Source organism: Zonotrichia leucophrys, chromosome 20 (genome assembly GCF_028769735.1).
Source record: "Zonotrichia leucophrys gambelii isolate GWCS_2022_RI chromosome 20, RI_Zleu_2.0, whole genome shotgun sequence".
NCBI classification, from domain to species: domain Eukaryota; kingdom Metazoa; phylum Chordata; class Aves; order Passeriformes; family Passerellidae; genus Zonotrichia; species Zonotrichia leucophrys.
The window spans coordinates 7,721,797-7,832,546 of record NC_088189.1 but is presented as its reverse complement, the minus strand read 5'-3'; the positions used below and the strand labels follow the sequence as shown (position 1 = coordinate 7,832,546).

The 110,750-nt window shown below is 48.7% G+C and overlaps 4 protein-coding genes and 1 long non-coding RNA gene across 7 annotated transcripts; 4 read left to right on the top strand and 1 right to left on the bottom strand.

Annotated features, from left to right (window-relative positions):
* Positions 1–446: 446 nt before the first annotated feature.
* Positions 447–47,709, top strand: CTNNBL1 (catenin beta like 1). Its single transcript, XM_064730184.1, has 16 exons — positions 447–635; positions 7,999–8,187; positions 10,348–10,454; positions 11,320–11,459; positions 15,092–15,189; positions 17,376–17,469; positions 18,189–18,280; positions 20,870–20,942; positions 21,215–21,273; positions 21,939–22,087; positions 26,588–26,769; positions 34,937–35,034; positions 36,063–36,143; positions 41,594–41,731; positions 42,326–42,398; positions 47,464–47,709. The coding sequence occupies exons 1-16, from the start codon at positions 606–608 to the stop codon at positions 47,550–47,552; spliced, it is 1,692 nt and encodes a 563-aa protein (XP_064586254.1). The 5' UTR covers positions 447–605; the 3' UTR covers positions 47,553–47,709.
* An 8,141-nt stretch (positions 47,710–55,850) lies between these two features.
* Positions 55,851–68,311, top strand: VSTM2L (V-set and transmembrane domain containing 2 like). 2 transcript variants are annotated; one of them, XM_064729894.1, is made up of 4 exons: positions 55,851–56,109; positions 63,282–63,454; positions 64,521–64,571; positions 67,014–68,311. In XM_064729894.1, exons 1-4 carry the CDS (start codon positions 56,001–56,003, stop codon positions 67,323–67,325), a joined length of 645 nt encoding a protein of 214 aa, XP_064585964.1. In that variant the 5' UTR covers positions 55,851–56,000; the 3' UTR covers positions 67,326–68,311. The 2 variants fall into 2 exon arrangements, with proteins under 2 accessions (XP_064585964.1, XP_064585965.1); XM_064729895.1 differs by having other exon boundaries at positions 55,853–56,109; positions 63,285–63,454.
* Positions 68,312–70,427: 2,116 nt separating this feature from the next.
* Positions 70,428–85,119, bottom strand: TTI1 (TELO2 interacting protein 1). Its single transcript, XM_064729890.1, has 7 exons — positions 82,706–85,119; positions 82,024–82,221; positions 81,091–81,233; positions 80,137–80,277; positions 78,536–78,740; positions 77,783–77,870; positions 70,428–71,850 (listed from the first exon to the last, which is right to left on the bottom strand). Exons 1-7 carry the CDS (start codon positions 84,984–84,986, stop codon positions 71,619–71,621), a joined length of 3,288 nt encoding a protein of 1,095 aa, XP_064585960.1. The 5' UTR covers positions 84,987–85,119; the 3' UTR covers positions 70,428–71,618.
* Positions 73,295–78,537, top strand: LOC135456179 (uncharacterized). Its single transcript, XR_010442466.1, has 4 exons — positions 73,295–73,629; positions 74,396–74,481; positions 74,617–74,716; positions 76,627–78,537. It is a non-coding gene; the product is annotated as an uncharacterized LOC135456179 (long non-coding RNA).
* A 145-nt stretch (positions 85,120–85,264) lies between the features above and the next one.
* Positions 85,265–110,446, top strand: RPRD1B (regulation of nuclear pre-mRNA domain containing 1B). 2 transcript variants are annotated; one of them, XM_064729893.1, is made up of 8 exons: positions 85,265–85,624; positions 87,038–87,167; positions 88,209–88,342; positions 94,291–94,403; positions 96,186–96,312; positions 97,375–97,550; positions 106,611–106,666; positions 107,975–108,112. In XM_064729893.1, the coding sequence occupies exons 1-7, from the start codon at positions 85,288–85,290 to the stop codon at positions 106,641–106,643; spliced, it is 1,050 nt and encodes a 349-aa protein (XP_064585963.1). In that variant the 5' UTR covers positions 85,265–85,287; the 3' UTR covers positions 106,644–106,666; positions 107,975–108,112. The 2 variants fall into 2 exon arrangements, with proteins under 2 accessions (XP_064585963.1, XP_064585962.1); XM_064729892.1 differs by lacking the exon at positions 106,611–106,666 and having other exon boundaries at positions 85,268–85,624; positions 107,975–110,446.
* The last annotated feature ends 304 nt before the right edge of the window (positions 110,447–110,750 follow it).

The window sequence follows — 110,750 nt, the reverse complement described above, 5'->3', positions numbered from 1 at the left end:
AGAGGGGCCGTCACGGCGCCGCTGCCGCGCTCAGGGCCCGGTTATTGGCGTGTTTTCAAGGTGACAGCGGTTAATGACGCCGGGTATAAATAGAAATGTGTTGTCAATAACCGCTGGCAGCGCCTTTGCAAGGTTATGGAAAACGTGGCCCGTAAAACGCTGATTCCCGCTGGCCCGGGGGAGCGCTCGGGGGGCTCTGCCGGGTGTGGCTTCCCCCGGGGTACAGCGGGGACGGGCCCGCCGTGGCACCGGCTGCTCGGGGCGGGGCGGGCCCTCCTGTCACCGGGGGTACACCGGGGTCTCGTTCTCTCCCTGCCCTGTGCCATGTGGCACCGGAGGACAGGCAGGATGCCCCGAGCCCAGCCCCGGGACCCGTGAAGGGCGGGGGTGACCCCGCTCCGCCCGCTCCCATTCGCGACATCCCCGCGCTGCTTTACGGCAGTGTGGCGCCTCCCGCCGCTCCCTTTCCGGCACGGCACACCCCGCCTCGCTTTCCGGCAGTGTGGCGCCCCTCCACCCGGCCTGAGCTGTCTGCCTTACGGCAGGTGTCGCGCGGCCCCGGTGCTTTGCGACAGGTTCCCGGTGGCGGGGCCCCGGTGGGTGCGATGGACGTGGGGGAGCTGCTCAGCTACCAGGTGAGCTCGGGGAGTTGGGCCGCGCTGGGGGTGTCGCGGCGCCCTGCGCGGAGGTGACCCCGTCCGTGGCCCCGCTGCGGCGGCAGCGATGTTGCTCCAGCTCCGGTGCGGCCGCGGCCTGGGGCGGCCGCCGTGCGGGGCCTCACCGGCCGCACTCGCACGGGAGCTGGTTAAAGTGCCGCTAAGTTTGGGGTGTCTCTCCCCTCTTCGGAGCGGTGGTGCTCCGTAGGAGCCGATTACCGGGGGCTCCGCGGCTTTGCCGGTGTCGCTTTGGCTACAGATGGGCAGATTGTGCCCGCCTGAGCTGGAGTGGAGCCTGAGCTCCTTCCGTGGCTGTTCTAGCGTGTCTGTTTCTCGCTGTTTTATCTCAAAACCCATTCAATTTCATTTTTATCAAAATGCGTTTTAAAAAGTTTTCCTTATAAAAGTTTTCCTTTACTCGGAGCGTTTTCTTCCCTTGCCCTTCGGTCACTGATGGCTCGTTGTGTGCAGCTATCGGGTGGTTTATTGTCCCGGAGCAGATTTCAGGTGTTCCTGGGAAACAGGGAATGAGGGCATGAACTGCATGAATATTTTGACACCTTGGCTGGGATAATGCTGGGCTTTGTTTCACTTCTCAGCCCGGCTGCAGCCGTGGGGATTCCCTGGGTGAGGAAAACACCCCGAGGCGTTTTCAGCCTTGTAGGTGTGGCCAGGTCTGCTCCGAGCTGAGAGTACGGAATTCCTGGTGCTTTCCTGGTGTGCAGGGAATTCCTGGTGCCCTCCTGGTGTGCCTGACCCCGTGGGGCACAGAGGTGAAGGGAGTGTCTTGCTGTTCACTCCGTGTTTGTGCTTTGGGAATGTGGTGTTGGGAGATGCTCGGGGGAAAAGGGGAAGTTGCTGTTGGTTTGAGAAGTTTCTCAGCAGTTTTCCCAATGGTATTGAAGTTTCTGGGGCAGGCTGTCTTTGAGAGCTCCACTGGATTCTTCCTTGATAATCTCCAGGATGTTTCCTTCTGTGGATTGCTCTGTCTCAAACATCCTTCCACATCCTGCTGCATCCAACAGCACAGCCCTGCTGCTCTGAGATCCACTCCACCTCTTCATTTATCTTTTTCAAATGTGATTTTTCAACATCAAATTAGAATTCTCATTTCTTACATTCCTATGATTCTTTGGCCTTCTCCACCCCATCTGGGGCTTAGCAATGTCGTCCCTTACATGTCTGGGATGCAGTTTATGGCACAGAGAGGTAAACCTGAATGAACTTAGTAATTTTTTAACCAAGTTCCAGCTTGGGGTTTTGTTAGGTGGTTTTTCTCTTGCTCTCGGAATGTGAACTCCCCAGGATTCCCTCCACTCTGGAGGGAAGTGTCCATCCACTTTGCTTTGCTCTCTTGGATTTTGTGCAGCTTTCCCTTGGATGAGCTTTCAGCACGGGCAGGGAGTGATTGCTTGTGACAGTGGGGGCTCTATTCTGTCAAGGTAAAGAAGTGCTGCTTAGCTGCAGGGTATCTAAATTTTAATTCCATTTCTTGCTGCTAAAATTGTTCTTAGCTGTGGGAAAAAACATTCTGCAGCTTTCAGCCAACTGCTGAAATAGTTCCTGAAGGATTTGCCCTGGCTCTGTGCTCTCCTGGGCTCTCAGCTGAATGCAGGTGGTTCTTGTGTCACTGGCTGGGGTGATGCTTTAGGGAGCATTGGAAGTTAATGGTGCTGAGTTCAGGCCTCCAGAACTGGGTACAATGGTGGGTACAGGCGAAAGAAGTGGAGGAGCAGCAGGCAGGCAAATAGCTCTGATTCTGAGAAAATGAGATTCCCTTCTGTGAGGGCATTTGCTGCTGAGAGATGCAGGAAAATAGTTGCGAGCAGCAGATTTCACTGCCTCCCATCCTGTGGGTCAGGCTCTGCCTTTGGGGAGGGTGGCTTGAAGGAGATGGCCAGGGCAGGGTGGCTTGGCAGCTCCCCCAGCAGCTCCTGGCCCACTCCAGCCCTGGATTTGGGAGCTCCCCTGCTCTGGGCTGGGCTGTGGGCTGGCTCAAGGTCTCCTTGGCTGTCCTCAATGCAGGGATGGTACCGGCTGGCAGGGAGGTGGTGTGATGCCTCAGCTCTCTGATTTTAATCTCTTGCTGCAAATGAGTTGGTCTTCTCAACCTCCCTCAGCACAACCCAAAATAATTGCTTTCCTCTTAGACTGTTTTGAATTTTCTCCTCTAAATGTGTAATCTGTGCCCTTGCTTCGGCAAGAAGATGTTCTCCCTCAGAGCCAAACTTGGCGTGGAAGACTGCAGGCACCGTGCCACCAATTCAGCACCAAGTGTCTGCCAGAACGGGAAAAGAAACCTCTTGCAACAAAAAATACAATTAAACAGCACCTGGCCGTTTATCCAAAGCTCAGGAATCCATAAACTTTACGTGTTGCTGCAAAACAGTTGCAGATGGTCTAAAGTGATGATTAAATATTGCTGCTGTTTGCCCAGATCCTCCGTGTTTGGTCTCTGATTACAGAGGGTAATTAAGAGGACAAAGCCAACTCCGGGCCTATTCAGAGTCTTCTTTCAGTTGTCCTGGGAGGGAATAAGGGAGGTTATTTGAATTCTCATTAACGGCAGATTTCATCAGTGTGAGTGATCATTGCAAAGCCCTGATTGTCAGTAAGATCAAGCAGCAGAGGAAGCAGTAACTGTGGGGTGAGATCTGCCTTCAGCACACTGGGTGATCTCCCCGGGGTCTGTCAGGGTTCAGTGCAGTGTGTACAGGGATGGATCTCTGTGTATCATCATTTCTGCTGCTGGTATGGATGATTTGCTGTCAATTTGCAATGTAATGGATGCATCTGATGGTAGGGGCAGCTCAGCTGAGCTGGTTGTTGGCTACTCACAGCATTATTACCCCAGTAGCTCCTCTGCTGCTGGCAGTTAAAACAAGGAGCCAACTTGATGGCTCAAGGGATGAGGCTCATCTGTCTGCCTCATCCCTTGGCTGTGCTCCTGGGAGTACAGCCCCATGCTGCCAGAGCTGTGCTCTCACAGGGTGGCACATGAATCTCTAGTTTGCTTCCCAGTGTATTGTCTGTGACCACCAAACCAGGGGGTGTCAAGAAAGATCCCTGTCCTGCACCTCCCTGATGTGTTCCTTGGGTGGTTCAGAGCCTTGCAAGGGAGGTTGGAGGGCACAGGGGTGCATTCCCTCTGAAATTAATAATCTGTATCCCTGTGGGTACCTGTCATTGCATTGTCATTGCATTTGCCTCAGATTGTGCGATTTTGGAGCTCTTGGGTCTCTGAGATTTCTGATTTTCCTGAGGTACCAGTTCTTCCAGATTTTAGCACTCAGATCCTGCACCATTTAGAAGTGCTGTGTGTCATGCCTCAGGAAGAAAAAGCATGGGAAAGTGAGATTGATCGTAGCCTGGTTTATCACAAACATTGGAAACAAAATTAGGAAGTCATTGAAGATTCCTCTGGAGATTAGGATCCCAAACTGACAGCTGCTGTGCTGCTTTCTGAGTGGCTCTTTGGAGCAGCCTGGGATGTGGGCACAGAAGCTGCATCATTTATAAAGATTTATTTCAGATTTCATTAACAAAAAAATTCCTGAGCCTCACAGTAATGAGGTTACTTACAAAACAGATACCTTAGTAATATGAAACTCATGAGTATTTCCTGAGTAATATGAAACTACTGAGACCTCTCTAAACCTTCCTTATGTTTGGCAAAGGCTGAAGCAATCAGGATTCTGAGAAATGTGTGTTCTGATTTTGTGGTGTACTTAACCCTGATATTAATGTGCAATCACTGCTTGGAGGGAGCCCAGGGGCGCTGGCAGATTATTGTGCTTTGATTTAGGACATTGTTTCCCTGTTCCTCATGTGACATGTGGCTGATGCTGCTCCTGCTGCCCACACTGAGGTCAGGCTTGGCCTTGCCAGACCAGGACCTGTGTCAGGGGAAAGTCTGTACCAAAGGCTGGGCCCCAGGGAGTGTCTGTCAGCCAACAGACACAACCAGTACAGGAGGACTACAAGAGAAAGGGAAAGATAATCCACCCGTTCCCAATTACCAGCTTCTGTTTACTTTATCATATTTGATAAACAGTAGCTTTTTTTAAACCCTTTTGTATTCATTGGTTTTTGTGTGGTGCTATCAGTGTTAGATTTAAATGAAAATGCCTGCTGAATAAATTACTGTGAATGCCCTGCATTCATCAGGAACAGAATTAAGCTTAGCTAACATAACAATTGAAAAATGCTTTTCTTGTGCATTTTCAAATGAATTCTAACTTCTTGCCAGATTCACCTTAGCACAGCTAAGTAAAAAAACCCCACATTTTGTTTATCAAATGATTAACTTTCTCTTTTCTACCAGAAAGGCAGAACTTGTGCAGATGTCTGTGAAGCTGTGGAATTGGTTAAATAAATGTGTTTGGACACAATCTGTGTGTTTGCTGAGCGAAATGCACCAGGCTCAGTGCAGCAACCTATGAGCTTAATTCTTGCTAGTTGGTAAGAGTCCTTTGCAAAACACAAATGCAAACCCAAGATGAAAATCAATGAGCAGAAAGTAATGCTTGCCTTAAATCAGTTGTTCATGACTGTGCATCCCTTGTGGAATGAGCAGGACCCAGGTGTTCCACTCAGGCCTTGGTTTCTTGGCTTTAATAAGCGCTGGTTGGGAACAGCAATGTTCTTAGCGAGGTTTTTGCATAACATCAATAAGGAGAGGCAAAGCCTTAATGCCTGCTTAATAGCGTTTGCCCGAATTCAATTACTGCCTATTGCCAGGCTCTGGCGGCGTTAATGATCACACACGGGGCACTTCCCTGATTTATCATAATGATTCTGCTCCGTGGTACAGAGCCTCCCCCAGCAATGCATAAATACAAAAAAGGGGAAAATAATTGAGATGGAAGCAAGGGTGTAAATTCTGATCTTGAGGATTGTGTACTCAGAGGAAATGGGGATGGTTTCATGATTGAGTTTTAGTTTAGGTTTTGTTTTGGGATGCTGTCCCTTCCTGTGGCACATGACTCTGCATCTGATAGACCCCCTGCTCCCTCAGCTTCTCATTACACCTCAGGCTTTGGTCCTTTTTAATGTTTAGAAATAAGAGTGAGGATTGAGATTCCAATTCCAAATTAGGAACATCCATGACAAATCTTGCTGAGATTTAGATGTAAATTTTGGGATTTATGTCACTAATAGCTGTATTTGTGACATTAATCTGTCAAAGATGGTTTAGGATGGTATTACCAAGGAGTGAATGGAAGGACAGAGGAAGGGCAGGGCCCCTTGTGACATCAAGGACATTGAGTAAGGAGTATGGATTTACTGAAGTTTTTTCCTTGGATGATGTCATTTAGAAGAGCACCTTTTCCTTATTCTCTTTATGGGTTTGCTGGTTGCTCAGGGAGTGTTTGAATTATTAGTTGTTGTCAATGACACATTTGTTTCCAAATGGATCTATGTGAAATTATATTTTAATGTACCTAGAAGATAAGTAATAGGAATCTGCTTAAAAAAAACCCAATCCACAAAACCCTCCAAGCAAATAAATTTTTCATTTCACAGAATCTCTGGGTATGCTTCCACGTCATGGCTATTGAATTATGAGCTGAGTAACTGCTTTAAAAGTGCATGGAGGCACTTTAGAAAGGTTTTAAGTCAGGAATGTACCATCTGTAATGGAAATGGCAGAGAAGATATAGAGAGAAAGCAGACAGATAACAGAGCTTGAACAGGTTTGCCTGGGAGCGAGCAGATACAGCTCTGATTTGTGCTAATGTGTTGTCTGGGAAACTTGATTCTGCGTCTTCCCTAAAGTGGTGACAAGGTGGTAACCCTGAAAACAAGGTGATCCCAGCCAGGCTGCTGTCTGGCCTGCTTGTTAATTATAATTAACTCCTCATGTGCTTTTTGGGGCTGGCTGGGGGGTTTTTATTTTTTTACATCTCCTGAAAGCAGCATTTTCTCCAGAGCAGATGATTTACCAGGTTGTCATTGGGCTGTGCCACTGGTGCAGTGTGAGGCAGAACTGGAACCACAGCTGGATTCCCTTAGGAGCCTGCAAGGTTTATTACCCTCTGCAGCCCAAAAGTTCCCAACCTGCCAGGGAGCTGGAAATTCCATCTTGATGCTCACACTAGTGCCAGACCTGGCAGAAGAATGACACTGTCACTTATTTCCTCTGCATTTTTCTTTGGATCAAACATGAGAAGGATCTCAGTCTCACATGAAAGCAGGGCCTGTGTTCATGGAAGCCTGGTGTGACTTCTGCCATTTTAGACAGGGGTCCCACAGAGCAGAAGAGCAGGAGCTGCCTGCCAGGTGCTGTTTTATAAATTAAAATGGACATGTGTTAGACCTAATGAGGTTACAAAATCACCTACCAGGTGACTTGAGCAGTGTCGCAAAGTAAATGTGTTTTTGTTATTATTTTCTTATTCTTGATGCATACACTCCTTTTAAATAGTAAAGAGTAATTAAGCTTTGTTTTGCTGTAGTTATAGAGCATAGAGTACTTCTGTTCCAGCTTGGTTGTCCTTCAAAAATGTGAGAGACCAAATTTAATGTCCTTGGAGCTTTTGAGGGGAAAATTTTTTCTTCAGTTGCAAATACTTTTATCCCTTTCTGCCTGAATGAAAACATGGGATTAGGATTAATGGACTTCTTCTTGTCCTTGGCCAATTACCTTTAATTTTGACAATCAACTAGAAATAGTGGGATAAAATAATAGGAATTGTTTTTTCCAAGCAAACCATGATGTTTTGGGCACTGTTTAATCCAGTGCCAAGCCCCTGCAGAGCTGCAGCAAGCAGCAGTCCTCTTTGTCCTCCCTACTCTGAGTTGGGTTTATTCTGCTTTTGCTTGTCAGCAAACTTCAGACAGAAGGATGGGGGTGAAATGGGAGGCACACAGGAATTCAATATAGTCTTGTGTATGTTGTGGGTAAAAAATTATCGTTCCCTGCTGTCTGCTGAGCATATCAGTCTGCTGGCTGTGAAATGTGGGGTTGTCTGAGCTGAGTCAGCAGCCTGGGGTTCCTTGATGGGCAGCTGTGCCCCACTGAGCAGGGCTGCTCGGCCACTCCTTGTCTGTGCACTCTTTGTCCTTGCTGTCTATGAAGATATTTTCCCGTGAATTGTGTTCATAGATCAAAGAAGGTAGGATGTTGACACAGCTCTTGGCAGAGGCATTCATCTACTCATGTGATGTTCCACTTCACTAAATTAATTTCCTTTCCAGTTTTCAGAGTTGTTAAGTGTCGTGTAAGCAAATCTTTTAAACTTGTAAGAATTTCCTCTGTATGGTTTGTAATATTGGTATTCTGGTTTGCAAGGGTCACTAAACACTTGTATTCATTCACCTTTTATTTGTGTGACTTCAGCCTAACAGAGGGACCAAAAGACCCCGTGATGAAGAGGAAGAGGAAATCAAAGCACGTCGGAAACAAGCCAGTGCCCGAGAGCATGGCCGTCACAGGGAAGAGGAGTCTGCTGCCCTGGAAGAAACTGATGATGAGAAGAAGAAACTCCTTCAGATAATTGAGAGGGATGGAGAAGAGGAAGATGAGGAAGTAAGTCCTCTGGGAATGGAGAGGCAGTGGAAATAACCAAACACTAAATCCCTTCTCTGTGATTCCCATTTCTTGCCATGTAGGTGGTGAGGCTTAACGTGATTTTTCTGTGCTCGTACAGCTTCAGGTTGTGGGTTTGCTTTCCTGCCCTGCAGGGTGTTCATTAATTTCAAATTTCTCAGAAATATCAGCTGAGGATTTAAAGTGGGCACAAAAGGGAGAAGGCTTTCAAGTCTAATCTCTGTTTGTTCTGAGAATACCCAGATCACCTTCTAAAGTATATTTTTAGGAAACAGTTTCTGTGTTCTAACCAATTTCCTGACTATTGTTCTCATCAGTACCCCCAACCATGCAGCTTCTCCCCCTCTTTGTAGCTGTGCAGCAGCAGCAAATAAACAAACATTCTTCTGTACAGGAAAGGTCTTGGGTCAGAGGAGGGGGGTGGCAGCTGTCAAGGGTAAATGATTTCAAGCCTTGGAGACAGAAATCCAATGCTGCATTGGCCTTTCTGCCAAGGGCCAGGGAAAAGATCACTTTATAAATGTGACACATGGATTGGTATAAATCTAGAAGATATTTGCTTCCTGCTGCCTGTGTCCTGTTTGATAAAAAAACAAGTGATATTCACCACTGCAGAATCGTGTAGCTTTGTAAAATATCATTGTCCTTTGTATACAGCATTGCCAGCATCCGTCTTTAAGAATCTCCCTCTTTTTTTGATGTTGAGCTATTGCCATGACAGTTGTTGCTGATAGCAGAGGAAGATAATGCTGGATTTCTGTAGCATTTCAGCTCCAGGGAGGATGGATCAAGAAAAGAGGAGTCCTCCTGACTGGCTGGAGTCTTGTGGATTCCTGCAGTGTGCCAGTCCCTCATCTCTGTCAAGTGGAGTCCTCCCAGCCAGACATTTTAAAGTCCAGGCTTTAGAACTCAAATCTGTTGTTTATTACTTTGGACTGCAGTTAATATAAGTGCCATTAAAATGTGCTTTGTCCCAGTAAATTTGATGTGAAGAAGCTAATCTGTAGGACACTGCAATACTGAATGCAAATTCAATACAAGATATAAAGCAGATCCGAATGGAGATATCATAGTGATATGTGTTAGAGGAAGCAAAGAATCAAAGGGAACAGAAGGAAGCAGTGTCAGCATGTGTGGGTTGAAATCCCAGTGCAAGAAGAATGTGCTTTGGGCACTGTAGTATTGATTGGCTGAATGGGGTGGTGACATGAGCAGGATGGCAATGAGACAGGTTGGGCAAAGGAACGGAGGAAATCCAATCATAACTGAAGGCTGGGGCTGGTGTTGTTATTGTAATGGAGTTTGCTGAAGAAATGGAGGTTTTCTGTCTCGTACCAGATTGCTGCTTAGAGTCACTGACCAAAGAATCTGCAACACCAGCAGCAGCTCTTGATTTATTCCTGAGGGGCACTTGGCTAAAGATGGGAGGGTGTCTGGTTTGGTTTTTGTTTTGAGAGCTTCTCTTAAATAGTGGTTGTAACACAGTCAGAGGAGAGGGAAGAGGTTACACAGGGAAATCTATATCATCAATTTTTTAATAAAAGAAGTGCATTAAAGTCATAAACTAAGGAAAATGTTTGTAGGTGTCAGGGAGGCAGCCGAGGTTGTATTGCTGCTGTACAGTAAATATACAACTCCAGCTGAGAAACACCTTAGGAGCATTTACAAAATAAAGAGAAAATACTAGAGTGGAATATTGATTTATTTTTTTCTTTAGGAAAAGGCTTTAAGATAACAGTGAAAGCTTATCCAAGTGAGGAAAATGCGGAAGAACATAACTTCAGGGCAGTTAAATGTAGACTTCAGAAAAACAATAGCACAACAAGGGACTTCTGCAGAGAAGCTCTCCCTGGGCACAGGCTGTGAGTGCAGGTTTGCTCTATGTCAGAAGCAAAAAAACCTCGATATGAGCTGGTGGTGCCAGGTTATAACAGGTGTGGAAGAGCAGCTCGAGGTCTGAGCTGGAGTGGGTGGTGATGGCATGTGAGGTGTTTGGCAGCTCTCTGCAGGGAGATTCCAGAGCTGGCTGGAATTCCCAGGGCCTGGACCTGGCTGCAGTCCCATCACATTGCTGATATTTCTGCTGATATTTCTCCAGCCATCCAAAGCTCATTTTTCTGCCTTTTCTGATTTGGTCAGGAGGAACCTTTGGATGAAAGTTCAGTGAAGAAGATGATTCTCACCTTTGAGAAGAGATCCTACAAAAACCAGGAGCTGCGGATCAAGTTTCCCGATAATCCAGAGAAGTAAGACTGTGCTTAACTTTTCTCCCTTTGATTTTAGGTGTAAGCCTAAATAAATTGCTGGAATATAGAGATGTTTTCAGTTACATAAAGCTTATGTAACTGCAGTTATTGCCTTGTAGTTCTTATAAATATTATTTGAAACTGACTTTGTTAATTAAAAATGCCTTTGTTGAGACTCTGGTGCGGCCAATATATGGCTGGCAGCACAAAAACCATCATCAGCAATAATTAAAGGTTTCATTCCATCATTTGATGTGAAGGTGTGTGCTTGCATACCAGCCAGAGGTCTGTATGGGGAGGAAATTTCATGTTACCCAGTGCTGTGGTGAGCAGAACAGCTGGGATGGGCTTCAAGAGCCAGATGTGTGTTTGTGTCCTTGAAGCCTCTTCCTCCCTTCAAGATGTTCTGTTATTCATTTTAAAGGGATTTCTTCCTACAGTTCAGTGCCATTATTTTTTGTCCAGTTTGCTGTCCTTTCCCTTACCCAGATTATATTTATGGACTTCAGACTCTTACAACCCACATACTAATACGTGCTAGCTAGGGAAAGTGCAGCACTCTGCAGAATTTATTTTAAAAGCAAGTTTTCTCATGTGTGGCTGCAGCGTCTTGATTTTAATTTCTTCTTGAAATTCTATAACTGATTTAGAAAATTGGAACAAATCTGCTTATTTACTCTATGTAAATTACACAGTAGAAATGTTTATGCTGCTGCAGGATTAAACTTCAAGGAGCAGGTGTAGGGCAGGGAGGATAGAAATGCTGGTGCCATGTGCATCTGGGGTGACAAGTCCTATGTGATGTCTCCTGGAAGGTAGTGGTCTTTTCTTGCCTTTTTGTTACCCTTTTTTTGTCTTGCCTCAGGTTTATGGAGTCAGAGCTGGATTTAAATGACATCATTCAGGAAATGCACGTGATCGCGACGATGCCCGGCCTGTATCACCTGCTGGTGGAGCTGAACGCTGTGCAGTCTCTGCTTGGGCTGCTGGGACATGACAACACAGATATCCTTCAGTTGTTAAAACAGCTCTCATGGGAGAGGCTTTCTGCAGACTTTTCTGTAATCTCTCATATCCTCTTTCCTAGGCTCCTGTAGATGTTTTTCTCCTCTTCCTACCACACTGAATTTATGTGTTGGTTTTTCATTTTTTTCCCAGTGAAAGCCCTCTTTGTTCAAGTAATATTGATTCTGAATTTTTTTCAGTGCTGTTATTCTCCTTTCTTGTTTTATGACCCTTTCATCTAGTTTTGACTGGCAGTGTTAAGAGTGTGAGCAGATGAGCAGCACAGGAGAAGTGAAGGCCTGGGCTTAGCAGCAATAATCTCAGACTGCAAACTTTGGAATAGCCTCAGTGAAAATTAAACTATTTTACCCCTTCTTGCTGAGAGCTGAACTGTCAGACTGTCAGCTGTTTGTGATGGACTAGTTCACCACATGCTTCACCTTAGGTTGTAAATGTGCCCTCTTCATGTGCCCATACCTTTAGTTTGGTGTGCACAAAGCTCAAGGCTGTGGGTGGCCCCTCTGGTTAAGTACATTTCCAGAGACAATTCCATTTCCATGCTCAGTGAGATCCAGTGTCACTGACCCTGATCCCTCTGTGCACCTGGCTCTTGTACCTCTGGAGCTCTGAGGGCATCTGAGAGAGAGCTTCCTATTTATGTAGTGTTGATCAAAACCAGTGCCATTTTTTGAATATCCTGGTGCCTTGATGCTTAGCTGTCAGCTGGGAGCTGGCACTATGCCCAGCGCACCACTGTGCAGTCTGTAAAAGCAGACCTCAGACCGCTTTGCTTGTAAAATATTCTACAGCAGATTAAGCTGAAAAATTGTTACATGACTTGGGAGATTGCATGTCTGTGTCCTGAAAATATCTGTGGGTGGAGGGAGCAGTGAAGCCCTGTGGAAAGGGCACTGTGTGTTGACTTGAGTCTCAGGCAGTCCTTTTTCCATTTTTATTGATCCATGGCCTTAGGAAGGTAATTTATTCTTTGCTTCTTTATGTGTAAAGCAGGAGATAACACTTACCAGCTTTCCTGAGGTGTTTTGGAATATACAATGTGAAAAGGCCTGTTAGTGCTGCATGTTGTGGTCTGATGCACAGATCTTGGTTTTCTTTTTTAGCACTTTTCTTTATAGCACCATCTATTGAGAATTCATAATTCATTCTTTCTAAGTGGGTGCAGTGATCAGAAGCTAAAACCAAAACATAAATATTTTATTGCATGCCAGTTTATATTAGCGAGCACTGTGTTTGGGTATTTTGACTTGCATCAGGTGGAACCTTGATGTGGTGAATGCTGGTCCCTGCAAAACAGTAAACCCCACAGCTTCCCTTATCCAAGATCTGCAAGGAAATGGCTCTCAAATAACTGTTAACAATTTATGTTGTACAGAGGGAAGCTCCTCCCATGCAAATCCAATTTCGTGGTTACTGTAGTTTAATTATTTATTTTATACCAGACACCACAGACTTGTTTGTACTGTGTGCTTTTATACTGAATTTCTCATTCATAGGGAAAAAAGGAACAGTGGGAATATTGACTGGGATAGCAGAGCTGTTTTCCAGATAAAGTGCACCAGAGTACAGCTTGCTTTATACTGTCTGCCATGGAAAGCTTTGTGCTGGGATCACTGCTGCTGTCAAAGACTTGTCAGGGTTTCCAGTGTGAACTCTTTTTCTTTGCTTTGCAACTTGCCTGTCAATGAATTTATGGGTAGGAATTTGGCCTGAGAACTGCAATTTTGGGAAAAGTATATTTTGTGTTATAAAACTGCTGAAGTGTTTTGAGCTCCATTGGAAGCAGAGACTGCTGCTGCTCACATACAGGGTAGAAGCACTATTGAAGTGAAACATCTAGACATAAAACTGCATTGATACAGCTCAGGTTTTCTAATGATGTTTTGTTAAAACAAATGGGAAAATATTTTTTAAAATGAGTTCTTCAAGGAGAGAACTAAACAAATGGCTCTTTGAAGCAATTTAATTGTGGTGTCTTGAGGGACTAATGCAAGGAGACAAAAGAAATGTCCAGGGGGAGCAAATAATCTGCTGAATGATTCATACAGTTTTACACAAAACATGTGAATGAAAGATGATCACCAACAAGATTTTATTAATGAAAGACATGAAAGCTTCAAGCGAGGCTTTGCTTTACTATCTCCTAAATTTTATGGGACAGCCGATACTCTCACTGCAAGCCCCAACAGAAGCTTCCCAGACAGGAATGCCCTGTATTATGAACTCTGCTGAATTCTTTGCTGTGCACTCTCAAAAGAATTTGGTTCAGTTATCTTTGTAGCACCCAGGAGACAGCAGAAATCTTCAACTGATTCCTCCCTGAGCTTTCTCTCCCACGAGCTGATGAAACCCCATTCCCTCAATTTGTCCTCATCCAACCTGTATTAACCCCCAGATCACCTCAGTGGTCCTCTGCTCTCCCAAGCACAGTATGTCAAGGCCTCTCTTTTATTAGGAGAGCCCATGACTGAACAAAATATTCTGCAAGTTGCCCCATGAGTGCCAAGGAAAAGAAAAGAATTCCTTCTGTTGACTTGCTGGTTTTGCTGTTGCTGGTGCACTGTAGTGTGTGATTTGCCTTTGTCACTGCAGTGACACTCTGCTGAGGTGACACTTGCCTGAAGTGACATGCTGGTGACTCTCCTGCACCTTGTCCAGCAGAAAGTCCAGGCTCTCTCTTGCAGAGCTCACCTCTCCAGCCAGCCCCAGCACACGGCTGAACCTCACTAAGAAAAGAAAAATGAAAATACTTTTCCCGTTGCTGCTTGTGTTTTTGAACAAATGCACAAATAGGAGACCTGGGAGCCTCTTTGTCAGCCTGGGCACTTGAGAGAGATCCATCACAGAGTGGTTATTTAGGACATTGAGAAAACCACAGCTCCTGCTCTGCCCTTGGGACGCAGGCAGGATTGATCAGTGTGTCTGAGAGAATAGGGAAGTGGGTCTAATGAGCTGGAATGCGTCTTGTCGTACAAGGGAGCTGTGCAGCAGGCAGGGGAGCTGTGTGTTATGCAGCCCAGAGTTAATGAGTGAAAATTGGGCTGGCAGAAGCTCTGCTGTTCCTGTGAGGGCTGTGGTTTGAGGAGTGTGCTGCCCTAATTGGGCTGGGCAGAGGGGGGTGATGCTCCTGCTGCCGGCGCTGCCCTCGTTAGGGGTGTGTGTGTATCAGGTTAGCAGGGCTATCACTGAGAGCAGAATACCCAAATCACATTATTGTAACTCATTTCTCTTTGCATGTGTTCAGTCTTGACAATGCAACATGGTGCCTCCTTAGACCAACTCCAGCATGTTTGAAAAAAATAAGTAACTACCATGAAGAAACACTAAAATTGCCTGATACAGTAAGCACGGAATCACATTTGTTTTTATCATTCCTAATTGTTCAGATTCCCTAATTTTAGCACTTCTGGGGAAGGTCTGCTGCAGTAGTCTGTGCGCTCTTGTGTCTGGTACCCTGTGCCCTGCTGCTGTGATTGTAATGCATTTTATCACCTCACTGGTAATGTATTGCCAGTTGCTTTGGGGTCATGTCATGAACAAATTGGCCTAAGAGCCATCTGCTATTGATACTAAATGCATTTGTCTCCCTGTTGGTTGTCCTTAACACCCAGTACATGTTTCCATAGCTGTGGTTGACTTGCTGCAAGAGCTGACTGATATTGATACTCTCCATGAGAGTGAAGAAGGAGCTGAAGTCCTCATAGACGCTCTTGTAAGTAGGAAACCCCAGATTATTTCAGTGCCTCAACATCTGCCTCAGCCCAGCAATGAACACTGACCCATGCTGCTGTTTGCAGCTGTGTCTTTGCTGCCAACATTGTGATGGAGAAGCCTGTTCTGAACCTGAGACCATGATGACTGTTTTTGATGAAATGCTAGAGTTTGAGGAGTGGGTGGTTGCACCATTTGCACATTGTTGCACCACTTCTTTTTTTGAAGGAGCAGTATCATATTGCAAAATTTGTGTAGGCTAGGGGATTTTTTGGTGCAGGGAGGGAGAATGAAGTAATAATATTTGTGGCTTGGACAGTGTCCCATTGAAAACAGGAGCTTTGTTTGCATTTCCCTTCTCTCCTGTGAAAAAGTGACCTGGGTTCACTAATGGAGAACTGAAATTTGTTACCCAAAGGACAGTGATGCCCCTGTGATCTTTCAGTCTCACTCTTGCACAGGAGACTGGTTGTCTTCTACCCAGTAACTTGTTTCAAGCCTAAAAATCTGGGCTTGAACTGGAGTATCTGTTGGTGATGGTGGGATTTTTTTTTCTTAACAAGAAGTAAAAACTTGAAAGTTTTCATGTAGCAGAGCAAATGAACTTTAAGGATGGAGGAGGGTACAGAGGTAAGGATCCCTTTTGGCACAGAGAGTTAACCAACCCAGAAAATTACCTAGGTGGGTGGCAGCTGCATTGGTTGGTGTTAAGTGTTCCTTGCACACTTAACCCTCTGAGTGCCTCTTGGCCTCTATGGAGTGGATTTCCCCTTTTCCTGGTGTTTGTGTTGGGTGCCTCCTGCTCCCCAGCTGCAGAAGAGGAATACAAACACCCCAGAGAGGTGATGCCCAGCCAAACATGAGTTTTACAGGTCTGTCCTACCTTGGGGCTGGTGAATTGCTGCCTTTGAGCATCGCTATGGCTGTGTCTGTGTCTGGTTCTGTAACTATTGTGTTGAATTTGAAAGACAGGAAATTACAGTTTTTCTTTTGTTTGCTTTGTTTGGCTGCTCTGTTTTCTCCTACAATCCTTGTCCAGTCACTAGAATGTTTCCTTCCAGAGGTTAATGACAGTGCCCAGAGCCCAGTTCCTCCAGCTGGCCTCTGGGCTGCTGTTAATTACTCTGCCTTGGTGAGGAGATTGCTGGGTGAAGGAATTGGGAGAGAGGAGCTGCTAGAGAAGATGTTTTCTATAAAATATGTGGAGAGGTAGTAAATCAAGTGAAGTTCTTTCTGTTTTCATTGTCACCAGCTCACTGATAATAGCCATGTTTAGAGGTTTCATTGTCCTGCTTGAAAGAAACAGGTCAGGCATATCTTGGGAGAAATGTTTAGATATCTGCTTTTTAGATTACTTTTTTATTTTGTTTAAGAAAGTAGGTAAAAGGTTGGAGGATATCTGAAGGTTGTTGCATTGTTTTCTGCAGCAGCCCATATATATGTTTTGTCCACATACTTACTGGGTCCAAAGCTGGTTAAGACTGTTTGAATTGGTAATGTTATTTTGTTTCACTGTTCCAAGCTCACCTCCACAATGGAAAGTTTGCCAGAGTCAAGCTGTGACTCTTTCCAATTCCAGTTTTAAAGACTTATTTTGGGTGGGAGCTCTGTGATTCAGGGACTCCCCCCTGCCTCTCTGGTTTTCCTTAACTCACTGAAGTCAACTTGGTGCATTCATCTTGAGAGGATTTAACTGCAGGACTTCAGCTGGTGACAGTTTAACTCTTGGATTTGGATCTGTGTGTGAGCATTGTTCTGTCAGCTTTTTGTACCTGTTAGGTGGAAGGTCCACCAGCAATGTAGGCAGGCAGCAGTGACCAGCTGTGACCAGCTGTGACCAGCTGCTTGCAGAGCTGACAGTTCTCCCATCCACAGTGGTTTGTGAACCTCATGCTTCAGAATTCTGAGGGATTATTAATGAGTTCAGGCTAGTTCAGGAAATAAGACTGTGACAAGGTGCATGTTTCCCTCCTGATGGTTTTCTGTTTAATCTGAAACACAAAAGTTGTTTCATTAATTAGGGAAAACATAGTGACAGATTTACATGATGATTCCTTTGCTTCCTCTGAGATTTTACAGCAGGGTTGTTCATGTCTTCTGGTCATATCTGGCAGGGTGTTTCCTTTGTCTCTTCTTTTCATTCTTGTTTCTTATCTCTTTATCTTTTCCATGACCCTGGGGATTTAGGTGGAGGGCCAGGTTGTGGCCTTGTTGGTCCAGAATTTAGAGCGCCTGGATGAAAGTGTGAAAGAGGAGGCTGATGGTGTCCACAACACCCTGGGTAAGTGGCTGCTGCGCAGCCCCTTGCTTCTTTCTGTGGTTTGTACCGAGGAGTGTGAATTACCCCTTCCTTTCCCCTCTCCTCTTTTTCTCTTGGACTGCCAGCACTGCAGTACAGGATCTGGTACAGCTTTTATTCAAGCACAGCTTGGAATCACTTGTCCCTTGTGCCAGAGTTTGTCCTTTGTCCTATGGGTGTATGAAAGGTGTCTCTTACCAAACCAGCTGTGTTGGGAGGTGCAGATACATGCATCACTGCACTGCACCAGAGGCAATCACAGAACTGTTTGGGCTGGTAAAGCTCTCTAAGATCACTGAGTCCAGCTCTTAACCCAGCACTGCCACCACCAAACCATGTCCTGAAGTGCCACATCTACACAGCTTTTAAAAACCTCCAGCAAAGTGCTCCACTGTCCATGTATTTACTATGAACATATCTGTGAGCTATACTTTGTTTCTGTTTTAGTAATATATTTAGCTTTCAGGTAGTGAAACATTTGCAATTCATGGAAGGACATAACTGCCCCTCTGCTGCCTGATCTGCACAGCACAGAACCATTGCAGGGTGGTCCCACTGTTGGCAGTCACACCATCACCCACTCCTTGCAGTCCTTTGGGATTGTAATCTCCCAGGACTGTAAGACTGAGAGAGACTGGAAACAAAGAGATTTGTAATTTTTGATGGGGAGAACCATCTGTTTTCTGTGTCTTTCTTGCCAGGAATCGTGGAGAACATGGCAGAGTTCAGGCCGGAGATGTGCACGGAGGCTGCACAGCAGGGCCTTATGCAGTGGCTGCTCAAGAGGCTGAAGGTGAGCTGGTTTCTCACTTTCCTTCTACAGACTAGTTAGCACAAAAACTAGGTGGAGAAAAGCCAGTTGGGCTTTTGTGTGTTGGAGAAGCCCAGTTAAGGACAAAAAGTTGTAGTTCAGGGTCTATGTCCTCAGCAGTTTTAGTTTAAAGAGACACACTTAGGTTTTGTCTTTATAAATGTCTTGCAGTAGAAATTGTCTCTTTTATCTTTTCATATGATTCATATATGTTGAATTTCCATGTGTGAGTTCTGTAGGACTATGAAAGCTGACCAGCGAGAGGGGACACTAATATTAACCATTTGCTTCCCACATTTCTAGCAATTTCTGAGTTTTAAGTGATGTCTGTGTTTAAATGCTGCTGGGGGCGGCTTTTGCTTTGAACTCAGCTAATTGCCTTTTAAATGAAAAGCTGCTTTTCATACTCTGCATCCTTTGACAGCGAGTTACACACTTTAACTCTGTCTTGTGTGAAAAAATGCCTAAACATTCACTGGAAAATGCTGTAGAAAAAGAATGGATAGTTCAGCCCTCTCACAGAAATAGTAAAGGAAATATAGCAAAGAAATTCTGGCTGTTCTCTAACCTGTCAGTAAGGCATTAGCACTTCCATGCTTAAATGTCTACATGATTAGAAAGACTCTGAGTTGCAGAAATTCTCCATCAGCTGTGTAAGTGCAGGTACCCCTCTGTGCACTTCACATCCTTGTTAGCAGAAGTAATCTGTAATTTCTCGCTACAGGTAGTAACATAATTATGTTCTTTGCTTAAAAATAAAAAGTGAAGTTAATTTTAGTCTTGGCAGGTAGGTACTGCTGCCTGCCTTGGAATTGCTGTGGCAGCTGAAAGACTGAAAAACTTGGGAAAGCAAAATAATCCCAGCTAGGATTCCCCTGCTTGGTGCCACAGAACATGAATGCTCAGTGGCATTCCAAGCTTGTGTAGGGTGTGTCTGATGTGTTCCCTGGCTGTGTTATCCCTGGGTTTGGGATGTAGGATCTTGCCTGTACAGGGTTGTGGGTAGCTAACAAACCCCTCTCCAGGTGCTTTGGCTCTTGGCAGTGCTTGGTCTTGAATCTCTCTCCCTGACAGATGTGTTTGGGATTAACCCAGGATCTCAGCAGCTGGGTAGAGCTGCTGTGGAATGTCTCTGGGATAAGTTTTAAGATCAGGGTTCTGTCTGAGCAGTGATGAGGACATCTGGTACACAGCACAGAGCATGACTTTGTTTCCTGACAACATTTCAGGTCTTATAATTGTATTGTGACTGTCAGAGCTGCATCAGAAGGCTCAGGTGGAGAGCTCATAGCTCACTTCTGCAAACACAAGCAGGGTTTGATGATGTGTGCAGTCTTAGGAGATCAGAATGTTGTTTCCCAGGATTTGCAGGGCAGCAGTTGGTCACCCCATGGCAGAAGGTGGCAGGGCTGGACAGCACCGAGCACCTTCCCCTCTCCCTCATGGTCTGCCTGGAGGTGTCTCCTGGCTGCTGTCAGTGCCATCCTCTGCAGGGGGGTTGAGGATCATTCTGCAGAGTGGTTGGGGATCATTTGGAATGAAGAGCTTTATTTAAAGTCAATACTTGGTGGTGTTTGGGATCTTCCTGCTTTACATGTTTCCGTGTGTTGCCTGGTGCTTGCACACCATGCTTTGTTCCTTGCCAGAAGGGTGGGATGATTGGCCCAGCAGCCCTGCATAGGCAGGACTGTCCACTGTGCTGCAGGGAGTTGTGTGTTTGGGGAGAAAACTGGGTGAGTTTTTTTCATTTTTGCTGTGTTTTAAGCTTAGGACTTCTGCTTTTTCCCTTCTTGAACAGTGGAGTATAAATAGCTGGTAACTGATGATTTTTCAACTTGTTTTATTTTATGAATCTCTCAGTAAAACAGGTTGCATTATTATCTAATTGGTTAATGTTCAGTCTGTTTCTGTAGATGAAGCAGCTTTGGCAGCATACAAAAACATTGGATCCAGTTCAGAATCCACTCTAGGGATTTTTTGAGGGGTTCAAATTCAGCATTTTCATTTCATTATGACTTTTTTAGCATATTTGAGGATGGAGGGAATATCTGAAATGGAAGTTATGTGATTGTGCAGGCAAAACCCATCTCATGTTCTTCTGACTGACACTCTGATCCTCACAGGAAACTCTGGCAGTTACTATATGATGTTATTGGGATGTATGTTCTGAAATTCTGGTTTTGCTGACAGGCACTGACTTCCAGAACAGAGATAAGTGCCAGGCACCCACTTAACATTGGGGGAAATATATCACAGGAAAGAGATTCTGTGTGGCAAACAACTGGAGACTGTTCTTAGGGGTTTTGAGCCAACTTGGCCAAACCTACTGATGTAGGACCATATGAAATATCACAGTGGACCTTCTGCATGTGTGCATGAACACACAAGCACCTCCCATCACCCTGAATCAGAATTGTTACTGTTCTGTCACTGAGGAAAACGGCAGAATTACTGCAGATGTGTTTCATTTTGTGTGCTGCTCATACATTTGGTGATTTGATTAATGTGTTCTTCAAATCAATGAGAAGCTGAGGGCCTTGCCCTGATGGGTCTCTTGTTCTTCCCCCACAGGCTAAGATGCCTTTTGATGCCAACAAGCTGTACTGCAGTGAGGTGCTGGCGATTCTGCTCCAGAATAATGATGGTGAGCCATGCCTGCCATATCTCTGTCAGTGAGGGCAGAATCCAGCCTTCTCTCAGATCACAGCAGCCCTTTTCTGCCTCCAGCTCTCCTTTGCTGCCTTAACTCTCCCCTATGTGCTCCCTCATCTCCACCCTCTCTTTCTCTGCAGCTTTTGTGCTCTGTCAAGCTGTATTGATTTTGTTTGCTGATGTATCAGTGTTAGATGGCTGTAAAATCTGACAGTTAGCTTCATTTTTCTCTCTCTTTTCCCCCTTTCCCCCACCTCCGTCTAGACAACAGAGAATTGCTTGGGGAGCTGGATGGGATCGATGTGCTGCTTCAGCAGTTATCTGTGAGTAATTCCCACATGCCTTCTCTTCCATCAGGAGACTGCTGGGCTGGGTGGGAGGAGTGGAAAATATCCGGGGTGCTGTCCAAGCAGTGCTTCATATTTGGTGAGGCATGGTCCCCAAATAGCTTCCATGTGGGGTGTCATCCATGGTCAGTGAGATGAATCCCTTTTGTAAAGATGAGGTGCATGGAAGTTAAATTATTACAGTACAGTTTCATGGAGAGTTGGATGTAGGCAGGGTTGGAATTGGTCCATCCTCAGCATGCCCCACTCCAAGCACAGGGCTGCCCATGTTTGAGCTGGCTGAAGGTGGTGTGTTGCTTACTCACCTCTGTTTCTTCAGGCAGTGCTGCCTGCAGCACCCTCAGGTATGAATTGTGTAGGAATCTCTGATAATCAGCTTATCCACATGCTTGAGTGTGAATTTGCCCTTCCCCTTGCAGGCCCTGTGTGTTATCCTTTAAATGCTACAGCAGGCTGCTGCAATTTGTGGGTGCACAGTCAGGGCAGCAAAGGGCAGCAGCTGCAGAGGATGCAGCAGTGACCTGTGAGATCACTGGCTGACCCCTGTCAGGTGCTGGAGCTTTTGGTGCAAACTCTTCATGCATGTTCTGCAACAGCACAGCCCAACATCTGGGGGTAATTTTACTTTCTTTGTCCTTCAGGTGTTTAAACGACACAATCCAAGCACAGCAGAGGAGCAGGAAATGATGGAGAACCTGTTTGACTCCCTCTGCTCCTGCCTCATGCTCAGCTCCAACCGTGATCGCTTCCTGAAGGGTGAGGGTCTGCAGCTGATGAACCTGATGCTCAGGTACCTCATTAGCCTTGTGATTTCCTTCTTGCTTTTGATGTGCCAATACATATTCCAGCTAGATATTTGTGGTTTTATTTTAAAACTTCTGTGTTGGGATATTTGTCTGTCTTCTCTCTCTGTTTTTTTTCCAGCAGGTAAGTAAGTTGGATTTTCTCAGATGTGGAATCTCCAGTCTTTGTCTTTATTACCTAAGAACTGAGGTTGCCACAGTGGCTGCTGGAAAGTGGCAGATCTTTCATCTGGTGTCTGCCACAGAGAATTCTGTAGGTCAAGTAAACCCTCTGAGATTTAAACAACCTCTATGTGGTCAGGAGAGGACCTTTGGATATCTCTAGGGAAAACATTTTTCCTTTTGTTCCCCAGCTCAGGCTCCACTGTGTTGTGTAGCCTCTGAGATGCTGAATTTTTGTGGATGCTGATACAAAAATTACTTTTGTGAATGGGGCATAGGTTTGCATTTCTTGTGCTGTGCTTTGTCACACCCTGAACCTCTGGGGCTTCTCTGCTCTCTCTCCACTTTTCCTTGCTGGGCTGGCACTGAGCTGTGTCTGCTGGGCTGTCTGGCTCCCCAGAGCTGCAGGAGGGCACAGCAGGCTCTGTCTGGCTGTCCCCAGAGTGCCAGGCTGTGTGCTGGTGGGTTGGCAAACACCAGCCAGGAATGATGAGCTCCTGCAGCTCAGGGCTGGGGAATGTGTGGCAGCAGGGAACTGAATAAATAACCCAACATGGATTATTCAAATAGGAACACTGGGTTTTCTTGAGGCTAATTAAGGAAAAGCTCCAAAACTAAGAGCGGGAGGGAGGCCTCCCTCTGCCTGGAGTCCTGAGCTGCTGAACCAGCCTTGCAGAACTAATTAGTTGGAGTTCTTGTGCCATGTGGGTGGGATTCAGTATTTGGATTTTTAAGAGCTTTTTACCCATTTTTTGACTCTACTGTTTACCACTCTCTGCACAGGACTCCAGCTGGAAAATTATGACAAGTGGAAAATTTCTCCTTGGCTGCATTTTGCCCCCCATAGTAGTTGCAAAGGGGTTGGGAGGGACAAAGCCTGATAGACAGAGTTTCCAAGGCCTCAATCTGTGGATTCTACAATTTGAGTGGGATTGATAAAGTAACAGTGGGAAAGAACTATTTACAGAATTTGTTCTAGAAGCTTCTGTCCCTGCTGTCCACAGGCATGTACTATACTGACAGCTGATAATTTTATATTTTTTAAACTCTTCTAATCTAGTTGTAGTGCTTAGAAGGTCTCATAGTTGCTCAGTTTTTCTTGGACAGAGCAACTTAGGTGACCACAATCTGTTGTAAATAGGGAGTGAGTGTGGACAGTTGTGATCTGAAGCTGTACATCTGTATCTCCTTGATACCTCCATGATAAACAGCAGAGAGCAGACATGCCTTTCAGTTGTGATTGACCACCTTGCCCACAAACAAGGCAGAGTATTTTTCTCTCCTGTTGGTGTCCTCTGAAGGCCGGGGGCAGAGATCTGTTATTTTTTGGTTTTACTTTGGAGGTGGTTAATCACTGTACCACAGCCTGTGCAGATGAAAGGACAAATAGACAAAGTTGAAAGTGTATTGACATGATGTGAGATAGATAAGCTGTGTGAGAATAAAGATATCAGGCTTGAATCTCCATTACTGTTGTGGGGAACACAGCATTCTGTGTCTGGTGCTGCCCGATCCATCCAGCCGAGTCGTTCCATTATTGATGGTTGTGCACACACACCTGCAGAGAGCTGCAGCAGCTTTCAATGAGCATTTAATGTGCTCATGATATTCCTACAGATAGTCATGAGAACAGGATGGATTCTGTTGTACTGAGCCTTAAAAATGTGTAGCCAACAGCAAAAGGTAACGTTGTATCATGTGAACTTCTCCTGGTTTATGGGGGGTCAGTGGTAATGCCTGAAAATGAGCCCAGTGTGGCTGATGTGCCTTATGTGCATGTCCTGGACTTGTGCTGTGGTCTGGGACTTCAGCTGGCCCTGAAGGAATTGTGGCTTCACCAAGCAGGTAATGGGAGGTGAGCAGAGGGTCTGGGAGAAGATCAGGTTGAGAGGGATGAAGCTGATGACAGCAAGAGTGAAGGAGGAAGTTTGGAAGTAGAATGAGAGCAGGGCTATAGATAATTATTGAATTTACATCTCTACACCATTTATTTAATGTCACATCAAGGTAGCAGCCACCAGTAGAAAGTTTAGAAATGTCCCTTAGAATTAAACTAAATTTTCTTTTTAGTTCAGAAAGTACTTCTTAGTGCTCATTCCCTCAGTCTTGCCTTAGTAACCTGACTGCAGTTTAGCCAAAAGAGAGGAAAGCGGGCTTGTCCTGTCAGCTCCTGGTGCTCTGACAGGCAGTTATTGCTTTGGCTGTAGAGCTGTGTGGGCTTTGAGGAGATGCAGCCCTGTCACTCCTGGGGGATGTGTCAGGGACATTCTCTGTTGCTCAGGGAAAATGATGTGTGGCTTTCCCAGCTATGAACTGAGGAGCATGTGTATGCACAGAGACAAACAGAGCCCAGGGAGCTCATGGGGACCTGCAGCACTTGGGCCACAAAATGTTCTGTCCTGCAGCTATGCTGGGACTTTTCTTGACCCTCAATAAAAGCTTTTGTCTCCTGTACAGAAAACAAGGTGAAACCAGACAACTCCATATGGCTCCCCAAAGCTTTTCTGTAGCTATTTCAGGCTAGATTTTTTTATCATTATTAAAATATTTTTATGTTTTCTTGCCCTGCTGTTCCTAATGACCCCTGGAAACATAAGCTGTCTCTTTACTAAATCTTCTGGTTAATTAAATGGAACCATTTTATGCACACTTTCCCAGGAAATCTAGTGTTCTGCTTTTACTGGTATTTTGGAAAGTTAAAGGCTATGTTCTGCTAATATGTAAAGTACAAATAATGTCAGCACCTCTTTTTAAAAAAAAATAGATGTATCAAAGGAATTGTCTCAGATGTAAAGATGTTAAAAGGAGGAAAGCAATGGTCAGTGAATGAAGTTTGTAATTCAGAGTTTCCATGAACACTGAGGCCCCTCTGTATTTGGTGATTCTCATGTTTGCTTGTCTGTGAATTAGTGTTCAGCTAAAAGTTCCTTCAATGAGCACAGATGAGACTAAGATAAACTGCTTGCCCTCTGGCAGAATAAATATTTCAAATAAAATCAACTCCAGACAGTCCAGGCAAGCAGCTATTGATCTCTAAAAGCCTGAACTTAAACCAAATGAATATTCCAGAGCTCAGCCCTGCACAGCCTTCCTAAATGCTGATCAATATGCAATTACTTCCCCTGGAAACATTTCTGGTGTCATCTGGCCTAAGGAGTACTTTATTTTTAGCTCTCTGTAGTGGGGATGAGGGGGTGCCAAACCACCCTCCTGCACAGCCCTTGGTTGCTGGGGGAATTCAGGGTCCAGCTCCACACTCTGCCCTCCAACCATGGGGCCAAAAGTGTCTGGGGCTGCTCTGGGCAGGGTCACTTTCTTTCATTCTGGAGTGTTCATATATAGGTATTTTAGTTTGCTTGTTGTTAGGGGCTCATGAAGTTGGGTCTCTGCAGGGAAGTTGTTTTCCACAGCTCTCTGGAGGCTTTGAGGAGCCCCTGTTGATGGACATGGGGTCCTGGTGGCTCAGTCTGCAGCTGGGCAGGATCAGAGGGGATTGGCATATGCTTGGGGTGAAAGGTTTGAGGCTTGTGACTGTCCTGTCCTGGAGGGAATGTCCTGCTAGGCTGGCCTCTGGGGACACTGTGGCTTATGTTCTCCAAGCTCATGTTAGCTCCTACTCACTTGGTCTGGGCTGTGTTACTGAGCAGTTTTTCAGTTCAGTTTCAGTTTTCCCCTGGATGGATTATAAATTCCTCTGGTTTGGTTTGTGAGGTACAGGGCAGCTGGAGATCATTTTCAGGGCATCCCTGTGTTACTGGTGTGAGTTACCACCATCAACATTCTGAACTGGCATTAAAGCAGAGCAGCCCAGAGCCTGTCAGCCTCCTTCCATTGTGTGGCTCCTGGTGATGGGATTTCATTAAAACTGACCCAGCTGTGCCCACCAAACTTACTCCTTTATTAAATTAAACTGTTTTTAGACTGCAATCCTGATCTTTTTGGAGATAGTGTTTGCCTTTTGTACCCAACCCAGCCTCCCCTTCTGTTTTGTGCCAGTGTTTGTAAAGGAGTGAGAAAAATATCTTCTTCAGTAGCCAAGAAATAAGAAAATAAAACCATGACAATAAAATCCATAAAATGAAATAAAAACAGAAAATAAAAAGAAATAAAAGACATTAAAAAAGAAATAACCAAGACAATATTCTCAGCCACAGTTTTGAAAAGAGTTACTGTTGATACAATGTTTTGGCTTCCAGAAGAGAAATCTTGCTTAGAGCTTGTGCTCAGACTCTTCATTTTGTCATGTTCCTTTGCTTGTCTCTGTAAAGCAGGGTGCTCCAAGGCTCCTCATGTCCCTGTACAATTTCCTTTGCCTCTTTCCACAGAGAGAAGAAGATTTCCCGCAGCAGTGCCCTGAAGGTGCTGGACCACGCCATGATTGGACCAGAGGGCACAGACAACTGTCACAAGTTTGTGGACATCCTTGGGCTGAGAACCATCTTCCCTCTCTTCATGAAATCACCCAAAAAGATAAAGAAGGTTGGAACAACTGAAAAAGAACACGAAGGTAGGTGTGCTTCCAGATCCTTCTTATTGCAATGGAGAATGGACAGCCAGTGTCTGAAAAGAACCTGCAGGGAGGAGGGAAGGGCTCAGCACCCATCTTCTTTCAGCTCTGGGTGTCCAGCCTGCTGCTCCTGTCACAGCTGGCTGTTGAGGGCACACTTGTCCTGCTTGTTTTGGTATCAGCAGCTCCTGGCAATTCCATTTCATGTGCTGTTAATAAGTTATTTTACTCCTGTAGAGTCTGTTGTTTGAAGCTCTTACTCTGATGCAAAACTCTTTTGAAAAGAGTAATGAGGCAACTACAAATGTCACCTCAAAAGCAGTGTTTTCATGGCTCTGAGCACTGAAGTGTGACTGGATGAACATCAGGCATTGCAGAAATAAACTCCATTGCTTTTGAAGTTGCTTTTTTTTTCCTTTTTATATTTTTTAACTCTCTACCCTGAAAAACTGCTTTAACAGAGATCTGCTGTGGAGTAAAGCTACCATTACTATGGGACCTTACACTGAGCTGAGTGGTCAGTCCCTCCTGCTCTTGGTTACACTGCCTTTCCCATTTTGTTGGGAAACAAAATAGACTATGGAAGAAACTTTAAATACTGCCAGTGATGCTTAAGGTTTTGTGCCAGTTCATTGCTCAGCTCAGTTCTACAGAGGGTGAATATTGTCAAAAGCTGAAGAGGTATACATACACTTGGGATCCATTCTGAACTCCTGCAGCAAGCCAAGGGAAAGTGGAAGGAAATAGCAAAAACATGGGAGCTTGAAACCCAAATCCCCTGCTTTGGGACTGTCCTGGCTGCTCAGGTGGGACTCAGGTGTTCTCCCAAGGCCAGGAGGGAGGTGCTGTCCCTGCAGAGCTCTCTGGGTGCTGGCTGGGACTGAGCAGCTCCTTTCTCTGGCAGAGCTGCTGAGCTGGGCACAGCTGCTTGTTCTCCCTCCTGGGGACAAGGAATGGGCAGTGGCATGGGCTGGGCATGTGTGGCAGTGGCTGCTTTCCTGGCACAGGTGGAGAGCTGGGGCTCACCTGTCACCAACCCCAGAGCAATTCACACACCTGCTGACAGTTCTGGTTGCTTTATCTGCCTTGTGTTGCTTGTCTTGGATAGATCATGGTGAGGGGGAAATTGTGGCCTGGGGTTTATTCAATGGACTTGCAGAGCTAGGTTTGGTTTCTGTAGGTTATGTAATAAAATTGCAGGTTTATATAATAAAATACACAGTTATGCTTCAATGGATTTAGGGGAAGTTTAAAAATTTTCATTTGCAGTGTGAAAATGAGGTTTGTTTAATTCTTCTTACTGAGAGAAAGCTGGAATGGGAGGTTCTGGGTAGAGTCTGAGTCTGTGGTTCATGCCATTGACTTAATTTTTCAGTTTTGGAAAGTGAGCTAATCTCTGTCTCATCTGCTTCTTCTGGAGACTGCAGTTGATACCTGTGGGCAGTCCTGGCTGCTGTGAGGATTAGTCTGGAAAGCCCTGACAGGGTCAGTTCCTGACTATTTCTGTGATAGCATGAAAAGGCAATCTGGCCTCAGGAGAATGAAGTGATCCATGCAAACAGGTTTTGTATCACATCTCCGTCTCATTATCATGCTGAAGAAATGGAGAACATTAAGATGAGTCCAGAAATCAGTTCTATTAAAATAAACTCTCCCTAAAAGGCTGTGGTAGTAAGTCCAATTTTCTTTGTTTTGCATCACTGGGCAGGTGAGTTAGTGAATTTCTAACAACAGGAGGTAATAGAGATGTTCAGCAGGGTTCCCTGGGGGCTGTCAGCCTGTCCTGACACGGTGTAAGCAGCACAGTGTGTGCTTTACTCTGCTCACTGTTGCCCCAACCATGCAGTAGCTGCTCCTGGGGGGAACCTGGCACAGGCTCTGGGTGCCTCTGGCCTTAAGGGAAATGGTGCAGGTGTGGCATGATGGAACTGGTGTCCTCTGTGCTGTTCTGGTCCTAGGAACATGCTGCTTTTTGCTTATCTCTTTTGTTTATTGATCAAAAGGAACTCTCATGTTCAGTCTGCATATTTTCTCATAAAAACTTTATCCTGTGTTCAATCGGTTTTAAAAAAAAATTAATTAGAACAATGTTGTATTAGGAGAGCTTTCATGTGTATGCCAAATGGAGGAAGAGGTTCCTTTAAAGGATTCTTTGGAATGCTTTGCAGCAGTGGCATCAGTGTTTATTTGCAGCAGCTCTGAGGAGCTGGGCTGTGCTTGCCCTCTCTGCATTGCTGCTGGGATGGTGCTGGGCAGGGCACCCCGGGCTGTGCTGTAAAACACAAAATCCTCAGTGGGCTCTGCAACCTGGGCCCTAATTACAGCTGCCTAAAGGCCAGCCCTGCTAAAATGCTCCAGCCCTGGGTGAGGCTCCAAACAGCTCTGCTGAAGGGTTTGTCCTGCCTGTCCCTCTGTCCCTTTGTGTGCAGTGGCTCAAGTGCCACCAGGCTGGGGCTCCTGGCACCCACTGTGGCTCCAGGTGCTTCACCTCTCCCAGGACATCCAATGCACAATCTCCAGAGCACCAAATCTTCTGTAGGTATTTGATGCTTGTAGGAAAATATCCCCTTGTCTTTATTTTATAGCAGTGTTGCTATTTACATAAGAGATAGTCTATAAAACCATGTTTGTTTTATTGTCTCTAAGGCAGTGTTCTGAATGTGACAAAATAATAAATACCCCAGTGAAAAAAAAAAAATCTCAATGTGACTTGCTGAGCTTTTATTTATTGCAGAAATTTATAATCCAAATTAAATTTGATAAAAGTAACTTCTCTGTAATGTATTTCTTCCTTTCTAAATGCTAGCATAAAGGTGTCAGTGCTGGTTAGCTACATTTTAAACACTGTCAGTGTTTAAAAATTATTTTACTCTAGGGAGCCTGAGAACAATTTAAATCCAAACTGCACATATTTATGCTTTATGTACACTATGTAATTAGGAAAAAAGAAAGGAAAAATTTCTTAACCATCTTTATGGATGATCTGAGCCTGAAGATTGGGCCTGTGGTGTCTAACTGAGTGCCCATTATCTACACTTGAATTTTGCCTGTGTTTGTACAGATCATTATATTAGGATATTAGATTTGGGAGAAAAAACTCATTGGAAGCAATTTCCCTTTTTCTGAGGCAGTGAAGCAACTCAGAGCAGAAATATTTTGCAGCTGAAGACAGAAATGGCTTAGAGTTCTCCTGTGTCTGTGGATTTGCAGTACTCCTGTGAGTGCCCAGCTGGGTTGGACAGCCACAAAGAGAACCAGCCTGGCTGTGTAGGAGGTGTTGTGGTTGTGTATTGTGAGCTGGTTGAACAGCAGTGTCCCTTTAATGTCAGTGATTGCAGGGAGTGCACAGAAATCTGCCTCTGGGTGGTTCTTGGCATAAATAGAGGGTAAGATTTTAAATAACACTTCAGTGTTGTGGCTTTTGAAAAGTGGGGGTTGCTATATAAGCATCTACATTGCAAAAACCTTCCTGCTGCAGTGCTGAGAGTTGGGGTGTCCCCCTGTCCATGAGGGTGCAGCAGCTCTCAGCACAGTCAAGTCACAGCATTGGATGCTGGTTTAAAATTCTTGAACAGTCTCAGTGAGCTAAAAATGGAGAAAACACAAATTCCTCCTGAATTAGAGAGTCTGTAGTGAAGCAATCATAGCTGGCTCGACAGGCTGTATATCCTCCTGCTCTTTCTCAGGATGGTTATTTGCAGCTGAGTTTTGCTCACTTGGAGAGTGTAATGAACTATAAAAGGATGTTTGTCCAATTCATCTTCATTTAAAAGCCTTCTCTTGTCTTAGATGTCGGTTTTACTTAGGAATGCTTAATTTGATAACCTGAGAATTAGTTCAGCCAGTTTCCAAAGGAGAATTCCTATTGCTGGGGTGTTTTGCTTGTTTGCCCTCTGTCAATAACAAAGCCTCTTTTGGAGATCCTCAGCTACACCCTCCCTTTGAAAACAACAACAAAACCCATTTCTTAGTAAATATACTCTTAGTCTTTTGTGACATGCACTAAAGGCAGCAGAGCCCTTGGAATGAATGTCTGCCTCACAGCCAGGTTCCCTGGGCGTGGGGAAGTGAAAAGGCAGCAGCAGAAACATGGCCTGATAAGGAGTTATTGCTATTAACTGAGCACCCTCTGCCAGCCAGCAAAAAATGTTTTTCTTTTGGTGGTCTTGAGGAGTGAGCACCCAGGGAAGGCATCAGTCTGTTTAAGCAGAACTTTATTATGCCAATTTGTTATTTCACCATCACCCTCTGACAGGAACCTGTGATTTGAGTGAGCCATGATGCTGAGAACAGAGTTAAATTTATCTCAATTAAAGTGAGCGTGCTCTGTTGCAAGAACATCAGAAAAATAAACTTTCTCAGTCAATAGAAAGAATTTAGTTTTACATTCAGCTTGATGACTGGATCCAGCTCACCAGGGCTGTTGCATGTGGAGCTTTTCCAACCCTCCCAGGCCCCCCCTTCACCCATCCATAAAATTGGTGTTTCTTGCTTGTTCTCAGTATTTTAAGATAAGATTTTTCTTGGCAAAATGCAGTGATACTTGAGTGGGTTACTCTTCTGAAAGGTAGATTATTAATGCACGTGGCAACAAGTCAGGTTATCAGATGCTACACCACTGGAATGGCATGTCCCAGTGCCACCTGTAATGTTGGCATGGACCAGTGGCTTCATCCAAGTTTCCCTGAAGCAGCCCTGAAGCAACAGAGTTATGTGCCTAGGAGGGGTAGGAGTATCTCAAAGAGCTGGCTTGCTTTTTTCTAGTATTTTCCTGCTTCTAATTAAAAACTACATTTTATTTTAAGTGTTCTTTACAAGACAGAAGGCTCTTAAATATGTTCTACTGGGTTCATGAGATCATCCTGCTTGGCCTCCAATGAGCTGCTGGTCTGGCATCCAGAACTGCCCACTGACCCCTTCCATCAGGATGATGCTTGCCTCCTCTTCCTCACTGTTGAGCTTCCTCCCCTGCCAGGCAGATGTCCATTATAATGAGATGTAAAAAGAAAAAAAAAAAGCATGGGGTGGGGATAATAAAAGCAGAGGAGTGTAGTGTTACAGCTTGATTTGACAGGACCTCCTGCTGTTGCAGCTGCCAGTGCCAGCCATGGAATAGATTAATCTGTATTCCAACACGCCGAGCTGAAGTCAAGATCGATCTAATTAGGGTGTTTTAAACACTGCTTGCATGCTGAAGCCTCTGTGCCTGTCTGGAGAGGGAAAAGCTCCCAAGAGCTTGAGGTGATGCTGGGCCAAGCAGGACCCAGGTGCTGCTGCAGGAAGCACATGGAATGTGACCTCCTAGAGCCTGGGGTGTGTCTGGGGTGGTGCCCTGCAGGGTTGGGATCCTGGGGAGTGGCAGGGCTTGCAGGTGAGCCAGCTATGGGGCAGCAGCAGTGCTGCTGGCTGGTGAGAGAAGCCTTCCATCTTCTCACATGCATGAATTTAGGGGATTTTTGGGATGTTTGCATGAGCAAAGTTGTTCTTGATGCATAGTAGCTGCCAGCTGGTACCTGTTATTTCTGTGGAGGCACCTTTGTGGTGCTTCAGCACAGCTTGGTTTGGTGTTTGCTTCTCAAAGGAATCGCATTTATTCATTCTTTGAAATAGGGCTCTTCTGCAGCCTCTGCCTCTGGCCTTGTCTGTGCCCTCCCTGGAAGTGATGCCTTTTGTGCAGGGGATGTGGACTTTGGCTGAGTGTTACATTCCCGTGGAGAAGCTCCCAGAATATTCTGAAGCAGGGAGGCTGCCTGTGGCTTCACCCCGGGGCAATGCACAGCTCATGGCCTCTGTCTGCACTGAGATCAAAGCCAGGCAGCTGCAGGTTCTGTGTTCTGGGGACTCAAAACAGCATCAACAACTCACTGTTTCCCAAAGGAGATCCAACCCTGAGCAAATATTGTGATTACAGCTTTTCAAATGTTGCCCATGTGAGATGGAGATTGGGTCAGTCCATGGTAAAATGGTGAGACCCCATCTGTGGGAACGTGCACCCCAAGGTTGGTGCTTCTCCCTTCCCATGGCTGTGCAAACACTTTAATCCACTGAATTATAGACTCAGCCTCTCATTCCATCAAGCTTTGCCCTCATTTTGGCCAGTGTCCTTGCCTGTGGATATTGGTATTTATTGGGCCAGGACTTGCATTATCAGACATAACCTTGATTTTGGGGTGTGACATAAAACACACTTGTGTGTTATTTTTCAGGAAGCTGATAAAAAACCAGTTTAGATAGTTCAGAAATATTTCTGTAAAATATTTCTTTGAACATTTTGACTAGGCAACAGTATTTCCTGGATTTTGTGCAGTGATATGTTGAAAGAACAACCTTGTTCTCAAAACCTCTGTGTCAGCTCCTTTAGACTTGTCAGTAGTTTTAAAGATTTTATTGATAAAATGGATAAATATCTGCATACAACCACCAAAGCAAAAATGATAGCTAAAATACATTTCCTAGTAAAGGAATATTGGAAAAAAGCAATGAAGGTAGATCATTGGTGAGAATACTGCTACTAAAATGCTGCATCAACACTTCCAAAAAAAGAAAGTTGGGGGGAAAAAATAGTGTGACATACAGAACGCTGACTTCTTCCTAAACCAGCAGAGCATATGTTGGCATATATGGGGAAGAAAAGAAAAAAGAAATTCAACAAAATGATTTTTTTTCTCCTTAAGAAAATGAAAACTTGCCAGAACTTGAAGGTTTTTACAGTGCTTTTAATGTCAACAGTTAATTTGGTGTAGCTTTTAGTGGAGTAGCAGTTTGTGTGCAGTGGGAGCGTGCTCTGCCACCCCCAGCCATCGTTGAGCCCCGTGGGGCTGTCGGAATGACGGAGCAGCCGCGCGGTGCGGCCGCCCGATAAACCTGTTATCTGCTGCTCCTCCTGCCAGCCACGCTCCCAATCTCCTTGCAACATGAAAAATTGACACCACCTCAGGCAGAAATCTGTTTCGAAAAGGAAGCTCCATTTATAAGCAGCTAATGAAAAGGGGGGTGTTGGTGTGCCTGTGCAGCCTCTCATGGTGCTGCCCTTGTGCAGGATGCAGATAATCCGTGCAGCAGGGAGCACAGGCACCCTGGCCAGGCAGCCTGCCTGCCTTCACCTTCCATGGCCCAGGCAGCTGGGAGCAGGAGCTCCCAGCAAACACTGGTTCTTTGGACTGGACTGATCAGTCAGTGCTGCTCTGGGCTGGGCAGTGCTGAGGAAATGCATGGTGTGACAGCAATGAGATGGTGATCCCTCTCCTCAGCACGCTGTTTTTCCCCCTCTGAAAATGTCAAATCTTGAGGCCTCCTTGCTCCCTAGCACCATGACTGAGGAACTGTTTATGGCCATTAATTTTCATCAGTCTTAATCAGCAAGATTACAGTGAGTATATCTTGGAGAAGCTAGGTTGGCTAAACCAGCAGGTCTGTGCTTAATGTAGTCATGCTGGAGGGAAGTTGTACTGACTGGTTTGGAAAGGGAAAGGGATTCAAGCCCTTCTCCTTTGCTTTGCACTGCTGTGCTTGGGCTTGAGGAGAGTGGCTCAGTCACCTCTCAGAGTGGTGAGACATTGACACAAGTGTCTCCTGTGGGCTTGCAGCCTTGAATTTTACTTGTCTCCTTGGTTTGTGCTGAAAAATATGACCCCCAAGTGCAATTGAGAAGACTGTAAACATGTTTATTTGGTCGTTTCTGGTTTGTTGTGGCCCATTTATATTCATTGATGAAAGTGGTTGGTTTGAGAATTTTTCCACTAGCTCATACCTCTTCAGTCTCTGCAGGTGTGCACTTATTCCCTTTCTCCAGCTCTCTTGTTTCAGTAGCTGTCCCTGCTTTGGTGACTTGAGGGTCATTTGTGTGCTGGTTTTGGCCAGGGCTCCTTTAGGCACAAAAGAGGAGAAAACCAGAGTGAAACTTGTGCACTATGTAAGGTGCTTTAGGTCCCTGAGGCAGAGGAGGAGGAGACCTCACTGTGGCTGGAATGAGGAGCTGACTCTGCTCCCTGCAAACACGGCTTGTGGCTCTCACTGCTGCTCTCTCTCCTCTCACCGTGATGGGAAGGAACCAGGGTTCTGCTTATCAACGTGCTGGAGTGTTAATAGTGAATTTAATGGCTTGTTACAGAGGGAAATAAGCTCCTCATCCTGATCTCAGCCTGCAATTTTCATTTTGTATTTCTAGAACATGTCTGTTCTATCCTGGCTTCCCTTCTGCGAAACCTGAGAGGGCAGCAGAGGACACGGTTACTGAATAAATTCACAGAGAATGACAGTGAGAAGGTGAGTGCTGAATGTGTCTCAGTCTCTGGGCTGCCAGGTTGGGAGGGTTCTTGCCCAGGGTGCAAGAAAAACCATCCTCCTACCTGCCTGCAGAGACTTCTGCTGTCACAGACCTTTGTTCTCTCATTCACATTGTGTCTACAAACTGCAAAACTGGACATTTAGTGCGTGGCCTCCACATCCCCTGTGCTCTTGTTTTCTGGTGCCCTTGCATGTGGGAGTGACAGTTCTGTCCTGGGTTGTGTCTCTGTTGAAACATGGCCCTAGAAGACAATCTGCAGTTTTACATTGTGCTGGCTCTGAGATCAGGACAGTGTGGAAAGGTGCCGGTGTGTCTGGTGAAGCTCTTTTGCAGAGAGTTTAGCAGTTGCTATGGTACACATTTAATGCTCTCCACTCTTCTCCTAGAATGTTTCATTTTAGTGGTGTTTGCTCAGGGAAATTCTTCCCAAAATATTTACATGGTGGTGGATAGATCAAAGCTTTGCAGAAAAGAAATAGCTTTTGCAAACGAGGGATCCCAAGGGATTTGTAAATTCTGCCACTGGGAAAATACTAGTTCCTTAGTATTCCTCATTAGTGTGTTTTAAAGGTGTTTTTCATAACCTGTTCTACCAATTGTAGATAATTACTAGACAGGATTTCAGCTGCCCTAACACAATTCAGAGGAGACTGGGAGAGCTGGAACATCCAGCACAGATAGACAGGTCCACTGGGGAAACCAGGAGCCTGGAGGACCACAGCACAGAGAATGAGCTGGGGACACGTGCCTGTTTGCTGCCATTTATCTGGCACTGATGGGACTGTGTTCCCATATAGGATGACATCCAAAAGCCTGCAGCCCCAGCGTGCTCATCCAACCAGCACTTGTACCCTCCTTCTGTAACATGTTCCTTCCCAGGAGGCACAGAGCTGCCTGTTGCTTTGTGAAGGCTGAAGCTGAGAGGAAAACAAAATTGCAGGAAGGATTAAAGATGATTGCATTGCTCTTTTTTTCCTGCTTATGTCTCTCTCTTCTGCCCTTGCAGGTTGATCGGCTGATGGAACTGTATTTTAAGTACCTGGATGCAATGCAGGCAGCTGATAAGAAGATTGATGGGGAGAAACACGTATGTATTGTTCAAGTTTTGCCAGATCATGTGTGTAACACCTCTGCACAGCCATGTCATCTGTACAGGCCTTCTGGCTCAGCCAGCCACTGTTCTCAGGTGTGCCCTCATACCTGTGCTGTTCCTCTTAATCCTATTACCTCACTTTCCAAGTTCCAGGTAGTCTCAGGTAAAGTGGGCCAAGGATTTCTCTATAAGTGCTTCTGGCTGTCTCTTAGAGTGAATTTTATTAGAAGTACCTAAGTCTGTCTGTGCTTCAATTTGCCTTTGCTTTTACCTGGCTGCAGTCCTGCTTGGTTTGGCAGATGGAGAGCAGGTGAAATGCAGAGAGACAATTACATGATAATGTGTGAGGCCTCCTACCCTGGTCTGCAGAGTTGTGATCAGCAATGAGAAAGTGTCTGTGTTGATGAGTTGGCTGAGGAGCAGCCAAGGGCTGTGTGCTCTCTGCACACCAGCAGTGAACGTTTGAGTGACACGAGCCTTGGTACCGCACAGCACTTTCTTGGAACTGAGGCTGGAACAGACCTTTTGAAAGGGAACGAGCGGCTGGAGTCAGGAAGCAGCTTGCAGAGCTGTTAGCCAGCTTGGCCAGCTTCCCACAAGATTATCTGTATCAGTGCTGGGGAGGGTGTGAGATTGATTAGCACCGACGGAGAGCGATGGCCGCAGCTGCCGGCGCGCGCGCCGCGCTCTGCGTGCCACGGGCAGCAGCCCCCCGCCAGGCCCCGACAAACAGCTGCCTGCCCGCTGCCAAGGCTGCTTCTCCAGGCACTGCCAAACATTCCGAGGGCATCAGGGCACTGCTGCTGCTCAAAGAGGCACGGGAGGGAGTGATGAATGGAGCTGCTTTTGCTGCCAGTACTCAGGCTCCATATGGGCAGCGGCACTACTGAGCGGTGGCCTGGAGGAAAACAGCGTTTACCCTTTCCTGTTTTCCTTCCATGCTCTGTCCCTCCTCCTCAGGACAGGGCAAGAAATTATTTATTCTTTATGCTTTGGTGTTGGTGTGGGGGCTTTAGGACTCAAAAATCAGATTGGATTTTTTCAGTTGAAACTTTGTTGTTGAAGCTGCCTGTACAGAGCCCTAAAATACCACGTGCAGAGCAAGGGTATGTGCCCTTTGTCCAGGAACACCCTGGAGCAGCCTGCAAACGTTAACATCTGTAGCAAACAGCCAGCACAAAGCAGGAGTGGAGGGAATTTGAGTGTGAAGATGCTTTTGTGGAAGCTTTTCAATTAATAATATTAACCCATTTGTGTCTACTAAATGCATAAGAGAAGTAAAACTAAGGAATGTCAGATTCTCCTCCTGTATCCAAAATAAATGGACCTCAATTCTTTACCTTCTATTAGAACTAATAATAGGATTTGGCAGAAGCATCTCATGGGTGCAACATATTAACCACAACATGTATAAAATATGATATTCAAGTTCATTCCTAGCTTGGAACACTTTTGGAGAATTATCATTTGCTTTATTTTGTAGCATCATCAGATGGTCAGTGGGACATGATCTCCTGAGATCTGAAGTTGTTCAAGTGTTTTCCCCTCACAGAAATAGGCAACAGCCATCATTCTGTCTGTCACATCATGGCATTGTCTGGCTGTGACAGGATTTATGGGACACTTTACTGTTCTTGTTGTGGCACATGAATCACTGAGGTGGATTGTATGAACACTTTAGAAATGGTGTTTTGTCACTGGGGGGGGCTTTTAACCTTTCCCTTGCAGTAGAGGACATGGTACCCCTAAAATGTGGTATAAAGGTCCTCACCTTTTTCCCTGCCCCATGGAAAAACGAAACTTGGTGAGATTTTACAGGTTCAGCCTACACTAGCAAGACTGAGATCTGAGTCTGATGGACAGAGTATCCTGGTGTAAGTCTTGCATTACAAGGAGTGAAAAGCTGCTTACACAAGGAGTGACTGAGTGCTTTATCTTTAGTAGTGCAGCTGGCATAAGAAGTTTCTGCTCTTGTAGTTCTCCTCCTTTTTATTTCTTTTAGCTTGGCTTATTTTAGTGATTTGGTTTATAGCCCTGCTTTTCAGTCCATGGCAGTGATGGCAGGGGAATAGTTGAGGGTGGGAGGGAGGGGAGGAATTTCTGTTTTGAGGAGGAACAGTTGTAATAATCTGCACCCTGATTTAGATTGTGACACCCTGATTTAGAATGTGAAACAGGATGAGGTCATTGAGCCCCTTCTTAGTGTTACCCCTTTGTTTGCTTCAGTGGAATCTGTTCAGAAAGGTTCAGAGGTGATAACCTGGTGATTATCATAATTGCCAGGGGAAACCCAGGAGCAAAGTCCATGAGAGCATTGTCTCCAACACCTGATGCCCATCTTAGCACTTTTCTCAGAGTTTTTAGTTAATGAAAATATCTTGTTCTCCTCTCAATTTCTTTAATTATTTCTGTAGGAAACGGTGCAACATCCTGTGGCCTTTACCTCTCTCTAAAATGAGGTATAATTATGGGTGGCAGCAATAGCCTTGATGATCTCTAAAGATGGTAGGAAATGACAAGAGATAGTTTAATATTTTTATAGTTCCACAGAAAATTATGCTCATCAGGTTTATTCAATAAAATATTCTCACCAGACACTTTGTGCTATAATGACTTACAAATTACATGCTAATTGTGGTACAGCTCAGCCACTCCATCCTTGAGAGAAAGAAGTGGAACTCCTAGGATGAGTGAGGTATCCACAGGTGAGGATAACAGGTGGGGTTTTGTTTCAGCCCATCCTTTCAGTTTGGTGTAGAAAGACCAAATTGTTTGGAGCTGTGCTAACGGCAGGACGTGATGGCTGTGAGTGTGGCTCTGTGGTCTAAAGGCCTTTCTTGAGCATGTCTTGCATCCCTTAGCTCTCCTCAGTAATAAAGACTGAAAGTACTAAGGGGAGAGACTCCATCCTTAAGAGTGAGAGACACATTGTGGTGGTTGTTCTGGTGCACAGCTATTTAGTACATGCTCATTTCTGCCCACCTGGATTGGCCTTGCTGTTCCACGTGGTGAGGGTGTAAAACCAAGATCCTGGGTGTTCTTTGTTGTTGATCAGTATCCTTTTGCTCTGCCCAGCTGTGCAGTGTGTGCTGGAAGGTGAGTGATAGATGAGGAGGGAGAAGGATGCAGAAATCTCCTCCAGTGCCTGTGTGGAGCAGTGTGATTTTTGGTACAGCACTGGCACATCCATCGCATCTTTAGGCTTGGAGTCTCTACCTGACACCTCGAGGCCTGTCAGTCCTGCCTCATTAGTGTGAGAGAAGCTCATTTTAGCTTCACAGAAGCCCATCTTATTGCTGTCTTCTTCCATCAGCAAGGGGCATCTCAGCACATATTGCTGGCAGATTAGAAATGGCACCTGAGCGCTCATTTGGAGGTTAGCGACTGACAGCTTTGAAAGAGAGTCCAAGTGGGAAAGGGGCTGCTTGCTACTGTACTGCAGGCAGACTAGCACTGAAAGGGTGGCTGTGGTTTAAAAAAAAAGGACTGTGAAAAGGCACCTTAAAACTGTACTTGTCTTCTAATTCATATCTGCTTAATTTACTGGCACAAAATAATCTTCTCTGCTGAGAGGGGCTGTTGGAGCCGCCAGCGCTGTGTAATCGAGACCGCGGCTGCCTGGATCCAGCTCCTGTGATCGCCGTGCTCGGATCAGAATACAGAGCAGACCTGGCTTTTGTTTCTTGCTCTGGAGATTCAGAGTCCTGGCCTGTGGATGTTTTTCTGCTCAGGAATTTAGCACTGTTGAGCAGAGCAGCCAATGAGCCGGTGTGCAGTGTGGAGCGTGAGCAATGGTACAGGAGTGAGTGTGTTGTCTTTCTTGAGTGTTTTTTTTAGATAATTCAGTCAGTGTTCAGCTCTCTCACTAGCCAGACTCATCATTGTTCAGCTTTAGAGACCAGATTTGAGCCATTTGGCATGGATTTAGGGTGAGGGAAGTCACTCTCTGCACAAAATTAGATTTTTCTATTTACTGGCAAGAGCTCACATGCAGGCTTTGCCCAGTCATGCCTGTGCCTATGATTTTGAAAGCCTGGAGTAAATGACAGTCATGCATGTGTTGGAGTCATCAGGATCTGATGCTAAAGTGTCACATTGAGTGTAGCCAAAGCCGTTGATGTCACAACACAATGAAGAAGGCACTGCCTTCTAAACTTGTTCTTTTACTGGCAGACTGGATTTCTAAGAGGGAAGGAGAAGTATTCCACTACCAAAGCTTTCCTCTCTCTTTTAAGAGGAAGTGAGAATCAGCTGTCTAAGTCACTCCATCAGATTTCTATCCGGGGAGCATCCATTGCCCTCCTCCAGGGACAATTGCACAGGGCTCATTTTCCTTCTTACGCCTAAACCCCTCAACTCACCACGAGGTGTGAGGGCTTGGCTTGACAGAGCAGCAAAATTTGGCATCCTCAGTCAGCTTTGGTGCTGGTGCCTGGGTTCCTGGAGCACATGCACCTGAGGAGGCACGTCCTGCAGAGCATTGCGGGTGATGGCTCTAATGAGGAAATATTGCTCTGATGGTGTGCGCCCACCTGCCAGCTGCTGCGGAATAAATCAGAGCTGCTTCCTTTGTTTAAGAGCAAATCCTGAAGACAAACCCCAAAATGCAGAAGGTGACATGTGACACAGTTGTTTGGGCCTGTCAGCCCCCATGAGGATGGAGCACAGGCACATCTGGGGCCAGCTCAGAGGAGATTGCTCCGAGCTTGCTGCTGGGTGGCTCTTGGCAGTGTTTTGAAGAAGATGAGCTCTCTGGGCATGAGGGATGGAATGGAATGGAGGGATGGAATGGCCTCTTTCATTCTTCCTCTGGGCAGGTCTCTCTGGTGAAACTCATGTATACAGAAGAAGGATTGATGGTGGGTCAGCATTCCCATGGGAGTCTTTGGCTAAAAAACCCTGTCCTGGGTCTGCCCTGGCAGCACCCCTTAGAAACAGCTGGAAGAGCCTGGCTGGGCCCAGAAAAGCAGGATTTCCAGATGTGTTTTCTCATGTGTCAGTCAATCATGAAGATAGAAGCCTGATAGCTCTTTGAGTATGCTGGAGTCATGTTCTGCACTGCTGAACAGCACCCTCAGATGGCCAGTAAAAGAGCAGGTTTTGTTCCATTCTGACAAAGAACTTGTAAATCACGGATACATGGGTCTGTTCCATAGTCACACACTCTCACCCCTCAATGTAGAAATGTGATTTGTATGTTTAAATTAAAATTTTGACTTGCAGATCGACACACTTCATGACCAGCAAAGGCAAAACTTCTTCAAAACGGAATGAAATGTTTTGTGAATTTAAATGAATTATTAAAAATACTTCTTCTGTGAGAAATATATGGCTGATGTTTGGGGGAACAAAACAATTCTTAAGAAACCACAAATTCCATGAACATTTTGCCACTCCTGTGCTCTGAGAGAATCCTCACACCTTTCCTTTGTGTGGCTTTACAGGACATGGTGCGTCGAGGAGAGATCATAGACGATGACATGGAAGATGAATTCTATCTCCGTCGTCTGGATGCCGGGCTCTTTGTGCTGCAGCTCATCTGTTACATCATGGCAGAGATCTGTAATGCCAATGTTCCCCAGGTAAAGCTGCCTACAAGGCTGGCAGATCATCTTAATGTTTGCATTCATGGTGCAGACAAGGTTCTAAATCTTTGCAAATGCTGTGTTGAGTAATTGTTTCTCTAATTTCCTTTTCAGGAGGAAACCTCCTGTTTATTTCATTTGTTTCCATACAGCTCCATCAAGTTGCAGCAGATAGGGCATTAGTGGGGACAGAAGTTGATTGCTGTCACTAAATTCATATAATCAGTGTGAGCAAGGTCAGGGTTTGAAATGGAAGGGCCATGTTGATGCCACTGCTGAGAGAGCAGGGGGAAGGGATGTGCTCTTGGGAGGTCTCATAAAAGCACAGCTACAGCTTTTCTTGATGTGTGCAAAATGCTGCATCTCTGCTTCCTCTGTGAATACATTGGGGTTTGTGAATGCATTCTGTGGCTTCTTATTTCTGTGCCATGTGCCTTCCTGGGTGTTCCTGAGCAGATGCTGAGGGCTGCCAAGACTGAGTTGGTTTTTGTGGTGCTCAGGTCTCTGTTTATCCCTCAAAGTGGGAAAAAGTGGAGCTGTGCATGGACTCATGTTGAAAATCTCTTTCTTCTCTGTCCTGCTCTCCATCAGATTCGTCAGAGAGTCCACCAGATCCTGAACATGAGAGGCAGCTCCATTAAAATTGTTCGACACATCCTGAAGGGTGAGTAGAGATATTTTTGTGCAAGTGTCTCATGGCTACCAGGGACAGCTTGGTCATGGCTTTGCAGGCTGAGCCTTCACATGTAATTCTCCCTGGCTTCCTGAGCATCTCCAGGCAGCAGCTGAGCAGTGTTCTGAGATCCTGGCAGGGCTGGAATCACCCTGATTAGTGGTGTGCTTTGCTTTGCCTCCGAGTTTGGACACTTGCTGTAGCTGCTGTCAGAGAGCAGCACATCACTGCACGCTTCCATCAGCTCCAGCCTGGCTGGAATTCACTGCTGACATTAACGTGAGAGTAAATATTTAAGGGAAGTGCACATGCCTGCTAGAGGGAAGAATAGTGGAGTCTCATCTTTCATTAACATGGCCTTGCACTTTACCATCTGCACCATATTAGTACCCGTGGTGTATTTGTCTTGTTCTTAGTGTCAAATTAATAGGGATTATAGCATTAAAGTATCCTCCATAGCTTTAAAATGTAGCTGTTGTGATTTGCAATCCCAATTTTAAAGTACTGCTTGTTATTTTTAATGCTCGTGGTGAATTAGAGCAATGCCTATTTGAGCTGTAGCCCTCCTTTGCAGCCTGCTGTCCTTCAGCAGCAGCAGCCAGTGGAACTGGGGGAGAGAAGGGCAGGACTCAGCCTCTTCCCATGGCCCCTTGGAGCTGAGAGGCTTAGTGGGAGCAGCAGGGACCCAGAGCTGCCTGGAGAAGATGCTTCCTTATGGACTGTATCTGCTCCAAAGGGGCTGTGTTGTTTTCAGTGTGAGGAGAGGAGTCTATTTTTCTTCTGGAGGGAAGGGAAGCTTGACAGCATTTCTGGGATAGTGGGCTGTATTTCAGTGTTTCTGCTTTCTTGGGGAGCAACAATGTTCTCCTGGGCTTTTCTTGCCCCCACTTCAACAATGGCAGGTACACACAGCTTATTTCCTGCAAAACCTGTCGGTTTTCTCCCTTCTCATATGCAGGAAAAAAGGAATCAGAGGGCTGGCTTCTATGACAAAATCAAGAGTGATTTTCTGACAGTGTGAAATTACCTGCAGCTATAGGCAATCTCTTTGGCCCTTGTCTTTAACAATGAAGTGCAAGTTAATGCCTGCTGCTGAGCAGGGGAGCTGCATAGGATGTCTTTTCTGATTTTAATTCTGATACTTGAAAATTCCTGCCTCTAAACTGCCCCTTTCCAACGTGGACTATGGCCACATCCCTGTTCAGATTCCCACACTTGCCCTGGGCCGTGTGTCCCTGGGGGAGTTGTCTGCACACCCTGCTGGATTTGCACATCTCACGGTCACGGCTCTGGGGTGTTGACTTACATACCAAGCTGAATTGGAGGGCAGCTGCATTAAAATTTCATCTGATTCTTTCTTTTCCAGACAGTGACTTGCATTGTGAAACTTTCTCTGTGCTTATGTCGGGTGTTGCAAGCTCAGGGTCGTGCTGGGTTGGAGCTCTCAGCAGCAGCACGTTCCCTGCCTGAAGGGGCATGTTGGCTTGCTAATAATGCAGGGATGGGTACAGAGTTTGGGCTCTGACTGCAGCTCTCCCCAACTCTTAAACTTGCTAGTTTTAGAGACTTTTAAAGACAATAATCATAACCTCAGTGATAAATTTCTTAGAAGATAAATTTCTTGTGAAGTCCTGCAGTGGGACCTGGGAGGCAGCACTGGGCTCAGCTGCAGTCTGGGCTCTGAAATCTGAGCATTTCAGTAGTTACACACCTGTGTCCACATGCACAGTCAGCACAGATTCACCAGCCTGGAACAGCAGCAGCACCAGGGACATGCACCTGTTCTCTGAAGGAGTCACTTCCCTGGACAGCTTCCCTGGGGAGCCAAGGGACTGGAGCAGGGATTTGGGTGTGGAGCCTGCAGTGGGATGCTGCTGGGATGCTGGGCTAGCAAGGGGCTTCCAAAACTTCATTGGACTCAACTACACAAGACTATTGCAAGTGACTGAGAGATCAGGAGCTTGAGCCTTGGCTGGAAAATGTTTCCAGGCTACTTCCCAACTTGCTCTCAGGACAGATGAGGACTGGTTTATTTTTACTTTTCGTTCAGTGTTTTGCTCTTGTTCAGTTTTTATTTTCTATTTTTGCATACTAATTAGATGCTCAGTTTTTAGTTTGATTTTTATGGCCTACATATTCTCCATGTTTCTCTGGCAACCTGACAGCTGATGGATCCCTTGGGGTGGCTCAGAATTACTTACGATGCAAGCAAGGAAGCGAGACTGTTTTCTTATGGTGGAGCTTTCAAGGGGGAGGAGTGGGCAGGGAATAACGAGAGGCTCATTAATGCATTTCTGCAGGCTGACCAGTCCTCCCACACTTCCTTTTTCTGGAAGATCAAGCATTTCTTGCAACAGGACAGTTAGTTTATGCTTTGGAAGAAAACAACTGAGTGGTGTGTACCTTGGCTAGGGAGGTGTTTTGGGGATGGAGGCTGGATTGGGGATGGCAGCAGTGTCTGTATCTTGGGGTGGTGCCTGATCTCCATCTGTCATTGGGAATGGAGTGAGGCACAGGCTTCTCTGAAGTGATACTTGGCTCTAGAATGGCAAATCTCCCTGTTCCTCACTGATCCAGAGGGACTTGCCATTGATCCTGGCTACCTCAGGAGCTCTGTCAGAGCTGCTCCTGCTGAGTCCCCCCCTCACACCTGGTGTCAGGTGAGCAGGCACACTGGGAGCTGGGCATGTGGAATGTCTGCTGCACATTCCAGCCCAAACCTGTTAGCACAGGTAAACACAAAGGAAGGGTCAGTGTGCTCTGAGGATGGAGCTCAGTCTGGCTCACGGTGCCTCCATCTGTGCAGGCTCCAGAGCTTCCAATATCCATTACAAGCCTCAGTATTTCCCAATTGATTTTTACTGTTCTGTAACCATTGTATTTTGTCTAATGAAGCAGAAACCAATCTTGGGCCCTTTCCCTTTGTGTAGCTACAGCAGTGTGTAAGCTCTGGTTAACTGTTGGCAGGAGCAGCTTACATTTGATTTTTTTTAGCAGTCTCAGTGAAGTGGTGGAATTTTAAATAAAAAAGTAAATACATAAAATCTCAGTTGGAGATTTACTTTTTTAAGCCTGGTTCTGGGGGTTTTATCTGGTGTCTTCAAGCTGCTAATGCTTCAAATGAGCATTAGCAGCTGTCATAACCCAGTAAACATTCTGCCTTAGATTAACAGGGGTTTTAGTCTTACAAAGCCTAGATGTTTAGAAGGAGAAATGCTGAGCTTTTGGACAAGATAAGAAGAATTTGTGTCTTGTTTTTGTTTGGGTGATCTCCCAGTACAAAGGAAGGGCAGTGCCATTAGTGGCCCTCAGTGGCTCCCTGCTCCAGCCCTAGTCCAGGCAGTCTGGCCGTCCTTACAGCTGGGGGCAGAGCTGCTGGATGTGCCAGGCTTGGAAACCATGGCTGTCCCTCACCTGGGCTTGGAGAGGCCACTGCAGGTGGGAAGTGTTGCCCTTGGGCTGCAATAAACTCCAGCACTTACATCCACTGCCATGTTCCAGAGGCACTTACCCTGATGGAGCATGGAAGGGGCTGCTCCTCCAGGAGCCCCAGTACTCAGGCTCTGGTACTGCCTGAGGGGACAGGGGAGCCTGAGCTAAGAAGGGGACCCCATCCCTGTGCACTGGGATCATCTCCTGCCTGAGTTTGGATCCCCAGCCCAGCCCAGAGCCCTCACAGCACGGCAGGGCTGAGCTGCCTCCCAGCAATCAGTCCATGCACAGGATACAGGGAATCCCTCCTTGCAGGAGCTTTCTGCTGCTTTTGAGAGCTGTGCAGAGCAGCTCATACACTGAGAGAAGATGCCCTGATCTGGTCCCTTTGCAGGGACAGTGGGTAGCTCAGGTTCACCTGCAGCAAACCACAGCATTACCACCTGCTCATGTTACAGGTACTGGAGAAATTTATAAATATTAAAGATATTTTCCCAGAGGCTTGGTAAAGAACTCTACTGCTTTTACATGGAGAGAGTGTGTGTACACACAGGAGGGAAGACTCCCACATCAGCTAACTTCTGCCTGTCCTCACTGCTTTCAGTGCTCCTGTAACAAAGGCTTTGATGGAGCTCAGAGCGTGTAGCTGTGCTAAATGTATAAATATTAAAGCAAACTTTCTGCAGCAACTTACCATTCAGTGCTGAATACAAGCTGTTCTGTTTGTTTGGAAGAAGGGAAAGAATGCAAGCAGGCGGAGGCAGGGAAGTGCTGTCTTAACCATCAGCCTGCTCCTGATTCCTCAGATTTGTTCAGCTCCTTGCTTCTGCAGCTCAGAACCTGCTTTTCATATTTTCTTTTTAAACCATCTTTGAAAATGCAGGTTCTGGTTGCAGGAAGGAGGGAGCTGGTAGGGGATGAGAGCTGCCAGCTCCAAATGAATATCAGGGAGGAGAGCTACAGAGGGAATGTTTAGTTCTGTGCTGTTTGGCCATGTACATGGATGGGCATGACTGTGGTCAGGGTCTGGTGTCCTCTGCCTGATGACAAGTAGTTTAGTTTGTAGTTAAGTCTCAACTGGTGGCTTTTCTTCTGTGTGGTTAAAAGCACTGGGTAGATGGAGGAATTGGGGTCTCCTGGGCAAAAATCCTCATTCAGGATGCTTGGACAGCCAGCATGGTAAACCCAGGGCTGGGAATGATTGACAGTTGTCACAGACCCTGCCTGACCTTCCCTGATGACACCCAGTGTCCAAAGGGACCTGGGAAGCTGGTGATTTGCAGTGATTTATGGTACTGTTGGCATTTCTTGGGCATAATGCCATGACTCCCATGCCAAGGAATGGGTGCTCCTGGATGCTGCTGTCTGCTTGGGCCAGAGCAGGGAGTTCTCTGTGTCTGTCTGCCACAGAAGCTTTAATGAGTGTCAGCAGGTGTTTGTTATGCAAAGCTTTAACCCTGGGGATGGGCAGGAAAACCATCAATGCTCCTTGCATTAATTCCCGTGTGGCTGTTTGCAGTAGTGTGGGTGTAGATTCCTCTGTGGTGTGTGCAGGAGTTGTGGCCCTTTGTTTGTTGCTGTGGCACTCAAAGCCTGTGTCCCTGTGCTCTCTCTCTCCCTGCAGAGTATGCGGAGAACATCGGGGACGGGAAGAACCAGGAGTTCAGGGAGAGCGAGCAGAAACGGATCCTGGATCTGCTGGAGAATTTCTGAGGCCCTGGGAGACACCTCTGTGTCTGCCCACAAGGACCTGGCGCCAGTGCTCCCTCCTCCTGCCCCTCCTCCAGCCTCTCTTGCACGATCAAAGTGATGTTTCTATGAAACTGCTTCTAAATGGGATTTGGGAGATATTAAAGATAGTTTGCTTTTTTTTTTTAGTTGCTGGTTTGTTATTTGAGCAGTGTTCTGTGAGTGTGGCTGCAGCTGCATATCCAGCACAAAGCCAGCATGAGGTTCTCATCTTTTTTATCTTTTTCCCCCTAAATCAAACTGCCAAGGATCAGTGTGAAACAATACAAATGTATGTGTGGCAGGGAGGGCAGAGAGGAAGCCTGCCTGGCTCGATAGACTGTTGGCAGGTTATTCCAGCCTGATCCATTAATGAAAATGTACAACCCTTGCTCTGATGGGAACCAGGGAGGCTGAGGTGGTGGTGTGTGTCCAGTTCATCCCTTCTTCAGTGGCACTGAGATCCAGGAATTTGCCACATCAGCCATTCCTGGTACATCTTCCCAAAGGTGAGTGGGAATTGAAAGTAGGTTCTGGCACAGGCTGGTCACTGTTCCCTCCTAAAGAGGGAATGAGTCCATTGGGGTTTTACCCAGAAACTAAGAGTGAGGGGAGGTAAGCAGTGACATGCCCAAATTCCATTGCCTTGCTTTCACTGTCAGTTTTTGCTCTTGGCTGTGCTTGTTCAGTAGAAAAGCAGTGTTGTGGTTCCTGGACAGGGAGCTTGGCTCTTGGAGCAGCAGCAAGTCCCTGAGAGCAGAGGGATGGCCCTGCCTGCCCCAGGGAAAGGAGCCACAGCTCATTCTCATCAGCCACAGTGTGGTTTTGGGTGTCATTGTGCCAGACTCAGTGCTTCCCTGAGCCGGGACTCCCAGCTGGGATGGGAAGTAGCAGAGGATATTTTCCTGCATCCTCTTTTCTGCTGCTGAAGTTAATGACTGTCATCACAAGCCATCGTGGCTCCCGCAAGCTGGGCCGTGCCTAATTTAGAGAGATTTGCATGCTGGCAGCATTCATTTTTTATCTCCAAGAAAAATGCATTGTCAGGCAAGCTTAAAGGCTTCCTTCAATCCTCACTGCACAGGCACTGCTGGCCTGGTGCTATTGAACACTGGTGTTCAGGGCATCAGCATGGAAGTCGTGGCTTCAGCAGCCACAAAAAGCTGCAAAAATATATTTCTTTTGTGCAGAACTTGTCAAATTCCTCATTTCTTTCTTCTGTTTTCAATCTGCTTCCTTAGAGGTGTTTTTTCCTTTAGCTTTCAGATGTGTTTAGGTTTTTACTTGATTCTGGGAATCATTCCCTTTCCTCACCAGTGGAGTTGTGGTCAGAGCTGGTCTCTGTTTTCTCCTGGAAGATAACTGGCTGTGCCCTCACACTGTGCTTGTGTTGGAGGAGCTGAGGAGAAAGGGAGGGATCTCAGAAAGTTTGAGGCAGGGCAGAAAGGGGACTTAGTGAATGTGGAACAGCTTCAGGTGAGAAGTGGGGCTGTGTATCTCGGGGAGAAAAGGGCAGGGAAGGTCTTGAGAAAACTTCAGTGAACTGCCTAAGGACAAGGTAAGTTTATAAATCTGAGTGCCCATTTTAAACCTGGTTTTGCTGTTTGCTGCATGTGTGTATGTACTTGTGATCATTTCCATGCACAGCTGGTGAGCTGCTGTGGGTATGCAGTGCATGATCCCTGCTCTGAGTTGGCTCCTCTCAGATGGGGAAAACCTCCTGCAGCATCTGCTGGGAGTGAAATGTTGGTCACTGCCACGGGGGGTTGTGCCAGTGAGCTCACATTGGAAGCTCTTGCAGAAAGGACAGGGGCTGGAGGAACCAAAAGCGTGGTGCTGTGGTGTGTGGGTTCCCTGGGGAGCAGGAAAGGGTCCTGGCACTGCTCCAGCTGCCAGCAGTCAGTGCTGTCCTGGATCAGGAGAGGAAACAGGCACAGCCTGTGGTGGGGCCTGGGCTCAGCAACGTCCTGTGAGGTGAGGTGGTGTTCCCTCTGTGGGGCTGGGGACAAGGTGCCACCCCTGTTCTGTCCCTCACAGTTCTCAGGGCTGTGGTGCTGCCCCTGGGGAACAGGAGTGCCTTGCCATGAGTATTGTGTTCCCCAGCTGAAAGAAGAATTTGTGGGATTAGGGAATGGCAGTGTGCTCATCCCACCTAGCCCAGCCACTGTCCCTGTGATGGATGAGGGTGCTCCAGATGTTGCTGCAGAATTTGTGCAGAGATAGTTCCTGCAAATCAGGCTTTTACAAGGTGGATGACGAATTATTCTCTTCTAATTTCCAAGCTCTTTCAGAGGGAGGAACCCTACTGCTCCAAAGGAGCCCACTTGATTTTGATCCTGTAATCACTGCAGGCCCTGCCATGCACCCACACTGGCCCCACACCCCACTGCTGGGAAAGACTGGATCCTCTGCCTTGGTCCTTGGGAGAGGCTGGGGGCCCACCTGGGCACACTGTTATTAATTAAAGTAATTATTCAGCTTAATGTGCTACTCCTAGCCAGCTCATTTGTGCTGTCATATTGAGCAGCACAGAAAAGCCTAAGAGGTGTGAGGATGGGCACCCCGAGTCTTGGCAGTTGTGGAGAATGACGTTATTGTAATTGAGGGAGGATTAAAAGGTGGAGCTAATAACAGATTTCCTTGAGGAAGCAGTCATAGGCTGCAGACAGGGGGATTTGTGCCCTGCTTTAACCCTGCTGGTTCTGTAGCCGTGGAACAGCAGCATCACTGTTGGCTTTCGAGCTAAATGTGGGTTTTGGGAGAGGGTGCAGGACTGGCACAACCCACAGGTAGCACCTGTGGGACTCTGGGCTGCTGGGAGTGATGGCAGGGAGTGGTGACAGGAGCCTGGTGGCCTTGGCTCCTCTGTGAGCCCTCATTGTGCTGAGCCACACTCCCCTGCCCCCTCTGCTCTCAGAGTACCAGGCCAGCCTCGGCACAGGGCAGCAAAACATGCAGGGACAGAGACCCCTCCCCCTTGTACCCCTCCCTGGGCTGTGCTTTCTCATCTCTGATTGTAAACAGATTTGACTAAAGAGGTAAATGAGAAGGTAATTAGAGGGAACATGATGGATGGGGCACTCTGGTGATGGGAAGGAGGAATCTTGCCCTCCAGGAGAAAGGAGCTGGCAGAGTGTTGTTCAGCGTGGTGCTTCACACCTGCCTCTGCAGCAGGATCCTGGGGTGCAGTGGGGGGAGCTCCGAGCCCTGGGGATCCCCCAGGCTGACACCAGCTGTGGGCAGTGGCTGCTGCAGGCAGGGATGAGCCTGTCACCCCAACATCTGGACTGTGATCAGGGCTCTGCAGCCCTCGGTACCAGTGCACAACACTGCTGAGCACCAGAGCAGGATTTAAAAGAAGGAAAGCAGCAAAGGATGAGGGAGATGCTGTCCTCGGTCTGTGGATTCCTTTGCTCCATGGAGGTGCTTGCCCTGGTGGGGTTTGGTTGGGCTGAGGCCAGGCAGGGCTTGGCTGGGGCTGGGGAAATCCTGGTGCAAGTCCTGGGGAAGGGGGAGGGAGAGGGATGGTGACACCATCCATGCAGTGGGAGCCCCAGTGCTGGCAGTGTCAGGGAGGGTGGGAGCACTGGATTCCTCCTGCTGGGAGTGGCAGGAGCTGATGGCATTTCCCCCTGGCCACGGGAGAGAGGCACCAACCATCCTCACTGTGTGTCCAAATCCATCTTCAGCTGCGCTCCCGGCTGAGCCTCCCTAAACGGGGAGAAATGAGTGTAAATCATGTCTGAGGAACATCTCCTGATATCCCAGTGGAGGGACTGAGGCTGTGCTAAATACAGTGAGAGGCTGGCAGCACTGGGAGCAAACCATCAGCTGCGAAATAAGTCACTTACACTATTGATTTTGTAAAATATTTTTTTTCTTTTAAGGCCTTGCTCTCAGGGAAAGCTTTTCTCTTGGGGCAGGAAATTGTTTGGAGGCGGAAGGGCTGGTTGCTTTGTGGTATTTTTTGTTTGGTTTTTTTACATTTAATTTTTTTGGTGCTTAATTGTTTGGAAAGAGGGAACTGTTCCACAATGATGGACACCTGTGATATTGCTCCTCTCCATCAGGAACCTGGCGGTGGGTTCTGCAGAGGAAGGAGTTAATGGCCTGGAAACGGGCTTGAGTTCTCTGAAGAAATAATTCTTTTCAAGTCATTTTCTTCTGAATTTTATGCTTTGGAGGCTTCCCTGTGCAGGGGCTGCTCTGGGCAGAGGCCTTTGAGTCCCAAAGCCCCCATGTGCTGGGGGTGTGGGGTTCCTGCTGCTTTTCCCACATTGTGCTGGGACTCCCAGGGCTCCCCAGCGTGGGGAGCCAGAGACACAGGGCTGTGACCATCCCAAAACAGGCAGGGGGACAAAAACACCGCGTGTCCCTGCCCAGAAATGCTCCCATTGCTCTCCCAGCCAGGTCGTGCCACTGGGCAGGGCTGTGCCCCAGAACCCCTCTCCTGCTGGGTCTGTTATTTTTGATGCTGTCGTGGTGTGGGTGGGTGGGTTGTGTTTGCTCACCTGAGCTCCCACTCGCTGCCTCCCTGGCTGCTCCCTCCCTGCTCCAGGGGATCCAACAGGCTCTGCCTCCATGGCTGGCTGTGCCCAGGATGATTTGTGCAGGAGCAGGCTCTAATGCTGCCTGGCGGGAGCGTTGTTTTCCTGCAGCGCACGCAGACCTTTGCAAATAATCTAATAATGCAGGAATGTCAAACTTCAGCTGTGGAAGGAAATCCTTTTATACAGGAATTGTCAAGTCCCTAAACAAGTATCAGAAATGAGCTCGGTATCAATGTGGAGGGTGTTTATTCTGCCCGTCAGAGAGATGAACAACCCAATTCACTCTCCCAGGCAGACGCAAATTCCAGCGTTGGCTCCTGGACGTCAGGAGAGCTCAGTGCTGAGCCTTGGGGTGCCCTGCATGAACCTTTAAAGAGGTGAATTTCAAAATAATGCATGAGGCACACCCCAGTGCTTCAGCAGCTCTGGGGTTTGGGTTTGAGGGTTTTTTCCTTCCCTTTGCTGGGCAGCTTTTGCTGTCAAAACAGAACATGTAGTGTTGGCATTGGAATGAGCATGAGCAGCACTTGGGATCCAGCAGGAAGGATGTTCTTGCTTTCATTCTGCGTGTCCTTGGGCAACTCCAGGTTAGAGCTGTGTCCCCAGGGATGTTCTTTGTGCCCTTCAGGGTCTGTGTGTCCCCCTGAGGCTGATGGCCTGTGAGGTGCTGCCAATCTGGCTGACCCCCATCCCCTTCCAACCCCATCCAGCTCTTCTGAACTCCACTGCACCCTCCAGCTTTGCAGGCTGCCTTTTCCTGATGGACACGTGTCCCAGGGAATTCACATGCAAACCTCACAGGCACACAAGCCGTGCCCACGGTGGATGTGGTGCCTCTGGGATCTCTGTGGTTTCACTGCATGGCACTGCCGGCTGCTTTCCTCCATCTGGCGAGTGCCCCCCCGAGCAGCACTGAGCAGTGGGCAGAACCCGGCACTGGCAGAGATGAGGAGTGTTTCATCCTCGAGAGCGAGTCCCTGGGCCCGTTCTGCTGAAAGAGAAGCCCTGTGAGGGCGGTGCCGGCTGTTCGGAGCAATAACGAGAGTGCAGATAAGGGACCCGCTCCGCAGCGGGCTCTGCTCCCGCCTCCGTGTGCGAGTGACCTCCCCCCGCATCCCTGTCACACCACAGGGGCTGCAGCAGCAGCACCTGCCCGAGGCCTCAGTGGATTACCATTGAGGAGGAGAACCAAACCCTCACAGCGAGCTTCAGACTCAGGCACTGGCACTTCCCTGCCGGCTGGGTCCTGCAGAGCCCCAGTGCCTGTTTTTCATCCACTGTGATGGCAGAAAATCTGGTGGAAATGGGTCTTAATTCAGGCTCTGCCTCTGGAGGTGTTCCTGGCTCCAGGAGGAATTTATGCTCTTTGCTTCCTCCTGACATGATTTAAATATCTCAGGTGGTGCACGGGCAGGTTTCAGCCCTCGAGGTGCAGCTGCATGGCCTCAGCCTCCCGTGGGGATGTGCTGCCCTCGTGTTGGGGTGCAGGAGCTGGGATGGAGCCAGGAACCCCTGTCCATGCCTGGAATGTGCAGTCACCACTGGGTGACATCTGCAGCTCTGCTCTGGCTGCACCTGTGGGTGGGTGCTTCACAAAATGGGGTGCCAAGTCTGGGGGAGCAGAGTTTGTAGCTGCCACCTCAGTGTGGGCCTGGTTTTATTCCCTTGCTGGCCAGTGGCAGAGGATGGACCCTGGGCCAGACAGCAGCCACGAGACCGGGGCAGTCACCCAAAATGTGGAGCACACGAGTGCTTGGTCCTTGCTGCTTCTTCTGTCGCACTTGACTCTGTGCACGAACTCCATCTTTCAGTACATGAACTCTTTGAGTGCAAGAACCCCCTATTTCAGGGCTTCACAAACCCCATCTTTTGGCACATGAATCCCCCAGTTTCAGTGCATGGTTTTTGCCTTCGCACATGCCTCTGGGAGATCTGATGCTTTTGCTTTGCCAGGATCCAGCCCAGAGCTGCTCCCTGACTGAGCTGTGTTGGCTCAGCAGCTCCAGGCAGCTTCACCTCAGGACACCTGAAGTCCTTTGCCACTGGTGCTGTTGCCATCCCAGAGTGAGACCCTCTGATCCCAACCAGCCATGGAAACTTGTAAAAGCAGCTGGGCATAGCTGTGGTGCCCATTTGTCTGTCACTGCTGCTCCCTCCTTCCCTCAGCTTTTAACTCCAGAGGGAGTAATGAACTTGGGCAGAGATCAATGCTCTGCTCTGAGCCAGGCTTTATTCTGACATGCAGCAAATGCTGCAGCAGGTACAACTTTTTTTTTTTTTTTTTTTTTTTTTTTTAATTATTGATTAGTAAAGCAGGTATGAGGCAGCACAGCTCCCTGGCCAGGGAGCTGCCTTGCTGGAGGGGAATGGGAAGAATCCCCCCACTCTTTCTGGAGCCCTGCCAAGGGAAGGCTGAGGAAATACAGTCAGTATTTTCAAATCCAATTTAAAGCATCTCTTTGCAGCCAACATCTGTCATCTCATGGCAGAAAACACCTGAAATAATCTGATTTTTTTCTGTTTATCTAGAGAGCACATAATATCCTTTTGATTGCTCTGTTGCATGCAGATATTCTCGCGTGAGTGACGCCTGCTCTGTGCCTCCCCTGGTGCTGAGGCCAGGCTTTAGGACACAGATATGGCACCACCGGGCCCCTTGGTGAATTTTAGGCTTTTCAGAAGATGTCTAGCAATGGCACAGGTGCTGGTGCTGTGGTTGTGACCCGCTGTGAGGCGCAGCTCTGCAAGTGTTGGTGCTGTTGGTGGGTTTGGCCTCAGGATTTATGCACCCAAAGGGACGTGGGGATCCGAGCAGTTCCATGAAATCCTGCTCGTGTCAGGAGCAGGGTGGCTGCTCCAGCTCTCTCTGGTGCCACCAGCCACACTCCAGCCGGGCTCTGAGGGTGCATGTGAGCTTGCAACCCACTCCAGGGCAGGTTTTTCCTTTTGAGAAGAGTCTTCACAGTCGGGGACAGCAATCAGGATACACCGAGGACGCGTGTGCTTGTTCCTCCTGTAACGTTTCAAAAACCCCTCCAAGTGCCCCCAGCTGGGCCCTGGCACTGAAGTGAGGCCGGAGCACCGGGCACCGCACCCGCCGGGCCCTGCCCCTCCGGCCCTGCTTCTGCAGGCTCTGGGGCCGTGCTGAGCTCAACTGGATCGCACTGGGCTGGGCGGTACCGGGCCCTGCCAGACCGAGCCGTGCCGTGCCGGGCGGAGCCGCGCCCTGGGCCGGGCGCTGTCCCGGGTGCTGAAGCCTCTCGGGCCGGGACCGGCGGCGCCCGGGGTCTCTCCCCGCGGGGCTCGGGGCCGCCGGGGATGCCAGGGAGAAACCGTTCCCTGTGCGGGACCCGTGCGTGCGCGGGGCGCTGGCAGTGCGGGCAGTCCCGGCAGTGCGGGGCGGAGGATCCAGCGAGGGGCGTGGGAGCCCTGGCGGGACGGGGGGGCCGAAGGGTCCCGAGTGGGCTCGGAGGGGTCCGGGTGGGGCGGTGCGAGGAATCCCGGCGGCGCCGGGGGTTCCCGGTGGTGCAAGGCAGCAGGGGAGGGCTCCGGTGGGGTGATATTGGGGTTCCCGGCGGTGCGGCGCAGCATCGGGGGTTCCCGGCGGGTGCGGGGGTCCCGGGTGGGCGCGGCGGGCCCGGCCCCGCCCCGCGCAGTTTGGGGATGAACCGTGGGAAAAAAACTTGGGGGTGCGCGCGGGCCGGGATCCCTCCGCCGGGCGGGGGAGGCTCCGGGCGAGCCGCGGCACCGCCTCGGCGCGCGGCGCCCTCCGCGCGAGGGAAGAGCTCCGCAGCGCGGCGGCGCCGGGACCGCGGCGCAGCCCCGGGGACAGGGCTCGGCCCGGCGGCGCCGCCGCCCCCGGGACGGACGCGCCCGCGGCAAGATGGGCGCCCTGGCCCTGGCCCTGGGGATTTTCCACTACCTGGGGCTCTACCTGCAGCTCGGCGCCGCCTCCCGGCACCCCCCGTGGGACGCCCCGGCGGCGGGCAGCGGTGAGGCGGCGGCGGCGGCCGGGGCTCGGGAAGGGGGCGGCTGAGCGGCGGGAGCTGCCGGGGCTCGGTGCCCCGCGGGGCTGGCGGCGGGTCGGGGCGGCTCCTGCCCGGGCAGCGGGACGGGTGCGGGGGATCTGGGATCCCGGTCGGGCTCCGCCGCCGAAGGCAGCTCCGTGCCGCGGTCCGTCGCGCCGGCGGCTCGAGGAGCGGGGGGCAGCCGGGGCGAGCTGGGGTTGGGCTCCGCCGCTCCCGTCTCCGGAGCCCGGGGAGCGGCCTCTGCCTTCGCCGCTGGGCTGCCGGATCGGGGGCTCTGCACGGTGCGTCCCGGTTCCTGCAGCCACCCGCACCCCGTGTCCGTGAACCTCTCGGTGCGCCTCCCGGTGCCCGCCGCCTTCCGCACCCCGTCTCCGTGTGTCTCACGGTGTCGCCGCCACCACCCGCACCCCGGGTCCGTGAACATCTCCGTGCGCCTCCCGGTGCCGCCGCCCGCCCCGCCGTGCGGTGCCCCACGCCCCGGCAGCGGGGCTCCCCGCCGCTTCCCGCTCCTCCGGTTCACCGTGGTTCGGCGGCTCCTTGCTGCCGAGCCCGCGGGGATCCACCGGGGCTGGGAAGGGGAACCTCTTCCTGCATCCTGCACCCTCCGGTGAGGAGCCTGGCGTAGGGGCAGCTCCCTCGTGGGTACGAGAAGGTGACAGGGGACCGAGCCCCCTCCGAGGAGGCTGCTGAGACCCTCCAAGCTCTCTGTGCAGTGACACGGGCGCGTTCAATCTTAGCCACGGGGACACGCTGGGTGCCCGGGTCCCAGCTCTTCCCCCGCCCGGCTCCGGGGCCTCCCGTGTGCGGAGGGACCGAATCTCTGCCCCCAGGAGCCTCGGGGCACACGGCGCCTCTGGCCATGCCAGGAGGCAGGTGTGAGGGGTCCCGCAGTTCCTGCTGTCCCGCACCTGCCTGCCCAGGGAAGGGTGATCAGCCTCTGCATGGGGGGCTCACAGCAGGAGAGTTTCCAGACCTGCCAGGCTGGCGTGCCAGATGGAAAGGTGGGTGAAGAGCCTCCATTAGCCACCGCTGCTCCCCACAGAAATTCAGCAATAGGCAAATAAATAGTGAAATGGTCGCTGCGAGGGAGCAGGGAGCCAAGGAGATGAAATATTCTGGGAGGGCGAGTGCACTTTGGAGCCACATTACAGCTTGCTACTCGAGCAGTTCTGCAGCAACTCACTTAATCACAACAGAAACCTTTATTAACGATACTGAAAAGCAGTGAATAAGTGGGTCATGTATAATAAGCCATTTGTGTTCAGTAGGTGAATACCAATTTGATAAAAGCTGTGTGTGCTGAAAACCTGTATAAATCGCTGTTTAGCAGATCGGAGACTGATCATTTCATTACTGGCTGGTGCAGCTTTCCCTCCACGCCACGGGAGTCCAGCAGGTTGGAGATGTGGAGCAGGAGATGTGGGCAGTGGGATGGGTTCAGCTCTGGCTGCTGGGCACGGGCAGGTCCTGCCGGGCTCTGCCCACAGCAGGCAGCGCCCGGAGCTCGCCGCCATCTCTGCCCGGTGCTGGAGGCCTGGAGGAGCCTCCACGGCTCTGCCACGGCCCCGGAGGGTGTTCGCTCTTCCCTTTAACTTGTCCACGCCGGATGCAGCGAGGGAATTGCCGGGAGCAGCCATGAGCATCCCTGGAGCGCGGGCGGCTCCCCCATCCTGCCACCCCACAGTAGGCAGCGGGGTTCTGCTCGCAGAGCAGCCACGGCTCTGGGGAGGGAAAAGTCACAATCAAAGAAAGTCCTTTACCTGCCGCCACAGCAAAGGCTCTGCCTTTGGCCAGGACGGAGCCAGGATGGGCTCCAGCTGCCCCGTGAGAGCATCTGAGCCGCAGGATTCTTCCCACCATCCCTTCCCTACCCATAGTGCTGCCTCTCCCCCTTCTCTCCTCTCCTCAGGCTGGCGCCTTCAATTATTCATGCCCCCCATTGCAGCCTGTGCACGCTGGGTTGCTGCCATCGGCTTTCTGTGCTGGCTGGGAAGCTCCAGCCGCTTTCCCAGCCTGCTGGCTCTGGAGCGGGGCAGGGGAGCCGTGCTGTGAGGAGGAGCAGCCCGGCTCCTTCCCGGCATGGTGTGCAGGCGACATCCCCTCGCTTCAGCAGAGCCGCGGCTGGAGGCTGGAGGGAGCGGTGCCCCGGCTCCCCAGGGCGCTGCCCTGCTCCGTTCTCGCACACCCCAGTGATTATTCTATCAATTACTTTCATAAACACTTTGCATTCCGCCGGATTTTTGCACACTTCCTGGTGGGAATTGTCCGCGCGATGTGTTTTTCCTGCTGCTGTTCGTGCAGTCATTCAACGCAATTACATCTGACACCTCTCCTCATCAAACGTCTGGGCTTTCTCTTCCCTTGAAGCGGCTGACAGACGACGGGCCAGACACTGGGAATTATTACGTTAGGACAGTGACAGCTAATTTTAATCATAACGTTCCCTGTGAGCGAGGCAGGAATGAACCGAGAGCCGGCACGGCTGCATGAGGTCTGGGGGCTGTGGGCAGCAAGGCAGGGCTGGAGTGAGCTCCTGGAGCGGGCCAGGGAGCTGGAGGCTCTGCACCTCTGCCTCCTTCATCAGGGGCTGCTCCGGGGGCCAGATGGGTGCCCAGGAGGGCACCTGCAGGGCCTTCTCCCCTTCACGGCTCCTATGGGATTTTGTTCGTGGTGTGAGTGGGATTTGTGCACCTCGGGACAGACAGCCCTTTCTGGGCCTGTCCTCGACAGCTCAGGCTCTCTCTGAGCTCTGCTGTTCCATGGCTGTTTCCCCTCCTGCAGGGCCCTTTCCTGCCTGGCTGTGCCCTCCCAAAGCTCTGGGTGCCCGGCTGAGCACCGGGGATGTTGGCTGGGCTCGGTTGTGATGGGTGCATTCGTGACTTGTGTCGTGTGCTCTGTGTGAAGCTGGGCTGGGATGAGCTCAGCAGTGATGGGGTGGGCAGAGCAGGGCAGGAGGGTGCTGTGTCCATGAGCACCGGGCACTGCCAGCTCTGGGGATGGCACCAGCCCCTGTGTGTGCTGTGGGCAGCTCTCAGCAGCTGCCGGTGCCGGTGGCTCGTGTTCGGGTGCTGGGTGTGAGACCAGGGGGGCTGATCCTGTCTGCCCCATCCCATTCCTATTGATTCCAGCTGAGAATTCTCCCCTGGATGCTGGGAACCGTCCCCTGGCAGAGAGCAGCACCAGAGCGAGGGGAGGCTGCAGGCTGGCTGCACACACTGCCGGAGCCCCACGGGGACCTGGTAAAAAAAGGCCGTTTTAGGGCTTTGCTACTTAAATATCAAATAGCAGCTCTTCCTTGGGCCCCTTGGGAGGGAATTTTCTGAGAACTGCGAGTCCCCAGGAACCAAATGGGAGCAGTAAGTCCCCTTGCATGGACAAAGCTCTGTGTAGCTGGGGCCAGACTGGAGACACTCCCCACTGACCTCGCTCTTGCTGAGGGGCTTAAACATTAGGGGAGTGGGAAGCACTGGGGGCAGGAGCTGGGGCAGCCCAGCACTGTTGGAAATATCTGCAGTTTGCAAGGTTAATTCCTGCTCTCTGGTGAGGTGAGCGCTGGCCTGATCACATTCACTGAGTTAGGTGTGCGGGTTTTTTTTTGTTTTTAATTCACATGCTGCAAATTTGAGCTCCTTCTGCTGCTCATATGACAGCAAAGAGGGGCAGAGCAATGGCGCTGCCACCCCCAGCGTGTGGCGGGAGCCTCCCTGCCCCAGCCGCGGCCGCGATGCTCCAGCCCGAGCGTCCCGAGGGAAGGGAGGCGGCTGGAGGAGAGCAGCGCTCGCTGCCAGAGCGCTGTGCCCGCTCACGCCGGGGCCGGGGCCGCCTGCCCTGTGCCAGCGGCGGCGCGGCCGTCACGCCGTGTTTGCGCCGCGCTCCCGCCGCGATGTGCTCGCAGCGCCCCGGGGTCAGCAGCCCTGGCAGGAGGAGAGGATCCACAGCTGCTCCTGGCCGTGCGAAGGGAGGGGAGGGCAGCGAGGCTGCAGCCCGGCCTGTGCAGCGGCCTCTGCCCGCCCTGTCCCCGTGCCTCAGCCGGTGTCCCCGCGGTGGGGACAGTGTGGGTCACCAGGCACTGGCCAGCTCTCTCCTGCATCCATCCGGAGGGTTCCTCTGATCCCCCGGGATGGCTCTTTCCCAACCAGGCTGTGCCAAGGGCTGGGGGTCCTGTGGCAGCCAGGAGGGTCCGTCTGTCCCTGGGTGTCCCTGTCCGTGTGCCAGGATGTGTCTCGGGGGCCTTTGTGGCGCTCCTTGTGCCGGGGCTGGCGCTGTCCAGCAGCCGCAGGAGCCGCGGGAAGGAGAGGGTGCTGCAGGCGTCATGGATGTCTGTCATGGAGAGGGGACGGTGCCGGAGGGGCTGTGGGTGCCTGGGGACAGTGCCATGGTGGTGCATTCTGTTGGACACATTTGCTTTTCCTGCAGTGGTGCAGCACAAACCCAGCGGGTCAGAGCCGGCCCCACAGCAGGGACACAGGGCAGGGGCTGGATGCACATTCCAGTGGGCAGGAGCAGGAACAGAGGGAGGTTTCAGCTCGCCCAGCTCCTGTCCTTGCCCAGCGTGGGACGGAGCCGGCCCCAGCCCCAGTCCCGCCTGGCATTTGTCACCCCACCAGCCCGGCTGCAGCTCAGTGAGCTGGGGCAGAGAAAAAAGCTTCTGACTCCCGGCTTAGGGGAAAAATCCCTCCCGGAGCAGGAACCCACGCTGAACGGGTGATTACAGGCGTTTGAAGTGACCAGTGCATATTTCATTGTCCTTTGGTTCATCTTTACACAACAATTAGCCTGAGTTGGTGCCCATGACGCTGCTCCGGGGTCATCCTTGGTGCCTTGTGGGGGCTGTGGGAGCTGGCACAGCTGAGAAATGGCAGGCAGAGTCCTGCAGGGGCTTTCTGTGCTGTGGGGGGCCTACGGACGAGGCAGGGGGATGGAGCAGGGGTCCGAGGTCATTTCCAGGTCCTCGGGGCAATGCAGGACCTGCTCTTGCCCCAGCACAGCCCCATCCCCGCTGCTGGAGCCCTCTCCCCGTGCAGAGCGTGACCAAGGTGAGGAATGGTGCCCACAGAGGTCTGCCTCTGGTTTATGAGAGCACCAAGCTGTCCCAGCAGGCATTTTCAATTCTGTTTATCTGTGTTTCCCCATTGAGTTCATTTTATTTCCCCTGATTTTTATTTCCTGGAAGATTTATTGATCCTGGTGTTCTCAGTTTATGACAGGTAGCAGCCCATAAAGCACAGGGAGCAGTGGCAGTGGCCCCCTCCCTCCCTCCCTCCCTCCTGCCGTGGGGATGTGGCTCCAGTGTCAATGGGGGAGAGGGACGGGGCTGGGGTGGGCAGGGACTGGGACACTGTGGGGACAGGGCAGTGGCCAGAGCTGGTGACTTGTCCCTGTTCTCAGGAGCAGTGTCCAGGCAGCCTGGCCAACCCTGTGCAGGGTCCATGCCCATCCTGGGGGCTGCCTGGGGGGACCCTGATCCCACTGGTGTCCCTGTGAGGGGCAGGGCTGGGGGACAATGAGCCACCTCTGTCGAGGTGGGGCCAGCATCCACGGCATCCATCAGGGAGGGCACACGGTGCTGCTGGAGGGCATAGCTGAAAGATGTGTCCCCAGCAAAGGTGATGACCCTGGGTATCCATCTGCAGGATCTATGCTCCTCTGGATGTGCTTGGAGGTGGCTGAGCTCTGGGGTTAATTAGTACATACGCTTCCCAATTAAAGTCACAAAGAAAGAAAGAAGATGCTTGATTCAATCCAGCCTTTCCTCAGCTTATCTGCCAAATTCCCGTCTGTGGGAGCAGATTTTAATTGTGTTCACAGCAATTTGGACCTGGCTGGAGCCCTCAGGTCGTCCCCCCACTCCTGCACTGCTGGAGCTGTGGTGGCTGGGGCTGTGCAGGCTCTGCTGGGCCCACTGGCTTTGGCCATTGCTCCTGCCTGCAGGAATTCTGTGGGGCAAGAGCTGATCCTGGCTGCAGCCAGGGAATGGGTGGGTGAGTGCTGGGAAATGACACAACAGCCTCAGCACCACTTGGAGCACAGAGGAACATTTTGACCCCCCCTGCTCCTCCCACAACCCTCGGTCACCAGAGCTGTTCCCTTGGGGCCCCCTCCACTCCCCAGCACAGAATCCACGTTCTGTGGTGCCAGGTTCTGGATGAGCAGGATGTGGGAACAGCACTGGAACCCCACCAGGACACCCTGCCTTGGCAAACCCCAGCGCTGGGTATTTTCCTCTGTTCCCTGCTGAGATGGATTAAAGGAAAGCGATAAGTGGATGGGATTTCCATGCGTCCAGAGGGACAGGGAGATATTAGAGGTATTAACTTTTTGTCTGGGCTGGTAATAATTGGTTTTCAGAGGGATCAGGGCTGCAGAGAGTGCTGCTCCCGACAGGCTGTGTGTCCCAGAGGGTTCCCCTGGCTCCGGTGGGACCTGCACCGTGGCTGTGAGCCGAGGTGGTGGGTGAGGACAGGAGGCTCAGGGCAGCCTGGGCAGTGCCCGGGGTGTGCAGGGGGCTGGCAGGGCTGTCCCCGTGCTGTGTCACTTAGGTGTCACTGCACCGGTGGTGGCAGCAGCGCCTGCCGTGCCCTGCGCACCGGGGCCGCCTGTGCCGAGGAACAACCGAGTCTCTCCAGAGGAGATGAAAAGAATTCTAATTACATCTCTGAACAATATTTGTTTTGAGCGAGGAAAGCAAACCATATGGCGTGTGGGAGCCTGTTTGGGGCCGCATTAAGTGAGGATTTGTTTTGCAGTTATGTCCTGATCTGAGTGAGATGCGACCATGCTCTGTTTATTTCCTTCGCCTCAGAGGTGTGGCAGGTCCCGCGCTCCTTCTGGGGCAGGGCTCTGAGGGATGCTGTGGGAACAGGGGGGCACAGGCTCCTGCTCCTTCCCTTTCCCCCCACTGCTCTTTGCAAAGTGCCTGGGGTGGGGGGCAGGCACCTTTGCTAGGGCTGGTGAGGGGACATGGGGTGGGGAAGGAGAAGCTGGGGATGGCTGGGACCTGCCTGCTCTGCTGTAGGGACTGGGGCTGTTTAGCCAGGGAAGGATCCTGGTGGCTCTGCCCGTGTGTCTGGAGGCATTGTCCCTCCCCAGGACAGTGCTGTGTCCCCCAGGCCCCACAGCCCCGGCTCTGTCTCCAGCAGCTCTCTTCACCGAGACCCCGCACGACATGACGGCGCAGGCCGGGGAGGATGTGGAGATGGCGTGCTCCTTCCGCGGCAGCGGCTCCCCCTCCTACTCCCTGGAGATCCAGTGGTGGTACGTCCGCAACCACAAGGACTGGACGGACAAACAGACGTGGGCTTCCAGTCAGGTAATGCCCCTCGTCCTCCTCCTGCAGGCAGCACGGAAAGGCAGAGCCCTCAGGCAGAGCCCTTGCCTGCATTTCCCGTGGGGAAGGGCTTTGTTTGCAGCCCCTGTGGGGTTTTGGTGGGACCCCAACCCACAGCAGCACCCCTGGTGCTGAGCAGACCTGCAGAGCAGGGTTTCACCCTCTGCTCTGACAGAGAGCAGCCTTGTGGTGCAGTTAATGGCTGGACGGGCTGCTCAATGTCCAGCTGCACTGAGGATGCTCCAGGCACAGCGGCGCTGGGCTGTCCTGCCCGTCCTTCCCAGCCAAGGGAGTGCCTGGCCCATTGCCAGGACCCGTCCCAGGCTGAGGCCTCCTTTTTGTGCTTGTGTTTGTGCCTTTGCCTATCTCATCACCAGCCCATCCCTCGTGGCCCTGCACCCTCCATCCCTCCCTTGTCCCCTGTTTCTCTGTGTCCTGGTCCAGCAAACAGCCTCTCTTTATTTCCCTCTCTGTTCACACAGAGATAAGGGCCAAAGAATGGGAAACAGCTTTGGGGATTTTAATGAGCCTTTATTGTAGTGTCTTTGGCAGGGCTGCTGCTGGTGCTGCCATGAATTGAGAAGGCTCAGGGCAGTGCTGCCAGGATGGGGGGAGCTGCCAGGGGTCGAGGGTGGGCAGGGTCAGGGGTGTTGGAGGCGCTGGGAATGCACAGCCAGGGGCTGCAGGGGCTGGCAGTGATGGGGACAGAGCTCCACAGCAGTGATGCCACAGTGATCCAGGCTCCATCCCCACTCCTAGATCGTGGGGAGCACCTGGAGCTGAGGTGCAGTGGGACCTGTGGGTGAGCAGCCCCTGCTCCCTGGCTGCTCTGCTGCTGCTGGTCCCTCCCATCCCGGGTACCCAGTGTGGCTTCATCTGCCCTGGGTGCCTGGGTTTGCTGGGACTGGGCAGTCTCTTCTCTCTTTCCCCCTTCTCCCTGTTCCTTCCTCTTTGGGGCAGCCATCCTGGGAGTGGGAAGGGGTCTGGTGGGCCGAGCTGACCATTTCTCTTCCCTCTCTGGTCTCCCCCTCCCCTGCTTTTTCCACAGCTGCAATCATCACCACCAGAGGAGCCTGGGAAAGAGGCGACAAAAATCAGTGTGAGTTTGGGTGATGGTTCTTGCTGGGAGCTCAGCAGGACACCCTGCTGGTCCCAGTGGGAAATCCAGGGTGGGAGACCTGGGTCTGCCTTGGCTCAGTCCTGGGGGTGACTGGGGTGAGGGGTGGCTGCCCTGCTGTCCCTGGTACCAAGAGGCACAGCCTGCACCCTGAGTCTTGTCCAGCATCTGAGTGACATATTAATGCCAGGGATAAAATAATCCAATTGACTCACAGGATTAGCATCCCAAAGCCATTTAGGCTCGTGTGAGCAGAATGAGGAGCCACTAATCAGTAAAATAAAACACTGCTGGCCTTCTGCTGCCAGGTGAGTGCCCCCCTGGCTGTCCCTGTGTTTGGGGGTGCCACAGACACAGAGCAGTGCTGGAAACCTTCCCACTGTCACCTGGCAGCCTCTGCTGGCACTCCCATTTTCCTTCACTCAGTGAGCAAGGGGCGATGGGGTCAGTCAGGCACCTGTGGCTTCTCAGATGGGTGCCCCCCACACCCAGGATCAGTCTCTCATCCCTGGGGAACCCTTCCCAAGGGAGAGCATCACCTTTCAGTGCCCACCTGCAGGATCAGTGCATGGTTCTCTTGATGGTAACAAACCCCCCTCCAGGGGTCATGTCCCCTTTGATTAATTGACACCCACAATCCATACCCAAAATTAAGCAGGTTCCTGCAGGATCTGTTCCTTACCAGGGTGCTGTGGCTCCCTGCCCCACAAGCATCAAAGTCCCAGGATTGCTGCTGGAGCTCTGCCAGACCCTGTCAGCTGAGCTTGGGGGGCTGCTGCTCCCTGCATCCCACCCTGGCCCTGCTCCAGGGTGCACGGAGCCACCCTGGGGCCAGCATTCCCTCTCAGCTCAACCCGTGCATGTTTCAGCATAATTAGGCAGTTAATTGCACGCTGGGATGGAATTGATGGGTGTGCGAGTGTAACCAGGATTTATTTTGAATCATTCGAGGTCTCTGCTGCCTCCTCCAGATCCAGCCAGCAGGGAGAGGCTGGAGCTTCAAACCTCTTTTGTTTGTTGTTATTTCAAATGTCCTTGATCATTAAGTGTTTATGGAATGGAGGAGGTAAATGAGCATGGGTGGTTCTGCTGGAATGTGAGGAGCAGCCACAACAGCAGGGACTGGGAACAAACAGCAGGGCCAAACCGCGAGGGGGGATGTAAATCCCAGGGAGGAGCCACCGTGCCAGGCACCCCTTGGCTGTGTGTCATCCACCAAACACACCTGGTGCTGGAGATGCTCTGCAGGGATGAAGAGCAGTGAAACTTGATGGGTTTGGGTTTATTTTTCCCCCCTTTGAATGCAATGGCACAGCACAGGGCTGAGCTGGGGCTGGGCACAGCAAATCTGCCCATCCTGGCCGTGCCAGGGGCTCTGCCCCATTCCCATGGGCACTGAGGGCCATCCCTGCCCTGCCTGTGCTGGCAGAGCCACAGCAGTTATGTGCCATCATAAAATCTCCCCTCCTGAGGCTCAGTGACCTGCTGGGCAGTGGCTCCATGGCCACTGGTGGCACCAGCAAATTGGGGTTTTATTTTATTAGTTCTAAATTTCCCAGCCATTAATTTCAGTGACTCCTGGCTCTCCCAACGAGTTTTTTTTTTTTTTTTTTTTGAAGCTCCTTTCCCATGACAGTCTCAGCATCTGGGCACACTTGCACCAGGGCCTGGCACCTCCTGCCCTTGCACATGGCCACTGGGCAGCCCTGAGACGCTCTTTGGGGTGGCCCTGGCTGTGACCTGTGCTCTCAGACTCCCATGGTGTTCAGGGCAGCTGAGTGCAGCAGCCTGTGTGTGCTCATGTCAGTTTGTACGTGCTTGTATGTCCATGTGTGGGCAGGTGTCTTCATGTTCCAGCACTGGTGCCCCCACAGTGAAGGGACACTGAGGGGTCCTGCTCCCCACGCTGCCTCCTGTGCTGTTTGGGGTGGGTTTAGCCCCTCTCCAGCCCCGTTTCCAAACACCATAAAATCCTCAGCTAACAAATGCAGCGGCGAGTAGAAAAACGGCCTTTGCCATCCAGTGTGATTATAGGGAACAGAGCCAGGGGCCTCGGGGTGGGTTATAAATCTGATTTATTGACCCAGCCCAGAGCAGCCGCGGCTCTGGCTAGTGAGTAAGTCTTAAATTTCATTGGGTGATAAATACTGAGAGCGAATCAATTTGGTAGAAAAGCTAATTAGCCAGCGTGGTTCCGCATCGATCTCCGAGCCCTGCGTGGCCGGGTGCGAGCCAGGGCTTCCATCATCCCGCGGGCCCAGGCTGGGCTGGTCCCCACACCAACCTCACCAGCCTCTACATGGCCTGGCCAGCTGGGGCATGGCGTGGTGTGGTGGCACACGTCGGGGGTGGCACTGACCCCAATGTCTGAGGGGGCAATGGGGAGTCCTGGGGGTCCCTGAGCGCCTGTCTGCCCCAAGGCAGGTGGTGAAGGTGGTCGGCAGCAACATCTCCCACAAGCTGCGGCTGTCGCGGGTGAAGCTGGAGGACGAGGGTACCTACGAGTGCCGGGTGATCGACTCCAGCGACGGCAAGGCGCGGCACCACAAGGTGAAGGCGTACCTGCGGGTGGAGGCGGCGGGGGGCCCGGGGCACCCCCAGGACACCGAGCTGCGGGAGGCGCCGCTGGCAGAGCTCGCAGCGCCGGGCTCAGCGCACGCACACCACCACCAGCACCAGCACAAAGCCGGGAGGGAGCTCAAGAAGCGCTCGGCAGACGCCTCCTGCGTGCTGTAGGTGGGCGCTGCGGGGGGACGCCGGAGCCCCCCTGCGCCCCGGACTCAGCGGGGCCATCGAGGGTCCCGCAGCCCCTGCCAGAGACTGGCCCCAGCCCCCGGCTTGTCCAGCCCCCCTCGCCCCCTCCCTGTCCCCGGGGCCCGGCGGTGCCAGGGCTCGGCGCGGCGCGGGGCCGGACCCGCCGGTGCCACGGCTGCATCCCGGGGCTGTGCCCGGGGCCAGGGCGTGTGCCCACGCGTGGTGTCCCCGTCCCCGGCCTTGTGCGGGCGGTGCCGCGGGCTGTGCTGTGCCCCAGCTCTGTGCCCAGTGGGACCCTCCCTGCCCTCCCCCGTGCTTCGCAGACCCAGCCGCCTGTTCCTGTAGGTTGCCCCGTTTAGTTGCTCGGTTCCAGCCCCACAGTGTGTGTCTAAGTTGCAGCCTCCATCCTACAGCCCGTGTGTATCCCCCCGCCCTGCCCTGCCCCTGCCTGCCCCGCAGCCCCCAGCACGTCAAGGCCTGAGCTCAGCAGAGGAAGGACGGCACGGCACATTGCTGGCACCTCGGGCATCGCTCAGCCAGGCAGCTGCCCGTGCTCCGCGTGTGCCCGGGAAGGCAGACACCTCCTGTGCCATGGGCGCTGGCCCTTCGCACCCATCACTCCTCTCCCCACACATCTCACCCACGATGGGGCGCTCACCCTCCAGCCCCGTCCAGCCCATCCCGCCGCCCGTGCTGCCGTGGCTCCCGGCCCCCTCTGGGTGAAGCATCCCTCCCCTCCAGGCCACAGCAGCACGCTGCCCCGGCAGGGTCCGGCCCGGGGGCTCTTGTGCCGCAGTGCCAACAGCAGAGCCCGTCCCTGCTGTCCCCAGGGGGGACCGCGGCCGCTGGGGCCGGAGCTGCGGGGAGGGAGAGGGGGGCCCGAGCCTCCCCCCGGGTGCTGCTCCCCTGCTGCCCCCCAGCCTGCCACCATCAGACCTGCTGCAGCTAATAAAGCTCTTTAAAGGAAACCTCTGCCGTCTGTGCTCTCTGTCTGTGGCACGGCAAGGGCACGGGGCTTTGGCACGGTCTCGGGTAAAGAGGGGCAGTGCTGAGGCGGATGGGGATGGGCATGAGGATGAGGATGGCAATCAACATAATCCCCTGCAGCTGAGGGCTCAGAGCTTTAAAAAGCTGCAGCTGGGAGCTGCTGCCCTGAGAGGTGCAGGTACAGCGAGGTGCCAGGTGAGCTGGGGATGCTCCATGCTGTGGCCAGGGGTGCTGGGTGGGCTGCCAGGTGAAATCCTGGCCATCCAGCCCAGATTTCCAGCCTGGTGGGAGGTGGGGTCCCCAAAGCAGGGTGCTGGCTCTGCCTCTGCAGTGGGAGAGCAACTCCCAGCACTGGCAATGCCCAGCCTGGCCCAGCTGCCTGGAGCGCTGCAGCTCCTGTGAAGCTTGCTAACTCCTGGCTCTCCATCATGCTCACCCCTCGCTGTGCTGATGAGGAGAAAGAGCTGGTGGCTCTTTCTGCCAGCAGAGGTGTCAGCCTGTGCTGGGGGCAGGAGCAGGCAGGGGTGGCTGCTGTCTCTGGTCACCTCTGCCACCTGGAGAACTGTGGTCCTGGGGAGCAAAGGGCACAGGAGAAAAACATTCAGGAGCTGCAGGGCAGCAGCTGTAAATAATTGCAGCAAGTTTTTTCCAGCAGTGGTGGCTGTGCCTAGCAATCCCCGGCAGAGCTGTGGGGCTGGGGCTATGCTCAAATTCTCTGTCAGGGAATGGGGTTGCTGGGGGAAGAAGAGAGATTGGGATGCATTGGTCACAAGTGCAGCAAAACACGGGACACAACAGAGGAAAAGGAAGACCCAGGGACACGCTAGGTTGGGCAGGAGGCTGCAAATCACCTCAAACAGGGAATAAACAATTGCTGTGCAGCACAGTGATTTGTAAAACCTGGAGGTGAGCTTTAACAATAACAGGTTTTATTAGAAGAGATTAATTTTGCCGAGTTTATAGGAAATCTTGGGAGCAGGAGTTGAGGAGCAGACCCTGCTGGATCTGTGTGTGTGGCTCAGCAGTGCCAGGGGCTGTGTGGGACTGTGCCCCCAGCACAGTGTGGCAGTCCCCCGGGGTCCTGGCTGGGTTTGTGCATGGAGGAGGAGGCTGGACACTCCTTTCCTTGCTCTCTGATCCCAGAGAGAGTGGCTGGAGTGGGGGGAGCTGGGGGTCCCCACCCCATAGTGTTGGGGGCTGCTTGGTGGAGGAGAGTTCTGGCGGGGAAAGCCCAGGGCTTGTGAAGGGGCTGAGCTTAAACGCAAGTCACTGCTGGGGAGGAACCAGCCTCACAAAAATGCCGTTTCCACACAGTTCCTCTCCCAGCCATCATCCTGCCTCAGACAAAAGCAATTTACTCAGCCTCCAATAAAGCAAGGGTGATAACGAAGCTGAGAGGAGCTGAGTGGCAGGCAGGACAGCCCCTCCTGCCACCAGCACCCACCTGCTGCCTGGGGCTGTGGGGAAAGTGTCAGGACAGGACTGTGAATCACAGGCTCTGGGTGGGGGTGTCAGCACAGCCAGCTGTGCCAGAGCCCTGCCTGGGTGATGTGCTTGTTCCTGGGCACTGATGGGACAATGCTGCCCTTGAATCCCGTGCCTGTCCTGCAGGATGGCAAGCCTTGGCATGGGCAGGATGTGTCCTTGGAGTCCCCACCACAGCACAGCTGAGCACAGCGAGACTGGATGCAGCATCTGCACCTAATGGATGAGTTTTGTCAAGTGCTACAACAACCCAGGAAGCTGCACCAGCCCCAAGGGCGCTGGGAAAGCAAAGACAGTATTTCAGCTCCCTGCCTGCCCTGTCAGAGCAGCTCTGAAGGCTCCTTTGTATAGAACCCAACCAGCGTTAAGCACTGAACAGATATTAAAAAAGAGTAAAGCTGACCTGCAGCCCTGTCCTGCTGGATAAAAAGCCACTGACTTGTGTTTTCCCTGGAGAAACAGACAGGAGGAAAGCCTGAATAAAACCAGGGACACAAGGGGAGGTAAGTTCAGCTGAGGGATGTGGCAGCAGAAGCAGTGCCCTTGGGCCCACCAACAGAGCCGTGTTTTGGATGTTCACCCAGGATCCCAACAGTGATGCACAAAGCCTGCTCCATGTCACAATCTATTTATTGCTTTGGCTTTTGTATTTCTGAGCTTGCTTCCAAATTTAGTCAAGATCTGCCCTTTTGCTTCACCTGCATAGATGTTCCCCCAGTGTCAGGGGGCAGCCTGCTGCCAGGAGCTGCTCAGAGGAGCTCAGGGATCCGGGAGCAGCTGAGCAAAGCAGAGCCTGTGGACAATGCAGCGAGAGCCTGGGGATGTGGGAGCTGGAGATCAGGGGAGAGGCCCCTCAGCAGGGGCAGGGAGCTGACCCCACAGAGGAGTCATCCTCTGCTCCCTGTACCCCGCTGTCCCCACTCTGACAAACCATGGCACTGCTGGGCTGCTCACAGCCCCTGTCACCACTGGCACTGCCTGACCATGGACAGACACAGAGGCTGTACTGGGGCACAGGCAGGTGCTTCATCCAATTCTCCTTGAGGTGGGGGTTAGAAATGGCCTGAGAACCGTGATCTGGGCATGGGAGAAGTTGTAAATCCCTCCCAGGTGTAAATCAGGGCTGGCTGATTCCCTACAGAACCTCACTGAGAGTGAGATAGAGAACAGAGCACGTTTGGCCACCTCCATCTGGTCTCAGCAAACTGCAGCTGTGAGAGCAGCCCTGATGCCTCTGAGAGGACACACTGTTCTTGATAGTAACATAGGTGAGGAATTTATTGGAAATGCACTTTAACTTCTGAGATTAACTGCTTTTAAAGAGAACAGGTTTATAGTGCACCCCAAACAAGATTCTCTTCCTGGGAAGGTTAAAGGTCAGAAAAAGCTTTTGCTTTGAGTTGTCAGTCACTGTCCAGCTGAGAATGGGGAGGGATCATCACAGCTGTGAAGAGATCAGAGAGGTGGGGAGGGAGTGCTAAAGGGCACCCCCACCAAGGATCAAGTGTTAGGAAGATGACTCACTCTTCATACTGAAGAATTTGGAACAGATGTGCCGTTTTCTCTGCATATGGTGCTGGCCAGGCACAAGTCAGGAGGAGTTAGGGTCATGTACCGACCTCATCCTCAAACACCCTTTCAAAAAATAAACCCTCAGCCACAAGGACAATGTCTCAGCCAGTGCCCCAGGCTGGGCAGCCCCTCCTCTGCCCCTGAACCATTTGGATCCTCAGTGATGGTGTTCTCCCAGGTGAGCTCCATCCTGGTGGTTCCTGTTTCCATCCCAGCTGCTGTGCAGGCCTGTCAGGAAGGAGCTGCCTGCTGTGTGCTGGAGCTGGGAGCTGTGCCCTCCTGCTGCTGCAGCCTCTGGAGCAGGAGCAGCACGTTGTCCGTGAGCTCGTTCCGTGGCCGCCCCATCCCACTGAGATTCACGGGCTGCAGGCTGGCGTGGGGGGGCTCCCAGGGGGGGCAGCACTCCTCACTCAGGAGCAGCCACGTGCTGTCAGGGTCCACCTGCATCAAGTGCAGGAAAACACTGTGGAAAACAGAGGAAAGAAGAGTAAGGACAAAGCCTTGTGGTTGGCACCCAACGGAGTTATTAAGAGCTAAGGAAAGCTTTGATGCTGTTGGCAACCTCTGGCAGCTGCACAAATTCTGCTCCTTACAGAGGGCAGTGCAGTGGCCCCTGTGCCCAAGAAAGCAGCTCTGTGTCTCACAGCTACTGGCACGTGGGAGAAAAATATTTATGATGCCACACAGGCACTTATGGATATCAAACAAGCAGCTGGTGCAGGACTGACCCAGGCTTGGTGCTGGCACTGTGTGAGCTGCTGCTGGCACAAGCACAAACCTGCCTGTCCCACGTGCTGGGGAGGTGACTGTGGGTGACTGCAGGTGCCATGCATACCTGGGATCTTTTGGACAACAGCTCCTGCAGAGATCTTGGGAGAAGCTGTGTTACTCACCACCCTCTCTGGTTTTCAGGAGTGAGGGAGTTAACCCATCTGGGCTTCTCTGCCTTTCCAGAGGTGGCAAACCCAAGAGTATTTGGGGAGAGCTGCCCAGGCTGGGCCCCAAGGGAAGCTCAATGCTGTATTTGAGGGCTTTTTGCTGAAGTGAGATCTCCCACAGTCCCAAGTCCTTATTAGCTGCCTCCACATTTTTGTCACCTTTCATAGAGCAGGATTTTAAACCAAAACCAAACACAATCTTCATTAACAACACAATGAAGGAAAAGAGGAATCAAAACTTCCTCTGCAGATTAACTGCTGTGTTGATGGTTTTCACTTTGCATTTCCATACCTCAGTAAGATGGGATTTGCCTTTCCAGCCTGCCCTTCACACAGGGCTCCAGCTGTGAGCTGCTGGGACACAGCTGCTGCTGAAGAGCAGGAAGCTCAAGGAGTGAAAGAGCAAATGCTGATTTGTGTGACCTACACTTACCCACCCCCTCCTGCCAGCTCTCCCTGCAGCAACCTTTGGGCTTAGCTAGGTCTGTGTCAGGGTTTAATGCACACAAGGTGTACAAGGCTTAACTGGTTTAAACTCTCTGGCTGTGGCAAGAACAAAATTAGACTGGAATTTGCAAGGCCTCTTCCTGAATGGTGCTGAGTGCTCTGTGAGCACCAAAGGCACTCAGCACTCATCACACCTATGGTACAGTTTTCCAAGATCCCAGTAAAGCCCAGCCATGCATCCTCAGGTCTCTAAAATCATGGAGCTGTGAGGAGAACAGCTGCCAGCTCAGGTAATGGGAAGAGAAATCAAGTAAGTCTGTCTTTGCTCCCCCAAGAAGAACAGGACTGAACTCTCTCATTACAAGCAAAGATCACTTGCTAAAAAAGCCACACAAAATCCAGATCTGACTGCTGTCCAAATTTCTCTTGGAAGAGCTTTCATCCCTGAAGTGAGGTTGCTTCCAATGTAAAGCAGGGAGAAATCCCTTTGAGAAGCTCTCTGAAAAGGGAGTGCAGTGCCATGGGTAAAGTGAAAGAGCACAGAAATGAGATGAAGGTAGGAGAGAGCTCCCTCTCCTTTGCACAATAACCCTGTGGATGTTACTCATGCACAGCCAAAGCTGTTGCTTTTGCCTCTCTGCCATGAACACCTCACCTGTCCCTCAGTGCAGGTCTCTGAACAGCAAGAGGGGAGATGTCACCACTGAAGCTGCTGGCAGTGTCCCCTCCCAAAGGTGCTGGCAGTGCCTATCTGCCTGCTCCAGAGGAAACAGAGGGAATGTGCTCCACTGTGATAGCTGGGCTTGGCAGCAGCTGCCTCAGCAACACCACCTTTTCCTGTGGATTGGCCAATGCAGGTGAGCTCACAGGACTCCTCACTCCTCTGGCTTTGTTCCTGCACCTCTGCTGACAAGTGAGGGGCTGGCAGGGGAGCAAGTGATTTTTGTAACTGCAGCTTCATGCAATACTCAACAGGCAAAGATGCTGGGAAAAAAAGAGTATGGAGCTCTCCCTGCTCCATCCTGGCTCCAGCTCTGCAGACACTGCCCTGCTCGTGCCCTCAGCCTGGATGTGACAGCAGGAGCCCTCAGCTCTGTGTGCCAGCAAACAGCAGCTCCCAGTGCTTCCCCCCAGTTTCCAATGGGCAGCTGCAGAGATAATCCTTGCTCCTTATGGCTGGGATGGGAGCAGGCAAGGGCAATGAGCTGCTGTGAAGTGAACATGGGAAGAGGGGATATTGTGCAGCAGGCTGCTGATCCCCAGCACACACACAGCTGCAGCTCTCACACTCACAGCACAGACACTCTGCTCTCCAACCCTTCCCAATCAGCTGCTCCAGGGAGAGCGACCCTCAGAGATTATCCAGACCCTGGAGCACTCACTGCCTCTGGTGCCCATAATGGTTTGGGGCTGTGATTATCCCTGATAGCCTGGAGTGCTCTGCAGCCTAAAGAACAACTTGACTTTTACATTTTCAAACTAACTCTGGGGTAGTTTCCAAGCAACCTGTTTCCATAGCAAAGAATCCTGGGGTTAATCCAAGTTTGTTTTCTGTTGTTGCCTTTTTCTTTCTTTTTTTTTTTTTTTCTTAAATATCACTTTATTGAATTTTGCCTTGAGCAGGTGGCTGTTCTGGCATGCTTCAATCCAGCCTGGGAGTGACAGCTGACAATGAATACCCAACAAACCCCACAAACAAACCAGAAGAGGTAAGCTGCATGATCAACTTTGGTATGAAAAAAGCTCCCCAAATAGCTTATATTTGTCCCAAGTGCGCTAAACTTATTCTACTAGCACAGAGCAATTTGGCTACTCTGTTGCCTTGTCTTTGCCCAAACTCCAAGCAGAGCCATGGCACAGTGAGCAGACTGGCAGAAGGACAAGGATTGCTGGCTTTCCATCCCTGCTGGATGTTTAACTGGATACAGCCCACCATAGGCTTTGGTAAGAACTGAGGAAATTATTTCAGCATCTTAGGAGGAAAAAAAAACCACATTCTTATCCAGACTGCTGACTGAAAGGTCATGGGCTGCAAACGTTTAGTAGGAATTAAGTGTAAATTTCAAAACAGTGACTTGAAACTGAAAGAACGGAAAACTACTTGTCAGTTTTGACAAGGGCCAGTGACAATTTCCTAATCTCTTTTCCTTCAAGGTTTTATTCCCTGAAGTGAAAAGCTTGTCAGGGATGATGCAACTTCATAAATTGAGGAGAAGCTCAGATTTACATACTGTGACATCCAGTTTCCACCCTGTCCCCTGGCCTTGCTCCCAGAGCTGGGCCCCCCCTTGCTCAAGGTTTCTGGGCACTTCCCCATCCTTGCACAGGCTCATCTTCAATGATGGCAAAAACTTTTCTAGTGCTCCTTGGCATTCCCAAACTCTTCTTCAGTAGGTTTGGTCCCTTTGGTCCCAATTTTGCATTTGGTTTTTGTTTGTTGTTTGATTTTTTAAAAAGCTTTGGATAATACTCTCCTGGAATACTCTCAGCAGTCACCTTCTAGTAAAACCCATTGTTATTGTCCCATTTTCTCTTCCTCAGATGTGCTGGAGTTCTTTTTTTCCCAGCATCTATTTTTGCCTGTTGAGTATTGCATGAAGCTGCAGTTACTAAAATCACTTACTCCCACTGCTTCATCTAATAAAGCTACAGGGTCCCATAAATGGGATTAAGCAGACTCCTTGGGGCATGATAACATCCCTGGATGATAGCCAAACTCCCTTTTTCCTTTTTATTTATTTTTTTTTTTGTGTGTGTGGCTCAAGCACCTTGGCCAAAACTTTCTGCTCAGCCCTCTGCATGCCTACAGAATCCTCACATAGTCAGTGCATGATTTTTGGAACTACAGCTGACTTTGCAAGTGCTGACCTTGCTCTTGACAGGTCACAACCCATCAGTTGAATAAGAACCCTAAGAGCTGAGCAAAGGCCAGTTAGTATAAATCACCATGGCAAGCTGATTCCAAACATCCTTTTACCTCCTATGATTTCTGCAGTGATAAAGCTGAGTTATGTGACGTACGCTGGCGCTCAGGCTGGGGCTAAGATTAGTTCTGGTCTATCTGTTTTTAGAAGCATTTAAAATGCAGAATTTCTCATGTATCAGGCTGATAACACTGCCCTTGCTTAGATGGAAAGGCCCTTATGTGTGACAGCCTGTGTCAGCTTGCAGGATTACTTTCAGACACATGGAGAGCAAGAAGAGCCAGAACTTAGAGGAATGTGGTGGTTCAGCAGCTGGAGAACAGAAATGGAAGGGTGGCTGAGAAGTGATTCTTACCCTGATACTGGAGCTGATTGTTATGGTCCAAGCTAATTTTGACTTTTCCAGGCTGAAACCTCATATCAGGGAAATACAGTCAAAAGTGAGTGTGATGCAATGAACTCTGGTACACTCAGGCTTCAAGACCAGGGATCAAAAAATTAAACCTACAAATGCTGCCATGTCTGTAGTGTCAGGCCAGGCATGATGCATGCCTCAGTGCATACATGTGTCTGGTCATTGGAGTTAAACAGGAGACAGCAAGGGCTTCCAGGAGCAGCTTGGCTCACATATGTGATGTATGGTGCATCAAAAGCATGGGGGGAGGAGCAAAACATATGGCATTTTCCCCTTAAAGTCTAATAAAAGTAACACATAGGAGAAAAATGTTACTTGCCCTGAACTTTGCTGCCCTTTTGCTCTAACAAGTGAGCTCACTTCAGCATACAGCTTCCAACAGGGCTCATTTCATATTCCCCCTACCCCTGCTGTTGGGGGGAAATTGCACAGCTTCTCAAGCTGCTTGGTTAATGATTTAAAAGCTTCAGATTCCAAATATCTAGATAAACCCTGGTGTTCTGCTTTTCATCCAGCATTGCTTGCACAGACTGAGGCTTTATTGCATTAAGGGGATGCACTCCCACAGCATAGAGCCCCTCTGCAGAACAAATGCTGCTGGAGCCTGCTGTGCTGCTGTGAAAGCCTCCAAGGTAAAAATAAACCTGCTCCCATCCGTGCAGAGAGACAAACAAAGGAATGCTCCAGCTTGGGAGAGCTGAGCCTCTGAACTGCTGCCCAGCCACACAAAGCCCTTCACACCCCGCACCCCCGGGAGCCTGGGCTTTGTCAAAGGGAACGGATGGGCTGCACTTCCCTTTGCTTCCCTTTCCAGCAGCCTGCCCTGGAAATCCGACACCGCAGAGCCTGCTGCTTTCCCCTCTCCTCGGGGGAGGGCAGGGCAGGCCACACAGCAAGGGGGGCTGGCTGGTTTTCACCCCCATCCTTCAGCAGAGGGGCTTCCTGATTTATGTCCCACGTTCTGTACCTGGACTCGTTTTGTCTCCTGAAATTCCCCAGCTTTGGTTCCAGGTGACAACATATGACAACAGTGATTTCTTATCCTGACAGCAGAACATGCTGAGCTGGATTTTATACACCAAGCAGCAAAGTATGTCTGTCAACACTTCCTAGAGCTGGAGTGTGTTCACCTACACTGTCTTTGCTCTTTTAGACTCTCCCAGCCTCCTCAAGAGCAACACTGGTGCCAAGACTGACAGCTTCCCAAATAAACTCTGGTCCACCTGGCAGAGCCTGGGCTGGAGCCCAGGGCAAATGGAAGGATAACAAAAGGAGATCCCCCAGCCTGCAGAAGGCATTAAGTGATAAAACAGAAGGGAATGCCTGGCACATCCTCTTCCATAGTTGCCTTCCCTCTGCAGTTTGATGCCACCAGTGGGCCAAAAGCATCAGGTATTTGGTGAGGAAAAAGCAAGTAGCACATCTTCCCCTCTATTCCCAAATGCACTGCAAGGTCACTTGTAATGTCTGTGCAAGCTGACAAGTGACCTCTCTAACTCATTTTGGGGAGTGATACTTCACCACAGAAATCTTCCATGAGAGGCCCTGTTGTACAGGACTTGAATGTACTGGAAGGTGGAACAGGAAAGGTGCAAAAGGACTGGGATCACCATGCTCCCTCTGTCCCCCACTGTTTGTACACCCAACACACCTGCATTTAAGAGACATTACCTCTGGGCAGCTTCTTGCAGTTTCACAGGTTGCTTGGCACTGAGGTAAATCAGGCAGGCCTCTGCCACTTTATTCAGGTCACTCTCGCCTGCAGCAATGGAACAGGAAAGAAGGGTAGGAGGTGACCTCCTCAGCAGCTGCTGCCTAATGGAATCAGCTCCAAATTGGCAGCAGAGGCTTCAGAGCCTTTGAGCTGTCTGACCCAGAGCTCTTCTGACCTTGCCTTTTAAGCATCTTGCTGCAAAGCCAGGAAAGCAATCAAGGGCACTGAGAGGAAAAGAGCAACTAGCCAGCAAACCTTCTCCCTCATCAAAGCCAGTTCCAGAAATTTCACTTGGGGAGAATTTCAGAGTTTCATTCAACAGAAGACTGTGATGTGCTGGATTTAAAGGGTCCCCCAGAGATAAGCCCACAATAGAACCAGTCAAGCCAGCCAGAAGTCTTTTCTGGGCTCCAGTTTGTCCAGTAAAACAAAGTGTGGCCCAACAGCAATGCATACAAATGTTCTGTACCCTCTTCTCATTCACAAGTGGGATGAGCAGTCACATTTTGCATGTGGTGGGAACCTTCTCTCTCATTTGTCTCCTGGGGAGAAAAGTGCCCAGCACCTCTTTACAGAGCTCCCAAAGAGAACAGATTCAGGCTAGAGAAGATCAGGAAATCAATTCTGGGCAGCAGGAGGAGAAGCAGCAAATAGAGAGGAGACAAAGTCTAGCAGAGATCCATACAGCCTGTGCTTGCTCTGGTACTCACCCATGTCCAGCTTCTCACAGAGAGAGCCCAGGCCCTGCAGCACAGCCAGCTGCAGCTTGAAGGCCAGTGTGTGGCTGTACACAGGCCCAGCCCTGGCACTCACTGGGGCCTGGCTGAGGAGGGAGCTGGTCAGCTTGGGCAGGACATCCTTGGAGAACCTCTGCCTCAGGAAGTCTCCACAGGTTTGACCCAGGGTACACAGCACCTAAGAGAGACATCAGTTACACACTGGCCTGGGAGGAGCTCAGAGATCCACACCAGCCTGGAGGATTCAGACATTCACTCTCCTGGAGAATTGTTTTTGCAGGGGAGAGCACTGTGACCACACCTGCCCCAGTTTCCCCATAATGAGCAGAAGATGAATGTCTGAGAGGCTGAGTGAGCTCTGCAGTACCACCTGGCTGACCTCCTGGGCTGCCCTTCCCTCATTAGCACAGTAAAGGTAAGAGCAGCTCTGCATTCTTACTCAGAATTAGTGGAGGAGTCTTTGATGGAAAATGCCATTAAATATGATTATATCCTTAAATCTCTTTTGTGGTGTAGACAACCCATCCTTCCAAACACATCAGCAAGCAGAAAGGCCAAGGGGTCACAGAAAAGGGCACCCAGCACTACTGGTGTCTGCACAGGATCAAACTCAAAGTGGGCAGAGAATGGCCTTAAATGCGCTAAAAACAAAGGGGGATCCATGTGGCCAGAACACTGATCTCTCTTTTGGAACTTCACTGAGCTCATGGTCTCAGTGTGCAGGACTGAGATGCTGGTTATGTTGTGCTTGTTTTACACTGATGTGACACTTCTGGTCCTGGAATTAAGGCAGGAAGTCACTTTGGGGGGAATTCATACAGCAAAACCCAGGCTGGGTGCAAAGTGTAATGATGACTTGAAACTTTTCAAGAGTTAATTAGTTTTTGTACAGCAATCTCTACCTCCTTTTAGGGCAGGCACATGACAGGTATGGTAATTCTGAGACTGTAGTGCATGGCTTCTGGAATTTCAGGAATCAAAACTCTCTTTATTCACACTGAAGGATTCTAAAATGAATCTCACTCTGCCCAGCAGACAAATTCCTCTGCAATGCTGGGGCTGACAACCTCTGGAAACATGCTTTACCTGGCCAGCCTGTGAGTCAGGAGGAGAAAGGAGCCAGCTGACAAGGTCAGGAGCTCTTTAATAATGTCATTATAGGGCCAAGTGTTTATTCAACCTCTCTCCTACCTTGCCAATCTCTCAATCATTAAATGTTCCCCTGTCTTCAATCTGAGACTTCCAAAGAGGATGCTGGGACTGTGTCTCCAGCAAGGCCAAGCTGCACTGTATGGTGCCCCTAACATCTGCTGAGGCTGTAGAGCTGTTTTTCTCACCCCTGCAATAACCACCAACATTTCTGCTTCCCCCAGAACGGCATCAAGGCTTTCCCTGTGGACAAGCTGCAGTGAGAGTGGCACAAACCCACCCAGAGCAGAGCACGGTGACCCCATACTCCAAACCACATTTAAACATCACTGCAGGAGCTTGGTGCTCTCTCCTGAGCAGCACTGCCTGAGCCACTCCTGAGCCCAAGCCCCAGCTGGAAATGCTGCTGGCAGTCACTGCCATACCTTGAAGGCTCTGAGCACTGCCAGAGGGTCGTCGTTAACCAGCCGGGTGACGAGAGCTGGCCAGACACGGTGAGCCATGGGAAGCAGATGGTTTCCATGAGGATGCAGCATGGTTACACAGAGCTCCAGCACGTCCAGGACCTGGGCAGGAGGGGAGGGAACAGACTCTGAGTGCTGCAGTGCCAGGCATTCAGGTGGATCCCAGCATCACAGCAGCAAGCTGGGAGGAGGGGTTGAGCAGCAAAGGGTGCGGTTTTACTGCAGCAGGAATGGGGACAAGTGAACAGTGCTAGGAACCAGGCCTGCTTGGAAAGGGACAAGCACTGCAGTGACACAACCTGTGCTGGGCACAGAGCTGGGCTGGGAGCAGGGCAGGATTCCTGCCCTGATCCCACCTGGACCCCACTGTGGCTGTGGCAGCAGGATCACCTGGCAGAGCTGGGGCTGCTGGGATAAGAATCTAGGTTATGCCTCATTTTTTTGTCTCACTTTGCACTTTAAAAGGAGGCCACCTTCAAAGGGTTTTCATAATTAGAAAAAAGCCAGGCTTTTAGCCCTGCTTATCATCACCCCAGCTACTTCAAAAACATTCATCAGCCTGTGCACTGCAGCCCGAGGAAGGGGGATGGGAGGCACAGATGGGAGAAAGATGCTTCTGTTTCCTCCTCCAAAGGACAAAGCACAAGATTTAACTATCATGAGCATCAAGGCAAAGTGTCCAATACAAAGCCACCCTTAAGATTCTGTTCCACCTGGCTGCCATTCCTAACCCAGAGCACTCCCGATAAACTATCTCCCTTTCTCTGGCCAGGTTTGGAGGATCTGTCCTGCTGGAGCATATGGCAGCACAAACCTGGGGATGGCAGGGAGCCCAACGTGCATGGCACACACGCTGATGAGCTACCAGCCCCTTCATGGGCACCATCTGTCCCCTCAGAGCCGGCCATTACCGACCTTCAGCCGCACGCGGAGGCTCCCGTCAGACAGCAAGTGGATGCACCTCTCCATCACATCCTTGGCCAGCTGAGCGTGGCTTGGCATTGGAGCCTCTCCTTCCATGTCAGAGTTGGGCTCTGGCTTAGCAAGGGGAACCTCATCTGGAAGACAAAACCATTACTGAAGCCATGAAAATGACTTGGGAGCTCTGGGAGATCACAGTCACAGATCACAGATCCCCCACCCACAAGGACTCTGCAAATTCCTGAGTGAGGCCTTTGGCATTTTTTAATGTGCTTAGATATAGTTAAGCCTATGAGTTGTGTGAGGTAGTGTCAGGTTCAGTTACGAGTGTGGGGCCAGGGAACATTCGCTTTCTTCACGGGACAATGCAGCTGGTCTGACATTTGCAGTCTCTTCTCACCATGGACTTATTTCCCATTGATTTTTATTAAAAATGAAAAGCCTGGGTATTTAAAGATGAAGTATTTAAAGGTCAGGATTGCAGCACAGTCCAGTGAAGACTAAAAAGTTTCCTATATGAATGTCTGCAGTGCCTGCCACGGCCAAGTGAGAAGGGAGCAGTGGCATCATTAGCCAGGAGAAAACACTACAGAGATTCCCAAGGGAACACGAGGAAACCACATAGGATCCTGGAAAGAGGAAACTTCAGGTCCTGAACCAAAATGAACTGTTACAAGGGAAGAAAAAACACATTGTGCTTGTGTCTCAGAGCTAGAGAAGCCTTGATCTGCAAACATTTGGCTCCCTCACTCAAAGAGAACAAAGTGAGAACACCCAACAGCACTTTACATGAAGCAAGGACAGCCCAAAGAAGACCTGAGACTGTCAGCCTGGTCCCAAGGCCCCCATGTGACAAAAGGACACCTCAGAAGTCACAGTCTCTCTGCAAGCTGCCCATACTCCTCTCCAGCCACACACAGCACTGACCTGCCTCCTCCTCCTCCTCCAGGTCAGGAAGATCCCCCTCTGCGATCTTCTTCTGGCTGATGTAGTCAAGGAAGAATCTTTCCACTTCTTGACTTGTCAATGTCACCTCCTGCTGTCCCTGGGACCGAGCCCTGCTCTGCCCCTTGTCAGTCTGCCTTTGCTGGTGCTCCTCAGTGCTGGGCATTCCAAACCACTGCACTGCAAAAAAGGAACTGACATGTCACTGGGCAACCGTGATCCCCTCCTGCAAGTCAGCAAGGTGCCACGGATTCCATGAGAGATGAGAAGGTTCTCACACCTCATGGGGTTGCACCTGATTCAGGTCATCTACTTCCCAGTCACCTCCTTGACAGTACAGGAAAGTTAAAAAGGAATACATGGTAAAAGTAAAAAGAAATACATGCCATGTGCTCCTACAGAATGTTCATGGGAGCAGTGAGCCCATCCTTTCTCAGCCACTAAAGGCCATGTTCCTGTGAAAGGCTGCAGGTCAGGCAAACTGGAGAGGGAAAGCTACTGGTGATCTTTGCTTGAGTGCTGGCCCAGCAAGCAAAGCACAGTGGCCATCACACTGCAAACACCTTGGCTACCTGGAACCTCCCATGGCAAGGGGAAAGGCACAAGACAAGTATCCTTAGTGATAGCAAGGCTGAATTACACAAAGTAAACATCATTTTGGTACCTAGAGCAGTCATGACTGAGTGGAGGACCCTGAGGAAGGTGGAAGCCTGGCTACTGTAAGTCTGATCTAGAGCAGACAGGACATCTTGGATAACATCTTCTATCAGTGGCAACAAGCTGGCATCTGAATGCCTCAGCATCGTGTCCAGGACCTGGGATGCACGTGGCTGACAGGCCAGCTGGCGCAGGTTCAGGGAAATCCCGTTCACCAGGTAGTCAGAGTTCTCATTGATCAAACACCGCACTGAGCTGTACCCACAGGCCTCACACATGTCTGCCAGGGTCCCCAGTGCTGTCTCACTGATGAGCAGAGTCCTGTCACCAGCCTTCTCCAGCACAGGGTAGAGAGCTGACAGCAGCAGCAGCCGGAACTCCTTCCCAAGGACAGCAGCAAAGCAGCCAACGCCCTCCAGCTGGATGCAGATCTGCCAGATGTTGCTGTTCATGGTGCGGGCTGTGACTGGGGGCTCTGGGGACAGATGGAGGGCGCTGCTGGATGTCCCCCCTGCACGGACAGCGAGCCCCAGGTGCTGCACTGACTGCTCAGGGCTGCCTTCCTCTGTGTCAATGCTGGTCACCAAATACCAGTTCGTCTGGTCCATGTACTCATCCAGAATGGATGTTATGGACCTTTTGAGATCATCCATGCTCGGCGGAACTTCCCTCTCCTGCAGGAAATCCACTCCCACCCCGGCAGCTCCCATGAGCAGCTCGTTGAGGATCATGGCTGCCTGCTTTCGGTACAGGCCAGACTCGCTGTACAGCCCCATGAAGTGATCCACAAGCAGGTAGAGGTTCCCATAGTAGCCAAGAACACGACACACTTGCTGAAGGAGCTGGAAAACCTTCTCCTCCGTGAAGAAGCGGAAATATTTCTTCTGGCACCTGCCCTTCTGCACACCCTGCTGCAAGGGGCCCGGTGGCCCAGAGCGCCGGGCCTCCACTATCTTCACATCTGTCACATCCAGCTCCAGAACCTGCACCAGCGCCTTGGACAGGCGCTGCAGGTGGGACACGGAGTTGAGGACAATGTTAATCTTGGGGCCCAGCAGCTTCAGGTAACCCAGCAATAAGCTCAGCGTGGAAACCTTGCCCATGTCATCCTGAGAGTTCATCAGGCGGGGAAGGGCTGTGGCAAGGGAATGGAGGTTCTCAGAGAGGACATCAGCAAGAGCCCTGCTCTGTGCCACAATCCTCTGCTCTGCAATCCCTTGCAGAACTTTGTTACATCTGCTCTGGACTTCACTGTTTTCATCATTAACCAGCCCAACCAAGGCCTTTAAGAGGTGACTGAATGAGTCCACCAGTGACTGACTGCAGTTCCTCAGTAAGTGATGGACCAGCTCCACCAGCTCCAGTCTCACCTTCCAGTGGGGGTGAACTGAAGAAGATTCAACCACCTTATGCAAGAGAAGAGAGAGTTTTTCAGCAGTACTTTTAGTCCAGTCAGGTCCTCTGTGGATCATTAGCTCTGATATTCTGCTGTGCTCCACTAGCAGCTTTTCCTTACTCTTTGGGATTCTGGCTAGCTGTTTGTCAGCCATGACCAAGCCAACAATGAGATAAAAGAGTCTGATGGCAGAAACGGTGGCTTTGTGACCTTGTTTGATGTCTCCAGCAATAACTCGAGACAGTGTAATAGAAATCCCAGGTAGAAAAGATGCAAACAAATCCCCACATTGCTGTGCCTCATCTTCATCCAGATGTCGGTGCTCCTGGCAGTCACACTGCAGAACCAGGACCTGCAAGCACTCCAAAGCAGAGATCTTGATTTGCTTTGCTTTTTCTTGCTCTGCAAGGGTCAGAAGCAAAGACACAGCAAATCCTAGGAGCGGAAGGGTGGAAGGTTGGTACAGAGACAAGATAATATCCCCATAAGCCGAATGCATCAGGGTGTGGAGTGCCTGGATCACAGCCAGCTTCAGCTCCTCGGACAGCGGGGCGGCTTTGCCCGAGCTGGGAGGGGGAGCGAGGCAGGTACAGAGCTCAGAGAAGAGCTCCTGCAGCAGCTCCTGCTTCTTCACGCACGTCGCGGCAAGCACGGAGGAGATGCACTGCACCAGGCTCTGCACCAGCCGCTCCTGCTTGGGCCCCGGCAGGCGCAGGGCGAAGCGCAGCGGGAACAGCACGTACTCCTGCAGCTCCTGCAGGGCCGCGCCGCTCACCCCGGCCAGGTGCGCCTGCAGCAGCCGCACGTTCTCCACCGTCTGCGCCCGTGTCAGCTGCACGCAGACGGGGCGCAGCGCCCCGAACGCCGCCTGCGGGGTGTCGAACACGGCCATGCCGGGGACCGGGGGCCGCGGGCCCTGCCCGGTGCCGGGGGGGTCTCACCCGGGCCCGGGGCCGCGCTGGGGCCAGGCCGGGCAGCCCTAAGGGTGCCGGAAGTGACGCCGCATTACCAGCGCCACAAAACTCCCGTGAAGTGGGGCGGGCACTGTGAGAAAAGTCTCGGGTGCCCGCAAAGCGCATGCGCCTGAGACGTGACACTGAACTAACGGGGCTGTCAGCGCTACAAAGCTCCCGCAGGGTAGGGCAGGCGCTGTGAGAAAAATCGCGAGTGCTCGCAGTGCGCAGGCGCCGAGGATGGTTGCGCATGCGCTGAGCCCTCCCGCCGTGCGGCTCGGCTCCCTCCGGCGCTCCGTACGATGCCGCCCCTCGCCCCGCGGCGGGGTCAGGGCGCGGGCGGCCATCTTGTGGCGGCGGCCCCGGCGGGTTGTTGTCGGTGAGGCCGCGCCGCGCCCCCCCCGCGGGCGGAGCAGCCCCGGCCCCATGTCCTCCTTCTCGGAGTCGGCGCTGGAGAAGAAGCTGTCGGAGCTAAGCAATTCCCAGCAGAGCGTGCAGACGCTCTCGCTGTGGCTCATCCACCACCGCAAGCACGCGGGGCCCATCGTCGCCGTGTGGCACCGGGAGCTCCGCAAAGGTGCGCGGGGGGTTTGTGCGGCGGGGGCCGCTCTGGCAGCCCCTGCCCCGAGGTAGCGGAGCTGCCGCTGAGCGCGGCCGGTTCCTCTTGGCGGAGCTCCGCGGGCCGGCCCCGGGAGAAGTTGGTGTCCGGGAGTTGTGGGAGCCTGGGCGCTGTTTGGCTCCTGTGTTGTTGTTTACTAAACTTTGGGGGGAACGCCACGTGTGAGGGGAGCATCCGCTGATACCGGCGGCGGCTTTGGGAAGGCAGAGGCACAGCCAAGCGTGGGTTGAGAGGGAGGGGATGCTCAGCTCTGGGCGGGTGTAAAACAAGAGATGTACGAATTGCGTTCCCCTAACTGTGCCCAGACAGACTTGGAAGTGCTGTGGCTGTTTGGCTCCGTTTTTAAATTTTGGGTTTGGATTCGTACTGCTCACCCGTTACAGAGTTAGTGAGAGGAGATAAGCAAAGAAAAAGTAGTTGTAGGAGTCTGTAAAACTCTTTGGTGCTATCAGCCAGAAACATTTTGTGCGTGTTTTCCTTGCAGATTAACAAAAGGTGATTTCCCAGATGGCTTCGTCCTGAAGCCAAGGGAGGTTGCAGTGCCTGGTAGAAGGTGTGCCAGGCGGTGGCAGGGGTAGGAACGAGGTGATCTTTAAGGTCCCTTCAAACCCAGACTGTTTTAGCATTGGATGCCCTGTCCCCAGGTGCAGCCACTGTCACCATTCCCCTGCGGGCACCATCACTGTGAGCCCCGTGGAGCAGCTGGGCTATCTTCTATGTGATTGCTGCTTTTTGCCATTTGTAGTTTATGAATGAGTTTTTGAAGAGCTGCCTTTGCCCTGTTGTGGAAATGAGCACCTTTGTTTTCTGCCTTCTGTGTTGTTTGTATTGGGGGAACAGTGAAATTCACTAATTCTGGCCATATTGATGAAGAAACTGACGATGTCAAACTAGGACAATTTAAGGTGTATTGAAGAAATTTGATAATAGGAGCATTGTTTGGAAAATTTTTGAGTCTCCACAATAGCTTTCTCCTGCATTCTGAGTTACTCAGTTTTATTAGAGTATTTTTCCTGAAGTTAATTAATAAAAAATAAATTAATTGGTTTATTAATTTGCTGATGGGTTAAAACAGCTTTTTAAAATTGTGTTTAAAATTTATTGGTTTTTCAGAGTTGAGGTGTCACTGTGCACAAAAAGCATTAAACTCATGTTTGTTTTATTAATTAATTGGAAAAGAGCAGAAGTGAGGACATTGAAAACTACTTGAAAGCCCCTGATTTCCTTTGGTTACTGTTTTGAACTTTGATTTTAAACTGCAAAGCTATAAACAACTTTGAAAGCCCTGTTAATGATTCCAGGTGAAAGAAACAAGAAATAAATATAAACTCTCCTTTTGTTTTTTCCTTTTTATTTTTTTCCCTTTCTCAGCAAAATCAAGTAGGAAGCTTACTTTCCTATATTTAGCAAACGATGTCATCCAGAACAGTAAGAGGAAAGGCCCTGAATTTACCAGGGAGTTTGAATCTGTTCTCGTGGATGCATTTTCTCATGTTGCCAGGTATGTTGCTGTATTTCTTCAGCTTTCCTCTCTAGAGATTTGCATTCTTGTTATTCAAAGCTTAATTCAATTGGATTTTGTTGTTTTTTTTAAGTCTAGGGCGTGCTTGTACCTTCTCTATAGTAGAGATTGGATCCTGACTGCTTTGTGGTTAGGGACTGTTTAGTTTAAATGGGTAACTGTGTATGTGAACCAGACTTTTACAGCTCTACATGTTTGTGAAGCTCCTATGGACTTCATTTCAATTGTTACCTAAAGATCTGGCAGGTCTGTGTGTGAGCAGTGGAATTGAGCAGTTGGGTGTGTTTGTTAAAGCCACATAATGAATGGCTCTGCCCCATTGTCAAAAGACTTTGAAAGAGCTGATGTTTTGGGTCACTGGGTTCTCACCAGCCCTTGGTTGAGCAGTTCCTTTGTGTGTTACCTGACCAGTAATATCCTTGCTGGAGGAAAGAAGAATTTCTTATTTAAAAGGGAAGAAGTGATGCAGTCACCACCTTACCAAAAATGCACTGTTGTTTATTTAAGATTGTGTCTAAATGGCATAATGAGTCCTGTTACCTCAGCTAAACAACATTAATGCTCTGGGTATTTGTCTGTTCTGGAGGGCTGTGACTGTCAGAGCACGCTCTGAGTGCATTTAAGTGCCTAATGATCCAATCAACCTGCTTTTAATTGGGATGTTATTGGCTGAAACAGCTGTTTAAAGTTAATACTCAGAGTTGTAAACTTGTCAGCTTCAGGGTTTTTTATAAACTCTTATTGCAAATTCTGAATGATGGCAAGTTTCTTCTTTCACAACTTTCCTGCCCTTGCTTTGAGGTGGGAATGGTGGGAGACTTCAGGCAATCTTTAGGTCAAATAAAGAGGAAAATTGGCCACAAGTGTGTTTTGCACAGTTTGTCTCAGACAACATGAGCAAGATTCTCTCCAAATGTTCACATATTGCAATGGGTGCAGCTGCCAGTTTGGAAGATGCTCTCTGAAAGCATGAGGAGTGTTGATCAGCTGAAGTGTAATGATTTCCCAATCTTTGAGCAGAGAAGCAGACGAGGGCTGCAAGAAGCCCTTGGAACGATTGCTGAACATCTGGCAGGAGAGGAGTGTGTATGGCAGCGAGTTCATCCAGCAGCTCAAACTGTCTATGGAAGACTCCAACAGCCCCCAAACAAAAGGTAAATGCATATTGCTTGTCATGTGTGTTTTGTTTTTAAATTGGTGCATGTTTCACTGGAATTACTCTGAGGAGTTGAGCTGTTGCCAGAGCTGGTTTTGGAGATTCTTCAGGACTGTGTTGAGAAGTGTGATTTTTGTAAAACCCTCAGTTCTGGTTTGCAGGTGTGCTGTCTTGGGGCTGGCAGTGAGCTTAACTGGCTGTGATGTCTGGTTCAGTGCTCCAGGGCTGCCTTTTGGGGTGAAAGCAACTCAGTCATGCAGGGAACTCTGTATCCACCTCAAGTGTCCCACTCTGCATCTCTGAGACTGCTCAGCTGGGTTATTAGAGTGTCTTATTCAATGCTGTCAGTGCTTTCATTCTCATATTAATTGTTTTGTTTTCCATAGTTACTGATTTTATTATGATGCAGAAAGGAGTTTTGAATAATTGAAGTCTGGAATATATGCCCCAGAAGCTTGTCTGGTCTCTTATTTTCTTACACCAGCTGATGTCATTTGGAGAAAACTAACTTTGCATAATTTAATATCATTAGAACATCACAGCTATAACCTTATTACTGCATGAGAGCTGTGAGAAACTGAGCATAAGCTTGTGTTTGGTGGGGTTTGATTTACTGCTTTGGCAGATCTTGCCTCTTCTGTAGCACTTGCAGGTGTTTCACTGGTAGTGCTCCAGGGGATAGAGGGGAGCAGTGAGATGCCTCAACTGTGGAAGGTGAGGGTCATTAAAAATCAAGAGTGTTCTGGTTAAAGGAATGTTTGTCCATCTTACAGCTGAAGGAAGTGGATGCTCCACTCCTGGAAGTGTTCAAGTCCAGGTTGGATGGGGCCCTGAGCAAACTGGTGTTGTGGCAGGTGCTGCTGCCCATGGCAGGGGAGTTGGAATGAGGTGGCCTTTAAGGCCCCTTCTGTTAAAGCCATTCTATGATTCTGTGAAGTGTGTGTCTTCAAATGAGCTGGAATGACGTTGCTGCTCTGGTCATATTTTTTTCTATCACCCACAGAGTTCTGATGATGTGAGAGAGTTGACATGGTCATTAGTAGAAAGCTCTTATGCCATTCTTAGGTGGTGAAAACAAGGTCTGATTGAGTTGGTATTTAATGTAGAATTTATAAGATAGGAGTATAAATGAGATCTGTGTGTGAAGACATCTCTGGCTGTAGCTTTGTGCTTTTTCACAAGTGCTTTGGGCAGAACTGCTGGATGGATGCTCTAGCAGCTCACACCAGTGCCCTTCCACCTGCCCCTGATTGAGGTGTACCCTTTGGAAGAAGACTTTTGCAGTTTTTTCCCAAAATGTTGTGAGCCAGCTGCCCTGACCAAAGGGGTTATCCCATCTCTGTGGAGACAGTCTGTGCTCTGAGGGGTGCAGGTGAACATTCTCTGCATGAACAGGCTCATGTTGGGGTTCCTCTTGTCTGGGTGCAGTGAATGAGGCACCTGTGTGTTATCAAAGGCCAGAATTTACACTCCTGACAGCCCTGACCTGATTAACTGAGGACTTGAAACTTTAATTTAGTGTAGCTGGGTAGGTGTTTCACAAGTGTTTAACTTTGAATCTAAAGGCATTGATAATTGATACCATGTGTTAGTTCCTGGTCATTTGGCAACCAGCTGTCCCTCAGTGTCCTTTCCCTTTGGCTGATGGTATCAACCACTTCTGCTACTGTTGTCTTCTCAACTTAAAAACATTTGTACAAAATTAAACTTCCTAAGAGTAACAGATCTTTGTCTGTGGAAGCAGAGTGGAGGAATACAAACCCTTGAAGAGCTGCTGTGTGCACAGCTTCACTTGGCAAGAAACTTGGTTTTTGCCTGGGTAATTAGAGATATTAATGTAGTATCTTTTATTTGAAGGAAGGTTCAGGCCTTTGCATGAGTGTGAATGTTACTGCCTTGTCAACTCATGGTCAAAAAGAAGTTTGAAAGATTCAGCAGGGTTATCCTGTGGGTTTTTTCCTTGCTTTGACTGGCATGTGTGCAAATGAGCTTCTTGATGGTAAGAGCTAGTTTCACCTGGGGGCTTTATGGATTTCTGACATAAATTGGTGTTTGAGTTTCTGGTGAGTTGCAGAAGGTTTTTTTGTGGTTACTGTATTCCATCTTCAAACAGGTGAACATAAGCAAGGTGGAGATTAAGGTGTCCTGGTTTACAGATAGAACAATTGTTGTAAATGTGGAAAACCATAGTCCAGTGCTCCTGCAAAGCCATTCTGGATTTGTGGACTCCCAAGGTAGACACAGCTGAGAAATAGGCAGTGTTAGTGTCTGTAGATTGGTGCAAGCTGTGCTGTTAAAATGTTGGAGCTCCTTAAGGGCATCTGGTGCTGTTGATAACACCTGGTGCTGTGATAACAACTATTCTTTTCTTCAGCCTGAGGTATGGCAGCAGGTCAGTGCAGGTAGTTCTCTGTTATTTTTCATACTGCAGTGTCTTAAATTCCTGGGCTGGTGAGAGTCATCCTCTCTGAGAAGGATGACTCTGCTTGTCTTGAGAGCACCACTTAGAGTTGTGTGACTTCCCAAAGTGCACTGGAGTCCTGTATCAGTGAGGAAATGCATCTTCAATGCTCATCAGTCAGTGTTTCAGTGCTACAGTTTGTTACTTGTTTTGTCACTAGCAAGGCCTTGGGTAATGCACAGCAATTCAGTTGTCTGGGCATGCTGAGCTCCTGCTGTGGAGCAGAGCTGATTTCCCTTCAGAGAAACAGAGGGGTAAGACAACCAGCCCTTTCTAAGCACTGTGTCCCCTGGTTTGACTGCTCAGTGGTGCAGCTGACTACCAGATTTTAGTCTTTCTGGTTCCTTCAGGAGATATGCATATGCATGGAAATGAGCTTTTGAATATTGATACATTGTTTTATCTCTAAATGTATTCATTAAGCTTGCATTTGCTTTCTCATTAATCTCATTTTTATTAGAATGTTTCTTTTCACAAGCAATAGGGAAGAGAAAAACCCCCCATTTCTCTCAAAGATTGGAAAAAGTAGGTCTTAAAGGTTTGATGTGAAACCCTTCAGGCAATACAACCGATACAGCTGATGTGTTTTCTTTTTGTTGTCTTTGTAACAAGCAATTGAAGAAGGTCCTTGAATGTGCTGTGATGTAGGAGTGTGTCACTCTTAACACAGAGCTGAGATGCTCCCTGACTGCTTTCATTGTGTTTATGTTGCAAATTCTGGCACAGAAAGTCAGACTTGTATTAAAATATGGAGAAGAACAGAGAGGAGAGGAGAGCAGGCAGGGAGGCTTCTGAGGGTAGCTGAAATGAAGGCACCTGGACACAGGGCTGGGTTTGGTTTTGGAGCAGCTCAGCTCCAGTTGTGCTTACCCTAGGAGAGGCTGCCAACAAATATATGTTGTAATGAGAGCTTCAGCAACCACAAGTAATCTACCCCCAAAGAGAGAAGGGTTTGGAGTGGTTGGAGGGGGTGCTGGCTCATTAGAAGCCTGTTTACCTCTGAACAGGCATCCAGAGCTGAGAACAAGGAAGTGAACACCTGAGCTGGGAAGATCCCTCAGGTGTCCAGCTGACAGGAACAGCTCATAGTTGTCAGCAAGGCCTTGGACACTGTAACCTTCCTCAAGCCAGCTGAGATGATTTGTGGCATAGAAGTTGGTGCAGAAATGCTTTTGCAGGTGTCTGTGTGCTCTGCAATAGCAAGGTAGCAGCAGCCTGGGGTGTCACTGCACAGCTGTGAGGAGAGCAGTTGTCTGTTGTTTTGGAGGAATGGAGAGTGCTTTGCCCTTTGGAGGCTTTTTGGGAGTGGTTCAATGTCTGTGAAGAGTGCAGCAAAGCAGAGAGCTGACTTCATTGGGGTTTCTCTGGCTTCTTTGTGTCCATGTCAAGGTGGGCTCTTGATTTTCAGGGAAGAACCTCTTGAATTCTACAAGAGGTACCATTGTAGAATACCTCTGTATTCTCCAAGGATATCTTGATTGTTTTGGTTATGTATTACATTCTGATCAGTTCTGCAAGTTCTCAGTGCTTGTTTTCCGCTCCTCTGGCTGGATTTGACATGCTTTTCTGCTAGTGTAGACTGTGATGGTTAAATTACCCCTGGCTGGCAGGTTTTGTAAGTTACCCAGGCAGGGTGTATCTGTGCTGTGCTTCTGTTCTTTCAGGGATCCTTTTGCTCCATATGCTCCTGGGTTAGCAAATAAGCAAAGGGGTTTTTTTCTATTTTGATGAGATTGAGATAGAGTTTCTAGAATTCTCCAGTGACTTTTGCTTAGGTTTGCAGGTACTCAGCATCACCGATTTCAGAGTGCTTGCAGTCAGACTCACGTAGCCTTGTTCAGATGGAATATTCAATGAATTCTGAATCCTCTGTGTCAGAGTGGTGAGCAAGTGTAATGCTGTGTCTTGTGGTAGACCAGTTGGCAACACAGCAGGAATAACTCTTCAGCAATTTGAATCCCAGCTCTCCGTTTAATTTCACTTGTGTGATCGCTGTGGTCATGCATTCTTCTGTTGTTGGCTCAGGTTTATCCTCTGTTGGTTAATTATTTTATGATAAGTACACACAAGTGATAAATACTGATGACCTCTTGTGTTGGGCTGGGTAATTTTAAATGCTCTCTTTGCCCACTTTCTCATCTGCTCACCTCCTGTTCAACCCAACTCGTGTTTCTCACAGACCTCAGTGGGCAGCAGCTGTTTTCCTTGTTGGTCTGGTGCATCACTGGCTTGCCAGTCAGATTGTCAAGCACTCATACATCAGTTGGATACATGCAATAATTGGCTGTCCTTTCTCTAGCCTAGGTAGCTTTGTTCTATCAAACATTAACACTTCCCTTGGTTTAGGGTAACTTTTGAGTGCTGCTTTGCCTTCCATTGAGTGAGTGTGTCCTCTGTGCCTGCCTTGGGAAGGTTGTTCAACTCTTTCCCCAACGAGCAGGATGTAACAGCTCCTCTGATTTCTCTCCATTAGAATGAAGTTTTTTCATATGTCCCACCTGACAAGGCAGGCAAAACTCTGCATTTAAGGACAGACCTTTGTTTGGTTCCCCATTAGAATGGGACAGTCTGGTTTTGTTTCAAATTGAGTGATCTTGGTTTTTCCTGTGAATCAAAGTATATACAGATTATCTTGGCAAGACTGGATTCCATTGAATAGATGTTCTTAAGACTGTCCAAAGATTTCTTACAAATTACTCCATATCTTATTATCTTTGGTGGCAAGTCTAAAAAATGACCTGCCTTCTTTTGAAGGTTCTGTGGCTGGTTCAAAGGCATCATTAAGACTTCTGACTCATTTAAATAAACTGTCTCTTCCCTTTCAAGCTAATGTTTGCCATGCTGAGGTTCATTTAACTAATGCTGTCTTGCTTTATGACATCCCTGTTTCTGAAGTGTTGCAGGTTACCTGCTTGGGGATTAGTTCATGCTTTGGTGTTGCTGCTGTCACATCTTGGAGTTGTACTTAAACAGAACTGTCCTGAAGCCCTTATTTTGATGAAAGAGTGGAAGGTTGAATAATGAGCAATTACTGTGTTGATTGTGGGACCACAGGGAGCATATAATTAATGCAGAAAGATAACTTGAAATTCTTCTGTCCTTATGTACCATTTCTACTGGTAGAAATCCTCACCTGTACACTCAGTGTTAGCCAGAGCATCTGAGGGTTGAAGTCTGTAATTTATTGACAAATAGCACATTTATTTGTCTTTCCTACTTTCATTGTGAGAGGCACAAACACATGAAGTGCACACTGCTCGTGTATCCTCAGGCTGGCATGTACAGAGATACATGGCTGGAAGAAATCAATCTTTTATTACTGTTTTGCATTTGAGTGTTTGGAATATGATTCCAACATTAAAGTCCAGCTGTGGTCATCCCCTAGAGGGCTTAATCATCAGAGCATCCATCTGGTGTAATTCTTTGAAGTTCAGATAGTTAAGGTGGGCAGATCTGGCATCCAAATGAGTTGTTTCTGTCTTCAGTTGCAGAGGAGAAGAAATCTTTAAAGCGAACTTTCCAGCAAATACAAGAGGAGGAAGATGATGATTACCCTGGGAGCTACTCACCCCCAGACCCCAGTGCTGGGCCGCTGCTGGTATGTGGGATGGGTTGAGTTTGGGAGGAGCTCTGGAAGCCGTAGGGCCACCTCCCCTGTGTCACCGCCACCTCCCCTGTGTCACCGCCACAAGGTGGAGCTGACAACAAGTGAAATGGGTTTAGTGGTGAGATGCACTTTGGGGTTGAGAAGTCCATGCAAAATGCAACAGATTCCTTTTCCCTACTGCAATTATGTGTAACCCAAGGTCTGAGCAGTGCTGCCAGGAAAGAATCCCAAAGGACTGCTAGAAGAACAGGCCATATTTTAAATTCTTCTCAAAATCAATGTGTAGCTTCTAAAACCTAAAGCTGTGAACAGTTAGTACACAGTTTTCTTTCATACTTCATATCTTTCTGTAAGTTATTATACAGCATAACTTCTGTTATATTTGTGTGGAGCTGGCAGGAAAACCAGCACTGAAGACTTTAGAGGCTCCATGTTACTGGTGTGGAAATATTTGGAATGAAATAGAAAATCATTGCGGCCATTTCAGGCTACAAAATGAACATACGTTAACCCAGAGCCTATTTGAAGGGGATAAAAAATTACACCATCCATCTGGTAAACTGTAAACATTGAAAAATAAAAATAAATAACAGTTGTCAAGGAAATAAGTGAAAATTTTGTTGTTGTTTGTACCTCCAGATGCCTTGCAGTTTATGGTTTCTCTTGATTATAAACATTGTCACTGTTGGAAATCATTTGCAGTTTGCAAGGAAGTAGTAAAGATTAGGTAATGGACCTCTTTGTTTTTCAGATTAGGAAAATATTTATTTTAAATTTGTTAGTGTTTTCATTAGCTTTCAAGCTATTGAATTGTAGTTTAAAAATCAGTGCTTGTGTTTATGGTTCTAGTGTTCTGTTTCAAAAACCTGCCCTACTTCAGAATATTTTAAACAAAAAAGCAACACTTTGTTCTTCCTGTTCAGGGAGTTTCTCTGGTGGGTTTTTTTTCTGAGCAAGGAAGAAATACAATGTGTCAGGGATGGTCCTCCTAGAACTCTCCTCATCCATGTCCTTTTAAAGTTTGGCTGCATTTTGAATGAATTAATTCAAACTGACACGTTTTTCCTCAGTGCACTAAAGCCAGCTGAGAGATGAGCTGAGGGCACAGTGAGGAGCCCAGATGAGTTGCAGAAAGCTCTGTGCTTGCAGGGAGCTGGGTGAGGACAGCCATGGCTTTGCAAAATCAGGAGATTACAAAGTTTGATTTATGGAAGGAGCTTTTGTCATCATTGGAGTTTATAGTCAGTAGCAAGTTACAGAATTCTAAACCTTGTCATGAGGGAAACTTAGTATAGTTTTGTTTGGGCTGATGGAAATTTGGTGTTGGGTGTTTTTGCTCTGTCAGAAGGCAGCTTTAGAACAGAACAGAAAGGTGCCTGTACACTCCAGGGAGACAGAGATCTGTCAGGGATGTTTGGGTGGAAGATTCAGTCCCAGCTTGAGAGAGCACACAGGGCTGGTGGTTCTCTCAGACTGGTGTGGTCATGTCCTTCTCAGCTATGTCTTAAATGATCACTTTTCTTAATTGGACTGAGAAGTTTCCCACTGCAGAGCCTTGAAAAGGATGGCCCTGCTGTAATTATGCAGGAGGAGCTAAACACTAGGATAGTGTAAACTCAATGAATACTCCTTGTGTTAGGTTTAAAAATTACTTGAAGAAAATATTCCTCAAATGGTGCCTTTCAGAGGTGGGTGAGCTCCTCTGCAGTGACCACATCCCTGGGAAGTGGATGTGGTTGAGGTTACCAGCTTTTACTGTTGGTTCACTTGTAGACCGAGGATTTGATCAAAGCCCTACAAGACCTGGAGAATGCAGCATCAGGAGATGCAACAGTGCGGCAAAAAATTGCTTCCCTGCCTCAGGAAGTTCAAGATGTTTCATTACTGGAGAAAATTACAGGTATGAGACTGGAAGATGAATGAACATGGGTCCAAAGAATAACTTGGAAATCAAAGTGTGGTTTTTTTGTTTTTTTTTTTAAATAATCACAATGTATGGTGGAGTGAATTCCTGCTTTTGTGTCCTTGCTTTGTAGTTCTGGGGTAATTAACAGATAGCAATCCTGTGACTAACACTGAAGATTAAACTTGCATAGCTGCTTCCTTTTTTTGGCTTGGACTGAGGCTTTTGTACTTTGAGAGAATCATCAGCATTTTGAAAGAATATAAAGGAAATCGAGCAAGTGTTCTCAAGTGGATGTGTTTGCTCTTAAACACCTCAGCTGTTAAGATATCTTGGAGTTTTGTCAGAGTGTGCTGAGTATACACATAGTCCTTGATTGATATATTTTCAAGTTCTACCAGACTGCTGAGTACACACATAGTCCTTGATTGCTATGGAAAAGGCAAATTGCTACCCCCGTTAATCTGTCAGTCTTTGTTTAAATTAACTTGTGCAATTGCATTTGAAAAGTAATTTTAATAGAAGCATTTAGAGGTTGAACTGATTTGACTCTTGTTCCTGGAGGTAGTTTTAATTTAGAACTCATTATGAATTATCACTTATTTGACTGTTCATAATATATTCTTACAGTGTCCAACTGGACTGTATGCAATTCTTGGATTTGTGTCAATACATTTGAAATTGCTCATATATAAGAGGAATTACCAAAGTGTTTAAATGTAGGAACCACCTGATTTGTTTACCTGAAGGTACTTCTAACATTTTAATTAACCTGTTCATAGGGGCTTGCTATTCACAGATTTATCTCCCTGCTTTCACTGACATCTCTGCAAGGATTAAATGCAGTCAGCTATGTCAATGTCTAAAATACAGCCCACAAAGGGTGTATGTCCTATTTCCTGTTTCCCTGTGATAACAGCCCTTATTTTCCTGTCAAGCCAGAAGTATATTTACGAACAAGATGTTATTGTGCCTGTGGCTTGTGAATCTCAGCCCTTCTGTCAACAACTGGAAATTTTAAACTCTGTCCTCTAAATCACCCAACGCTTTTGCACGCAGACAAAGAGGCTGCGGAGCGGCTCTCGAAGACGGTGGACGAGGCGTGCCTGCTGCTGGCCGAGTACAACGGGCGGCTGGCGGCCGAGCTGGAGGACCGGCGCCAGCTGGCACGCATGCTCATCGAGTACACCCAGAACCAGAAGGATGTGCTCACGGAGAAGGAGAAGAAACTGGAGGTGAGTGCCTCTTACTGGGGCTGGCAGAGCAATTGGCTCACCAAACGCTCGCCCCAGACTCCAAATCTGTGGGTTTCTCCCGAGGGAGATGATTCCGGGTGTTACCTTTACGTGATTCTGGGTGTTACCTTTACATTTAGTTCCAGGTCCTGCCTTTACGTTTAGTTCCAGGTCCTGCCTTTACGTTTAGTTCCAGGTCCTGCCTTTGCGTTTAGTTCCAGGTCCTGCCTTTGCGTTTAGTTCCAGGTCCTGCCTTACGTTTAGTTCAGGTCCTGCCCTTACGTTAGTTCCAGGTCCTGCCTTTACGTTTAGTTCCAGGTCCTGCCTTTGCGTTTAGTTCCAGGTCCTGCCTTTGCGTTTAGTTCCAGGTCCTGCCTTTGCGTTTAGTTCCAGGTCCTGCCTTTACGTTTAGTTCCAGGTCCTGCCTTTACTTTGTTCCAGGTCCTGCCTTTACTTTGTTCCAGGTCCTGCCTTTGCGTTTAGTTCCAGGTCCTGCCTTTGCGTTTAGTTCCAGGTCCTGCCTTTACGTTTAGTTCCAGGTCCTGCCTTTACTTTTGGTTCTAGGTTATCTAGGTTCTAGTTGTCTTTACACTTGGAGTAAAACAGGTAAGAAAGCAGTGTCATATCTACAGAATGCAAATCTGTCCTGATGTTCAGTCTAGATGTTTCAATGCACCTGGAAAGCCCAGAGCTCTATATTTCTTAAAGAAAAATAGGCTTGCCTAACACATAGCTTATTTTGTTATGACAAAATCTTAAAAAATTAACCTTTTTCAAAGAATTAACCTCCCTTTGCCATAATTAGCTGAGGTTTTTTTAAACTGCTTGGGTTTTTTGTTATTTTCCTGATGATTAGGTGTCCTTCATCTGCTTCTTGAACCCCTGCTTGTTTAGGGGAAGCAGTTTAAGCCAGATCTTCTACTCTGCATCCTTTAACAGCCATGTACCCACAGCTTCTGTGGTGCAGTGTAAATGGGGCTGGTTGTGAAAGACAACGACTTGTGTTGCCTGTACAGCTCCTTTGAACAGGGAGGGCAGGGCCCTAAAACAGCCTGGGGCTGAGCTGAGCCCCCTTGCTCAGGCTGTGCAGCCAGCTGTTTACAACTGTTTATCCAAAATGTGCCTTCTCCGTGGAAGTTCTTTCAGCAGCACGTTGTGGGACTAGCGAGGAGTTTAATTAATGGCTGTGGTTGTATGTCACTCTGCCATCTGCTAAACTGCCCCTTGGCGGCACATTAAGGGCTTCTCTGCACCGCCGTGCTGGTGATGAGCAGCTGCTGCGGGGTGGGATGGGAGGGGATGTGGAGGACAAAATCTCCTGGAAGGAGACTGAGCTGCAGCAATTGCAGTCTCTCTGTTTACTCTCATGGCAAACCTCCTCCTCTGACAGCTCGGCAACATTGTTCCCAGATAAAATTCATTTTGAGTGTTTTCTTTGCCTGTGTTTATATTGGAGTTTCTCAATGCCTTGTGACTGAATTTCTTCAAGCATAGCATCAGTCTTATGACTGAGTCAGAAAAAACACTTTTAGATGTGGATACAGATGATGCCATGAAACCAAATGTTGTTTGGCAACAGATTTATTTTCTGTCGAAGTCTTGGGTCAAATTTTGAGGGTTTTTCTTGCTTAAAGGACACCTATGTGTATGTAAAAAAAACCTCTAAATGATACACACTGCTATAGGTAGCAAAATGCTGCACAATAATATTTTAAAAGGCTCAGAACAATTAATAATTTTGAGTCAGCTTGAGACTTCGAAACTGAGAAATCCATAATGACAACATGAAATTAAAATTTCTAATGCATTAGCTGAAATGTTGTGACAATCGTGGAGGTTTTTTGTTTGGAAAATATCCTTTTGCTAAAGAATGTTACTTCAAAATTGTAACTTTGGCAGAGGCAGAAATGTAACCCTGAAAATTAAGTGTTTTGCTGGTTGAGTTGCTTTGTTAATGATTGTAATCCTGCTGATGGCAATGGGACAGGCTGCTTGCACACTATTAGGTGTAAACGCAATTCTTCACTACATTAGAAAATAAAGAATGATCCTATTTAAATATTAGGATCTTATTAAGTATCTGTTTAGGTTGGCATCTTTGTCATTCTGCCAGACAAGACAGCCTCAGTGCTGTAGCAGTCTAAGCAGAGTTGCAGGAAATGCCACTCCAGCACTGAACATGAGGCACGATTGATATTCGTGTCAGCTCTCAAACCTCAGTGAGGGATGTTGCCTGATTACAGCATTCCATTGTTCTGCCCTTGTAGAGGGTTAATAAACAGTGGAAGATGCTGGTTACAGATAAGGCAGGCCAGATCTGCTTATCAGTTTTATTTGAGTCTTTGATGTTCTCACAGTATTGATAAGCCTGTATTTTTCTTTGTAGTGCTAATAAGCATTTTACTAGAAGGATCTGAAACTTGTAACAATTAAAAATGTATTTAAAAACCAAAACATTTACTCAGGCAAGGTCTGAAATGAGAAAATAACTTAAAACAATCTAATTTTACATATTTACTCATTGTAGGCTTTGCTCTCTTGAAGTGTCTTTTCCAGGATCTTTGATATTTTGAGTTTTTCCTCTTGTGCTGAGGAAGTTTCCTCTAAATTTCCTGACTTAGATGAGAGGGTGTGTTTGGATGGAAGATGGATTGTTTACTTCACCATCCTCATCCAGCCAAGGCTGTTGGTTGGGGGGAGAGGCCTCTGACAGAAATGAAAGTCAGGCTATATTTTAAGAGATGGAAATACCTAATTTGGAAATTACTCTGTATGTTTTTTGTATTTTTTTACTTGCAAAGTCTTTCACTGGGATAGCAATGAAAGTAGCTAATCTGTGTCTTTTTGAAAAGCAGCTTTTATGGTCTAAAGAGCTGCAGTTGTTTACTAATCCTGTTAATGCTGTCCCTCATGAAACAGCAAATTATCAAAACATACAGAAACTCAGTATGTTTGTGTCTTGTGGGCTAATGCTCAGAATACTCTGCATGTCAAACCCCTGTGACACAGCTCTTGTCATCAGTTGCAGTAAGGCTGTTTAACTGAGGGACACTGCTGAGGAACATGCTGAGGCTTTGGAAAGGAATCACACATCAGCATGGACACAGCTGCCATGAGGAAGGATTGAAACAGTGAGGGGCAAAGCAGCACTGGTGATTTGGAGGGAGGAAGCTGCAACAGAGCCTGAAGATCATAACATATGGACAAACTGGTTTTAGGGTAGCAATGGAAAATATCAAAGTGTAATAATTAGGATTTCTTTATCCTGGGAGTGGTATTGTGGCATTTTGACTGGAGTCTAAGAGCCCTTAAGAAGGTAGATTTTCTTTAATTCTGTCAGTCACTAAAATCAGCTGGCCCCAAACTGATACTAAAGAGCCTATAACAAGGCATATATCTTCAAAGGTAAGTATTCCTCATGTTAACTTCCTGAAAGGTGTGGGGGATACTGTCATTCAACAGCTGAACACTGAATTTCTTTTAAAATGGTGCTTCATCTTGCTCAGCAATTGTGGGCTTGATACTGCAGGTGCAGTTTGATCTTCCATGCCAGAGATTGTCCAGGCCACCTCTGATCTTTCACAATAGCAGATGACAGGAAATAAAATCCACTTTCAGACAGGTATAGAAGCAGAAGCTGTTGTTTCTATAAGAATGAGATGTGTCCTTGTATCTCACAGTAGTATTCAACTTCCAATGGAAGTTTTCTGATTTGTGTTATTTTTGGCCATTGCTGCACCATTACAATTACTGAGCACAATCAGCTGGGGAGGCTTTTTGTCCTCGAGCACCTGAGCCTGCAGAACTTCAAGGAGAATTGTCTTTTGAAGTCAGAGCACTCTTCTGGAATGCATGGCAGGCAAGGAGAAAAAATCCAGGGAATTAGTTTGTGTAAAATGGAAATGCAGTGGGGAGAGAACATCCCCTATTGGTGTAGCAGGCAGGTGTAAAGTGAAGTCAGGTAAACAGATGAGACTGGAAGAACCAAGGAAATGGCAAATTGTGTAGAAGCTTCATGGGAACCTGAAATAACTACTGTCAGTAGGAAACCTAGAGTGAGTGGAGGGAGGGTTTTTTGATCTGATGGGGAGAAGAGGCAGAAAAAATAGAAGATTGTGCAGTCAGAATTTTTGGTTTGATGTGCAGTCAGTGAGGGCAATTCTTGCATACACCTTCTGTATCTGTGTTGGTGCAAGGTGAGATGAGGAGCAGTGTAACACAGGCAGTGTGCATGGAGCAGTGTATATACTCAAATAAGTGTGTGCTTACATGTCTGCAGCTATAAATCTAAAAAACATACTGTATTTAAGATCCAGCTTAGGGGAAATACTCTGATTCTTGGCTGCAGCTGAAAAATTGTCTCTTAGAGTCCTGCTGAGAGCTCTGGGGGTTTTTAGATGTTTGTGAGTTTTAATATTCATGGCTTCAAGGCACCTTTAATAAGGTGTTAATGCCGTGCCCACACAGATTTGCAAACCCTCTTTGATAATGCATCTCTGAGGGATGAAGTGCATTCTCACTTGAGGTTTCCTGGACTGCCCAGCACTATACATTTTCTTGAAATACAATTTAGTTCAGTGGGTTAATAGGCAATTTATTGCTGTGCTGCTTCCACTGCCTGGGTCTCTGTAGTGTGTCACTGTTGGCACGGCTTTGTGGCTGCTGCTTCCCTCAGACAGGAATTCTTGGGTTCTGTGGTATATTCATTTCAGTGGTTTAGACAGTGAAATAGGAGATTAAATTTTAGGGCTCCTGCCAGGAAACAAAATGGTCAGTGTTTGACACGTGTGAAGTAGCAGGAGCAGCTGTGGGAATCAGCTGCAGAGTGGGGTCAGCTCTGCCACCCTGGCAGGGAGATCCTGAGCTTGGAGCACCCAGACAGTGCCAGACCTGGGTCTGTAGGACCAAACTGGTGACTGATGGGGCAAGAAATGCTGGGCTGTGCACCAGTGAGTGCACCAGCCCTGCCTGCTGTGAGCCACTGGTGCCTGTGTGTGGGGAAGAGCTCAGGCTGCTCTGTAGGGATGTGAGCTCACAACTGCAGGGAATTTGGGTTTGTTGGGCCATGTATAGCTCGAGGCAACAGCTGTGTTTCTTTGCACAATGGAAAGATACAGTTCCTTCATTTTGTAGGTGCTTGTAGATATTTATAATTACAGTAGGGCTGCAAATAGAATAATACTAAACAATGAAAGTGAATAAAAATAATACAATATTCACATACAATGTTTTTATGCATTTTACTGAAGTAAATGAGTGTTGACCACTCTCTTGCTTAGCTAGAAAAGCATTAAGATGCTTGGAGAGGTGAATGTAGCTGTTGGCTTGTGCCCTGGATGTTGATTTTTATGGTGAATATCAAATGTTTATTTCTGGAAGGGTATTTGGCAAATGAAATTATGATTTGTGCCCATCATACACTGGCAGCAGCCTGGGCTTTTTCTGAGAGCTTTTGAACATTGCAGAGGTTGTGGCATTCCCAGCAGCTGGAGAAATGCTGCTCCTCTCCTGCTGCCTCTTCTGTTGTCCTAAACAAAGGGGAGAGCAAGGAAACGAGTTCTGGTTTGAGAGCACGTAATTCTGCCAGGAGCAGAAACACCATCTCTGCTGAAGTGTGATGAATGATGCCACAGAAGAAAGAAGCCTTGTCAAATTTAAAAGAGCAAGACTGAACAAATTTAAGGTTGAAAATGAACTGAAGACTCTTTAAGGAAATACATCATTCAAGCTCTGATTCCTGGACTGCATCTTTCAGATAAAACCTCAGATTTTCTGGTTTAGTGCTGCTGCAGAATGAGGAAACCTGGTTTCACCCTGGCATTTGGTTTCACTTTGCTTTTGAGGAGGGTTCTGCTCCAATGAGCTTGTGGAATGGCAGAAGTTTTCCTTTCTGTTCTTTTTCTAGTGAATGTTTTAAAAGTACTTTGCTTAGGTTAAGTGGCAAGGAGCAGAAGGTAAGGAATACCTAATCAGCCTGCTGCAGTACTGTGGTGTATTTAATATTTTTAAAGAGAGGTTTTACTTGGACATATAATCACTGGCTGTCAGACTCTCACTTCACTACATACTCTGCAAATTCCTGCTGAGCCTCTGATGCTTTTTTCCCCTGGCTTGTTTGTGGTCTTCTGCTTTCCTACAGCTGGCTCAAGCTGCATCATATCAAAACTGCGCCTGAGCGGCTGCTCTTCCTATTCACTTTCCAAATTCTCATTAATGCTTAGCTAGATGTTTTTTCAGCAGATGCAATTGCTGTGATGACTTACAGCATGTTCCTGCTCGACCCTGCGCAGGAGAGGACGTGTCCAGTACACACTCTGAGCCAAAATAAGCTGAAATCTCTGCTGTGGAACGTGACAAGGTGAACCAGGCCACGCAGCAGTGCTCAGGATGAATTTCCTGTCATGTTGATTACAGCCAGTTCTATAATGTTCAAGCACGGCTGCTTTGGAATGAAACACTGTGTCAGCTTCGTTCAGCAGTGGCTAATTCTGATTTTGCATTTGTTTCAAGGACCGAGTATCTAATTCTCTTGGCCACTGAGGATGTAGAACGCCATGCACTGAAAGGAAACATTGATTAGCAAAAGCATCCGTGTGGCACAGAGCCAGTTTTTTCCTCTATCATCCTGAAACTCAGAGGTCTCATTATTTTGTCTAAAAAAAGCAAATAGCATCCAAATACTATTAATCTTAATATAAACCTACTGAGCAGTGAGACAATCAGCTCAACACAGAGTACAAATGAAGGCTTTGGAAAGCAGCAGCCTTTTAACTGGACTTTGTGTTGTTCAGTTTTATGGAATGGAAGGACCTTGTGTAAAAATCTGCAAGGTGCAGTTTCCAGGTGTGTCATGGGCTACATGAGAAACATGATTTCCCATAAAACCTGCTTCCAGAGTCCTGTGTTGCAGAATATGGCCAGAACTTGTGGGGAAAAGCAAAGCCCTCAAGCTGGAAGCAGGCTCTGTCTCTGCTGCTGTGTATTCTTGCGGGGAGCAGCCAGCATTCCCTGTCCCAGCTCTCTCCTTGACAGCTCTGCCAGGAATCAGCTCAGGCTGAGAGGGATGGAGAGGGTTAAGCATGGAACAGACAGTTTCCTGCCATGCTCTGTGATGTGTATCCAATCTGTGCAGTAAGTATTCATCTATTCTAGGAAATCTTGGTTTCTGGATTACTCCCTTAGTTTCCATTCCTGAATTTATTGATGTTTTTCTGAGCCAATTTTGGTTTGGGGGCTGTTACTGCCTCTTCCTTGTGAGAATTTTTTCTGTCTTATTTTTACAGTTTGGTTTTTAGCAGGTAGGATTTAGGCCTTTGGTATTGATTAGATAATGCTTGCATTTACTTATTAGTAAGGTGGAATTACTTAGAATTGAAAGGAATATGGTTCTCAAGGTGACTTGATGTTTCTTTTTTGTCATCATGTGCATACAAAAGTCTCTCTTCAAACTGGGAGGATGTTTCTGATAACTCAGTGTTCCATGTAGCTCTCAGTGTAGAATATCCCTGAAAATAAGGAGATGCTAAGAGCAATATTGTCCTAAACACTTGAAGCTGTTAACTGTGAATTTGGAAGCTGGTTGGTGCCGTTAATATGCAGAAGAATTGCTCCCAAGTCTGTGTGGTTTGGACACATCTTGGTGGTTCTTAATTTGTCAATGTGTTTTATAAGAACTGGGCTGTCAGACAAGGAAGGCATTGGCAAGATTCTCCCTCCCCTAAGTAGCTGTCTTGGGAGAGGAATGTTATTTGCATCTAATATAACTCTAATGGTCACGCAAATCATCTTCAGCTCAAAAGCCATCACATTCCAGTCCTGACTGTCCATGAGAAGTGATGGATCCTGCTCAGTTTTGCCCTGAAAATGGCAGGACATAAGTCTTTCTGTGGAGGTTGTACCTGGTTTTACGTAATTGTTTTTTCTGGATCTATAATTGGATCCATAAATCCATAATTGTTTTGTGTGGATCTTGGCAATTCAAATATTTGAGGTATTTTCTTGGCTTATGCCTGGAATTTGCAACTTCTTTTCATCTTCCCTGCCCGTTTATCAGACCTGGAGGACTTGCCAGCTGCCTTGCCCTTCTTTTTTTTGTTCCTATCTTTAGTGGGAATTACTGCAGAAGAAAGAAACACCTGCTGATACTCACTCTTGACAGTTTGGCATTCTTGAGGAAGAAGTGCTGCTCATTCTTTCCTGGCTTGATATCCATCACTGCCTGACAATGGTGTGAATTATGGATTTTAAAGTATTTTTAAGTTGGTCTTCTGTGGATCTCCAAGTCCAGCCTCTTCCACCCTCTCTGTGCCAGCATTTGGAGCTCAGTAGATGTTGCTGCAGTCTCTGCTGTGTGTGCAGGAGCTGGGGTGCTGCTGTCTCCATCTCCAGCCCTGGGGCTGAGCCAGCCCTGAGCTGAGCACTCTGGGCACTCTCCCTATCCCCAGCCTTGGCTCCCACGTGCTTTTGGAGAAGAGTCCCAAGTGTTGGAATGCTGTGCCTCCATGGCATCCCTCTTTATCTGCTGCTGCTCTTTATTAATGCCAAGGAATCTGGGGGGTTTGGTTTTGTTCTCTGTCTTCATCTCATGAGTTTCTCGACTTGTTTCTCTCTTTAAGAATTCCCAAAAGAGTGTGATTTGGGCTGTGGGTGCATACTTTTTTCCTGAGTCTGTCTTTCATTAAAGCAAGACAACTCCTCACAAAATTAAGGTGTGCACCTTGAAGTGTTTTTTTTGTTGCTGTTCTCTAGGCATGAGAACAGCACCCTGCAGTTCATGGAGCTGGGAGGGCTTTGTTTGGACTTGATTATTTCACTGTGTATCCTGTGTATGTTAACAGAAGTGTTTGGTTATATTAACTGACTGAGCCTCATAAAGGATTTAAGTTTGAAACAGGCTGTTAAAAGACATTCCTGTTTGGTGCTGGCAGGAAATTTATGGGATGCACTTACACAGCCATTGCAGGGGTATCGGGAGTTGTTGCGATTGACGGCTGCTCTCACTGTTCTAATTCCAAATAATGAAACACAGAGAGTGTAAACTCCTTGCTTGTAACCCCACAGGAACTGCTGTGCTTTGATGTTTGGAGAAGGTGAAGAGAATTTCCATCACTGAGAAGGTTAGAAAGTCTGGATTAAAGTTGTAAACTCTTCAGAAAGATGTTTTGATTAAACATGTGCCTAGTTTCATTTGATCTTCAGAGATATAAACTTCTGTTCTCTTTGCCAAGTAATTAAGAAATGAAAAGTAAATTGATATTCTAGCTGGCTGTGTGGCAGTCTGTTCTGTGTAATTTTTTTCCCTTAAGCTCATTGTTTCCTGCATTCTGGAGGTGCCATGAAAAGTAGGCCACATGTAGTTGAGTAAAGACTGGCACATTCAAAAAAAAATTATGTGCTATTTGAGTTTTAGTCCTTCAATTGTTGTCTTCTCTGACTGTTTCATGAATGTATAGAATCACAAAACTTTGAAAATTGCATAAGCAGTCCTTAATTAAAATCTTCTGTATTGGATAATTTGGATGTGTACTGGGCTGCTCATAAGTGGCCTCTCACCAGAATTGGCCAAGGTACAGTTCTTTCTTTCTTCCATTTTCAGCATCCAAACTCTTCTCTCTCCTCATTAGGAACACAAGTCACTGGTGTCCTGGGGGAATTTCTGCACATGGATAGGGATTCCTTACTGCACTTTTACTACTCAATCCAGACCTCATTTGTGGAAAAACCACTTTCACGTTTCCTCTTTGGAGATTTTTAGCTTGCTCTTTTTTCCCTCTGTAATAAAATCCTGAAGATGTTAATGTCTGTATCTGGTGTGGATGTGCCTTTCCCTGGTTTACATTCTGTGGTCCTGCACGTGTTTCCATGGTGTCCCTGCCATGCCAGGGCTGTAATGTGAGCTCATAAAGGAGGCCCTGTTTGACAACCAAAACTTGAGTTTGATTTAATAGCTTGAAAGGGGGAAATTGGATTAATTAAGTGTTGAGAATTGATCACATTTGAAAGCAATGAGCATTTTGGCAGCATAGTAAATACCTGTGGTGTGCCTCAGCCTGTGGCTTCTGGCAGTGGAGGGGTGTCAGGAACATTCTGGCAGCAGCTGGGAGTCCGTATTTGGGGAGGAACACAAGGATAAAGCAACTCTGCACTGACACTTCTCTCAAATGCTGTATCAGGCCCTAGTGAGTGCTGGTTTGGGGACATTTTACATGTACAGTTAGTAAGGCAGGGCAGGGTTGTTAGTTTAGGGATGCCAGAGCCTGTGGGCAGGCTGTGAATTTGGGGCAGATGGCAGGGTCTGCCCTGCTCAGAGCACCAGGGCCTGGCCACCTTCTGTGAGTCCTCACCTGGAAGAGACTCCTGGCTTAACTAACAGCACTGTTAATTAACCTGTGCTTAATCTCTGTTCTCTTGTGTCTTTCCCTCAGGAATACAAACAGAAGCTCGCTCGGGTAACCCAAGTGCGCAAGGAGCTGAAATCTCACATCCAGAGCCTTCCAGACCTGTCACTGCTGCCCAATGTCACAGGAGGTCTGGCACCTCTGCCATCTGCTGGGGACCTGTTTTCAACAGACTAGAGCAAACCATGTGCCCCAGTTTTCATTATTACCAGCAGAAGAAAGAAGACTGGTGTTGGCTGGAAGTCCAGTCTTCCAAGATCTGCAGTAGGAAGGAACTCGCAGACCCTGCTTTGAACCTCTTGGCTGCTCATACTCACCCTCTCTGTGTGCACTGGCCCACGGGAGGGGAGGAAGAGGAGTGAGTTTTGTGAGCTCTAAAGGGAGTGGGGGTGGTCTGTTTAGGCAAACTTCTCTCATCTTTTCCTGTACTCTTTAGTTGCTGTTTGCCCTTAGCACTTGTTACCCCCACCAAGATCACGAATCATGTACACACATACCTGGGAAGCTTCCAGAGGAAGGTTGACTATGCAGCATCTTCTCTCTGTACAAATATTATATTATTTCTGAATAAGTCTCATCTGTTTTAGTTGGGTTTCTGAGCCCCATCTCTGGGAGCAGTGGACTGGCTCATGGGCCTCGTGGGGATGTGTGTGCATGCCAGTCCTGTGCCACGTCAGGGGAAGCATCTGCTCAGCAATGGTACAGGGAAAGATTTGTTCCTAAACCTGCAGTTCCTCATAATGCTGTGGCCTGATGTGAAGGTAGTTCTCATTTGGCATGGATGTAAACTGAAGTCACAGGCAATAAAAATAAGCAGCTTTTCTTTGTGAAATTAGAAGTAGACTCATAATTTACACTGTGCTGAGCAAAGCAGAACTGGATGTTACCTAAGTGGGAGTGGAAGTAAATTTTGTTCTAGCTACCTTAGATTTATACCACATTTTTCCTCTTCATTATATAAAATCAGATGGTAATGGAAGCTTTGATTTAATGACCTGAGAGGCTGGAATGGTGTGTGGCAGCTGCTGGTGTCCCTGTGACAGGCACTGTTAGGTCTGCTCTCAGGATGGTTACATTGAAAATCCAATGATATAAACTCTCTCTGTAGCTTTAGTGAAGTTGTCTGATGCACAGATGTTAAATGTGGTATAAATATTTATTTATATAGAAAATAGACCCATATATATGCATATATCCTGTATGCACATGTACCCTGTCCATGCATGTAGATATTAGAAGGATGTACTTAATTTTGTGTCACAGATTGTGAGTTGATTTTTATAATCAGGAAAAGTGTAAAAAACAAAAAAGGTAAATTTTAAAAACTCTTAATTCCATTATGTTGCTGGCTAGTGTTTTAGCTGCCAGGGGTGTAGTTACATTTCAGTTTGTGTGTTAGGTGTGACAAGCTGGACTCTGATCACTGAACCATTCCAATCTGGATACAATTCTGTTTAAATTTAGCACCTCTCACTATAAAACAGGTTCTGTTTCTGGAGACACCTGATCTGGTAACACAGGTTTTGTAAGACAGAGGATGAAGTGAGCTGAGATGCTCTCTCTGTGCCTCCCTGTGGTTTTGAGCTGGTGTCAAAGCCAGGAGAAGAAAATGCAGAAATGCAAAGCTCGTTCTGCTCCGCATTAATTTATTTGTCAGGCTGCTCAGGAGCCCGGTCAGTTACAGCAAACACCACCACAGCATCTTTTGATCATTCAGTTGTTCAGAAGCTCACGTCCTTTTCCTACTGACACTTCCTTTTGTCCTTTTTTAACGCTCCTTGCACCCTCCCTGCCCAGCCTACAGATGTTTTTTTCTCTTTAGTTTACAGGAATTTTTCCAGTGGCAGAACTCTGTGTTCCCTGAGTCTCTTTGACTGTGCAGCCTTTTATGGTCCATACTTTAGATTAAACACTGTACATTCTCTCTGCTTTTGCCAAAAATGAAAAACAAACAAAAAAAAAACCCCAACACCAAACTTCAAGAACCCAAACCAAAAGACTTTTCCATCCTGATTCAGCTCACAGAGTTACCCTGAGGCTGTTAAACCAAGTTATTTTGAGCATTGATTGAATGTGTATCCATTATAGGACAAAAACTGTCAAAAACTGATGTAGACAAATGTGTTGGCATCTCACGTTTGTGTTTTGGGCAGATCTGTGAGAGAGTTGTCTGTCTGGTTTTTTTATTTTTTAATTGAAATGTTTTGATTTTTTTTTTCTGAATATATGCGTGTGTTTTATTTTGCTTAATTTAAATGAAGTCTTGTAGTTTTTAATTTTATTTGTTTTACTTTTTGGGCAAAGGGCATCTGGTGAACTGGGTGACATTTTCTGAAGGTTAAACAGATTTACCCACAGTGTGTCTTTTTTAACAAAAGCTTAAATCTGTATATTAATTGACTTAGGAATTAATTTAGACATATAGGCTGCCATTTGACAGCAGTATATTCTGAAATGTCTCATAGATATCTATTTTTGAATAAAGAGGGTGTCATTGAACAGTAGTGTCCTTACTTCTTTCCTCAATGCTCTGGCACCCTGTGGGTTTTGTTTGGGTTTTTTCCCTTTCTAAAGCCCAGGGAGTGTTTTGGGGAGATCCTTGAGTCAGTTTTCCATGCAGAGAGGAAATGGGGGATTTCTGTAGGACATGTCAGTTGTTACTCTGGGAAAAATACAAATAAAAAGCAAACCTGGAATGGGAGGAAGGTGCCTCCCTGCACGAGCACCTGGAGCTGCTGTTCCAGAGGGTCGGTGTGATTGAAGCCTCTCAGCTTTGGGGTCTTCACGTTGCCTTGGGAGCTAA

Coding starts and splice junctions, on each gene's coding strand:
- TTI1 (XM_064729890.1), bottom strand. CDS start 84,986: ATGGCCGTGTTCGACACCCCGCAGGCGGCGTTCGGGGCGCTGCGCCCC. Junction 80,278..81,090: donor GCCTCCGCGTGCGGCTGAAG/GTCGGTAATGGC, acceptor CCTCCTGCCCAG/GTCCTGGACGTGCTGGAGCT. Junction 71,851..77,782: donor CTGCAAGAAGCTGCCCAGAG/GTAATGTCTCTT, acceptor TGTTTTCCACAG/TGTTTTCCTGCACTTGATGC.
- RPRD1B (XM_064729892.1), top strand. CDS start 85,288: ATGGTTGCGCATGCGCTGAGCCCTCCCGCCGTGCGGCTCGGCTCCCTC. Junction 85,625..87,037: donor GCACCGGGAGCTCCGCAAAG/GTGCGCGGGGGG, acceptor TCCCTTTCTCAG/CAAAATCAAGTAGGAAGCTT. Junction 88,343..94,290: donor CAACAGCCCCCAAACAAAAG/GTAAATGCATAT, acceptor TTCTGTCTTCAG/TTGCAGAGGAGAAGAAATCT.
- VSTM2L (XM_064729894.1), top strand. CDS start 56,001: ATGGGCGCCCTGGCCCTGGCCCTGGGGATTTTCCACTACCTGGGGCTC. Junction 56,110..63,281: donor CGCCCCGGCGGCGGGCAGCG/GTGAGGCGGCGG, acceptor CTCTGTCTCCAG/CAGCTCTCTTCACCGAGACC. Junction 63,455..64,520: donor AGACGTGGGCTTCCAGTCAG/GTAATGCCCCTC, acceptor CTTTTTCCACAG/CTGCAATCATCACCACCAGA.
- CTNNBL1 (XM_064730184.1), top strand. CDS start 606: ATGGACGTGGGGGAGCTGCTCAGCTACCAG. Junction 15,190..17,375: donor AAGTCCTCATAGACGCTCTT/GTAAGTAGGAAA, acceptor CTGGGGATTTAG/GTGGAGGGCCAGGTTGTGGC. Junction 42,399..47,463: donor TGTTCGACACATCCTGAAGG/GTGAGTAGAGAT, acceptor CTCTCCCTGCAG/AGTATGCGGAGAACATCGGG.